Source organism: Xiphophorus maculatus, chromosome 8 (assembly GCF_002775205.1).
Source record: "Xiphophorus maculatus strain JP 163 A chromosome 8, X_maculatus-5.0-male, whole genome shotgun sequence".
NCBI lineage: Eukaryota > Metazoa > Chordata > Actinopteri > Cyprinodontiformes > Poeciliidae > Xiphophorus > Xiphophorus maculatus.
The window spans coordinates 4,387,437-4,531,615 of record NC_036450.1 but is presented as its reverse complement, the minus strand read 5'-3'; the positions used below and the strand labels follow the sequence as shown (position 1 = coordinate 4,531,615).

At 41.4% G+C, this 144,179-nt stretch overlaps 4 protein-coding genes across 5 annotated transcripts in view; 1 reads left to right on the top strand and 3 right to left on the bottom strand.

Moving 5' to 3' along the window:
• LOC111609431 (NLR family CARD domain-containing protein 3-like) overlaps window positions 1–20,754 on the bottom strand; it is a 24,255-nt gene extending 3,501 nt beyond the window's left edge. The window contains exons 1-7 of the mRNA XM_023337889.1: window positions 20,733–20,754; window positions 20,479–20,598; window positions 3,419–3,497; window positions 3,029–3,257; window positions 1,098–2,889; window positions 487–660; window positions 102–275 (exon numbers count right to left, since the gene is read on the bottom strand). Of these exons, the coding sequence (XP_023193657.1) occupies window positions 102–275; window positions 487–660; window positions 1,098–2,889; window positions 3,029–3,257; window positions 3,419–3,497; window positions 20,479–20,519 (2,489 nt within the window). The 5' untranslated portion in view covers window positions 20,520–20,598; window positions 20,733–20,754. The remainder of the gene's footprint in view (window positions 1–101; window positions 276–486; window positions 661–1,097; window positions 2,890–3,028; window positions 3,258–3,418; window positions 3,498–20,478; window positions 20,599–20,732) is intronic.
• Window positions 20,755–39,739: 18,985 nt separating this feature from the next.
• LOC111609438 lies at window positions 39,740–43,650 on the top strand. The gene is made up of 4 exons (XM_023337916.1): window positions 39,740–39,915; window positions 40,688–40,730; window positions 41,216–41,517; window positions 43,151–43,650. The coding sequence occupies exons 1-4, from the start codon at window positions 39,751–39,753 to the stop codon at window positions 43,490–43,492; spliced, it is 852 nt and encodes a 283-aa protein (XP_023193684.1). The 5' UTR covers window positions 39,740–39,750; the 3' UTR covers window positions 43,493–43,650.
• A 14,217-nt stretch (window positions 43,651–57,867) lies between these two features.
• On the bottom strand, window positions 57,868–104,863 carry LOC111609555 (NLR family CARD domain-containing protein 3-like; the record flags this gene model as incomplete). The annotated part of the gene is made up of 12 exons (XM_023338685.1): window positions 104,640–104,863; window positions 104,229–104,304; window positions 98,687–98,754; window positions 96,433–96,456; window positions 96,179–96,298; window positions 86,640–86,718; window positions 86,253–86,481; window positions 84,317–86,108; window positions 83,307–83,480; window positions 79,358–79,531; window positions 58,520–58,566; window positions 57,868–58,370 (listed from the first exon to the last, which is right to left on the bottom strand). Coding segments are annotated over exons 1-12 (3,510 nt in total), but the record flags the coding sequence as incomplete, so codon positions are not given.
• A 3,817-nt stretch (window positions 104,864–108,680) lies between these two features.
• Window positions 108,681–141,753, bottom strand: LOC111609421 (NACHT, LRR and PYD domains-containing protein 3-like). 2 transcript variants are annotated; one of them, XM_023337867.1, is made up of 16 exons: window positions 141,719–141,753; window positions 141,468–141,584; window positions 139,645–139,761; window positions 137,802–137,921; window positions 135,960–136,079; window positions 134,137–134,250; window positions 132,313–132,426; window positions 130,490–130,603; window positions 128,660–128,779; window positions 119,209–119,287; window positions 118,825–119,047; window positions 116,866–118,657; window positions 113,447–113,620; window positions 113,012–113,185; window positions 109,357–109,403; window positions 108,681–109,207 (listed from the first exon to the last, which is right to left on the bottom strand). In XM_023337867.1, the coding sequence occupies exons 2-16, from the start codon at window positions 141,518–141,520 to the stop codon at window positions 108,681–108,683; spliced, it is 3,888 nt and encodes a 1,295-aa protein (XP_023193635.1). In that variant the 5' UTR covers window positions 141,521–141,584; window positions 141,719–141,753. The 2 variants fall into 2 exon arrangements, with proteins under 2 accessions (XP_023193635.1, XP_023193636.1); XM_023337868.1 differs by lacking the exons at window positions 108,681–109,207; window positions 109,357–109,403; window positions 113,012–113,185; window positions 113,447–113,620 and adding an exon at window positions 115,352–116,428 and having other exon boundaries at window positions 118,822–119,047.
• Window positions 141,754–144,179: the final 2,426 nt, after the last annotated feature.

Sequence of the window (144,179 nt, the reverse complement as noted above, 5' to 3'; positions counted from 1 at the left end):
ACACTCACACACAGTCTTTAGTCACAAGACTGACTAAAGACATTTCTCCCTCTTCCTCCTCTATCAGACCTTCTCTGCTCCTGCAGCAGGTTCCTCCATACCTGAGAGCTTCCAGTCTCCAGTGTGGATCCTTCAGTCCAGCCGACAGCAGCTTCACTCCTGAGTCTCCTGGATGATTGTAGCTCAGGTCCAACTCTTTCAGATGGGAGGGGTTGGAGGTCAGAGCTGAGGCCAGAGAAGCACAGCCTTCCTCTGAGACCAAACAGCCTGATAAGCTGCAGACACACAATTCATCACATGATGAGAAAATGAGAACATTGAGGTAGAACCCAAAGTCTGAACTGGTCGATGGTGGATGGATGGATGGATGGATGGATGGATTTGTAACATGTGGAATAAATAAGAAAGCCAAGCAACTGCTGGGATCAGTAATAATGTTTCTTTTTGCACCTAAGATGCAGCAATTTGTCAAGTGTCCAGAGTTACCTGAGAGTTTCCAGGTTGCAGTTTGGACTCTTCAGTCCAGCAGAGAGAAGCTTCACTCCTGAATCCTGCAGGTTGTTGTTACTCAGGTCCAGTTCTCTGAGACTGGAGGACTGGGATCTGAGAACTGAGGACAGAGATTCACAGCTTCTCTCTGAGAGGTTACAGTCACTCAGTCTGAGGAGACAGAGAGAAAAATCTGTTATTAAACAGTTCTTCAAAATTTATGTTCTTTCATATCAACAATCTTCTTATTGGACAGAGAAGGAACTATCTAATTTTACACAACCTTTGCATTTGTTGTGAACTGGTTCATTCTATAGTTGGACCTCCAGCCTCAAAGAACTGAACTACAGGTAACAAGGAGGTTGGAAATAGCATTATAAATTTTCACAATTAACTATATTAATCCAATTTCCATTTTAACAGTGGAGACGTTTTGCTGCTTTAATATATAACACTATGTCCAGCTGCTGAAGGAAGTCTGTTTCTATTTTGTGCAACACCCCCAATAAAGAGACAATGCACCAATATATAAACTGAAACATGAATATTTACCTCATAATTAGCAGATTCCTATCTATAAAAAATACAGTAACAATCTGTGTCCTTACAGAGCTTTGTTGGAGGCTTTAACCACTGGCAGCAGCCTCAGAAGAACCTCCTCTGAAGCAGAGTATTTCTTCAGGTCAAACACATCCAGATCTTTTCCTGATGACACTAAGATGAAACCCAGAGCTGACCACTGAGCAGGAGACAGTTTATCTGTGGAGAGACTTCCTGAACTCAGAGACTGTTGGATCTCCTCCACTAGAGAACGATCATTCAGTTCATTCAGACAGTGGAACAGATTGATGCTTTTCTCTGCAGACACATTCTCATTGATCTTCTCCTTGATGTACTGAACTGTTTCCTGATTGGTCTGTGAGCTACTTCCTGTCTCTGTCAGCAGACCTTGTAGGAGTCTCTGATTGGTCTGCAGTGAAAGTCCCAGGAGGAAGCGGAGGAACAAGTCCAGGTGTCCATTTGGACTCTGTAAGGCCTGGTCAACAGCTCTCTGATGGAGAGATTTTAGGTAAGATTTATTAAGTAATGAAGATTTCTTAGATCTTTGTGTTTCTTTCATCATGTCAGAACCAGAGTTGATAAAGGTCAGATGAACATGAAGAGCAGCCAGAAACTCCTGAACACTCAGATGGACGAAGCAGAACACCTTGTCCTGGTACAGCCCTCTCTCCTCTTTAAAGATCTGTGTGAACACTCCTGAGTACACTGAGGCTGCTCTGATATCGATGCCACACTCTGTCAGGTCTGATTCATAGAAGATCAGGTTTCCTTTCTGCAGTTGATCAAAAGCCAGTTTTCCCAGAGAATCAATCATCTTCCTGCTCTCTGGACTCCAGTGTGGATCTGTTTCAGCTCCTCCATCATACTTGACCTTCTTCACTTTGGTCTGAACCACCAGGAAGTGGATGTACATCTCTGTCAGGGTGCTGGGCAGCTCTCCTCCCTCTCTGGTCTCCAACACATCCTCCAGAACTGTAGCAGTGATCCAGCAGAAGACTGGGATGTGGCACATGATGTGGAGGCTTCGTGATGTCTTCATGTGGGAGATGATCATGCTGGCCTGCTCCTTATCTCTGAATCTCTTCCTGAAGTACTCCTCCTTCTGTGGGTCATTGAACCCCCTGACCTCTGTTACCATGCCAACACACTGAGGAGGGATCTGATTGGCTGCTGCAGGTCGTGTGGTTATCCAGAGGAGAGCAGAAGGAAGCAGTTTTCCCCTGATGAGGTTTGTCAGCAGAACGTCCACTGAGGTGGACTCTGTAGCATCAGTCAGGATCTCCTTGTTGTGGAAGTCCAGAGGAAGTCGACTCTCATCCAGACCATCAAAGATGAACAGAACCTGGAAATGTTCAAAGCTGCAGATTTCTTTGGTTTCACTAAAGAAATGATGAACAAGTTCCACCAAGCTGAACTTTTTCTCTTTCAGCACATTCAGCTCTCTGAAGGTAAATGGAAATATAAACTGGATGTTCTGGTGGATTTTGTCTTCAGCCCAGTCCAGAGTGAACTTCTGTGTTAGGACTGTTTTCCCAATGCCAGCCACTCCCTTTGTTATCACTGTTCTGATTGGTTGATCACTTCCAGGTGGAACTTTAAAGATGTCTTCTTGTCTGATTGTTGTTTCTGATGTGTGTAGTTTCCTGGATGCTGTTTCAATCTGTCTGACCTCATGTTCATCATTGACCTCTCCAGTCCCTCCCTCTGTGATGTAGAGCTCTGTGTAGATCTGGTTCAGAAGGGTTGGACTTCCTGCTTTAGCAATCCCCTCAAACACAGACTGGAACTTCTTCTTCAGACCAGATTTAAGTTGATGTTGACAAACTGCAGCAAGACGTTCTAAAATAAGACAAAAAATAAAATCAAGAACTAAATAAAATTTTATTCTCAAGATGTTTTGCATGTGATTCCATCTCTTCAAATTTCAGTAAATGTGTGATTTATTCATCAGGTTAAACCTTTGTAGAAATCCTCTTACTGCTCTGCAGATGGTCAGCCAGCTCCTCCTGCTTCATCCTCCGCAGGAAGTTCAGTGTGATCTTCATCACTGCCTCTCTGCTGTTCCTCCTCTGCTCTTCATCCTCACCTTCCAACACCTCATCATCATCTCTCTGACTCTTTGAGCATTCTGGGTCATCTGGACTCAGAATCTTATGGATCTTCTTCAGCTCGTTCTTCAGAAAAGTGACAATGTTGTCCTCCAACGTCTGGAATAGAATAATAGATGAAGGAAACGTCAGACTGAAATCATGGAGCCAAACACCAGATGGATGTTTGACAGACTGACACTCCTCTGGTCTACAAAGTGCAGCATGGAGATGACTGTGAACCGAACTCATGGAAAAGTAGTTATTGTACATGTACAGACCATAAATATTGAGTCCAGTTGTGTTTGATGCTGCTGGGCAGACAGACCACTGGGAACCTCTGAGCTCTGCTGGTCCACTCTGTGGAGGAACCAGGAACAATTAGGAAGTCAGGAAATATTCATCCAGCAGTATTCACAGAGGAAGTCAAGAGTTTCACATTAAATGTACTTGAGGCAGAAAAACAGAGCATCATATGAACAAAATGGAGTGAAGTTAAAAAGAGGAAGATGAACTACAAGGATGAAGAGCAGTAACACCAAAATCACCTAGAAGACATTTTAAAAGGTTGATGCTGAACTTCAAACTGTCCAAACTGTCATTAGATCTGATGCTGGTGGAGACAGTTTCCCAGAGCTTGGGGACAGTGGAAGTGAAGGCTCTGTCCACACAGGTCTTCAGGACAGTGTGGGACATCCATCAGGTTCTGATGACTAGATCTGAGGTGATGTGGACATGGAGGAGGTTTGAGATATGTGGGTGTGTGTCCATGTGGGGTCCTCTTTGTCTTTCAGCATTATTCTGTGTTTAATCAGACTTAGAGACTAATCCAAATATAAACCTAGAAATGAAATTGGTACAATAATGTTTTGTTATCATTCTTACATTAGTAGTTTTACTAAATTGTTTTTCATTTAAAGGTTTAGTGTTCGCACCCCAGAGAGGAGGAATTTGTTAAACTGTGTGAAAGACAAAACTTGCTTTTTCCCTTAACCTTGAACATGTTTTCTGCAGCTGTTTCCCTTTCTACTGAAATACTCCTTACTTGTGAAACTGCCTGTGTGTAGAATGTAGTTTATGTGTTCCTCCTTCCTTGTTATCAGAATAGCCCTTTTCTGTTAAGATCACTCTCCCACATCCCATTCACGCCTTCCCTGAGCCCTCTGCTGTTCACTCTGATGACACACGACTGCGTCCCCAGGTTCGCCTCCAACCACATCGTGAAGTTCGCGGACGACACAACGGTGGTGGGCCTCATCAGAGACGACAACGACCTGGAGTACAGAGAGGAGGTGGAGCAGCTGGTGGACTGGTGCAGAGACAACAGCCTGATCCTGAACGTTGACAAGAAGAAGGAGATGATCGTCGACTTCAGGAAGAACCGACCCAACCACGCTCCACTGCTCATCAACAGCTCGGCTGTGGAGGTGGTTAGCAGCACCAAATTCCTGGGGGTGCACATCACAAATGACCTCAACTGGACTGGGAACAGCACGTCTCTGGTCAAGAGAGCACAGAAACGTTTGTATTTCCTGCGGAGGATGAGAAGATCACACCTGCCCCCGCCCATCCTCAAGACGTTCTACAGAAGCACCATAGAGAGCATTCTGACCAGCTGCCTCTCTGTGTGGTGTGGAGGCTGCAGCGCCTCCGACTGGAAGAATGTGAGGAGAGTGGTGCGGACAGCGGAGAGGATCATCGGGGCCCCCCTTCCCTCCATTCAGGACATTTCATCCCAGCGCTGCGTGTCCCGAGGCCAAAACATCATCAGTGACCCCTCATACCCCCACCATGGACTGTTCTCCCTGCTGCCCTCTGGAAAGAGGTTCCGCAGCATCCGGTGCAGGTCCACCTGGTTCCGAAACAGCTTTTTCCCACTTGCCATCAGACTGCTGAACTCTTAACTGGACTGCACTCAAAAACTGGTCTCCACTTCATACCTTGCACATGTACAGAGCTAAATAACTTCCATTTTACTGTCAGTCCTGCACTTCATATTTTATATTCATATTTATATCCATATTTTATACTGTATTTTATTTTATTCTGGAGTAACCTCATAACATTGGAACCTCAAAACATTGTCCTGGGCCGTATGCAACGAAATTTCGTTCTGTATACACCCTGTGCTTGCAAAATGACAATAAAGTCAGTCTAAGTCTAAGTCTAAGCACTGCAGCAGAGTGTGGGAACGCATGATGAGCGTCTTGAAGAAGCAGTTTTCTGTGTCTTCCCCCTTTTGCAAAAGCTTGGTTGAAAACTAATAAACGTTGTTTGTGGTTCTCTTTTATGTAGGTCGAGAAAATACCTATCAGAAATTTACTTCTGCCTTTGTGTTTCTGTCTTAATATTGATATTTGATTAAATAAATGAGTCTGTTTTATTTAGAAAAATTAAGCTGATGCTAAACAGAAGAAAATGCAGTTAAATGTTTGTGGGTCACAGGTCATGTCAACATGATAGTTTATGTGTCTTGATTGAAAAGTGAGTTCATTATGGGTCATTTTTGTCCCCGTTATTCATCAGCAGTAATTGGGCGATTCTCTAAATTCGGTACATTTTGGCGTCTGATTACTTAAAAATATACCACAATAAATTGTGTTTTTGATCACTGCATCTATTGAAGGACTTGTTGTGGAAAGTGCCTCCACTGTATGAGATGATAGCTCAGTAAGAGGTGTGTATGTTGAGTGTAGTTGAGCGAGATGTGTGGCAGCCGTCCTCCGGTCCGAAGGGGGGCGCTGCGTGCTGTAAACAAGAAGAACCGGGAGGCTGGGGGAGCGAAGAGGAGACAGTATGTGGGAGGGGTGAGTGTAGCCGACGACCGGAGCAGTAGCTAAAGGAAAAACTCTGTCAACTTCCAACTGTAAGCTGGCGCTATTAAAAGTAAACTTCCAGCCACCTTCGTGCCACCGTGTGATTCATGTTCAAGGCGTATGAAGGAGTTAACCCCGAAGTAGAGTTCACTTCGGCCCTGGAGGAAGAGCTCCCCTGTGTCCTCCGACCACGGTCAGAAGACGGAGCAGGAAAGGTTAACACTGGCGACCACGAAGGGACCTCTTCGCCTTGTTGGACGAGTGGTGAGCTTTGAATAAGAGAGATAGTAGCTGTTAGCAATAAAGCCGAGAGACTGCATTAGCCCGTTGCTGAACAACTGCAAGATGGACGCCGCCGCTCGTCACTCCCGTAAAAACTATGGGCTTGAAACAGATTATTCCAACCCGTTCATGACATTGGATGTGTCCTGCGAGGGTGCAGAGTGTAGAAAAGCTACTGAAGATGTGGCGGTGGGGAAATGTGAACATTACAACCCTTTTCTGTGTGACGAACGCTGTTTCGGCTCGTACGCCAAAGGAGGGGACATGCTCGCACCGCAATACGGCCCCGCTCAACCACAGGCTAGCTCTACCAACCCATTCGTTGCTGCTGAATGTCAAGGTTATGCCCATGGGGGGGATGCAGACGACGGGACGCATTACTACCCAGCCCCCACGTTTCAAACGAAAGATAATTGTATCTCCAACCCATTCGCTCCTGCTCATGTACGAAGCTTTGTACACAGCACGCCGGCCCCATTTAACCCTGTGGCATTTCCCGCCGTGCAATGTACCCCTAAGCTGGATGGAACTATAAGCTACAGGCAAACCCCTGCACGGCCCCAACCCCGATTAAAAGCCAATAAAACCCGTTTCATGTTGCAGCAGCCTTTGTCCGACAGTGAGGAGGATGGAGATCCTAGGGAGAGGGTCCCCACTTTGCGTCCGGGACAATACGACGGCACCACACCATGGAAAGAATTTCTGCACCGGTTTGAGAGCTGCGCCGAAGCGAACTACTGGTCCGAAAAAACGATGACAGTGCAGTTGAAATTCTGCCTGGTTGGCGCAGCAGGGGCCATTGTCCACAGAAATCCTCGCTCTTCCAGGTGGGGCTACCGCCGCCTGGTGGACGAACTGGAAACTGCATATGGTCCATCCTCTGATCATGCTGCTGCGGTGGCAGTAGAACTAAGGCAGCGAGTACGAAAACATGGAGAGGCCCTGCATGCATTCAGAGATGATATTTATGGGAAAGTGACGGTGGCTTATGGCGACAGGGCAGAAGTTGAACAGGACTCTATCGCTGTCGAAGTTTTCACAAATGGGCTGGGTGATGCAGAAATAGTCCAGAAACTATTAGAGCAACGACCAGCCACACTCGCCCGTGCATATGAAATAGCTCATGCTCATGAAACCACCAAAAGGGCTGCAGCTTATGTCACCAGTGCCATGCAGCCAGGAGCCCGCAGCATGATTGAACGACGGCCGAGAACTGCTGTGGTCAGAGCAAATGACAAACATGAAAGAGTTATCAAAACTACACCTGTAATCAGTTCTTCACCGAATTGGTTTGCCACACACACACCCTCGGCCTTTAATAACCGCAAAAATTCTACAAAAGGGAAAGTCCGCTGCCATAACTGTCAAGGTTGGGGTCATATCCAGAAGCAGTGCCCTTCTCCCCACAAGACCACCAAAGATTTGACATCCAGCAGCTCCCCCTGTGACACCCAAGAACCTACTGTGCTCCACCTGAAAGACCAAAGCCAAGAAATGAGTATCCACATGCAAATCTACGAAGTGGAGGTGTGTGCTGTGTTGGACAGTGGGGCGCGGAGAAATGTGCTGCCGCTGCGCTACTATAATTCCATCCACCCTGACGTGAGACCTCAACTGTATCCATCAAATGTTGAGACTTTACTTGGGGTGGGACCTGTGGATGTGCCAGTGCTGGGTGAGGCCCAGATACCTGTCCACATCAACAACCGTCAGGTGGATGTGGATTTTCTTGTAGCAGAGATAGCAGGGTTAGAAGTGCTGCTGGGCCATCCCTTCCTCGCACAAGCTGAAGCCCGTCTTGATTTCGGCAGACACCGCATCACCCTGTTTGGTGAAGAAGTGCCCTACTACCAACCTGAATCTAACCCGAAGTCGCATGCAGTGAAAATATCCAGAACTGTGGTGGTGGAACCAGGACAGGAGTATGTTGTGAGGGGCAGCATGCATCTAAGTGGGACAGCCCGCAGCGACATGATACTTAGCCCTACTAAAGGTTTTATTGAGAAGCACAAAGTGCTCCTCGCTAGAGTCTTAGTTCATCCCCAGACGTCCAAAACGGTCCCCCTTCGCCTCTTTAATCCTGGCAATAAAGCTGTGACCATTAAAGAAGGATCCCTGGCTGGTCTCCTCCAACCAGCTGAGGCCCTGCAGCCTCCCTGTGCCTCCCCAGCCGCAGACTCGCCAGTCAGCTCTCCGGTGGTTCCTCTGCACCTAGAGGAGCTCTATACTCAGAGCTCTAAAGGCCTCAATGATGGGGAACGCCTCCAACTTAAATGTTTGCTTTCTACTTATGGACATGTGTTCTCTACTGGGCCTGCTGACCTGGGCCGGACCAACCTCGTCCAGCACGATATTGTACTTCGTCCAGGTGCCCCGATCAAACAACATCCACGTAAAATGGCGAAAGAGAAGCAGCAATACGCCGACCAGCAGATACACGACAGTCTGCAGAATGGTCTCGCCCAACGCAGCCACAGCAGCTGGGCCTCGCCCATAATTATGGTACGTAAGAAGGATGGGACATATCGGCTCTGCATTGATTATAGGGCTCTCAATGAGCGAACCATACCGGATGCGTATCCCCTGCCCCGCATCCAGGATACGCTGGATACACTGTCTACTGCCAGATGGTTCAGCACGTTGGACCTTACCTCGGGTTACTGGCAGGTGGAGCTGACGCCAAGAGCACGCAAAGCAACTGCATTCTGTGCCAGGACGGGCCTCTTCGAGTGGAATGTCATGCCGTTTGGGTTGTGTAACGCCCCGGCGACATTCCAGCGGCTGATGGACCGCATCCTGGTTGGCATGCAGTGGGAGACCTGTTTGGTCTACCTGGATGACATCATCGTCCTGGCGAGGGATGTGCCAGAGATGCTGCGGCGGCTTGGCCAGGTGTTTTACAGGCTCCAACAAGCTAACCTGAAACTAAAACCTGCCAAATGCTGCTTTTTCCGCCGGGAGGTGGCCTACCTAGGTCACATAGTGTCTGAACATGGTGTAGCTACGGACCCCAGCAAGGTCCAAAAAGTCCAAATGTGGCCCACGCCGTCATCCATTCAGGAGGTTCGACGTTTCATTGGCTTGGCCTCATACTATCGGCGATTTGTGAAAGACTTTGCATCCATTGCTGAACCCCTTCACAACCTAACTAAGAAAAATGCTCGTTTCCAGTGGCATGCTGAGCACCAGGCTGCTTTCGACGAATTAAAGAGTCTCCTCATCTCAGCCCCCATTCTCGGCTATCCCCTGGACTGCGGTGAAATGGTACTCGATACTGATGCAAGTGACACCGGCATCGGCGCTGTACTGTCGCAAAGGCAGAAGGGTGTGGAACGAGTGTTGGCTTATGGCAGTCGCAAGTTGGCAAAGCCTGAACAAAACTACTGCACAACAAGACGTGAACTTCTGGCTATAGTGGATTTCACATCCCATTTTCGTCAGTATCTCCTCGGCCGGCCGTTTAAGGTGCGTACGGACCACAGCAGTCTGCGCTGGCTGACCAAAATGAGAGAGCCAGAAGGACAGTTAGCTCGATGGCTTGAGAAACTGGCTGAATATGACTTTGAGATTATCCACCGTCCGGGTCGACAGCACACTAATGCCGACAGCCTCTCCAGGAGACCCTGCCGCCAGTCCTGCCCATGTAAAGTGCAGGACCTCTCAACATCATCCAAACCCATCAACCATCAGGCTGTCCAGTGTGAGTTGAACTCTGACATCAGTTCCCTGTTGCTGAGTTCAGTGGGGGAGGAGGACCAACCATCCACCACAGAGGTTTGTCCAGTGGGGGTAAGTCAAAACACCCTTACAACAGATACAAAGACTTTAGACCAAAACATTTCCACTGATACAGATAGAATGCATCACAATGTTCAAACTGATGGGTGCACTTTGAAATTGACTGAGAAAATATATGTGGCTAAGACTCTTGACATGACTTTGTTTCATGGCTGGACCATGGGGGAGTTGAGCCAGGCCCAGGATGCTGATGTGGACATTGCACCCATACGCAGCTGGATGAAGGCTAGTGATAAACGCCCCCCGTGGCCTGTTGTCTCGCCATGCAGCCCAGCCACTAAGACATACTGGACTCAATGGAAACGACTCTACTTCAGAGATGGAGTTCTGGTCCGTCGGTTCTATTGCCTTGATGACACCCAATTCTACCCACAAATTGTGCTGCCACGTAAACTACAACTTGATGTGATGAGACAGATGCATGAGGGGCCAGTGGGTGGACATTTTGGTGTAGAGCGGACCCTGACCAGATTAAGAACCCGGTATTACTGGTACCACATGAGGGAGGATGTTGCCCTCTGGTGTAAAACCTGTACCAGCTGTGCATCAAGGGCTCGACCCCAGAAGACACCGCAGGCTCCTATGGGAACAGTCCAGGTAGGAGCCCCTATGGAACGCATTGCACTGGACATTATGGGTCCACTGAATGAGACTGAGCGTGGAAACCGCTATGTGCTTGTGATACAAGATTACTTCACAAAGTGGACTGAAGCATTTCCTATTCCGAACGAGCGAGCTGTGACAGTTGCAGGTATCGTTGCTAGTGAGTGGGTGTGCCGCTATGGAATCCCTCAAGCGCTACACAGTGACCAGGGACGCAATTTCGAGTCTGAGGTGTTTCAAGGGATGTGCAGTTTGTTTGGGATAGACAAGACTCACACAACACCATTCAGGCCGCAGTCAGACGGTCAGGTCGAGCGTTTCAACGCCACCCTCCAAAAGATCCTGGCTACTACAGCAGCACGCTGTCATTGGGATTGGGACCTGATGATTCCTTATGCTGTTATGGCGTACCGGTCAACCAAACATAGTGCGACAGGTTTCTCTCCAAACTTTATGATGTTAGGCCGAGAAGTAAGTGAACCAGTGGACCTCGTCGCAGGTTTGCCCCCTGATTCGGAACACCAGCTCACTGCTCCAGAATATGTGCAGCAGATGCGGGAACGGTTGGAGCTGGCCCACCAAATTGCTAGAGAAGCCCTGAGGGACTCGGTCACACGTGCAAAGAGACAGTACGACAAAAACTGCTGCCACACACAGTATAAAATTGGAGACCCTGTGTGGTATCTCATTAAAGGAACACGTCATGTCAAGAATAAAGTCAAAAAGTTCCTCCCATCATATGAAGGCCCATTCTTCATCCTAGGCCAACTGGATGATCTAGTTTACCGGATACAAAAGAACCCAAGGTCCAAGGTGAAAGTCGTCCACCATGACCAGCTAAAGCATTACCGCAGCCGGGAGCCTCTGGACAACGTGTGGGTCCTGGAGCAAAGTCAACACTGGGAACCTACTGAGGTTCCACCACCAACCTTAGAGGAGGACTCTGCAGACGGTGACCTGGATTTACAGGGTTTGTTTGCTGATGCAACCAGTGGAGGCGCTGGCTGTTCTCTGCTGCCTACCTCAACTGCAAAGGATCCCAATCTGGGTGTGTTTGTCCCATCATCCCCTTCCCATGTCAACCATGAGGATGGTGGGGGTGTGGTGGGATATTCACCTCCTCTGGGCCCGCCGGTTCGACGATCCAGGCGCCGGCGTAGGGCACCAGACCGGTTCGGCACATGGATAGTTCCAAGTAGGACCATGGACTCAGTTTAAGGTTCCAGAAGTTAGTTGAACCTGTCCAACAAGGCCACATGTGTCTGTTCTCTTTATTACTGTTCAGTTGTTCGAACTGCAAAGAAAATTTAACAGCAGAGCAAATGGTTTATCTCGTAGGACATGTTTTGCCGTATGTTTCTCATACCTGATGGAGATCAGTTAGTGTCCTGCCCGGTCGTCATGTATGTTGCTGAGTAATTCCTCTCCTCCCCTGTTGCATGTAAAGCTTAATTTTGCACATGAGGTACACCTTAAATGAGCTAATGATGTCACTGGCTAATTATGGTTTGATGCTACGCCTCACCTATATGCATGAATGATTGTCACAGTAATCTCTTGTTTGCGATGGGGATTGTGTATCGGTTTTATGCATTGTAAAGCTGGAGTGGAATTATTGCTTAATTGCCATCCAGAGTGGGGGTAGTGTTGTGGAAAGTGCCTCCACTGTATGAGATGATAGCTCAGTAAGAGGTGTGTATGTTGAGTGTAGTTGAGCGAGATGTGTGGCAGCCGTCCTCCGGTCCGAAGGGGGGCGCTGCGTGCTGTAAACAAGAAGAACCGGGAGGCTGGGGGAGCGAAGAGGAGACAGTATGTGGGAGGGGTGAGTGTAGCCGACGACCGGAGCAGTAGCTAAAGGAAAAACTCTGTCAACTTCCAACTGTAAGCTGGCGCTATTAAAAGTAAACTTCCAGCCACCTTCGTGCCACCGTGTGATTCATGTTCAAGGCGTATGAAGGAGTTAACCCCGAAGTAGAGTTCACTTCGGCCCTGGAGGAAGAGCTCCCCTGTGTCCTCCGACCACGGTCAGAAGACGGAGCAGGAAAGGTTAACAGACTCTTTAAACCTCCAGGAAAATATGTCTCCCCACCTTATTCATGAAATCCCAAACAGTATTAAGAATTTCTTTGTTACTTAAGTTGCTTTAAATTCAACCCCATAACAGGACAATTTCATTCCTCTGTCCCTTGATTAAAATAACTAATTGTATGTATATCTTATTTGATTCTGAATTATAATAATTAGACTGATAAGTAAAATATGGCAACTTGATGTAAAAGCTCTTTTCATAAATAAGAAAAATATACTTTAAAATAAACATTAAATCAGGCTTTTTTATGTTTCTGAATCATTCTTTAAACTTTGCATACAGTCCAACAAATATTAGTCTAATATTTGCTGTTATTATAAAAAAAATCATAACAATGTATCAAGTAACGGTTGAACCCATTGTAACAGTTGACCAGACTGTAATGGGATTGAAGATTTTTACTAAAAGTTGCCATAAGTCCACATTAGCTAGGTTATGGAGCAACATATGATATGATGAAAACAAGAATTAATATGTTTCAAAGACCATTCTTTACTTTTTCCCAAACAACAATAATTATCATTTACATGCCTAAAGGTGTTGAAAGGTTGAGCTTGACAATGACGATGTTTGGATAAAAATAATCAAATATAGGTAAGAAACTATATTAACACTTAAATCTCTTTACAGTGTGAGCGGGAAAAAACTTAAGTGATGTCACTTCCAGGGTGCTGAGGAAATTGGACTGAACCATTATTTATAAAAAGGAGGGATTGGTCTGCTGTTACAGGGTTAAACAAAACTGGAGGGACATGATTAAAAAGTAATATTTTATAAATAATTCATATATTTTTCTCATATTTTTTAAATTTAGATTAAAGTATACCTTAAATGTTTAAAATGGCACAAATAAGTTGAAGTTACTGGTTAGTTTAATTTGTTTTATATTCAGTGAAAAATTAACATTGGTCAGTGGGGACATGCTCATTTGGCTGACCTCTACGATTCAACAACCCATTAAATCTTTCAAAACATAATTTTAAAATATATTTGTATGTTATATTACCAAGACACATGGATATTTCCAATACTTGATTTTTGTCAAAAAATGTGGGTTGCATTATATGAAAATATAGAGAACTGACAGCAAAATTAGATTTTCATCAGTTAATCAATGGTCCCTCTCGTATCACCAAAAACAGTCAAACCTTAATAGATTTAACCTTTTCAAACAAACCTGGTCGAATCATAAAAACCTATAACTTAGTGTGCGGCTTATCCGACCACAATATCACTCTCATTGGAAGAAAATTACCTCCAAATCGTTTTGTCAGTCATTATAATACACAGAAACAGATTGTAATACAAATTCCAAGAAAGGTTGGACCCAAATTTGAGGCCGAATTAGCAAGAGTTAATTGTGATGACGTCCTAAACCAGCATCAGGTAAATGATTGCTGTAATACATATATTCTCAATGTTTGTAATACTATGAATAAGTTTTTAAAAACTCAAATGAAGGGATGAAGAAAAATACAGCTACCTTGGGTATCGGATGACATTCGGCAGTTAATGAAACAGAGAGACTATGCCCTAAAATTGTTTTTTAAATTCAAAAGGACCACAGATTGGCTGTTTTTTAAAAGTTTGAGGAACAGAGTAGTTAAAGAAATGTACAAATCTAAAGCTAAATATTACATAAACGTTTTGTCAGGAGCAGGAGGGAATGGTAAGACGATCTGGAAACAGTTAAACAGTTTACTGAGCCCCAATGTACGCACTGATTACAAATATGAAGGTAGCAGAAAAAATCATAACTGATCCTGCTCAGCTAGCAACAATATTTAATGATTTTTTCCTCTCATCAGTTAAAGACTTGGCATCAAAGTTCCTACCAGCTCCAATGGATTTACATGGTACAAAACCAACCAAAAAGTGTTTTGATTTGTTTGAGATAAAAGAAATTCGTTACTCTGATGTTCAAAAAGCTATCAATAGCTTAAGCAATTCTTACGCAAACGATTTGTATAATTTAGATACAATGTTTTTAAAAAAATACAGCAATATTTTAGTAGAGCCTTTAACTCACATAATTAATCATTCCATCAGAACAGGGCAATTTCCCAATGCATGGAAAAAAGCTTTGGTGAAACCGATTTTTAAATCAGGAAGTCCCCATGAAATCAGTGACTACAGGCCAATAAGTTTTGTTCTGGTCATGTCAAAAGTGCTGGAGAAAATTATTCTAGAACAACTACTATTGTATTTAGAAAGTAATAATCTTCTGCATCCTCTTCAGTTTGGCTTCAGACGTAATCATTCTACAGAGACTGAAATGAAATGAAATGAAATGAAATTTATTCGAACATGATACAAATATAAAAATAAAATAATGCACAGTAACAAGAAGTGCATAAAAAAGAAGAGAAAATACAGATTTTTTGTTTCAGTTAACATATCATGCTCAAAATGGGGTAGGAAGAAGTGGGAACTTATAAACTCCTACCCCCTAAACACTTGAAACTTTAGAGTCCTACTGTCATTAAAAAAATCAAAATCAAAGTGGCAGTCAGAAGTAACAGTTACTAATATTTACCTATACATTTTCCATTTTATGCTGGTTTGTCTTTCTAAACCCTTACACCAAGTTATCTGCAATACACACCTTATTGCTTTCTGTCACCCATATGTGTATCTATTGAAAATTACCTCCTTGTACTTTCTTTTGAATTGTGTTAAGCTATTGCTTTGTTTTAAATCTTCATGTAACTTGTTCCATAACTTTACACCTTTAATTGAAATACAGAAGCTTTTTCTTGTTGTTCTAAAATTGCGGATCTTGAAGTTTGAGTGACCCCTTAAGTAATACCCCCCTTCTCTTTCAGAAAACGTGCTCTGTATGTGCTCAGGTAACAACTTTTTAGATACTTTGAACATAAATTGAGCCATTTTAAATTCTACAAGCTCCTCAAATTTGAGAATTCTGGATATTGTGAAGAGCGGGTTTGTATGCTCATAATAACCGACATTATGGATGATTCTAATGGCTCGTTTCTGTAGGACGGTTACCGGATGTAAAGAGCTCTTGTAATTAACTCCCCACACTTCACAACAATATGATAGATATGGTAAAATCAGAGAGTTATATAGAATATGAAGTGATTCAACATTCAATACATGTCTAGCTCTAGCCAATATGGATATACTTCTACTGAGTTTACTCTGTAAATGTTTAATATGAGGTTTCCAACTGATTTTGTCATCTATTATTAAACCGAGGAACTTATTAGCAAAAACCCTTTCTAGAGTTACGTCCTCTATTTGAACTTGGATTTCAGTATTTTTATAACAGTTCCCAAAGACCATGATTTTCGTCTTGTCCAAATTTAGGGATAATTTATTATGGTCAAACCATATCTTTAACTTACTAATCTCTGAGGTGACTGTTGAGAGAAGATGCTCTAAATTGTCGCCAGAGGCTAGAATATTTGTGTCATCAGCGAATAAGATAAATTTTAATACATTGGACACTTTACTGATATCATTTATATAAAGATTAAATAAAACTGGTCCCAATACTGATCCTTGTGGTACTCCACAGACAGTCTCCTGCCAGTCAGATTCCACATCTCCCAATTTCACAAATTGTTTTCGGCTCTTTAAATAACTCCTCATCCAGTCAGAAACTACTCCCCTAATTCCATAGCGTTCTAATTTTTTAAGTAGGATTTCATGATTTATTGTATCAAAAGCTTTCTTTAGATCTATAAATATCCCTACTGCCAGTTTCTTACTATCTGTTGCGTTGGTTATTTCTTCTATTAAGTCAGTTACTGCCAGCGATGTTGACCGGTTAGCTCTAAATCCATATTGACTGCTGATAAGTAGCGAATGTTTTTCTATGAATTGTTCCACTCTTTTCTTAAAGAGTTTTTCCAGGATTTTAGAAAATTGTGGGAGAAGAGAGACAGGCCTGTAGTTAGTGAAGAGGTGTTTGTTGCCAGTTTTATACATTGGTTTGACCTTAGCTATTTTTATTTTGTTGGGAAATGATCCCGTTTGAAATGATAAATTGCAAATATAAGTTAGTGGTTTAGAGATTCCTTTAATTACTATTTTAATAGTTTTCATGTCCAGATCATCACAGTCAGTGGATGTCTTATTTTTACATTTATTCACAATGTTTATGATTTCTTCTTCTAGTACAGGGTTGAGATATAAGGAGCTGGGATTATTCTCAATTTGATATTGCTGAGTTGCAGTTTTTGTAGTCGGTATTTTTTCTGCTAATTGAGGTCCTATATTAACAAAATAACTATTGAATTTATTGACGACACTTTTCAAACCAGTAATATTCTGTTCATTATCTATAAAATAGTCTGGATAGTTGTTATTGTTAGATTTTCTAATAACTCTATTTAAAATATTCCATGTTTCCTTAATGTTGTTTTTATTCCTATCCAGTAATTTATGATAATAGTCCTTTTTACATGTTTTTATAATATTAGTTAACTTATTTTTATATTTCTTATATTTGTTTTCTGATTCAGACGTTCTATGTTTTAGAAATTCTCTATAAAGTTTGTTTTTCTTTTTACATGCCTTTTGTATTCCTTTTGTGATCCACTGTTCATTTTTTTGATTGCTTTTCCTGTTATATTGTTTGATTGGGCAGTGCTTGTTATATAATATTTTAAATGTTTTTAAAAATTCTTCATATGCTGAATTCACATCATTCATTTTATATATTAATCTCCAATCGTAGGCCAACAACTCAGCTTCTAGAGCTTTTAATGTCTCTTCAGACGTAACCCGTCTGTAATGCGTCTCTATTTTTTGATCGTCTGTTTTGCACTTACAGTCGTAGACTATGAACACTGGTAAGTGATCAGTTATGTCATTCATTAATATTCCACTAGTTAAATTATTTTCCAGCACATTTGTAAAAATATTATCAATTAAGGTAGCGCAGTGCGATGTAATGCGACTGGGCCTGGTGATTTTAGGATACAGGCTTAGACTGAACATGGTGTTAATAAATTCTTCAGTCATTCTATGTTTATTTGGATTAAGAAGGTCAATATTGAAATCCCCACAGAAAAATGTTATTTTTTGATTAATTGTTATAAATTTTTCTTCTATCCAGTTGTTGAGTACTTCAATGTTTGATCCAGGGGCTCTATAAATGCAACTCACTAAGACATTTTTCCTTTTTTCCACGAGTATTTCTATAGTCACACATTCAAACATGTTGTCCATCACAGTTGACATTGTTTCGATCAACTTATAATTAATCTTCTTGTCAACATATAAAGCTACTCCCCCTCCATTTTTGTTTTCTCTGTTCTTACAAACCATTTCATAACCATTGATTTCAAAGTCTATGCCCTTATCACTATTGAGCCAAGTTTCTGATAAGGCAATAACATTGAAGGTCTGTGAAAGTTGTTGGAGGTATTGTTTGATGCTGTCAAAATTTGCATAAAGGCTTCTGCTATTAAAGTGAATTATTGACAGCTTTTGTTCCGTTTTAATGCTGTTGTTGAACTGATCATCGCTGTAATAGTGACAACTATCATTGCTGACATTATAGAAGTTGTTATCAGGATCAATGTCAGTTTCAATATCTTGCTGATGATAGTTTCTGTGTTGGAATACGGGTAGCTCTATATCCTCATAGGCCGCGATCTGTTGCATGTTTCTCTTTCAGAAGTGAACGTCAGCTATGTCTGGCTGTCTGTCATACATTGTTGGATAATTTAGGGGTACTAGTACGTGGATGGGTGATCAACTTATCATAACGTAGGTAAGCAATGTCCCCTCTTTGACGTGCTGCTTTTAAGTCCGGCATTAGTTCCGCCCTCCTTTTCCTTACTGCATCCGTGAAGTCTTCGTTAATGAAAATCTTAGATCCCTTAAGTGCCTTGGTGCTCTGCAGAATAGTTGATCTGTCCTTGTATCGTAAAAATTTGACAACAATGGGCCTGGGTCTGTCTCCTCTAGATTTACCGGTGCTATAAGTCTGCTGCTTGAAAATGCTAAACAATCACTTGATAGGGGACAAATCACTGGTGCAGTTTTCCTGGACTTGAAGAGGCTTTTGATACGGTGAACCACAACTTACTGATCTCAAGGCTTTCATCATTTAATTTCTCAGAACGATCATTGTCTTGGTTTCAATCATATTTGAAATATCGTGAACAGTGTGTTGTCATCAATAATAGTAAATCTGTCTTCTGTAAAACAGTAACAGGGATTCCACAAGGGACTATCTTAGGTCCAGTCCTTTTTAGTCTGCATGTTAACAGTCTTCCTGATATTTGTCCTGAAGTTAAATTGCAAATGTTTGCTGATGACACTATTGTTTATACATCAGACAAGAACAGTACTGTAATCAGTGAAAAACTTCACAACAGCCTGCAGAGATTATCATTATGGCTAAATGATTCTTGTTTAACTCTCAATACAAAGAAAACAAAATGTATTTGCTTTTCAATCAAGAAAACATCATTACAGTCCTTGAATATTCAGATCAATGGGGACCCTATTGAGCAAGAATCACAAGAAAAATATTTAGGAATAATTCTGGATGCTCAGTTAAATTTTAGGAGCCACGTTGACAAAATCAGCAAAACTGTTCGATCAAATATAAACTGTTTTAAAATTATTAGAAATTGTTTAACACTTCACTGTTCAGAGATGTTTTTTAACTCAATGATCCTCTCACATTTTTCCTATGGAGCTGCTCTCTGGTCTCAGACTAGTCAAACTAGACTCAAACCATTAGCAAGTCTCTGTAATCAGGCTTTGAAGGTTTTATATCAAAGCCAATTAGATTCCATCATTGTCACATTTTGGCTAAATTCGGCATTTTGGACTTTCCTGATTTTATAAATTATGATCTTTAAAATTGATTTTTAAGTGTTTAAATGGATATGCACCTACACCATTAAGTAATTGCATACAGAGACTGCAGGGCAACAGCAGATCTACTAGAGCAGCTTTAGATGGAAACTGTAAGGTTCCCTTTCGAAGAACCACGTTTGCTCAAAGTGCTCTGTCCATGAGAGGATCTGCAGTTTGGAACTCACTTCCTGTTGATTTAAAGTCTGTAACCAGTTTTAGTACGTTCAAGAAACAAACTAAACTCTGGTTATGTCAAAAACACAACTGTACCCATTTTTGATGTTTCATGTTTCACTGTTTGTTTGTAGATGTCGTCAACATCAAGCTGTGCTATTTTAAATGATCATCATTTTAACTTTAGAGGTACTTTTTAAAAGCCCATCTAGGGACAAGTGCTGTGAATTAGCTGTTGCTGTAGCGCTATGACGCAAACATGGGACTGCTGTTTTGTTCAGTGTGTTTATGTCGATGTGTGTCTGTCCCTATCAAATAAACTCAAATAAATAAATGAATAAAATATTTGAGATAAACCTGTGAGACACAAAATGCACCGAATTCAGAGAATGACCCAATAGCTTATGTATGTTAGAGACCATCTGGTTCTGAAAGATATCCACATGAGATATTTTTTATCTTAACTGTAGAAATGGTTAATAATCCACTATGTTGGATGATGTTTGAACCACAGAGATGAAACTTTAATCATAAAATTAATTCATAAAAGCCTTTTTTCTTTCAGCATTACTCTGTCTGGAAAATAAATTACATTTAGATTTAGAGAACAATCCAAATATCAATCTAGAAATTAAACTCACTTCTGCCTTTTGTGTTTGTGTGTTAAATTAATATTGGATGGTCATAATAACAGATATAAACAGAACAGTTACAGCAGTTAGAAACAGCTCACCTCTCTGATGGTGGAGATCCAGGAGATTTAAAGTCAATCATATCATCCTTTGACCTGTTGCTCTTAAAGGACACACAGCTGGGTTCTGGTTCTGGTTCTGGTTTGAGTCTCTGATGGATCCTGACAGAAACATGATGATTAAAACTTAATCAGCAAAGAGGAGCAGCAGCAGCTTCATCACCACGTCTGTTCTGGCCTGATATAGTGAACGCTGTGTGAAAAGGGCTGTGGACAGTTAGAGATGGTGACCTCACCTCTGACCTTTGCTCTGGCTCTCATCTTCCCCACACAGAGTGGTTTTAGAGGGAGGGACTCCCTCCTCTCTGTCCTCACACTGATCCATGCTGCTGAATTCACATCAGCTCACACACACTTTCTACCTTCACCTGCAGAGGAAACACACATCATTCATCTGCACATCAACTCTGATCATCCTTGTTAGAGATTTTTTGGTATTATCATTTTATTCTTACTTTAGTTCACATTCAGTCTATAGATCTTTGTGATTTTCTGTTTAAAGTGTTCTCTTCTTTAAATGACCTGGAGGTCACTACTGTCTGTTCAACTTTACGAGAAATAGATAACACTGAGTTTCTCAGCCCTTTTGCAAGAACACCCCCTAATTTAGTAACTACCTGTGAACAGTCGTATTTTGTTTTCTTGACAGTATTGACCGAGATTTGAACCGGGCTCAGACCTTTGATCAGATATCACATCTGGACCTGGGTTGTTAGATGTTTGGGTTAGAAGCTTTACGACCTCTGTTGTTTTTCCTGACTGCCCTCTTGCCTGTCCTTGTTTGACAATAAAAACAGGAGCCGTTGTAAGGGCAGCCCAGAACGCTCTGTAGAACTGATCGAAGGAGAGGTTTTGATAGAGCGTTCTCCTTTTGCAAAAGCTCTACATAAAATTCATATACGTTGTCTGTGGTTCTTTCTTTTATTTAGGTTCGAAAGGAAAATACCTATCAATCCTTTACATCATTAGAGCTGGAAAAAGATCAGCTGCTCCTCCTCTGATTGGCTCTTCTTCTCTGCTTCATATCAGTGTCAGGTGAATGCAGTCAGACAGCAGAGAGGCAGAGGAAGCTGCCATCAGCTGCTGCACTTCTACTATCAGTCCACTAGATGGAGACATGGAGCAACATTTACATTCACTGATTCAACCTGAACAGGAAGTATTTTAGTTAGTTAATTATTAATCTCTACAACAAGTGTGACCTGAACAAGTGGATTATCTGCTCCATCAAAATCTGACTGAATCAAAGACATTTTAAGAATAATATTTCAATTTGAAACAAAGCAGAAACGAAACTCCTTTGTTTGACATTAATGGTTGAGACTGGAGTTTGATTCCTGGAAATAAAATGATGAATGATTTTGTTTAGGGAATAAAATAAAGAAACATCAACTTTCATCATGTTTTTCTTCCAATTTATCACTAATTTAATAATCCTGTAGATTAGCTTTCAAACAGCAGAGATGAAACTTTGAGCTGAATTTAAAAGGGAACATTTTCTCTAAATGTCATAGAACCAAAACAAGTAGAAACGTATCTGTAGATAAACTTCAAGTAGAAAACAAAACAGACTTACAGTTTGTTCAAACTGTCCAAATAGCTGAAGACGAACATCTGAACAACAGACTGAAACCCAACAGAACCGCAGGAGAACCAGACTAATGCCACACCTGTACAGAGACACAACAGAACTGGACTTTTACCTGACATAAACCACATGAGTTCAAAATCAAAGTGTTATAAATGTTGCATAAGTGATTATATGACAGCTCACCTGGTTTGTAGTTTCTTCTTTCAGAGCAGCAGAACCAGGAAGTAGAAGGTCTGCAGTGAAATCAGAGGCAGGTTGATAAATCTTCATGAGACAGGAGAGAAGTTCTGATGAAAATGTTTCATGATGGAGTCATGAGGAGAAATGAGCCCAGAGAAAAGAACAGCTGGTTGCTTCCTGCTGCTGTAACTGGTCAGAATATAATTACAAGCAGAAAATAATCAGAAACATTAAACTAAACTATAATTCTTAACATCACCACAGTACTGCAGCTAAAACCACACATTGTTCTAATGCAGATTATTCCTAAAGCTCCTATATAATCATTGATCATTATGTTAGTGTGGTGAGCAGAGTGAGGACAGTCTCTGTTTAAAACCAGGATCAGCTGAGGAGGTTCTGCTGATCCAGGTTGAAACCCTGATTTCATTTCAATCATCAACCTGAATTTAAAGTCAGAGTCAGATCAAGCAGCAGAGAGGTGGCAGCTTGTTCCAGACTCATTATTTACACATGCAGCTGTTTTCCAGCTGTTCTCCACAGCTGGAGGGAGGGGGGATGTTTGGGAGGAGAGAACCTGAACATTCAACCTCCAGGTTTCACAGCTGGATTCTGACCTCAGCAGCTGGAACAATGACACAGATGAAACCAGTGACTCCTGAAAAATGGGATGTTTGGATCTGAGCAGGTCTGCAGATTCCACTGACTGGGATTTATTCAGAAAATGTCTCAGAGCTGAGAAGAGCTGAGCTTCTTTAGACTGAATGCTGGGAAATCTGCCCTCCTCCCATTCAGTGATGTTCAGGTTCTGAACTTTAAAAACTAAAATCAGTTGGAAACATCAGGAATTTTGTCCACTAATAGTGATAATAATAAAACCAAAAACTTCTGCTGTTAATTTAGTAAAGTCGCCATCTTGTATTTTAAAAATTGTTTCTCTTTTTAACAAATCAAACTGATTAGACTTATTATTTTGAAGCAACAACCATTAGTTTAATTTATTGATTATGTTATTGGCAGACTAATATAAATTTAAACTAATGTATGGAGGAACAAACATGCCTCAGTCAAGATAATCACCATTTATATCATAATTATCACCATAACAACATAAGCTAACAAAGCTAACATCTTGTATTCCACATATATAAAGATTGCAATTTTTAGATTAAAAATATATAGAAAATTATATATTTATGTCCAGTTTTATTTGCTATAACAGAGTTTTAGGGCCACACTAAGGAAAAACATACAAATAAAATTACAAAGTAAGTGTCTGTTTGGTGGGAATATTATTCTAAGTTAACATCTGCTGATCATGTTACATTAAATGCTTGTGAATCTCACCAACAGAACCTGTTTGGGTTAAACACACAAGGTAGGAAGTTGTTTTCCTGCAGCTGCTTGGGAACCAGACTGTCTCTCCATGTTTTGGATCCTTATCCTTGATATAAAACCTGCATGTTGACTCTGCCTGTTAGAGCTTTTCACTCTGAACTGCTTCATTATTGATTGTCTTACAAGCTCTCTGTATTGTGCACAATATACAGATAAACCTGATTGAGTGATTTCATCTAACAGAGCTTGAAAATTCATTTCTTCCACAACAACTTGGTGCCAACCTGGACACTCGGCTCCAGCCTCAAACCTGGATTAGGATTAAAGAGAGACGAGGGCTGCTGGTCGGCTCCACGGCTCCAACGCTGAGATCAACAAACTCAATCCACTGATATCTGGTGAGACTCTCACTCAGGTAATAAATTAACTTAAAAGCTCTAAATGACTATTAGCGACTGTCAAGCAAAGTCGCTGAGCAGCTGAATAGGGGAATCCTTGTTGACGCGCCAGCTGATCAAAAACGCCATTCCAGCATGCAGTTAAGATGGTTTTATTTTGTTATATTATTAATATCCAAGAACAGTGTCCAAAAAAAGGCATTAAAACCGGATCCGCAGGTTTAAACAGTGATCAAGGACAAAAAACCATATTGGCATAAGGCGGTCAGCAAAAAGTAAAACCTCCCCCATCACCCACTCACTGAAGTCACTAGGTTCCGCCACAGGTGATCTACAATCACTAATAACACCACGTGATCCCGCCCCTCACCTATCCACAACAATGACAGAATCTAAAATAGTAAAGGATCTGATCAACCTTTCTCCCTGAGGATTGAGATTGACCAGATTAATAGAGATTACAAAGGAAAAGAATTTAAAAAAGAAGAAAAGTAAGAGAAGAAGAGAAGACAGATCTTTGTAAAAGTGAAAGATTATTTTCTTGAAGATACCTGTAAGGGTGTCTGTCTAAGAAATTGAGAACTTACAGAGATTTTATTGGTTTTCTTGGAAAGCTGAAGAAAAAACCTTGATAGAGTTTTGATAGAACCACAGGTTCTAGGATGAGTCCTAGTTAAAGTCCTTATCGGAGAATAAGGCAGGTATTTACTAGAGTTTTGGTTTCTAAATTCAGGGAACCAAACCTTTAGAGAATCCTAAAGACGTTTATCAGAAATAAAGACCCTCTTAGAGGATTAAGAGGCAGAGCGACCACAAAGCTGATTGGTTTGATTCTGTGAAGACGTTTGCAGCCTAAAGAGGAAATCCCACCTATTCAGAAGAATTGGCCTGAGTGGTTCCAGGGTCTTTTCTCCTCCTCAGGGTGAATTGTTTCACTATATAATAATGAAATATTCAGAAAAAAGTCTGCATGGTGTGAATGAATGGATAAAAAGTGTCATTTTTCTTGCAGGTGGTTCATTGAAGCTGATCGTTTTGAAAGGAAGAGAAAGAGAATTAGAAGCAGAGGAAGTGAACTGAGGCAAAGAAATCAGAAACAAAGAGTTTAGTTCATCTGGAGAAACACGAGGAAAGTTTGGATGAAAGAGAGAGAACGAAGAGAAAGACAGAAAAATGATAAACAAATGGAAATGCTTCTTTTACTGAACATAAATCTTTAGTCAATAAATTACAGGCCTTAATATGTTTTATGTTTTTGTGTGTTTGAATAAGCAAATGATTTTATTCCTTAAAAGGATGAATAATAAGTGACTAAAACAAAATAAACCAAATCGATTTCTATTTGCTTCTTTTTCCCTCTATCTGAGTCTTGCTGCGGTGCATCTGACCTCTGACCTCAACTCCTCAACCCTGTCCTCCCATGGACCAGATGATGTCCCTCTCACACCACCAGCTGATGAAAGTAGATCCAGTGGATCCAGTGGATCAAGAAGATCAGGAGGATGAAGAAAACCTTCATCACCTCCAGCCACTGAAGTGTCTGTTGATCCTGATTTTTATTTTTGACACCAGAGAACTGATGAAACATTTCCATTCAGGGGACGACTGTCAGGTCTCCTGTTGGACATTTGGACTGAAACTGTGTGTGACTGAGCTTAAACAACCTCCGCTGGTCTGCTGTCCAGTATCAGCGCAGAGAAAGAAAAGATAAACATGATTCAAAGCTGTGAGAGGAGAAGACACCACTCTGAACTGGTGATGCTTGTTTCATCTGTGGACAACATGGACATTGACTGAGGGACGATCTGGACCAGCCAGAGATCCAAGACCAGAACCAATTGGACTGACAGGGAGCCGGAGGAGAGAGACGGGGAGGATTTGGACCAGCCAGAGATCCAAGACCAGAACCAATTGGACTGACAGGGAGCCGGAGGAGAGAGACGGGGAGGATTTCACTGCAGTGACGCCGACAGCAGGAGGGAGAGAGAGAAGAGAAAGGAGAGATTTAAGATAAGTTACACACACACACACACACACACACACACACACACTACAACGAAGACTGCTGGCTTACTAACCCCGTTCATATTTAGAAATTCTTTAGCGAGAAAAGAATGACTTCAATAAAGTTTTTATGCTCAATAAATAGAGAAACTCTTTCAATTATTCCTGTTAATTCTAAGTCCTGAACAGAAGGACCAACACTAATGACCCTCTAAGGGTCCATGAACCATAGATTGAGAAACTGTGAAGGGAAACTGCAATCACTTTAGTTCTGCAATGAACTAACAAAATTATGTCATTGAGTTATAGCAAGTAAAACAGATAGAGAACATTCTAAACAAAAAAAATGTTTGAAATAAATGTTTTAAAATCAATAAATAAAAAACTGAATAGTTTTAGACAAAGACAGTAAATTTAATGTTGAATAGGAATAAAGTCAAAGTTTCTCCTGGATTCTAAATGTTTTGAAAACTTCTGACACTCAGATGGTTGAGATTTATTTTGTTCTCCTTTTTGAAGATCTATGCTGTAGTTACATATTAGTATGGGAATAAACACAACATCTTTCAGGGTTAAGAACTAGAGATCATTAATACTGCAGTGTTTAGAACATCTTGGTATACCATATAATATTTGTTGCATTGAAATTGAATAGAAGGAAATTCTTATAAAATAAAGTTGTGATACATTTGAACTAAGAGGTTAAAAAGACTTTTTGTTTTCCTGGAAATATTTGTTATAACAAAACCTAAAATTAGTGAAGCTTCAGCAGAAACTTGATCAATTTGTTGCTGTGATCCTAAATTATATTGAGATTTCTTGTTTGACTGTGAACACATAAGTTAAAACAGGATCCTGTAGATTAGAGTTCAATTCAAACATTAAAATATGTTAAAAGGAGAAAAATTAGAGAATCTTGAAGCTTCAGTAAATTTGATAATTACAATTTGATAAAATAGACAAAATGAGGACTGACTGGAAATTATTGACTGTGATGAAAATTTAACTGATTCCAAATTCTGACTGTTTGTCTGTTTCATGTTGAATGTTTGTGTGTTTTGTGTTTGATAAATATTGTTTACTAAACTAAAATTAGTTAGAGTTTGATGAAGCAACTTAAGTTTCTAAAGGAAAATTGCATGAGATGATCTGAGATCTTAGTTTGTCTTCAGGATGGTAATTTTTATTTTTATACTTTGACAACCAAAATTATATTTTGCTCTGTTAATTCCAACAGTGTAAGGAGGAAGTAGGACTGCCTACAGTCGACCTTTGAACTGTCTGAGACTGACCCCTCCTAGCTCCTCCCACCTACTGGATTTGTTCCCGCCTTCAGTTTCCATAGCAACGCTCCCTTTGAGTTTCACAGAGTTTAGGAAGAAAGAAAAAACCTGCCATGCTTGATAGAATGAATGGATGTTTATATAATAACTGAGCATGAAATTATATAGTTAGTATTTACATATTAAATATTAATAAAACAGTTTAAATGGTTTTTAAATATTTTCTTTACTTTGTAGAATAATAAGGGATTTATTTGTATAAATAACTTTTCATAATGACACATAACACTTTTAAGAAAATCAATGCTAAATTTTAGCAGCTTTAGATTCCATTCCTTCCTCTTTACTTAAAAAACAAAACAATCAAACTCAAAGCTTCTGAAACTCTTTAAATTCTTTCTTTGGGAATTACTTAATGGAAATAGCTAATGGCTTCTGTTATGAAATAATGCACAATATAATGTATCAGATTGTAAGCGAAAAACGAGCAAAATTTCCAACTGCCAAAACGCAGAGCATAACTGACACCAACTGCCGCTCCGCTAGAGTGAGAAATGAAGAGAATTTTTGAGCCCAAAATCATTTTGAAATTGCCGTCACGCCCACAAATATCGCCCGATTGGTATCAAACTCGGTCCTGACATTGATACCCATGCCTGCTCCGGTAAAATGTTTTCGAAATTTATCTAGACCGTACGGTTTTCTTTCACGGTGCTTCAGAGCAAAGTCATGCGACAGGATTTTCTGTCGCTCTCTCAGGCTCTCTCCCATGTATTTTCATATATTTCTCAAAAATTTCAGATCTGGGCACACCGTTTCTTTCTCTTATCACTGTTAATACTGTGAGTGACGTAGAGATATGAATCGCGGGACTAACGGAGACGACAAATAGCCCTCTCATACGCTTCAAACGCTTTTCGAATATGTATTACGGTTCCCGAACGGGAAGGAGTTGTTTTCAATGCTTTTTTTAGTTCAAACTGGCTGGCTCAAACAGAGAATTGTCTCCCCCTGCATGTCTCACTCACAGCTGACAGTTGGCAGAGAGAATTATTTACCATAGCAACGGAACTCAGGAGGCTATTGGCTGCTGGTTAGGACTACAAATACACATCACTGTAGTTCTAACTATAGTGGCAGTCTAGGAGGACTGAACTGGCCTTTAGGACTACTTGCTGCTATGGGCTGTATATAACTGATTTAACTCAGTAACTGTTACACATGGGATTAGTTTGGAACATTAAAATGAAGCATACTGAAAATTTCAAAGTAAAAGCCTTGAATATTTTTACATCATGTAATTGCTCTTTTTGGCTTTATGTGACTTTTTTATCCAAAGCACTGATACACATGGGATTAGTTTGGCCCTTTGAAATGAAGTTTAACAAAAATTTCAAAGTAAAATTCTTGCCAATTTTTACATGAGATTATTGCTCTTTTGAGCATTATATAACGGATTTTATCCAATCACTGTTATACATGGGATTAGTTTGCACCTGGGAAATGAAGCTTAACAAAAATTTCAAAATAAAAGCCTTGAGAAATTTTACATTAGGTAATTGCTCTTTTGAGCATTATATAACTGATTTAACCCAATGACTATTAGACATGGGATTAGTTTGGACCTTTGAAATTAAGCTTAACAAAAATTTCAAAATAAAAGCCTCAATATGCTCCTGAGGTTAGTGCACCGCCACAGGCGGTGCAATAATATTATTCTGCATTATCTTTTTCTCTCAAAAAAATGCTCATTAGCATTTTAGCTTAAATAAGCTATTAGCTATTTATTTGACTTATTAGCCATGTTTAGTATACTGAATGGACTAAGTCAATTATAGAAAACATCCTAGTGATGTCCCACATGCTACAGACAGCAATCATGCTAACATTAGCATTTTTGCTAATTTTAGCTGATACACTTACTTTATCATACTGAATGGTGCAAGTGAATTTTAGTAAACATTCTTGTGATTCTCCTCATATGATTGCAGCGTTCTTTAGCATTGATGATAATTTCTAGCATCAGAACGCTGGGTCCAAACCGACGGGCACACTTTGGCAGGCCCCGGTTAAATTTCTTCAGGAATTTTCTAGTTGGGGCCTGCCCATAGCAATGCATAGGGAGAGCAGTACTGACTTGCTTTGCAAGTCAGTACTGCCTCCATGCATTGCATGGCAGGCACCTGTTATTCTACACCCAATAGAATGTCTCTTTATTTATTTTTCTTCCATCACCGTTAATGCGGCTCGTACCGCTGCGTGCACCCCCACAAAAGTGGTATCAAAACGTGCGGCTCGATGCCGAGAAGGGAGCTATTACTTTTATTGGGAATCGGACTTACGATGGCGACGTAAAAAGCGGAAAACGAGAAAAATTTCCAACTGCCGAAACGCAGAGCATAACTGACACCAACTGCCGCTCCTTTAGAGTGAGAAATGAAGAGAATTTTTGACCCCAAAACAATTTTGAAATCGCCGTAGGCGGTGCAATAATATTAGCATGCATTATATTTTTCTCTCAGGTTAGAGTTCATTAGCATTATCCTTTTACCTTAAATAAGCTATTAGCTATTTTCTTACTTATTAGCCATGTTTAATATACTGAGTGGAGTAAGTCAATTACAGACAACATTCTAATGATATCCCACATGCTATTGACAGCATTTAGAGAAAGATATGTTCAGCCTGCTTTGATCAGATAAACTAACTGCTTCAAACAGTTAGAATTCTGTCTCTCCCTCTTTGTCTCACTCACATGACAGCTGAATTGCTCTTTAGAACTACAATGACTGAATGTCAGAACTACAACATGGAGGAACTGTCAGTTACTACAGAGGAGGACTGAGCTGGCCTTTAAAACTACTTGTGTTTTGGGCTTTTTATAACTGATTTTATCCAACTATTGTTACACATGGGATTAGTGCGGCAGTTTAAAATGAAGCTTACGGAAAATTTCAACCAAAGCACTGATACACATGGGATTAGTTTGGCCCTTTGAAGTCCATAATGAAGCAAGTCTGAAACGGAAAGCTCTGCCAGGCAGAGAAACACATGACTTTTGTACAAAGGGATAAGGGATCCAAAGCAGGGAATCAGACTGGTTCCATGCAGCTGGGAAAAATAACGTCCAACCTTGTGCATGTAGCCCAAACAGCTTTAACTTGGTGGGAATATACAGAACTTAGAATAAACATATAGCAATACAACTAGCAGGTGTAACCTAACTATAATTTTTCCACATCATTTCCCCCCTTTTGATTATAAGTAAATATGTAATATTTAATATTAATCATCATTTCCCTCCGAGGTTAAAAGATACAACATAAAACTATCCTGGAAGATGTAAGAAAAGGATAAAAAAGAAAATCAAAACAAAAACAATAAAAAATATAAAAAACAAAAAAAAACAAACACATATACACAAGATACGAAAAACCTACCGGCAGACACCTACTCAACCCTGCAACAACATCACTGTGTGAGGTAGGAAAACTTATCTTGCAACCCCTCCTTGCTAGGGAGACGGTTCTGTATATGTGCCAACCATGATAAACACGGAGACATCACACCAACGATTGAAGATACAATAAAAATCACGAATAACTATTGTAATAAAAAAGAGACACAGAGAGAGAGAGAGAGAAAGAGACAGAGAGAGAGGCACAGAGAGAGAGAGACACACACACAGAGAGAGAGAGACACAGAGAGTGAAAGGTTTAAAAATTCCTTTATTTTACATTCCTATTGTCAAAAACACACAAAAAAACACAAACAAACCAAAATAAATTATCAACTCAACAGAAATGGAAAAACTAAAAACTCTTCATCCAATGTACATAGCACATCCTTAATACCCCATTTGCACAGAAAACCCTCCATGTCTTTTGTTAACTTAAAAAACTCAAATTCTGCACGAATCCGAGCAACCAACAATCTCTTAAACAAAACACATGCATCATCCGTTTGCTGACTGTTCTTTTTGTTCCTCCTTGATAGCCATATTGCCAATTTCGCAGTTCCTGAAAGAAAATTCAGAAGAATGTGAATGGACTTCTTTCTCACACAATACCGCGGGCCATAAATAAAAATACAAGTTGAAAACAATTCCCCAAAACCATCAAACAACTGACTTAAAAGATCAAACAGAGACTTCAACCTCACACACTCGACAAATAAATGAAACAATGTTTTGTCTTGAGAACAAAAACAACAAGAAACACTAATGCCAGGATCAAGGTGCGCCAGATACCTGTTCGTAGCTATGGCCCCATGCACAATCCTCCACTGGAGGTCACCCACCCATTTTTCAACAGGGGGTTTGTACAGGGACCGCCAACAGCCTCCCGTGGTAGAGCCGGAGTCAAAAAACTCAGTCCACTTCGACACCTTCACTCCCGCCAGAGAGCGTAAATTCAGAACCTTCACACAAGTACAATACAAAGCCTTCTTTACCAGATTTTCAAAACGCCCCAACGGGGTGTCTCGGATAGACAACAATAAACTTGTATCGTTCTGCCACTGATCTGCCGCAGGAGAGACGATCAGGGAAGGAAAAACTGTACTCACATTCATCATCCCATTGGTCAGACAGAGTACAGTTAACAGCAAACGCTCTAATAAACTCTGGCAAGGACGCACACGCCCCGTCTTTCAACTTTGAAACAAGTCTGGTAGACCTTATGTTCAACCTCTCCATTAAAACGTCCACAGGCAGCTTCAATAAATGTCCCAACTTCACACAACCCACTTCTATCATCCTAGATCGTAGCGTAACGGATGAGAGGAGTTGTGACGAGAGAAAAACGTTTTCAAACAAAGGCTCTTCAAAAAGCCACATCCCAGGTGATATTTGAGTCTCTCTCTCAAACGTGAGAGTCTTCCACGCGTTTATCACTGATTGATAAAAAGGAGTAAGTCCAGTCAAGTCCACAGATCCTTGCTTCAGTAAGAAAAGATGTTTATCGTACCCCATCCTTCCTGCTTTCTGTAGCAAAAGACGTGCCGTATCCAGCCATGGCGTTCCAACTCCATACAGCATCTTCTGCAAACTTTGCAGCCTGAAGGCCGCAATCCGTGATGTGATGTCTATGAGTCCTTGTTCTCCTTCTTCCACGGGTAGATACAAAGCCGCAGCCCTCACCCAATGGCATCCGGACCAGAAAAAATCCACTATAGTCCTTTGGAGTCTTTGTATAAGAGAGGCTGGCGGTGTCAACACAGTCAATTTATGCCAAAGGGCCGAAGCAACCAAGTTATTGACCACCAACACTCTTCCCCTATAGCAGGGGTGTCAAACTCCAGTCCTCAAGGGCCGCTGTCCTGCAGTTTTTATAAGTGCCACAGGTACAAAACACTGGAATGAAATGGCTTAATGACCTCCTCCTTGTGTAGATCAGTTCTCCAGAGCTTTGCTAATGACCCAATTATTCCATTCAGGTGTGGTGCAGCAAAGGCACAACTAAAAGTTGCAGGACACCGGCCCTTGAGGACTGGAGTTTGACACCTGTGCCCTATAGGATAACTGAGATAGCAGCCATTTCCATTTAGATAATCTGGCACACACTCTCTCCATGACACCCTCCCAATTTTTATTCAAAGCAGTCTCTGTTCCCCCCAAAAAACCCAAAAACTTAAAACCCTGATCAACCCAGTGCATATTCCCAGGCAATATAGGGAGAGTTTTATTTTCCCATAAACCAACTTTAACTGCAGAACTCTTCTCCCAGTTAACTTTAGCCGAAGAAGCTTTCTCATATAACTCCAAACAACACTGAAGACTCAAAATATCATTCTGATCCCGAATAAAAATATTTATATCATCGGCATAAGCAGAGACTACTAAACCTGAACTATGTGACAAACCTGGAAGAACAAGACCATTAAGAGTAAAACGAAGCCTATGCAAAAAAGGTTCAACTATAATAGAGTACAGTTGACCAGATATTGGACAACCTTGTCTAATCCCCCGTTGAAGTTTCACAGGACGACTTAAACCACCCACCACTTTAACAACACAAGCTGCTTCATTGTATAATAACCCCAGCAAGGACAAAAAACCCTCACCGAAACCAAACGCTCTTAAAGTAGAAAAAAGAAAAACATGATCTACCCTATCAAAAGCTTTTTCCTGATCCAATGAAATAATTCCTACATCAGTTCCATATATTCTACAAATATCAAACAAGTCTCTCAAAAGAAAAAGATTATCCTTAATTGATCTGTCAGGTACACAATATGATTGATCTTAATGTATAATAAATTCAAGAACATTTTTCAGTCTGTTGGAAAGCACTTTAGAAAATAATTTGTTGTCCACACACAGGAGAGAGACCGGCCTCCAGTTCTTCAATAAAGTCAAATCTCCTTTTTTTGGAATCAAGGAAAGAACAGCTTTCCGACAGGATGACGGCAAAAAACCCGTTGACACGCACTCTTGTAGCACCTCCCACAAGTCTTCCCCCAGCAACCTCCAGAAATGTTTATAAAAATCCGCAGGTAAACCATCTATTCCTGGACTCTTTCCAGAACCCATTTGTCCGACTGCAGCCGTCAGTTCCTCCATCGAGACTCCAACACCCAGAATTTCCCGATCCGTAGCGGCAAGTTGCGGGAGACCATCCAACAAAGTTTCCATGGATCCTCCGTCACATGTCTGTTTCTTGTACAGGTCACCGTAAAAAGCCACGGCGTGTTTTTCATAGCACAAGGATCAGCAGTCAGCGTTCCATCAGCAAGTTGGAGGCAACTCATCTGTTTCGCCCTGTTGGTACTCCTCTCCAAATTAAAGAAGAAAGATGTAGGGGCATCCATCTCTGTCACTGAAATAAAACGTGATCGAATCAAAGCCCCTTTAGCCCTTTCATGTAAATAACAACTTAACTGATCCCTCTTAACCCTCAGCTGACTATCAGCATTATTAGACACATTAGTTTCCAACACTTTTATCTCATTTTCTAATTTCTGAATCACTTTTTTAATTTTTGATGTATAACTTGTATATTGTTGACAAAAAACTCTTATCTGAGCCTTCCCAACCTCCCACCACTCGGTTAATGACATAAATTCTAACTTTCTCATTTTCCAAAAAAACCAGAAGTCACTAAACTTTTGACAAAAGAGATTATCTTTAAGTAATTTCGTATTAAAATGCCAATGCGATTTACATCTAATGTTACTCAAGCAAAGAAAATCTAGATAGACTAGATGATGATCAGAAAAACCAACCGGAGAAATAAAACAATTTAACAATCTATTTCTATCCGTATCTAAAATATAAAACCGATCCAAACGAGCCCCACACACTATCCCGTCCGTCATTTTCACCCAGGTGTGCCGTATATCCTGGGGGTGTTTGGTCCTCCAAGCATCCACTAAACCCACCTCTACCATCATCTCAATTAATCTAGAAGACGATGGAGGATGAGGTTCTTCCCCTGTTCTATCATTTAAAAAACTCGTTGTACAGTTCCAGTCTCCCCCCAACACCACACACTCATTTTGATTAGACTGCTGCAGAAAACTATGAATATCATTAAAAATTTTAAGCCTTTGATCCCCTTGATTTGGTGCATAAACATTCATAAAGCAGAAAAGGGTTTTTTTTATTTCCACTCTACTCACCAGGACCCTTCCTGGAACTAACTCAGAATGAGAAATAACACTAATGTCCAAAGCTGGTGAGAATAAAACTGCTACACCAGCAGATAATCTTGTGCCATGAGGCAAAAAATATTTCCCTTTCCAACTCAGCCCCCACTCCACCTCATTGTCATGGTCTGTATGTGTCTCTTGTAAAAAAACATCAAGTTTCTTTTGCCTAATCGTCTCCAAAACAACCATCTTTTTAAGTGGATCCCTCCCACCATTGATATTTAAAGTCCCCACCCTGATATTACTCATACAAATAGAAAAGAGAGGCAGATCAGACAGAAACAGTAGAAAGAAAAACACCCAGTGCACTTTAATTATTATCTTATCTCTGAATCTTCAGTCGCTTTAAACCTTTCGCTTTTTTCGCTGACACCTGTCTCCTGACACTTGTCAGGTGTTTTTTTTAACCGGAAACGTTTCTTTTCATCTAACATTTCAAACCCAACCACTTTCCGAACCATTAATACACTCTTGATAAATTTTTCTGCATCAGGAAAATAGTCAAGGACCTTAACTTGTTTTCCAAATGTTTCATCCAAAAATTCATTAATTTCCTCCAGAGTGTACAAATTGCCACTAGATGTTTGTGAATCTGCGATTGAGACACTGTCTGAGTCGCTGTCATACTCCATGTCTTCTTCCTGTGCAGGTGGCGCAGTAGACTGGACCCCTGCAGCGCCACCTTCAGGCAACGCTACAGCCTCTGCAACAACACAACCAACCATCTGATCTGTTTCTACCTCCAGATTACTCCCCTCTGAGGAGTCCTTGGGAACACCGGTTCCAGTTTTTTCAGTACCTTCCTGTACAATATGTTTATTCAAACCACTGCTTCCCTCTCCTGCATCAACGCTAGCGGGCGGAGGAAACGCCCTGCCCTCAGCGGGCGGAGGAGCCCCGACCACCCGCGACTCCTCTGCACTTCCGCTCACTTCAACCTGAGCTTCCTGATTTTTATGCGGGCAAGAAGCCCGCTTATGTCCAACATCCCCACACTCAAAGCATTTCATACTCCCAGAACTCGCATAAACCATATAAGATCCTTCTTCATATTTCACTCTGAAAGAAACTTCTAGCGTCTGTGTAGCAGAGTTTAAGAACATAAAAACCAGCCTCCTGAAAGACTGAACGTGTTTCAGCTTATCATGTTTACATCCCAAACCAACAGTTTTAAAACCACTCGCCAGTTTCCCAAAGCGCTGGAGCTCCTTCTCCAACAAAACATTAGGAATGAACGGCGGCACGCCCGAGACAATAACCCGGGTGGAGGGCACCGCAAGTGGCGACACCTGCAGGTACTCCCCGCCTACTGTCACCCCGCTAACAATCAACTGGTTCACAAAGCGCTCTTCTCTTAAAAATTTCACTACTCCCTTATTCATTCTGGAAGCATAAATTAAATTGCTGTGACCAACTAGATCACCAACTGTCAACAGAACAGTTTCAACTGGGATTGTCGGATAAGGTTGGACCCGAATCCCATTTCTCAAAGAGAGGGGCGGCGGCTCTGAAGACGCCATCCCCACAAACAAACAGCGCTACAAGCACTGAAAACCAAAAACCAGAACCAGAACCCAAGACTTAGAACCAAAGCAAGTAAAGAATATTAGAAAGCAACAAATACATGAAAGAAAAAAGGTCAAAAAAGAAAAACGATTGAGACACTTTCACTCTCCCAAACTCACCACCCGCAGACTCACCACCACCACTCCCAGAGAGAGAAAGAGAGCTGTGACTGCGAGGCAGAAGACGAGACTTTATGATCAAAACTAGAAGCAAAAATATGGTGTTAAATTCATATATATATATATATATACAGTATATATATATATATATATATATATATATATATATATATATATATATATATATATATGTATATAAATTCTTCCTCTCATATTATGATCATGTAAATTTTCTTCATATCGAAGAAAACAAAAATAGATATAACTACTGTATTGATGAGCATCCAGTTGAAGAGGTGTGAATTATAATTAAAATATGCACAACATGAAATAAATTGGCTGTTTCATATTTTAACTACAGGGAAAATTCAAGAAAATTATTAAAAACCACTGAAAATGGGCGTGCCGTGGTGGCGTAGCGGTTAGCGCGACCCATATTTGGAGGCCTTCAGTCCTCGACGCGGCCGTCGCGGGTTCGACTGCCGGACCCGACGACATTTGCCGCATGTCTTCCATATAATCATATAAAGGACACTAGAGCCCACAAAAGACCCCCTGGAGGGGTAAAAAAAAACCCACTAAAAATAATAAGATGTGCTATTTTATTAAATACAAATGCAAACAACACGTTCTAAATGTTAACTACATCAACAGTTATTTAATGAACAATATGTCAACAATATTTTTACATGTATTTACTATGCTTTTGTGATTTTATTGGATCAACTTTGTTATAAATTTCTTAATATGCAATCAAAGAGATGGTTTGTTAACAGGCTTCAGTTCCTCCGCAAGAAAAAAATGTAAAAAAACAAACACAAATTTAAGATTTTCTTGAACTATGTATTTTGTCAGCAGAGCAGCTCAGAACTCTGGAGCCACTTGCTGCAGCAGCTCAAGGCCTGCGATGGCAAAGATGGCTGCTACCTTTTGCCCCGCCCCCTTCTATCCTGCTTTTGTGCGTTTTTCTTTCCCATAAAACCTTTAAAAATGAACATTTCACACATTTCTTGTGCGTGTGGTCCATCAGTGGATATGTGAGGTAAGATTTGGGGTGAAATTCACCTTTAAATGTGTGCAAAAAGCGTCATCTACAGCTGGTGTGTGTAATAAGGGCTGTGATGCTCTGATATGCCAAAAGGAGCATAAAATTGATAAAAGTGTGTTTTTTTCTCACCAAAGCATAAAACACAGCTATATTACATTAAAGTGGGGCTTTTACAAAGTCCTTGGATAGTTATTTTTATTGAAAAATTGATTTGAGAGCGTTGCTTCTGAATATTCAAATTGTAAGTAACGCGCAATCAAATCATTGTCAAATCATTGAGTTCTAGGGGTTTTAAATAGTAGGCATGGAGGAAGAAAATCTCAAACTATTATCTCCCCAGCTTTATTACAATATTGTTGTATGCTCTGATCCCGCTGGAACACACCAGACTTGTTGTTTTTGGAGACTTTTATAAAAATTTCGTTCTTGGCCATTTTCCTGAGGCAGAACAGAACGTTGTGGAGATCCAAAGTTCTTCTCCAGGGATCCTCTAATCATCTCAGCCATCATGTCTGGTGAGTTAATTTTCTATTTGAAGATTCTCATTTTTTGGCTTTTGTCCTGTTAGAAAGAAAAGAAAAGACATGCTAATGTTGGTTTCAGAAATAGATGTTTTGTGAGTGAAAGTAAGGACTTGTTGGAGTGAGGAGAAAACATGGATGACTGTTTTTCCTTCTAGATGTTCACTTTTAAGCACGTTTACAATAATTCCTGAATGTGAAAACATCTTTTTTCAGCCTTCTTTGGGGAGTGTTATATTTAATTGCCACCTGCCTGTGAAGCTGAATGTGTCCTGCGGACTTTCAGCTCCTGAAGCTTAACCGACCTTTATGAATTTTATAGAACGTTTTAGTTCACCCTGAGCGTTTCGTTGACGCACTCCAGGACACGTAGATGAGAGTTTTTTTGCACATATTTTTGATCGAGGTGATTTGCCAGTGGAGCTAAGATTTAAGACTTCGGCGCTCTGCCCGAACTGCTTGTGCGTAACAGGGCGTTTGAGTGGGATGTGTCTGCGTGTCATTTTAGCCCACTATTTCCCCACGTTTAAAACAAATCAAAGAGAAGCATTTAACTATATGAATATTTATCAGAGGAGGTTTTGAACCCGAGCCTTTCGTGTCTTATCAAATTTCTTCACCAATCCATTAATTTGCGCCTTTGGGGCCAAATTACGTGCCGCATATGCACCAGGTTCTTTAACGTTTTCTAAGCCTGGTTATTATTTTGTTTGTTGTTTTAGAAATCTTGTAAATGATCTCTTGTGCAAACGTTGCCGATTTATACTGCCATGCAGTCAAAGAAAGGGTAATGGGGCATTTAAATAAAATAAGTGATTCTGGAGAAGAGTTGATTGGGAGTTTGAATTGTAAACAACTTCGACATGAAATAGCTGAAACGTTTTTTCCACAACACAACATCTGATCATCATGAAACTAAAGAAAATTCCTGAGTATTTTTTATCGACACACACCCAGTGCGTTCATGTGCTTTTAGACTTCTGCGGAGCACGACTAAACATTTATAGTATTATTTTTAAGTTTCTTGGTCTGATCGCTTTATTAACCGTTTCCAAAGCCTTTTTAAGATCAGTTACACAAATTAACACCATGATTTAACTGTAATAAATGTGTTATTATGTCCATCCCGCGCACGATTTTCGTAAAAATAAGTACTTACTGTGGCGGTATTTTGTGCCGATTTACATTCCTTTCTTTTCTTCCTGATCTGCACTGAGTGGGGATTCAACAGATCAGAAAAGCGCCGCAGCCTGAGACTCAGCAGAGGGGCGTTTGAGGAAACACCGAGAACCCAGAAAGGATTCTGTGGCCAAGCGCGCATGGAGCGGGACAAATGGGCTTTCCGCAGAGAAAACTTTCAAAAATACAAATAATTTAAAAATGTACTTCCAAACAATTATTATTATTATTATTATAGAACGGAATAAAAGATGAAACACAACACGGGGATTTTAATTTACTTTATTTAATGGCTGTGAGCGTTTAGATGTTTAATCTCAGAAACTGCTTCCTCTCCTCGGAGGTTGCTGAGCGGTGGACGGCAGTTGTGTGTGCAGATGTGTGTTTGTGAGAGAGAGTGTTTGGTCAACAGGTCTGACTCGTTCCGGTGGTTTTTCTGTGCAGAAAAGCAACGTGTGTACCAGGGCGTCCGGGTGAAGACCACGGTCAAAGAGCTGCTGCAGAGGCACAGAGCAAAGGAGGCCAGCAGGAAACCCCAACCGGTAAACACCACAAAAACACACCTACACACATACACCCACACGCCCCCCTGCACATCCACCCACCCACACACCCCTGCCATTCTTCTGCTGCCCCTGCAGGAACCTGGCCCAGTAAATCACCAACTGCCCTTGGGCAATAAGCAAATTTGGAAAATGTTTAACTGTCATAATTTAGGTGGTGAGGCAGAGGCAGCAGACCCAGGGTAAGATGAATAAGATGGTTTAATAACGAAAGTAGTCCAAAAATCCAAAAACATACAAAGTCCAAAAGACCAGGTAGCACAAAAGGAGCGCAGGGCAAATGCTCACAACTGGTGACACTGGCAGACTAGGCAAACACGACGAGGAACAAAGAACACAGGTGGGGTTAAATACACAAAGGGTAATCAAAGAGACAAGAAACACCTGGAAACAATCAAGGGGAGACAGGACAACACGGAGACTCAGAGAGACAGAAACTCAAAATAAACACAGATAAGGGACAGATCCCGACATTAACAGTAAGAAATATTGTCACCTTCCTAGAAAAAAGTGATTCTATTTTTTTTTTGTTAAAAAAAATATTTGATATTTATTTATTTATTGCAAAAGAAATGAAATCACCACATTTTTTTTTGCCAAAAGAGGATTTAGGGGGAAAACTAACTAAATAAAGACCATTATTTAAGGAAGGTGACGATATGTACAGTAAACCTGTACAAAACTCTAACTGTTCATTTCCTCTTCCTCCATATGATCCAACCATCCTCCTGCTGGATGGCTGTTTTTGCAGGTTTACTTGGAGCAAAAGGAACTTTGTCCATCCGTGCCCCAAAGTAAGTGAAACATCAAAGTTCAGAACATTTTAAAGCTGCATTCATTTTACTGTTTTCAGTCAATCTATATCAAATCTGAAGTCATGTGTCTGCCCTGCCTACATGCCGCAGTTATGCGATCCGCAGCTTGATCTCAGATCCCGGGCAGCGCGCTGCATGCCCCGGTGCTGACAGGCTGGAACCTGCCCTGACCCGCACTGACCCCGCGGAGCGCAGCTCTTAGATGAAAGCAGGGCTTATCGGAATGCAGCTGCTGTAAATTATTGTCAGCTCTAAGCCTTAGCGCTCCAGAGTGTCAGTTGCTGCTGTCGCCATGACATCACGGAGTTGAATTAGTGTTAGAGCGCAGACAGCACGCTGCGGTCTGAATAGAGGAAGACAGAGCAGCTGCTTCTGCGTCAGCATGCCGCATTGTCTCATGTTATTGCTGATTAATCTGCAGTTTATTGCACTAATCTAATTTTAAAAAAATCTGATCTCATTAGGTCGTCACGAGGACCCTCCTCCTGCCGCCCCTCAGGCGGACATGAGCTCTCGAGCCCTGCAGCTGCGCGCGCCCTGCCTCCCTGTCACTAAGAGCTCGTGCAGCCTGCACATGCAGGCGAGCGCGTTCTGCGACCCCCAGCAGCAGCAGCAGTTCGGGGACTTGATGTTGCCCAGCAACGACTGCAGTTTCAGTTCCAGAGGAGCCATGGACTACAACTCCCTGCCTCCTCTGCCCACATCCTCCCCGCTGCCCTGGAGTCACGTGATCTCCTCAGACGTGGACTACTACGGCCAAGGGATGGTGAGTCTTCAAGTCTTCCTCCATGAAAAGCATCTCTTCAATTTTTACCAAATCCAAAGTTAAAAGGCGTCACTTTTATTTTTATTTACAACTTTTGTGTGACTCCACATTTCATATGTCAGTTTATCGCAAAATTAAGGAGAGGATACGACCATCCAAGAATCAAGTAAGAATTAGTCTGTTCAGTTATTAGAAACTTTCAGTAAATTACTTCAGTATATTGTTGCAATCACAGAATAAAAAGACACATTTTAGACAATCAAATGTGACTCAGTGTGCTTAAAAGACAAAGAAGCACGCTAACAAAACAACAACCAAAATTGCTAAATTACTTGAAGAAAATGCTAACATTAATCATAAAACTAAAATGAAAAAAAAACACATTAAACATATATAAAATCTTATTATAATTATGTTAGTTAGAATGCGGGCTGCACGGTGGTGCAGTTGGTAGCACTGTTGCTAGCAGCAAGAAGGTCCTGGGTTTGATTCCCGACCCGGGGTCTTTCTTCATGGAGTCTGCATTCCCTGTGCATGGTGGGTTCTCTCCGGGTTCTCCGGCTTCCTCCCACAGTCCAAAAACAAGACTGTCAGGTTAATTGGTTTTGCTAAATTCTTCCTAGGTGTGAGTGTGTGCATGATTGTTTGTCCTGTCTGTCTCTGTGTTGTCCTGAGACAGACTGGAGACCTGTCCAGGTGACCCCGCCTCTCACCCGGAACGTAGCTGGAGATAGGCACCAGGACCTGCTGACCCCACTAGGGACAAGGGTGTTAGAAAATGGATGATTAGATTGCCATTTGTTATTTTAATATGTTGGAAATAAATCTTTGTTTCTACATTTTTGGCCTCTAATTTTAGTCAAACTAAGATTCAGCCCAAATATACCACAACAAACCACTTTACAATTACACTTTATGAGACATTTTCATGCAGGCATTTTCTGATAGAATAAAAAACAGAACAGAAATATCCTTTACTGTCCCACTGTGGGACCAGCTGCAAGTTGAAGACAAACACAGAGTCACGCAGAGATAAAAATCTGTGAAAATAAGAAGTGAGACTGTACAGTAAATATAAAGAAACATGATACTCTGCTCTTATTAAAAATAACAGACTCATGGGTGGGGCAGTGGTAAAGCGTGATTAAACAGGGGCCTCAGTTCTTGATGTTGCTGCCACAGGTTTGAGTCCTGGTGCAATGACTTCCATGTCTTCACCGTCTCTCATGACCCACTTTCCTGTCTGACAATTGTCAAATGAAGATCATTAGAGCCATGAAAACCTTTACAAAATAACATACTCAGAGTAAAAGAGAAGTGCATCTGAGGAAGACAAATGTAGGAAAAAATCTTGACTCTTTCACTTTTTAACCATATTTCAGACATTGTTAAAAGTAAAAGTATAAATTTTATCTCCAATAATTAACACAATTTACAATGAACTGTAAGTAAAGGCTGCGCTGACTGCAGGGTGATTTTCACACTAATCTGTGGTGTGACCAAACATTTTCTGAGCCAGACTTGGCTCAAGCAGAGTTAAATTCTCACTCTTTCTCACTGTGTCCTGTTTCCATGACAACTTCTACTCAGACTAACGCTCTACGTCTGCTGGTCGTTCCCTCCCCTCTTCCAGGCGGCCTGCTCCTCGTCAGAGTCCCTGACACTCTACACCCCCCTGGATCCCAACAACTACTTCCCTCAGGACTCCTTTTCCTCCTCGTCTTGCTATGACTCACCCACCAGGATGGAGTCCAGCTTCCACGGCTCCCTCTCAAAATGCTACCCCTATCAGTACTGCAACCCCCATCAGGAGAATGTGGCAGAATGCTGGCCGGCCCAGCTGGAGAGGACCCCCCTCGATGAGCACGCCCCCTACCACCTCCCCACAGACTATCCCTACATCCAGCCTGTGGAGGAGAGCGACTTCAGGAAGGATTTCCCTCTGGGCTCTGAAATGTGTTACAATATTCTATGATGAGGAGTTCCAGCAGTATTACATTGTATCCTGTCTGTACACTGCAAAAACACAAAATCTTACCAAGTATTTTTGTTCTAGTATCGATTGCAGATATCCTAGTATACTTGCAATAAGACAAAACCAACTTAAAATGAACTTTTCAGCAAAAATATGATTGTTTCAAGTCAATAATTTCTTAATGTTGATAAAAAGTACTAGTTCCATTGGCAGATTATTTAACTTATAACATGACATTTTTCCATGTTATAAGTGAAACCAGTTACCAGTGGAACTAGTATTTTTTTTATCAATATTAAGAAATTATTTACTTAAAGCAATCTCCTATTTCTTGCTGAAAAGTTATTTTTAAGTTGCCTTATTGCAAGTATACTAGGATACTTGCAATAGAAACTAGAACAAAATGACTTGGTAAGATTTGGTGTCTTTGCTCTGTGACTGAATCCCCTCATCTACTCAGCTGGACTGTTTGTTGTCATGGTCTGCTTTGCATTTCAGTTTGTTCTCTGACCGCCGGACGCTGCACTGGAGTGACTGATGATTGTTTAATGGATACACAGACAGTTTTCTATAATTGTTTTTTACAACCTTGATTTATTTTAGTACACATGATTTGTTATTATTCACAATTAAAAATAGGTTACAAGAATAAAACAGGTGTGTGGAGTGGATTTTAAATTTTGTTTTTCTTTTAGCAAAAAACAAAGAAAAAATTTGAGACTGAAAAGTATTCTTTCAGGAGGCTTAAATACAAATGTACAGCAAATTATTCAGATTTCTATGTATAAAAAGATTTGAGAACCCTACTCTGTATCATATTAAAAATTAACAAAAAGATGGGAAAGCTTAAGCAGCATAAATACTATTCCAAGGTCCGCTGCAAAACCACAAAGTCTTGCCAAGTATTTTTGGTCTAGTCTTTTGTGAAAATATCTTAGTGCACTTGAAATAAGACAAAACTAACTTACAAGTAACTTTTCAGGAAGATATGGGAGCTTGTTTTAAGTAAACAATAGCTTATTATTGATGAAAATGTACTAGTTGCACTGACAGATTATTTAGCTTATAATGTCTTGTTACAAGTGAAGTAATCTGTCATAGAAATATGTAATTAAAATGCAGTAAAATAATCTGCACTGTAACATCCAATAGCTACCTTAATTACAAATTAATTAATTTGTAATTAAGGTAGCTATTGGATCTATCAGCAAAATATACTTATGACTTATATTTATGAAGCAACAATTGAATTTTGTAAAACACAAACGTAGTTATTGTTTAAAGTGAGAATTATGTTATTCAGAGTTAAGCTCATTCACAAACAGTAAGTTACAACACCTCTTTCACTGCGCAGTTTAGTCCTTTCTGCTCAGTAATGGAACAGTTCAGCACACAGGATGGAGAATGGAGGGAAACCTGATGGCTTCCACTTTGGCTTGCTTATTTTAAAGAGTAATAAGGTAAGCTATCAAGCAAGTGTGCCTGTTAATATATGTAAAATTCTGCAATAATGGACTACTCTGTGCCAGCCACATGGAGATCACATCAGAGCCATGACTGATGTCATGGTGTGACTGATGTGTGACTCACTAGACTATATAAAGATCTGTGTGGACAGCACCATCTGCACCAGAACAGTAAGATGCTTCCTGAATAACAAACCCTGGATCACCAGGAATCAGGAGCTAAAGGAACTTTTAAACAAGGAAAAAAAGAGCCTCTAGGGAACGAGACAGGGAGTTACTGAGGAGTATACAGAAGCAGCTCAAAGTCAAGATTAGTGACAGTAAGGAGAAGTACAGGAAGAAGCTGGAGAACAAACTGCAAAGGAACAATATCAGAGATGTGTGGTCAGGGACAAAGAAGATCACAGGCTTCAAGCAAAAGGAGGATCAGATTGATGGAAATCTGGACAGAGCAAATGAGCTGAAGACATTCTTCAACAGGTTCAGCTCAGGAACAAGCTCGTCGTCATCCTCTCCTGACCTATACCATACAAACATCCCACCGTCCTCTGACCCACAAGAAGGTGTGCTCTCAAACACCAAGAACCGCGGTCTCCCAGAGTGGACCAGCTTCCTCCAGCTCCACCAAATCTGGAAGAAACAAAACACTGTTACTTTCAGTTTGTACGTCACCCTCACTAGAAAATGGACAGACTGGACTGCAATTGTGAAATTTTGTTTTTTCAGCATTGGTGGAATATAGCCAAAGTTTTGAGCACATTTATAATGGAAACGCAGCTAGATATGGTATGACTTACTGTTGGCCTGGTAACTGACTCTCCGTATGTGACATGCAGACTTCCACACTCTTCCCAACTTTAGACGACCGATTAAACAGAGCTATATATGATATGATTTTATAACTTATTTTTTGGGCTTTGTCATAACTTTTTCCTTGACCTATCTGCTGTGTCCTCCATGATACTTTTTGTTGCTCTCTAATAAATCTCTGGGGCGCTCAAATAACATCTGAATCTGTACAGATTGTTTTACTCACAGGTGGACTTTGTTTTTTGATGCCGATGAATTCCAAAGTGCAACTGATTCTACTAGATAAAGAAAGAGGGCTGAGTATATATGCATGCCATACTTTTCAGTTTTAAATTAGAAAGCATTTCTGAAAACCAAGCGTCATTGACATTGAAGCTCAAGAGAGTGGGCTGTAATGTGCAGAATGACTTTGTTTGTTATGCTGACATGTTGGATTCAGTATGACTACTGTGTGCAGACGTGCAGAAACCTGAGACGAACTGCTTCACCTCCTGCATGATGGCTTTCTGTCATTCATTTTCATTGTTTAGGGTTAGCTTAGATGCCACTTGTCAAAAGCAAACCGATTGTTTTTGCATTTAAAATCGACTTCACACATCACACACAAGTCATTGAAAAATACACACCTAGCAAACACAAAGATAGTAATGCCGGGGAAGTTGAGCGGAATAGATGAAAAGATCATGACTTGACATCAACTGCAAGAAAGATTAATCCCTCCCTCACTCCAATCTTTATATTATAGAGCCCTGCATAAAGACAAGACACCATAGTAAAAGTACATAGCAAAAGAAATATAGTTAAGCATAAAAATAAATATTAATTGTAATCAAATGTTGTGATATAAGAATGGTTACAAAGTAACAAGCTCACATCTTTACCCACTCCTCAATTTGTTTTCAGTTTTTTTTTTTGATCCAGCCTTTGTATCATAAAAACAGAAAATATTCAGGATTTACTTGTTGGCTTCACAAAAGTCACTTGTTCTTCGATTTAGAGCTTTAAACAGCATGGAATTTTCACTTTGCCTGTTGTGGATTTATTGTCCACTTGATGTTGCAGTAGAGCATATGAAGCACCATGGTGTCAAACAGTTTGATGGAAAGCCTCGGTGCATCATGAAGCTTCATCTCGCCATCACTGGTATATGTAACAGTAGCTCTGACAAAATGGTGACGGCGGTTTTTGCCATGTGTTGGTCTGGAGGGAAACTACCATCTTTACAAACGGGAAAAACCAGCAGAGCAATCAGATTAGTCTGTAGAGAATCTGGGCGTGTCTTGAAATGAGAGGAGACACAGAGGTAGATCACCAAGGAAGGCATCCAAAGGTGAACACATACATAATGAAAACATTTTGACATTACTGTTAGGGTTGCTATTAACAAAAATCCAAAAGTCAAGTTTGTTAACTACTACTTTGTACAACATAATTCCAATCACTCACTGTTAGATAGATAGATAGATAGATAGATAGATAGATAGATAGATAGATAGATAGATAGATAGATAACTTTGTTCGTGTTTCTCTTGCTGTTTAACTGTTCAATGTTACTTTGCAAATTATTTTTAAAAGACGAAAACACCTGTGCAGTTCTAAAGAGAAAAATAAAAACTAAATCCTCTCAGACTGTCTCATGCTTCCTTTCAGCTTATTTCCAAACACATCAGTAGCAAAAGTGAATGTTTGGTGGGAAACGTCTCTCTTCATTAAAATGACAAGTTTCATCAAGTTTGGAAAACTGAAGCCTTTAAATGTTTGCAGTGTCAAGTACATACTTGACCTATTGGTGTCAGGTAGGCCAACCTCTGAATCAAATAAGTTTTCCCTGGTATTTAAATGCCTCAACAAAAACAAATGAAAACAAATCTTTAGTGAGTGTAAAATGATGGGGTTTGGTTGGTTATGGCAGCATTTTATGCCTTTTCCCAACCTCTGCAACTAAAATCAGTGTGTCAGATAGCAAAGCTCTCAGGGTGGATAAGTGAGTGTGTTCAGCATGTATTCCACAAATCCTTGGCAATCGTCTTGTCTGTTCCTGCTGAGCCGAAACTTGTGGAAATCCCCCACTGGAGGCTCAGGACTGCTGGCTTAGAGTGAAAAAACGCCCACGCCGCCAGCCAAGAAAGCAAACTCCGTTGGCTTTTATTTCCTGGTTGTGACATTTCAGCATGCTGACCAGGATGAAAAAAAAGTTTTTATGACCTTTTCCTCATAGAATATTTCCTCCATAAAAAATCATAAATTCATTTTACAGGCAAATGTACCACAGAGCATTGTTCCCTTAGGTACTGATCTGCAGAATCTATTGCAGATCTATGTTAATCATTCTAAACAGGACTTAGATTAGAAAAATGGGCCAAAGCAGAAAAGGTGAATGAAAAGTTTGTTTTGAAAAGTACTTTTCTTTTCTGAATGTCAAATTTATTCTGCCTTTTGTTCACTTTGTCTGATCATTTGTTTGTCTTTAAAAAGTAATCTGTCATTTATTCTGCGCAATTAAGCTGACCAAAATAAATGTAGGAAGGAAATATGTAACAAGATACAAGTGCATTAACTTGGCTGCAGAAGTATTCATACCATAAACTAAATGTTTGTTGAAGCACACTTAATTCAGTTTCAGCATCCAAAGTCATTGTTCGGAGTTATGTAATTATGTAATTGCTCTTTTTGGCTTTATGTGACTTTTTTATCCAAAGCACTGTTACACATGGAATTAGTTTGGCCCTTTGAAGTCCATAATGAAGTAAGTCTGAAACGGAAAGCTCTGCCAGGCAGAGAAACACATGTGTTTTGTACAAAGGGATAAGGGATCCAAAGCAGGGAATCAGACTGGTTCCATGCAGCTGGGAGAAATAACGTCCAACCTTGTGCATGTAGCCCAAACAGCTTTAACTTGGTGGGAATATACAGAACTTAGAATAAACATATAGCAATACAACTAGCAGGTGTAACCTAACTGTAATTTATCCACATCAGAAATGAAGCTTAACAAAAATTTCAAAATAAAAGCCTTGAGAAATTTTACATTAGGTAATTGCTCTTTTGAGCATTATATAACTGATTTAACCCAATGACTATTAGACATGGGATTAGTTTGGACCTTTGAAATTAAGCTTAACAAAAATTTCAAAATAAAAGCCTCAAAATGCCCCTCAGGTTAGTGCACCGCCACAGGCTGTGCAATAATATTATTCTGCATTATATTTTTCTCTCAGGTTAGGGAACTGCCTTGCACAGCAAGGCAGTTCATTAGCATTAGCCTTTTACCTTAAATAAGCTATTAGCTATTTTGTTCCTTATTAGCCATGTTTAATATATTGAGTGCAATAAGTCAATTACAGACAACATTCTAATGATATCCCACATGCTATTGACAGCATTTAGAGAAAGATATGTTCAGCTTGATTTGATCAGAAAAACTAACGGCTTCAAACAGTTACAATTCTGTCTCTCCCTCTTTGTCTCACTCACATGACAGCTGAGCTGCTCTTTAGAACTACAATGACTGAAGGTTAGAACTACAACATGGCGGACACTGAGTGCCTACAAAAGAGGTCTGAGCTGAATGTCAGAACTACAACATGGTGGAACTGTCAGTTACTACAGAGGAGGACTGAGCTGGCCTTTAGAACTACTTGTGTTTTGGGCTTTTTATAACTGATTTTACCCAACCATTGTTACACATGGAATTAGTGTGGCAATTTGAAATTAAGCTTAATGTAAATTTCAAAATAAAAGCCTTGAATATTTTTACATGAGGTAATTGCTCTTTTTTCTTTATTTGACTTTTTCATCCAAAGCACTGTTACACATGGTATTAGTTTGGCCCTTTGAAATGAAGCATACTGAAAACTTCAAAATAAAAGCCTTGAATATTTTTACATAACATAACTGCTCTTTTGAGCATTATATAACTGATTCAACCCAATGACTATTAGACATGGGATTAGTTTGGCCCTTTGAAATGAAGCTTAACAAAAATTTCAAAATAAAAGACTTAATTATTTTTACATCATGTAATTGCTCTTTTCAGCATTATATAACTGATTTAATCCATTGAGTGTTATAGATGGGATTTGTGTGGCCCTTTGAAATGAAGGTTAACAAAAGTTTCAAAATAAAAGCCTTGACAAATTTTACATCATGTAATTGCTCTTTTTGGCTTTTTAAAAAGCTTTTTCATCCAAAGCACTGTTACACATGGTATTAGTTTGGCCCATTGAAATTAAGCATACTGACAATTTCAAAATAAAAGCCTTGAATATTTTTACATGACATAACTGCTCTTTTGAGCATTATATAACTGATTCAACCAAATGACTATTATACATGGGATTAGACTTGTCCTTTAAAATGAAGCTTAACAAAAGTTTCAAAATAAAAGCCTTGACAATTTTTACATCATGTAATTGCTCTTTTTGGCTTTTTGTGACTTTTTTATCCAAAGCACTGTTACACAATGGAATACTTTGGGCATTTAATATAAAGCTTACTGCAAATTTCAAAATAAAAGCCTCAATATGCCCCTGAGGTTAGTGCACCGCCACAGGCTGCATTATCTTTTCTTCTCAGGTTAGGGAACTGCCTTGCATAGCAAGGCAGTTCATTAGCATTAGCATTTTAGCTTAAATAAGCTATTAGCTATTTATTTTACTTATTAGCCGTGTTTAGTATACTGAATGGAGTAAGTCAATTATAGAAAACATCCTAGTGATGTCCCACATGCTACTGACAGCAATCACGCTAACATTAGCATTTTTGCTAATTGTAGCTGATACACTTACTTTTTCATACTGAAGGATGCAAGTCCATATTAGTAAACATTCTTGTGAATCTCCTCATATGACTGCAGCTTTCGTTAGCATTGATGCTAATTTCTAGCATCAGAACGCTGGGTCCAAACCGACGGGCACACTTTGGCAGGCCCCGGTTAAATTTCTTCAGGAATTTTCTAGTTTTTCTTCCATCACCGTTAATGCGGCTCGTACCGCTGCGTGCACCCCCACAAAAGTGGTATCAAAATGTGCGGCTCGATGCCGAGAAGGGAGCTATTATTTTTATAAGGAATCGGACTTACGATGGCGACGTAAAAAGCGACAAACGAGCCAAATTTCCAACTGTCGAAACGCAGAGCATAACTGACACCAACTGCCGCTCCTTTAGAGTGAGAAATGAAGAGAACTTTTGACCCCAAAACAATTTTGAAATCGCCCTCATGCCCACAAATATTGCCCAATTGGTATCAAACTTGGTCATGACATTGATACGCATGCCTGCTCCGGTAAAATGTTTTCGAAATTTCTCTAGGGCTTACGGTTTTCTGTCAAGGTGCTTCAGAGCGAAATCATGCGCCAGGATAACTGACGCTCTCCCAGATTCACTTCCATGTATTTCTGAAAAAATTCTGAGCTCTGCATACACCATTTTTGTCTCATCACTGCAATTACTGTGAGTGAGCTACAAATATGAATCGCGGTACTATGGGAGATGTCAAATAGCCCTCTCATACACTTCAAACGGTTTTCCAATACGTCTCTCGGTTCCTGAACGGCAAGGAGTTGTTCAGGCTGCTTTTTCCATATAAACCAATGGGGTGTCTCACAAAGATAGAATTTTTTCTCGACCTCTCTGTGTCACACACACATGACAGTTAGCAGAGGATTAATAACCATAGCAATGGAACACAGGAGGGGATTGGCTGCTGGTTAGGACTACAAATACGCATCACTGTAGTTCTAATCAATACTCAGTTAAAACAGAGGGCTGAGCTGCCATTTAGAACTACTGGATGTTTTGGCCAGTAAATAACGGATTTAACCCAAACACTGTTAGAAATTTTAATTAGTGTGGTCATTTAATATGAAGCTTATGTTTTTTTTTTTCAAAATAAAAGCCTCAACATCACCCTCAGGTTAATGCACCGCCATAGGCGGTGCAATAATATTAGCATGCATTATATTTTTCTCTCAGGTTAGGGAACTGCCTTGCACAGCAAGGCAGTTCATTAGCATTAGCCTTTTACCTTAAATAAGCTATTAGCTATTTTCTTACTTATTAGCCATGTTTAATATACTGAGTGGAGTAAGTCAATTACAGACAACATTCTAATGATATCCCACATGCTATTGACAGCATTTGGAGAAAGATATGTTCAGCCTGCTTTGATCAGAAAAACTAACTGCTTCAAACAGTTACAATTCTGTCTCTCCCTCTCTGTCTCACTCACATGACAGCTGAGCTGCTCTTTAGAACTACAATGACTGAAGGTTAGAACTACAACATGGCGGACACTGAGTGCCTACAAAAGAGGTCTGAGCTGAATGTCAGAACTACAAACATGGTTGAACTGTCAGTTACTACAGAGGAGGACTGAGCTGGCCTTTAGAACTACTTGTGTTTTGGGCTTTTTATAACTGATTTTACCCAACCATTGTTACACATGGGTTTAGTGTGGCAATTAAAAATTAAGCTTCATGAAACTTTCAAAACAAAAGCCTTGAATATTTTTACATCATGTAATTGCTCTTTTTGGCTTTATGTGACTGGTTTACCAAAGCACTGTTACACAATGGGAGAGTGTGGGCATTTAATATGAAGCTTACTGCAAATTTCTAAATAAAAGCCTCAATATGTCCCTGAGGTTAGTGCACCGCCACAGGCGGTGCAATAATATTATTCTGCATTATCTTTTTCTCTCAGGTTACGGAACTGCCTTGCGCAGCAAGGCAGTTTATTAGCATTAGCATTTAGCTTAAATGTTATTCAATCAATCAATCAATTAATCAAATTTTATTTGTATAGCACATTTCAGCAGCAAGGCATTTCAAAGTGCTTGACATCATTACAAACACAGAAACACAATGCAACATAGAATCAATTATCAAAACATGACATTAAGTCAAGTTCCATCAATAAATTTGTAATTGATTACATTTCAAATACAATCCTAAACAGGTGGGTTTTCAGTCGAGAATTAAAGAAAGTCAGTGTTTCAGCTGTTTTACAGTTTTCTGGAAGTTTGTTCCAAATTTGTGGTGCATAGATGCTGAAAGCTGCTTCTCCTCGTTTGGTTCTGGTTCTGGGGATGCAGAGCAGACCAGAACCGGAAGACCTGAGAGGTCTGGAAGGTTGATACAACAGCAGATCTTTAATGTATTGTGGTGCTAAGTCGTTCAGTGATTTATAAACTAACAACAGTATTTTAAAGTCTATTCTTTGAGCTACAGGGAGCCAGTGGAGGGACTTTAAAACTGGTGTTATGTGCTCTATCTTCCTGGTTTTAGTGAGAAAGCCAGCAGCAGCATTCTGGATTAGCTGCAGCTGTTTGACTGATTTGTTGGACAGACCTGTGAAGACGCTGTTGCAATGATCAATACCACTGAAGATGAACGCATGGATGAGTTTCTCTAGATCTGGCTGAGACATTAGTCCTTTAATCCTGGAAATGTTCTTCAGGTGATAGAAGGCCGACTCTGTAACTGTCTTTATGTGGCTCTGGAGGTTCAGGTCAGAGTCCATCACTACTCCCAGGTTTCGGGCCTGATCGCTGGTTCTCAGTTGTAATAACTGAAGCTGTGCATTGACTCTAGATCTATAACTCTAGATCGTTCCTCTTTAGGTCCAAAAATAATAACTTCAGTTTTGTTTCTGTTCAGCTGGAGAAAGTTTTGGCACATCCACACATTTATCTGCTCTAAGCATCTGTTCAGTGATTGGATGGGGTCAAAGGTCACCTGGTGACATCGTAATGTAGAGCTGTGTGTCATCTGTATAGTTATGGTAGCTAATATTATTTCCTGTTATAACCTGAGCTAGTGGGAGCATATAAATATTGAATAAAAGGGGTCCTAGGATTGAACCTTGGGGTACCCCACATGTGACCTTTGACCTCTTTGATGAGAAGTTTCCAATTGAAACAAAGAAATCCCTGTTCTTTATGTAAGATTCAAACCAGTTAAGCACTGGACCAGAGAGTCCGACCCAACTCTCCAGTCGATTCAGTAATATATCATGGTCAACAGTGTGAAAAGCTGCACTGAGGTCCAACAGAACCAGCACTGTGGTTCTGCCACAGTCCGTATTTATATGGATGTCATTGAACACTTTTATGAGGGCGGTCTCTGTGCTGTGGTAACCATGGAAACCAGACTGGAAGGAGTCAAAGAGGTTGGTTATAGTTAGGAAGCTATTTAATTGTTTACACACAGCTTTTTCAATAACTTTGCTGATGAATGGGAGTTCAAAGGTCGGCCTGTAATTCTGCAGTAGTGATTTGTCCAGATTGTTCTTTTTATAAGTGGTTTGATTACTGCTGTTTTCAAAGCCTGGGGGAAAACGCCTGATGAGAGCGATGAGTTTACTATTTGGATCAGATCAGCAGCAATAACAGGCAGGACTTTCTTAAAGAAATGTGAGGGTAAAACATCCAGACAGCAGGAACTGGAGCTTAGTTGACTTATAATTTCCTGTAGGGTTTTATAATTAAGTAGTTGAAATTGGGTCATTTTTCCTGTATTTGTTTTGTTTGGGCACAGCATTGGTACTGACTTTATAGTGGATGTACAGATAAATGTTCTGATTTTTTAAATTTTCTCTGAAAAGAAGCTGGAAAACTGGTTGCAGGCGGCAATACATTGGAATTCAGGCGGTAACGTCACAGGAGGGTTTGTGATTCTGTCAACTGTTGCAAATAAAGCTCGAGCATTGTTAATGTTTTTTTTATGACATCTGCAAAGAAAGCCTCTCTGGCATGTTTTAGTGTTAAATGATAGTTACGTAGTCTTTCTTTATAGATGTCACAATGAACGTGGAGTTGAGTTTTACGCCATTTTCGTTCTGCCCTACGGCAGAGTTGTCTTGCAGATCTAATTGTTTGTGCATTTCTCCATGGAGATTTCTTTTTACCAGACACAACCTTCATTTTAATTGGGGCAATGGAATCAATAATATCTGAGACTTTAGACTGAAAATCATTTACCAACTTATCTACATCATTACAGCTTAAGGGTGAGGAAGAAGAGTAGATTTGATTAAAAGTTTCTGCTGTGTTTTCTGTGAGAGAACGTTTTGTGATGGTTGCTGTTTGTCCAAGTGGGTTAAAAGATAAAGAACTTTCAAAGATAACAGGAAGTGATCCGACAGGGCGACATCAGTTACAGAGACATTGGAAATATTCACACCCTTACTGATAACCAGGTCCAGTGTGTGTCCTTGAGTGTGTGTTGCTTGTTTGACATGTTGTGTTAGACCAAAAGTCTCTAAAATATTAGCGAGCTTTTTTGCCCCTCTGTCTTGGGGGTTGTCAACATGAATGTTGAAATCACCGACAATTACTAAACAATCATAATCAATACATATAAGAGATAGAAGCTCATTCAAGTCAGTAAAGAAATTTTCCACAAAAGTTGGAGTTTTGTATAGAGTTACTGTCAAAGTTCATTTGTGGCCTTTAACCTCAATTCCGAGATACTCAAAAGAGGTGAAGTGACCCAAAGAGATTTTACTACAATTTATGGTATTCTTAAATATTGAAGCCACGCCTCCTCCTTTTTTGTGTTTTCTATTCTCACTGAAGAAATTGTAGTTAGGAGGCGCAGATTCAATTAGTACGATTGATTCATTATTATCATTCAACCATGTTTCTGTCAGAAACATAACATCGATATTATGCTCAGTGATTAAATCATTAATTAATAGAGCTTTAGCACAGAGAGATCTGGTATTTAAAAGAGCTAGTTTAAGTGACTTGCAGGCCAAGAAATCTTCAGTCTGACGTTTGAATTAAAACAGCTGTATTTTATGTTTCTGTTTCTTGTAAATTTTCTTGTAGTGATCCGGACAGGTAATGTCCTGTTTTGCAGTGCCGGGGGGCCAGACACATTCTGGAGTAAGAAGGGTATAAAGATAAAGTCTGGATCCTGGCCTCAGACCTCAGAAACGCAGAGTGATGGATCCTCTGGGACGTTAGAGTCAGGTGGCTTAAATGAAGTGAGGTCTGCTACGTGAGCGCTAAGGAGAGACGTCCCAAGAAAAACCTGTTGATTCATTCCATCTGTAAATTTAAGAAACTCCGGTCCAGAAGACATTTCTTCATGTGTATCTTGTGAATCCTGTGAATGAGTGGGTGAGCAGAGAGGGAGGGGGGGAAGGAGGAAGGGAACCAGTCGCTCCGTCTCCAGTCGATGTTGTATCAGCTCGTTTTGGAACTGGTTGATCCTGATAAGCGGAGGGTTCCATCCTAGTCAGACATCCTTGAGCCTGTTCTTCTGAAGCGATGATCAAATTGCTGTCCTTGTTGATAAAATGAAAAAGATTTGCAGTGAGTAGCTTTATCCCATGTTTATTAAGATTGCGTCAGCCTCTTCCGAAAAGGTGAAAGTGCTGCCAATAGTTAATGTTTGGTTTTAGGTAGAAATGCTACTATGTGATCTGGCAAAATGGAGCCATAAAATCACCTAATTTAGACAAAAACGTGTCCAATACTTGCAGGCTCATGGCTAATTGTTCTGGTTCTGATGGCTTGTTTCTGACCCAGTAGAGTAATTCAGCAGAACACAGGGAGGAGGCAGAGGAAATCCATTTGTTCTCTCAGATTATCTCATGTTAGGACATAGAGAAAGTTACATTAAAACTTTTTTAAAGTTTCCTGCTCAGTACCGCGTAGCGATGGTCCAACAAAGAATTATTGTGATGATTAATCAGGTTAAAAATTGGCTCATTCTGAAGATTTTTAACCATTTTCACCTTTTTTATACAGTTTTATACATTAAAAGATACAAAAATAAACAGATAATTAAATCACTTGTTAGAATATATTTACAAAGTTTTTCCATCTATTTTTAAACTTTCTAACTTCTTTTCTGCAGTTCCAGGGTGAGTCTTTCTTCATGACTCTTTAAGGAATGAGAAGCTCAGCTCAATGTTTTTATCCAACCTTGTTATTAATCAGTGAAATAAGTTGGAGGAGAGACGTTTGGTTCCTGTTGCAGCTCAGTGTTAATCTGGTTAATCTGAGAGATGAGCTCCAGTCTAACACTGCAGTGAGGATTAAAACCGGCCAGACAAGGTGAGGGACGGAGGAGAGGTCACCATCAGGAAGTTTGAACCTCTGCAACAAACTGCATTTTAATCACAACCAGCTGCTGATTTTACTGGGTTTTGCTTTTTCCACTTAAATCCTTTATTTTCCGGTTTGGGTTGAACCAGGTGTGGCCCACGTTGGCGCTGTGGCGGGTCATATCCATGTTGGTTTATTCACTAAAAACAGGTTTACTTTTTGTTATCAGATTTAAATGTAAAATATAGCAGAGATGCAGCGATCAGACCTTTTCTGTCCAACACTGATCTCCAGTTTTCATTCTGCTCTGATCTTCCAGTTCCTGGGATTTTTCCTCCACAGAGAAAAATGTTCTGCAGGTTCTGAGTTTCAGGTAGAAGTTCTGAATGAAACAGAAAAAATGAAGATTTTCCCACTTTAGGCTTCAAAGCATTGACCTCTGACCTTCATGGGATGGGAATGTTTTACTTTAAATCAGGACTTTCTGAAAGGCAGAGTTGATGAAAAAATCTTTTTAATGCAAATATTTAAATTTGAGCAGGAAAAGAACAGAATGAGCAGCAAATGAACCAAATGCAGAAGAAAAATGTTTTTATTTAAAACACATGAAGAAAAACTGCAGCAAATTTACAAAAGGAAGATTTAATATTCAAATCTGACATGTTGAGAAAAATAGGAGCCGATAGAAACAGAAAATGATCAGTGATTGAGAAAAACTGATCAACATTTCAATGAAATCTGATGAATGAAAGGAAAAAATAAGAGAAACAACATCTTGATATTCAGTGTGAAGCTTTGACTGGAAACAGACAGAAAAACATGAGGATCCTGGAATAATCCTGGAATAATCCTGGAATAATCCCAGCTTCCATATTTAAAGGACTGGAAGAAGAAAAAGTTTCCAAGGACTCAATCAGAATTGTTTCACCAAGAAATAGATTGTAGAGACTGAACTATCTGTTCAACAGTGAGAGAGTTTCTCTGACAGGAGGAAAATCTTTAGACTCTTTAGACTCAACTCAGCACAGAAACACTGAGGAACCAGAACTGAACCAGAACCCAAATCCAGGAATCAGAGGTTCAGTGAATGTGGTGTTGAAGGTGTGGAGGAGGATCAGTGAGTCAGAGGAAACTCTGTAGAAGGACAGAATGCCAGCAGGACAGTCCACATACACTGCTACTCTGTTAGAGACAGAGGAGGAGGAGAGACGAGTTTGTCTGTTATTGTGCCAGACAGAGTAACCAACACGATCAGAGCAGCTCAGACTCCAGGAATGATCATTATTTCCAAACCAACAGTCTCTACTGTCTCCTTTCCTCCTGATTCTTCTGTAACTCACTGATATATTAACTCCTCCTCTCCACTCGACCTCCCAGTAACAGCGACCAGTCAGACCAGTTCTACACAGCAGCTGAGGAAAATCAAATCTGTCTGGATGATCAGGATATGACTGAAGCTCCTCCCATGTCACCTTCCTGTTGTCTTCAGACAGTTTGAGGTTTCTGCCCACTGTGTTTGTGTCGATGGTGAGTTGACAGGAATCTGATGGAGAGAACAAACACAATCCAGCTGCAGTTATTGATCATTTATTGACACTTTGATGATGACTCCTGAATGAGTGATGTGACAGTTTGAAGATGGTTGAATGTGAGCTGCTTTGTTGTCATGAATCAGATGAAAAACACACTTACACTTCCTCAGACCTGGTGTCAAGAATGGGACTCCAGCAGGCTCCACCCTGAAAGGAGGAGGGGGGTCAGACCATCAGTCTCTTTCAGCAGCAAACATGGACATTACATGTCCCTCAGACACACATTGTCCTCCACTGAGACAGGAACAGTCCAACATTTGGATTGCAAACTGCAGTGGATGTAGGAAGGACAGTTGGTGCTGCTGCAGCACAACTCATTTCTCCAAACACAGGAAAAGCTCCAAGAGAGAGGAGAAAGGAAATCCCTCAGTAACAACCTGAAGAAACTCACTGAAGCCTAAAAGGACATCAGGAAACTAAGGAAACATTTCTGGAAGCTCAACCTGATTTAATAATCAGCATTAAAATACAATCAATCTAAATTCTGACACAACACCTGGATACCTGTTCCATCCACACTCCCACACACAGATGAAGGAATGAAACACTAAACAGCCCTGCTGCTGAAAACCTGCTGTGGCCTCACTGTAATATCCAGAAATACAAACATTAAAAAGGAGAAGCTGCATCACATTCAACAAAGAGTTCAACAAGAATCAAAGGTTTGATCTCTGAGCTCAGACTCACAAACCAGGGAGAGGCTTCCATCATCACACACCTCTGACAAACACCTCCAACCTTTCAGCACTTCCTCTACCAACCAACACCACCAGGTGGCGCTGCTGCACACATTTACAATGAGACCAAGAAGAAGAAGCAGCATCCTGAATCCAGCAGCTGCAGTAATGGCTTGTGAAAGTGTCCAAGGAGCATCTGGAACCAGAACCAGCAGATCCAACAGTCCAGAGAGTCTTTGTTTGCATCTTTCCTCTCAGATTTCCAAGCTGCTCTGAGAAGGAAATGACATCATCATTATACTGATGATGTCACGCTCTGATGTCACTGATCAGGAGCTGCTGGACTTGTACATTTCCAGCATGGAGGACAGAGAAGATCTCAGCTCTGATGAGGAGCTGGCCTGCCTTCAAACTGATTCAGGGTCAAAGAAATATTTCCAGATGAAGTCAGACTAAAATGTTGGATTGTCCTGCTGTTGCAATCAGAGGCCAAGAAGAAGCTTCAAGTTCTTCTCCTGTTCAGCTCTACGTTCCTGTCAGAGACTTCAGCTCCTCATGAGGAGAACAACTAAAGCCTGGAACAGACTGACACTAACATCCTGACATCTCATCCCTGAACAAAGCTTTGCAGCATCAAGGTGACTCTTAGCGCCATATATGGACAGATTTCCTCTAAAGGGGGCGGAGCCTGGATTGGAGGAACCAGCAGCAGCTTCCAGGAACAAACCTTGGGAACCTCTGGAGGAGAACATGGAGATGAGATTCCTGCTTTAATCAGTGGATTCATTGATAGAAAACATGACGACTGAAATATCTGAGAGCTGCAGCTCCATTTTCTACAGATCTGCTGGAACATCAGATAGAAATGAAGAATTTCATCATTTCACATCAAATCTGTTCATCTTCCACAGAAACAACTGAATTATTGACCTGAACTGGTTCTAAAGGTCTGGATGGTAAAAACATCCATTGTTTTTATGTCTCATTAGTTTCCAGAAAGAGTTGAAATGTTTCAGAAGCTTTTATCCAGCAGCTCAGTAAAGATCTCTCCTCTTTCCAACCTGATTTAGTCCATGAAGCAGAACATCTCTGCTGCTGCAGCAACAGGAGGAAACTTCTCCAGCTCTCAACTTCTACACTCTGACTGCTTGGAAACAGATCAGGGAGGAACAGACTTTTCTCCAGGCTGGCTCCTCCTGACTCTAGCGCCACCTACTGGCTGTTCACCAGAGGTGGAGAAAGAACTCAAACAATGTACTGAAGTAAAAGTACAAATAAACAGACAAAAATGTTCTCTAGTAAAAGAACCACATTAACATTTTTACTTGAGTAAAAGTAAGACAGTACTGACTTTTATAAATACTTAAAGTATTAAAAGTAAAAGTACTTGCTGAATGTTTTCCCTAATGGCTAATACAATATCATTAAGTGTACCGATCATATTTAATTTTAATACATCAGTAATGAGCCATTTAATGATCAATGCTGCAGATAAATCATGTTTTATTGTGTTTACTCTCTGTGACAGTTTAGATTTAGATTTGTGATTCTATGCATCAGAATTTCAGGATGACCTGCGTCTCTCTAACAGTCCTTAACTACAGTCATTTTCAATAAATTAGAATATTTATGAAAAGTATTTCAGTAACTCGGCTCACAAGTGTCAAGAAAACTGGCATAGGGTGTGAGATCTTTCCGGGTGCATGCAGAAAAGGTGCATAGAGGCCTGAGAGAAAATAAGTAATCTTGTAGTTTGATTAAAAGCTAATTAAATTGAATATGAATGAATAGTAAAATGAATACAAGTAATCACATAATAACCTTCTGAAAAGTATTTTCTGAAATGTGATCAGTAATGATTTCTGTAATGATTTAACTGTGGAAAGATTATGGTTGATGAATTATGATAAGTGAGAGATGTGATTGATTATTAACTGAGGATCAAACTTGTGATAACGTGAAGTTGTAATCATTTGACATTAATTCAAACATGTTTAACAACAGATTGAATGTGTTTAATGAGTTATAATAAATAATAGTGAGTTATAGAGAAAGAGAGGAATACAGCACAGTCCTGAAACAGGAAATGTCGCAAGCAGTTCTGAACAGATGGCCAAAGCGCACAGGATGGGTGGTGCGGTGAGTTTGGCTGAGGCAACGGAAAATGAGGAAGTACGAGAACTTCCCCTACGGTCAGCAAGAATAGGTTGGGCAATGCGGGGACTTTTTCATGATACACAGCAGATGTGAAGCAAGTCACGTAGACCAAGCCTCCCCATACACACACATGGTGGAGAGATGCATAAAAAGGGGCTGAAAAAGAGGAACCAGCCGTTCCCAGTCCGGCGGCGCAGAAGGAGAGACAACTTATAGGAGCAGCTTGAGCTACGGACCGCACTTCAGAACCACGGAGGAGCTCGGACTTCACACCGCCAAGAAAGGACTGGGTCCCATCGCCCCATCTCTGGTTCCTTATTCGACCGTTGGTCTCGTCTCAACCCAGCAACTTTAAACTCTGCAACAAGACTTGGAGGAAGGACAAAGCTCCCCCAGGGATGAGGAACTGGGTTTTGCAAAAGGATTCAGACCCGTTCTGCTTTATTCCCTTCCTAAAGAGGGTTTTTCTACACAAGGCAAAGACCTCAACCAAGGATGCTAGAAATTCCTGTTGCCAAAGATCCACCATCGTCTGGGTATGAGTTGAATCTGCTCATTGAAATTCCATTTCAGAACATGCGACTTAACTCTTAGGGAAAGGAGACAGAGTAGTATGATTGTACATGTAAATTTTATTACACTGTTTTTGATCTACATACGATTGATTATTGATTTGTATGTCGCATATCCCTGCTTAAGCTTGCTTAATAAATTTATACTACAAAATTCTAATGAGGTTGGTGGACATTGGAATTAATAGAGTCATTTAATCTTTGTCCAGTTCTTTTAATTAAGGTAAAACTAATGTACATGATTCCAGTAAACAGGAGGCTTCATAATTTCCTTTGGTGAGAGTAAATAATGACCCTGGGACTTACATCTAAGTCACTAAACATAATCTAGCCGGTTCCAAGTGCAAGTTATGATTTAGAAAGTGGGCTACCGTTAACAGAAGTGGTTATTGGAATTATGCAGCTGCGAGGGCTACTCAGCTGATTGTTTCTTAACTGTAAAGGGTCATAACTTCTGGATTGGAGGTAGTTAGAGCTAGACGAATCACTTTCGCCACCAGTTTAAATAGATTATCTCTTATAGAGTACTTTTAGGGTAATACCCAGGTCTCAGAGATTTTCCGGACCTGTTAGACGGAGAACTGGTCAGTAGGCAGCCCTGTGAAGTTGTGAGGAGTGGGCGGGGCTGACTACTGCAGGATAACCTTCATGGCGCCCAACGTGGGGCGGCGCACAACTGAGTAGGCGGGCCCCAAAGAAACCAAGTCGGTAAAAACAGATGTGAGACTCTGAATAGCTCACTTGGGTTACTAACTCTTAGGGAAGAGAGTTAGAGGTGACTGATAAGGCCATCAGTCACAACCCTCGCAGTAACTGTATGGCATACAGGTGAGGGAAAGCTTCCACTGAGGATGGAATGACCAGATCCAGACAGTGAAGCCAGTAGCCAACACAGCCTGGACCCATCCCTACTCGAAAGCGCAAAGAGAGGCTTTGGGGGATAGGCGACTCGAAGACAAAGACAAATATGGATGGAGAAGAAAGAGGGGAACTGGATCCCCTACAGAAGCCAGCGATGGGACAAGGGGCAAGCCACATCAGCCGAGACGAGGAAAAGCATCAATCCCGTCTTTCCCAATCTATATTGACACGAATTCCTGTAAAGTTGATATTACTCGGCGATGGATTGGAATCCTGGACTGAGATAAATAAAAGAATGTTCTTTGACTCTCACTACGCCACCAGTAAGGACAGGGCTCGGGACTTACTGGAGATCCTAGTGCGGAATCACGTATACTACTGCACCCAGCTTAGGCAGGGACACCGCCTGGGAGTCGTCAGATGCCCAGTGAAGGTTGCCAAGAAGACGGAGGCTGCAGAATGGCTGAAATGGTTCGCCAAGCTCCTTGAAGAATGGACGGGGGGTATGCTGCGGACTGTTTACAGCCCCTCCGAGAAGTATGACCGTGTGGTAAAGACCGCTACAATGGCAGCAGGTATTGACGGAATCCTGGTAAACCCTCAGGTCAAGGGAGTGCGCCATTACAAAGAGTGCTCTGAGGCCCTGCAGAGACTTTTTACCTACAAAAGGGACAAAGAAAAAGAGCAGGTCCCCGATCGGGCGGAGTCGGAGGTGGCTGAGGCTCCGTCCCGACTGCCCAGCAGAGCCGCGACACCAACTCGCCAGCAGAAGGAACCTCCGAGGGATCTGATAGACCTGACGGGCGGCAACGACGACAACGACGGCGGTGACAGCAGCGACGACAGCGGCGGCGGTGACAGCAACAACGATAACGACGGAGGTCCCTCAGCTCCACCAGGTCCATCGCGGAACGAGGACATCCCACCTGCACCAGCCAATGAGGAAGACCCCGAGGGACCACTCGTCGGCGGTTTCACCGAGGACCAACTGGAGCAAGCGGCCAGGAACTGGTCCCCTCAACGGGGCCTGGGACCCGGGTTTCATCCCCGAGTCCACAGCACGGAGAGGAGGCAGCCACTGCCACCTACAAGGACCCCATCGGCCAACAGTTCCGACGAGGACGAAGAGGAATCGGACGAGGAGCAGTGGGGCCCCGGCCGCCCCAAGAAGAAGACTCAGAAATCAGATGCCTGGAGGATGGCCCGAGAGTTAGCCGAAATACCACTGGGGACAATCAGCATAAGGCTGCAATCCGGGCACATGATTTATCAGTTTATTGGAGGAATATGGGATCTTGAGGGGGATGGACTAATTGTGTTCACCAACGGTAGATACAAGATCCACAACAAAAACTTCCGACGCAACCTAAAGAACCAGGCAGGAAAATGTTACAAATCAGAGTTAAAATTGCTGGAAACTTCCTGTAGTGCAGCAACTCGAGGAGACGTAATAATAATGAAAGGCTATAGTCTCCCTTATGGTGCTGTAATCCTAGTCCCGATAGACGGTTACCAAAAAGGAGAGAGTCTGGAGGAATATCGGAAGAAGATGTGGCACGGACTTGAGCGGGGCCTAGTGATGGCCAGCAACGAAGGCATGAGAAGAGTAATGGTGAGCGTGCAGGGACTGAGATCGAAGGACCTGCCAAGGGACACCGCCAGGTCGATCGCAGAGAACGGAGTGGTGAATATAACCAGGACCAACAGTCATTTCTTTGTGTTCAAAGAAGTGGTGGTGGTGGTTGACCCCCGTCTGCATCGACTCCGCACTGAACAAGGGGTGCAATTGGCAGCTGAGATGGAGGAGCAATGCCGCATTAGCCATCCATCACAAGAAGTCAAGAAATATCCCTTAAAAATTCCCCAGAGTGAGGTTTCAAACACCACCCAGATAGATAAAGCCAAGGCCGTGCAGCCACCCAGGATAAAGATAAAGGAGGCACCTGTTGAACCAGGGTTCTCCGCAGCAAAGTACGTTAAGGAGTTCTCGTTTGAAGAGAGCCGCAGTAAATTGGAAAAACCCAATGCGGGAAGAGTCAAGAGTGAGCAGCCGACGGTCCCGAAAGAAGAAGGACCGATGAAACCAGCTAAGATTCGACCGCTGAACTCCCCCAGGAGAGAATCTCTTCGACAACAGCAGTATGAGGACATCAGCGACTCGGAGGACGAAGAGGAGCAACCGGAGATCGAACATCCTAGAGAAGAAGAAGAGGAAAGTGATCACGGCAGCGTCCTCTCCGACCCGAAGCAACCACCGACAGAGCACAAGACACTCCGAACAGGACAGCACCGGGGTAAGAAGAAAGAAATAGAAACTTTTGACATCGAAGGATCTTCTGAGAGACTGGCAAGAGACGTGACCTGGGGTCCCGTGCAGGCTAAGGACGGACGGCGTACGTATGTACCAGAGGTCGGCCAAACCGAGTACCAGATCCCGGCAGGATGGGCCAGCAGATTGGGAGACCGGGTGCAGCTCGAGGTGGAAGCGACAATCGGAGAATGGGCTAACATCCTGATGACACCATCCTGCTCCACCCTGACAGCACACTATTCCCTGACTACCAACTTCAGGAACGCATACATTGGAATTATGTATGATGTGATGCTGCGACGACTGAAGAAAGCCGCCTACAAGTACTCCAGGGAAACTCAACAGCAGCTGGACGAAGTGTCGGCTGATGAAGAGGAACCTCAGGCGACGTCTTCGGAGCCAGGACCGCAGATCCCGGCGAGACAACCAGAAGTGTCAGCTCAACCACCTGCCACTAATACAGGACAGGATGCTTACGCCGAATTGAAGAATCTAAGGCTGGTGATTAGGAGTAAAAACGCAGACGAAAACAATGAGGAGTATCTAAAAGATGTTTGGCCAACTGTGCTGTCTACCACCAACCATGAAGGAGCCAAAAAGTTGTGGCTGACCAGCGTGACTACGGACCCGATGGTTGGAACGGATTCAGCACAGAGCAACTACGAAAGGCTGGTGTTGGAGGACATGGATGATGAAGAGTCCCAGGTGAAGAGGGCCAGAGGACGGCTGGACAGGGGAAGCCGGTTGGAACCGCTTTGGCACACACTTAAGCAGACCGTTTCTCCTGCGAGATATGTGAAAGTACTGCGTGAGGTGACAAAAGGACGCAGAGGAGAGATCGTGTTCGTGAAGTTGCCAGTGAGAAGCACAACAGTCGCTCAGATGGATGTAGCAGTGCAAGGATTCGACCTGGAACAGCAGTACTATGAGGACAAAAGGAAGAAGGAGGCTAGCCAACCGGCAAAGCCACCTGGAAGGGTTAACATCAGACAACCATCTAACTTCCAAGGTAGACCGTTCCAGCAAGGAGCACCGCCATCCAACTTCCAGAGCAGACCGTTTCAACAAGGAGCACCGCCATCCAACTTCCGGAACCGGCCGTTCCAGCAGAAACCACCGGGACCACAAGGGAAACCGACCAACCCTCCGGCTTCATCAAACCAGCCAGGAAAAGGTCAGTTCCTGACAGATGAGGAGTATAGGAAATTGAGCCCAGAAGAGAGGACGGCCCTCCGTGAGTCCCGTAAAGCCGGGGCCGGAGGGTCACCAAAGTAATGGCGTCCAGGTCGCGGGTCATTCTAGAAAATGCCTACTGGGAAGGGGACGAAATCTACGCTAAAGTGGAGGGAGTACCCTACCTGGTGGACACAGGAGCGGAGGTGTCTATGACCCGCAAAGACCTAAAAACAGCAGGACACCTGAAGGTTCAGTTTGCTAATGGAAAAGTAGAAGAAATGCCTTATGGGACCTGGAAAGGAGTAGTGTGGGTGAAAGGTCCCTACAATCTCCTCACAGTGAAAGACTTAGACGAACTCAGCAAGAAGAAAGGCACACATCGCAGACTGGAGCGAAGGCTGACAAGCTTGAAAGCGAGGTTGGTGAAAGTCGGCCCGACCCAAACAGGATCAGAAAAGCAAGACTGGTACAAACCAGTTGACATACCAGCGGTGACAGAACAGAAACTGGAAGAGAGTGACTTCTCCCCGGCTGGGAAAGAGAAGCTGCGTGAAATCATCGTTACGGCGCAGGTGGCACGGTTCAAGAACGATTGTGGAGATTTGGACCCAAAGTTTGTTCATCACATCGAAGGTGGGGTTCATCCACCTGTTCGGCAGTACCCGTTGAACCCAGGAGCCGTCGAGGAGATGGACAAGATCGTGAAGGAACTGGGTGCCCTAGAGATCATCAGAGAGGAACTCAACCCGATCACCAACAGCCCCATCCAGGCGGTGAAGAAACCTGAGTCGGCTGGAGGGGGTTGGAGGCCAGTTATCAACTTCAAGGCCCTGAATCGGAGAACAATAGCAAACCGAGCCAGTCTAATCAATCCACAAGGAGCGCTGAAAACTCTTCGAGTCAAGAAGTTCAAGTCTTGCATCGACCTAGCTAATGGATTTTTCTCCCTACGCCTCGCCAGACAATCGCAAGGTAAAACTGCATTCACCCACAAGGGCAAAAGCTATGTGTGGCAAAGGTTACCCCAGGGCTACAAGAACTCCCCAAATGTGTTCCAGTCAGCAGTGATGGAAGTACTGGGGGACGTAGGTGCTACTGTGTACATTGATGATGTCTTTATTGCCGATGACACAGAAGAAGAACACCTAGAGAGGCTACAAAAAGTAGTTGAAAACCTCACCAAGGCAGGTTTGAAACTAAACCTCAAGAAATGTCAATTTGGACAGTTCCAAGTGAATTATCTGGGTTTCCAAGTCACGTCGGACTTGGGACTCTCGGATGGGTACAGAGAAAAGCTGACGAACATTCAACCACCTCAGTCAGAAAATGACTTACAGAAAATATTGGGATTGTGCAACTATGTCAGAGACCATGTGCCCAACTATCAGAAATATGCCAAACCCTTGTACCACTGCCTGAGGAAAAGTGAGGACGATGAGAAAGACGGAAAAAGACCCTGGGTTTGGACAGCGGCCAATCAACAGAACCTAGAGGAACTGAGAAGGGCCATTCAAGCAGCTGTGAGATTGGAGCCAAGGAGTTTGTCAGAAAGACTAGTGGCAGAAATCAGCTGCGAGAATGACGATGCCATGATCAAAGTGAGTAACGAAAATGGAGGCTTGGTTACCCTGTGGAGTTACACCCTAACTTCTGTTGAAAAGAAATACCCGCAGGAGGAGAAGGAGCTAGCGGTGTTAGCTCGATATTGGGGTGTGCTGAAGGATTTAGCACAAGGACAACCAGTTAAAGTCATCACACAAAGCCAAGTTCACAAGTACCTAAGAAAAGGGACTGTGGAAAGTACTAAAGCAACCAATACTCGGTGGGGAAGATGGGAGGACATCTTGCTGGACCCGGAGCTTGAAATTGGGCCAGCACAACCCACCAGTAAGAAAAAACCACAAGAAATACCTGAGAAGCCAGGACAACCGGAATGGACAATTTACACCGATGGATCCAGAAAGGGGTCCGACCAGTCGGCGTACTGGGGATTTATTCTGAAGCAGGACGGCAAAGAGAAATGCCGTCAGAAAGGAAAGGCCCCCGGTAGTGCTCAAGCCGGAGAAGTGACGGCAGTACTGGAAGGATTGCTGGAGCTGGTGAAAAGGAAAATCAAAAGTGCCAGGTTAGTAACCGATAGTTACTACTGTGCTCAGGCCCTCAGAGAGGACTTGGCCATTTGGGAAGAAAATGGTTTCGAGACAGCAAAGGGCAAGCCAGTGGCACACAAAGACTTGTGGAAAAAGATTGCTGAGCTAAAACTGCAGTTGGAAATAGATGTTGAGCATCAAAGAGCACACACGCATGAGGGAGCTCATTGGCGTGGGAATGATGAAGTGGACTGTTATGTCCAACAAAGAAAGATCGTCTTTGTCGGTACCGAGAAGTGGGACAGGACTCCCAAAGGACGGGAGGTCCCAGAAGAATACGTGGTCGAGGTCGTGCGGAGCGTGCATGAGGCCCTTGGACATGCAGGCGTGCGACCTACACGTAAGGAACTGGAGGGGCAAGATCTTTGGATCCCAGTAAAACAAGTCCAACGCGTGCTAAGGGACTGTGAAGTGTGTGGTCAATACAACGCAGGTCGCCGAGGGCAGCGGATGGATGGGTTGTCCATCAAAAGCACGGTCCCCTGGGGCTCAGTCTGCATGGATGTTGCAGGTCCCATGGGGATAACAGGAAGGAGAGGTGAGAAGTACCTCTTAGTGCTGGTGGATTCTATGTCGGGGTTTGTAACTACAAAAGCAGCCAGGAAAGCAAACGGCAATAGTGTTGTCGGCATGCTGGAACAAGTATGCAGTGCCCTGGGAATCCCGAAAGAGCTGCGCACGGACAATGGGACTCATTTCCGTAATTCACAGGTTGACCAATGGTGTCAGAAGTATGGAGTGATGCGAGTTTACTCGCCACCCTACACCCCACAAGCCAACGGAGTGGTGGAACGAGCCATTGGGTTAGTAAAAAGCTGGATAGCTAAAAATGCTAACACCAACAGTTGGAGCACCCAAGCGGTGGAAATAGGGCAGGCCCTGAACGACAGAAGCAGAGCCGAAAGACCCGCCCCTGCGATGGAACTCAACCAACGGCCGTTCACCACGAAGGAAGTGGGGCGGGGCTCCAGCGACAAAAAGGAGAAGCTGACGCCCAGAGTGCCATTCCGAGAGGGACAGCGCGTGTGGGTCAAAGCAAGAGAGCAACCTGTACATGCAGCAGTAAAACCCAAGTTTGAGACAACTGACATCGTCAAGAAAGTACTGGATAGGAACACAGTATTGCTGGAAAGAAAAGGGATCCAAGGAGTTGAGCAGCTCAAGCCAGTTCCTGACTAAAGTGAAACAGAAGCCGGTGAAATGGCCAGTGAATCATGTACCATTCCACCCTATCTCGGACTGGCCACCGTGAAAGGGGTGGTTGTAATTAGGAGAACACCTTCAGGGATTTGGGCAGGACGAGCCCTGAAGAAATTGGATTGGGCTAAAAATGGAGTCCTGTCAGAGGAGAGAGAAATGCTGGTTTGGGGAAAAGCTAAAAATGGCTGTCCGGTTTGTTTAACAGACCACCATCTCCCCATTATCTGGGAAGGACCGGGCCGTGAGAAGCCAAGGCACCAGGGGGCTACCGCGGAGATGCTACAACATCTTCGCGTCTCCCCGGTCACGGTATTGAACAATACAATCTGTGGGAACTGCCGAGTGGGTTACCTGCCCCGGCTTAAGCTGGAAACCCAATGGGGGTGGCTCAAGGAAGAACCAAGAACTTGTTATTGCACGTGGGATGGAAACGAGCTACACCACTGTCCTGTGTGCGAGGAACAGCTGAGGAGCGGAGAGGTAACACTGACAGGCGAAGCTGAAGGGTGGCAAGTGACAAGGTTCTACAGCTCGCTGCGATATTACAGAACCTACGGGCGAGTGCAATCGAACTATGGGAGCCCCATACCGATAATATTACCAGGACCTTCCGCTCCTCCGAACACTCCAGAAGAACTGGACCCATGGGTGTGGAGGAGGGAAGAAGGACCGCATGATGTCCTGTGGGATTCTGTTCAAGCCGCCTGGCCGTATGACGCTGCTAGAGCTTCCCTGTCATTTCCACCATTGAATGCCAACCACTCTCCTGTGGTCTTCCGGGTACATCGGCCTCATGCATACCAACCATCAGCTGAGGAGCTAAGTGCACTCCCAGATGACGCCCGAGAGCAAGCCGTTAATGGTGGGTGGACAGGCCCCTGGGAACTGACCACCTGGGCACATCTAATTTTGGAGGTCATCAACGACTGCACAATACCTATAGTAGATCTGCCGGATGTACCAAGGGAAGATGGGGTGCGCAGCTCAGATATGTATTACTACACCACTGAGGTGGACGGATGGGGCAGCAATGCGGTGAGACCAAAGGAGAAGTCTTGCCTGTACTGGGTGACAGCGGAATCCCAGTTTCGGGATGGAGTTTTGCAACACCCGGGAGGCGTGGCTCACAGGGCGGGTACGCCCTCTGATCCTAGCACCTCCTGTCACGTCCAGCTGTCAGTGCGCATGATCACCGTCCCCTATAAAGGGATCTACTCAGTCGGAGCAGCCATCAAAGTGGTACCAGACGAGCAGACCTACGCTACCGTGTCCAGTACGGAGCCGGAGCCTCCCAAGAAGAAACCCAAAACTCACGCCTGGCAGAAGCTCGCCTCAGCATTTCCATGGAGAAAGACAAACCAAGACTGATGGACACACCGGAAGGAGGAAAACGAGTCGTCAAGTCTGCAGGTCAGCAAAAAACCAAAAAACGAAAGGGGAGACAGTGTTTTGTGACTAAATTGTTCAAAGTGGGGGTTGGAGTCTCATCGGGACTATCAGACAGAGGCCCGTTTTTAAGACTCCCTACCACCTCCATTCTACTAGATATGCCAAGAGAAGATTTCACTGTTTCCAATCCGCTCACCGAGGCCTATTTTCTCAAGTTTCTCATATATCTCCGACCCACCAGTTTCCAAAACGTAAAACAAGTAGGGGAAAGTGAAGAATACACGACGCCCCCTTCCACAAAGCCACATTTATTTATCCCTACCGCACCGCCTGCTTGGCAGGGAAGAGGATCCGACAACACGGTTAATTTTGCATCAATCTCACCTATGTGTCCAAGATCTTTACCATGGACTTTTAATACAGTGTATTTCAGGGTACAGGGGATCGAGCTACGGGTTAGGTGGGGTCCCCATTATCTTGAACCACTGCAAGGATTGTATTGTGAGATAACACTTAATGACATGGTCATTTGGACCACTTCACCAAGTATGGCGAGAACCATAATAAAAAGGGAAATAGATCCAGAATGCTATATATTTAATAACACCAAGCTTCCATTGAAATTGGAAATCGACAGGGTCTACCCCAATCCACCACACCAGAGGATTTATACTCCGTCATCCTGGGGGTACCGCACTAGACTAACTCTGCATGGACAATCATTGTACACCTACATCTCAGTGCCTGCCCCAATAGGGTACAAACACGAATCCTGGTATGACCAGGCGCTGAAAACTGGCACCGCCCAAGGCCCGTTTCCTCGACCGGATTACTGGAGGGTGTTCCACTGGAAGTGGGTGTGGAGGGGGTTGGAGCCTGATTTACCCTACCCCTCTCCCATATTTACAGCCCTGCAGCAGAGAAGGGCCACCAGACGGGTTGGAAAGAACCCTGCCACCCAAGGCCACCTCAAGGCTTTGAGGAAAATCTGTGCAAAGCCTGATACATCGGACCCCAGAGAAGCACTAATCTGGCCAGGATGGATGCTATCGGCATGAGACGCCGGCCTACAGACCCGGAGTTGCTGGATGTTACATCGGAATCAGGCAGCTCTACTGACACTGACGACGACTCGGAAACCTCTAACGAACCTTTGCTACGGAAAACGACTACGATAACCGGAAAATCCCTATGCCTGAAAGGGCTGCTAACGCTTCTTGCCTTGCTGTTTGCTGCTGCTGTTCTTGCTACTATCTTCTACTTCATCGGAGTTGGACCGTGGTATCTTACGCATACAAGAGTCACCTATGGACATTCCAAGTACGCTAACTTCAATTGTTGGAATACCAGCACCACGGCTATTTTTGTACCATGGGACAACGAAACTTCTGTCCAGAATCGAACCGGACAGTTTGCCAAAGACAACGGTAAAAAGTACGTGGAACGCCGAGCCTTCAAATTGAACGACTCCACACTGGACGACCTTCTGAATCGTACCTGGGAGATCTACAACTACGACTTCCTCGACACCGGAGTGCTCTGCTGGATACGGGTTCTGCAACACAAAGAACGACGGACCGTCAGATGCAACTGGATTCACCCGGACCGAGGTATGCCAGAATGGCATTGCAACATGGCTTGTCGACCGCTGCTATTGTTGCCAAATCAAGGGTACTGGGATACAGAAGTAGTATACCCAGCCCCACACAGGTCCTCAGGCTGCCGAGCCTGGCTTCCCCGAGAGGAGTTTTGGGGAGATTATCACCTGAACTGCAGGGTGGATGACGCCATCCCAACCGCACCGTCGGGGAACTGGACCTTTCGAAATGCCTCCCGAGGTACTGTTCCAGTCAACACAATGACGCCGCCTACACCTGATACTTTGACTAACATGACGGCTTTCCTGATCAGGCAAGGACCTAGACGGTTTATGTATGTAAACGATCAAAAGCACTGCTACAACCACCACTTTCGTTGGTTAAATCCTTGCCTCTGGAACAAGTTTGTGAAATGTGCAGGACAGAATTATATAGTATCAGCCATAGAAGAGTACTGGGCTGATTTTTGGCACTCTACACGTCCACTCCGTACAGAAATTGAACCCTGGCTGAACAACACGTTCCCGTGGACGTACATAGCCGAAGACCAAACGTTCTTTATGGGAGACTTCCCAGAGGGGACAGTTCGTTCTCACACTGGATTAACGGATCTATACATTGCCAACTTGCGTACGCAGCGCCTTCCGACTCCTGATGACCTTCTCACCGCTCCTAAAACGGACTTCGCAAAGATTGACAAGTGTGTTGCAAAAAGAATTTTTGAGAGCCTAAATGACACCTGTTGGAAGAAAACCCTCTCATCGCCACGGTGCGACCTCTGGCAGGTTGGCAACGCTTTGCACTCTACCTGGAGGTATAACTGCCCTGATCCTGATAAAGCTCCTACGGCTAAATGGGCCCTACGAGCCTGGTACGAGGATTACTATCGAAAATGGGACTACGAGTGGTGGGGCCTCCAACAACATGAGTTTGAAGCCTGGGTAACACCATGCCTTACAGAATCAACAAACTATTGGGTACAGTACCAGTACATCGCTACGGTCTACTCTAAGGAACGCATGATTTGGCCTGGGATTTTTTGGAGACCGGCCAGTTACGTCAGCCCAAGACCTTGGCGCATGACTTGTAAAAACAACACCAGAAATATCCTTGAATGTGTAATAGGATTGGCCAGACGACCATGCGGAGAGCTCCGAGGTTGGGAAAGTTACTGCAAAGACCATTATGCAGACGAGTATGACACTCACTCTGCTGAGGTTACTTGGCGAAAGTTCAATGGAACATGGCGAAGGGCGATAGTGAGCGGAGGGACCTGCACCGATGCAATTCTAGGATATCATCTCCAGAAGCGCAAGAGTATACTTGGTCTTCCTGTTCCGTTCATCCCAGACTCCCTTATAGCCATCGCGGAAGGACATGCTTTCCGTAAAAGTCTGTGTGATGGCAACATAGATTCAGGGTTTGACTGGGTAGGACCTAACCTTTTGTATTCCAATCTCACCTGCTCAACCACTACAGAGAATTGGCAAAAATGTGGAGAAGGCCCTGATCAACATGACTGTTACTGGTACGAGACTATGGGGGCAACATTGGTGGCCGCTATTTCTGAGGTTGCGGAAGAAGTTGCTAGTGTGGTGGAGGGAGGCCTCAACATTGTTGAACAATGGCTGATGAGTGCTTTGAGTCTGTTGTGGCCATACCTCTTGGGCCTCCTGGGCGTCGCTGTGGCGTTGATCATCGGTAAAATCGTCCTGGAGGCGTGGCTAAAAGCACTGTGTCGTTGTAAAAAGAGGAACTACCAGCCCCTCCCCCCGAAGGAGGAGCCTACTTCTGCATAAGAGAGAGCTGCCGTGTGCCTGCGAGCCATTCACCCTTCACCGCAGCTGTTGACAAGACCTGATCCAGAGCGACCATCATCTCACATCATGGAAGCCAACTCTTCGACTAACTCTTCAACCAACTCGTCGAATCCCAACTCACTTTTTGCACCGATTCAAGTGAGTACCCTTGAGCATTTAGGGATTACCCTGGCCTGGATAGTCTTCTGCCACACCGGTCCTTGGCCTAAGGGACATCCTATGAGGATCTTCGTCGCGCTACAAGGATATGCCAAGCTGATCCTCCGTCCCATCGTTCTCCACAAATGGGGGTTGGCTTCATCCCTCTTCGCTTGTTATCTGATGGGCCGTACCCGCATTAATTGGCGCAGGGGTGTTGTGGTCTGCCTATGGCTCGTCACCGATACCACAGCCCTGATATTGGAATTGGTCCTTGGGGGCATACAAGCCACACGAACCGCCCCATTTAAGATCCTCACAGCTATTCTAGAAGGGCTTTTCGCAGTATCCATCCTCGTCTACTTAGCGCGCCAGGCCTTGTCTATCAAGGGTCGGGGACGGCGAATTTGGATGCAAAAGTGGATAATTCTGGCTCTTTGGGCAACGGTTTGGGGGATCCTGGTGGTCCTCTACTGGCTCCGTGAGACCTCGGACCTAGCCATTGTTGTATGGCTGATGACCTACGCGGCAATATTCCATGATTCAGCTCATGTCTATGATCGAGGTGAACCAGCTCCAGATCATGACATTCCGGCTCCTGTGATTAATTCACCTTGGCTCGCAAAACAAGCCGGCACACGGGCTTAAACCAGCCTATTCTCTCAGCTTTCGCTTTTGCATTTTCGTCGTTGTAAGTAAATGTAGTTAATCAATAACCACTGATCATGAAGTTACCTGGGTTGCTGTTTCTCCTCAGGCATCAACCTGCTGTATGGGGTGTGGAATCAATGCAGAATCCTTTGGATTCATTTGGGTTGCATCGTCTTCCCGCTGGTGTCACAACTGCGTGAGCAGCCATTTCACCCATGTAACGGCAATCCTCTGCGCCACAGGGCTGGAGAATTTGCCCTACATAGCGGATTCCACATCTAGATCCCTGGAACGGGTGCACAAAATCGTGTGGACCTCTGCGTTTGGCCTAGACGACGACGACTTTACAGCATCTCCGTTGTATATGGGACTACGGCTGCCCGTGATTCATAAGTTATGGGAACACCAACTTACTCGGCAATGCCTCCCAACTTTACACCTGTTGGATGGACGACTTGTGGCGGTGGGCGACTACCTTCCGCCTACACGTCCCGTGTCTCCAGATTTGTTTATCGACGTCGGATGCCAAGCCAGCAGTGCGACTAACGAGAGAGGTACCCAAACTGAGAACCTCAGTTCATCTCCCCAAGCATGCCAGATTGAGGACATCCTTTCCCCTTCATCTCCATCACCAAGTAATATGGATTTCCAGGATCTGCTGGCAGAATTGGACGGCTACTGCAACAACCCATCAACGCTGCCAGACTTCGGCATGGATTTGCCTTCGCCTCTGCAGCCTCCGCTGGAACGTTCCACCCTTTCCGTCTCAGGTGAATCGACACTTGACAACGATTTGGGCGCAGAACACTGGCTTTCTCCGCCATCCAATCTGTCGGAGTATGAGGTTGTGGATTCCTGGACTCCTTCATCGTCTCCGGTTACCTGTTATGAGCGGGACATCCTCACTACCGATTGTGGTGATGGACTTGATCTCTTTTGACTTTGGACTTTGTGGTTTCTGCGAAGCACCGTCCGATCTCAAGGAGGGGGTGTCAAGAAAACTGGCATAGGGTGTGAGATCTTTCCGGGTGCATGCAGAAAAGGTGCATAGAGGCCTGAGAGAAAATAAGTAATCTTGTAGTTTGATTAAAAGCTAATTAAATTGAATATGAATGAATAGTAAAATGAATACAAGTAATCACATAATAACCTTCTGAAAAGTATTTTCTGAAATGTGATCAGTAATGATTTCTGTAATGATTTAACTGTGGAAAGATTATGGTTGATGAATTATGATAAGTGAGAGATGTGATTGATTATTAACTGAGGATCAAACTTGTGATAACGTGAAGTTGTAATCATTTGACATTAATTCAAACATGTTTAACAACAGATTGAATGTGTTTAATGAGTTATAATAAATAATAGTGAGTTATAGAGAAAGAGAGGAATACAGCACAGTCCTGAAACAGGAAATGTCGCAAGCAGTTCTGAACAGATGGCCAAAGCGCACAGGATGGGTGGTGCGGTGAGTTTGGCTGAGGCAACGGAAAATGAGGAAGTACGAGAACTTCCCCTACGGTCAGCAAGAATAGGTTGGGCAATGCGGGGACTTTTTCATGATACACAGCAGATGTGAAGCAAGTCACGTAGACCAAGCCTCCCCATACACACACATGGTGGAGAGATGCATAAAAAGGGGCTGAAAAAGAGGAACCAGCCGTTCCCAGTCCGGCGGCGCAGAAGGAGAGACAACTTATAGGAGCAGCTTGAGCTACGGACCGCACTTCAGAACCACGGAGGAGCTCGGACTTCACACCGCCAAGAAAGGACTGGGTCCCATCGCCCCATCTCTGGTTCCTTATTCGACCGTTGGTCTCGTCTCAACCCAGCAACTTTAAACTCTGCAACAAGACTTGGAGGAAGGACAAAGCTCCCCCAGGGATGAGGAACTGGGTTTTGCAAAAGGATTCAGACCCGTTCTGCTTTATTCCCTTCCTAAAGAGGGTTTTTCTACACAAGGCAAAGACCTCAACCAAGGATGCTAGAAATTCCTGTTGCCAAAGATCCACCATCGTCTGGGTATGAGTTGAATCTGCTCATTGAAATTCCATTTCAGAACATGCGACTTAACTCTTAGGGAAAGGAGACAGAGTAGTATGATTGTACATGTAAATTTTATTACACTGTTTTTGATCTACATACGATTGATTATTGATTTGTATGTCGCATATCCCTGCTTAAGCTTGCTTAATAAATTTATACTACAAAATTCTAATGAGGTTGGTGGACATTGGAATTAATAGAGTCATTTAATCTTTGTCCAGTTCTTTTAATTAAGGTAAAACTAATGTACATGATTCCAGTAAACAGGAGGCTTCATAATTTCCTTTGGTGAGAGTAAATAATGACCCTGGGACTTACATCTAAGTCACTAAACATAATCTAGCCGGTTCCAAGTGCAAGTTATGATTTAGAAAGTGGGCTACCGTTAACAGAAGTGGTTATTGGAATTATGCAGCTGCGAGGGCTACTCAGCTGATTGTTTCTTAACTGTAAAGGGTCATAACTTCTGGATTGGAGGTAGTTAGAGCTAGACGAATCACTTTCGCCACCAGTTTAAATAGATTATCTCTTATAGAGTACTTTTAGGGTAATACCCAGGTCTCAGAGATTTTCCGGACCTGTTAGACGGAGAACTGGTCAGTAGGCAGCCCTGTGAAGTTGTGAGGAGTGGGCGGGGCTGACTACTGCAGGATAACCTTCACAAGTTAAACACATCATACAGATTAATTCCCCACAAACTGTTTTAAAGCTTTTATTTGTTAATGATGATGATTTGTTCTTGTCCCAACAACCAGGATCAGGTGAAGGACCTCTGCAGTCCCATGATGCTTCCTCTCCCTCTTCTAAACCATCTGATGGGCTGATATCATCCCTCTACTTTATCAATAAAATGTTTTTCTTTCTCTTATTACGATTCCATTATTTATCCTAAATGTGACGTCAGAGCTGTGGATCTGGAATCTGATTGGTCGGATGGATATTTCCCTGGTTTTCCAACATGAAGGGTCTCTGCCTTTTTCCAAGACGTTGGGAATTTTTCCCAAACTTTATTGAACAATCCCAAAAGCTTTCCCAACTACTGAAAACCTAAACACATTAGTCTTTTCTTGGATCTGTCTAAAAGGTCTTATTATTGTTTTTTCATTTCTACCACAGTCAACAGAGCACAATTCTACTTTTTCACCATCATTCACTGCAATTCTTCATTTCCTCTGGAAAACAAGGGATTTCCATTCTCTCCTGATTCCTTTCATTCTTTGGATCATTTTCCAGATGTCGCCCCCTGGTGGAGATCAAACTACTAAATGGATGAAACTGTTAAAATTCTCACTTTCTTTCTTTGCCTCATGAATAGTTTTCTTCACTTTTTATGTAATTTACATTTTATTAAATCCTGAAAGTTGTGAGTTTTGTTTAAAATCTAAAGTTCTTTATTTTTCTCTCCCATAACTTTTAAACATCCATCTGACCAACATGGAGTTACTTTTCTTCTCATCTTTGCTTCTTGGGGCTGATTGGTCTGGAGCTCCATCAAATATTGTTTTAAATTCCTTTCTGCCATCAGCAGATCATCATGGAAATCTAACTGAACTTCTTTTATTAATTTAGTCAGAGTCCCTATTAAACTATTAAACCCATCCCACTCTTTAATTTTCCTTGTGAGCCGTTCTTAGTCTGGAGAATATTCCAGAAAACTGGGTAATGATCTCTGCCTCCAGATGAGGCGTCTAAATATTTAATTATCAAATTAAACATTCAGCTTCAAACTAAATGTTTCCCAGCAGACTGACTAAAGACATTTCTCCCTCTTCCTCCTCTATCAGACCTTCTCTGCTCCTGCAGCAGGTTCCTCCATACCTGAGAGCTTCCAGTCTCCAGTGTGGATCCTTCAGTCCAGCCGACAGCAGCTTCACTCCTGAGTCTCCTGGATGATTGTAGCTCAGGTCCAACTCTTTCAGATGGGAGGGGTTGGAGGTCAGAGCTGAGGCCAGAGAAGCACAGCCTTCCTCTGAGACCAAACAGCCTGATAAGCTGCAGACACACAATTCATCACATGATGAGAATATGAGAACATTGAGGTAGAACCCAAGGTCTGAACTGATGGATGGATGGATGGATGGATGGATTTGTAACATGTGGAATAAATAAGAAAGCCAAGCAAATGCTGGGATCTGTAATAATGTTTCTTTTTGCTCCTAAGATGCAGCAATTTGTCAAGTGCCCAGAGTTACCTGAGAGTTTCCAGGTTGCAGTTTGGACTCTTCAGTCCAGCAGAGAGAAGCTTCACTCCTGAATCCTGCAGGTTGTTGTTACTCAGGTCCAGTTCTCTGAGACTGGAGGACTGGGAGCTGAGAACTGAGGACAGAGCTTCACAGCTTCTCTCTGAGAGGTTACAGTCACTCAGTCTGAGGAGACATGGAGAAAAATCTGTTATTAAAGAATTCTTCAAAATGTGTCTTTTTTTCAGTCAACAATGTTCCTCTTTACTGATTTAAGGGACTGTTTTATATATAATTATGTTGCCTTTTGTTGTGAACTGGTTCAGTCTATAGATGGGCCTCCAGCCATGAAGGACTGAACTAAAGGCAACAAGAAGGCTGGCAAGAGAAATATTAAATTCCTCTATGAACTAAATTAATCCCATGTCAGTTTTAACAGAAAGAGTCCAATGAAGCCTGAGAATCAAATTGCTCAATAAAAGGTTTGTATTTAAAAAATCCTTTTTTATTTGAGAAAAAAATTACAACAAAACTATTGTGGAAAAAAATAGAAACAAATAGAAACAAATTTGCTCCTAAAACAATCCAAAAACAATCACTAGCCAAATATTAAATACAGGGAAATTTAACCCAGTATTTAAATGAAAGAGTTCTGAAAACACCCCACCAACCTGACACTAAAGGTTACTAAACACATGGAAAACACACTTTCAGACGTCACCACAATTAAAACTGCATTCATAATTATCACAACATTGAACGGCCCTCCAAATATGTTTTAAACATTTTATTGGAATAGGATGGGCCACCAATATGTTACGATCCTCATGTCATCACACAGAACTCACAAAATACAAAGTCCAGACCAGATGATGTTTTTAACAAAGAGGTTTTATTAAACCCAAGTCTGGACACAAAGTGGTTCTGGCAGTCTTGGTAAAATAAAAGAGTGAGAGAACGAACAAATAAGGCAGCAGTTGGCCGTCGGATTCAGGACGCTGTGGGGCTCATACTGATTCTAATCTAACGTTCATAATAGTTATCTCTTCTTTCATTTCTAATTATTTATTATTCTTTCTACTGATACAGTGAACCCTCGCTATAACGTGGTTCACCTTTCACGGCCTCGATGCTTCGCAGAGTTTATTGTGCAGTTATTTTTTTTCACACTGCATTGTGTTCTGCGTCCTGATTGGCTAAACAGTCTCCGCGTTTCTTCTCTACCTGTAACTTTAATAACGTTACGGCATTTAAATGTACGTAATACAGCTTGGGAAATATTGGCAAATGTTTTTGCCCAGAAGAAAAAGGAGCGACAACAAGTACCGATAACTATGTTCTTCTCTCCAAAAAACACACCAGCACCGCAGGCTTTAGAAGAAAAAGACACTAGAGAGCGGAGTCAGGTCGCAGCGTCACAGTCAGAGGAACAGTGAAATACGCGAGTCACAATTTGTCTTACTGTACTTTATATTGGTGATTAAAATGATTATTTTACTGTACTTATTAGTAAGAAAGAGTTCTATTTGTTAAAAAAAATGCTTAGGCTTGGTTTCAAAGTAGAGTATTTAATTATGCTGTATAATAATTGTAAAAAATAAAGATAACTATTTCACGGATTTCGTCCATCACGGGTTCTTTTCGGAACGCAACCCCCGCGAATGACGAGGGTTCACTGTACACTCAAATTCAAATTAAAAAACAGCTTATTGATCCCAAAAGGAAATAAAATCTTCTTGTGACTCATATTAATTCAAATTCTTCAAAGGGTTATGTTATGTTTGGAAGCTAGGACGAGGTAGAAGCTCAAGTAGACAAAGAACCCTTAACAGCTTTTATTCATAACTCGCTCAGCAGTACAGTAACATCAAGTATTCCTTTCCTCCATCTTATCTCTTCTTCTTCTTTTCTCTCCTCTCTATCCTATTCTCGTACACCACCTAGTGGTAGACACAACAGGTTATTTTAGATATTAATGACTGTTTAGCTTAAAAGATCTCTTGTGGTCTGTATAACAATGAATTTCAAGAAGGTTCTGACTTTATATTATATATATTCTAGATAAATTCCTCTACTTGTTTCTCTGAATATAGATCATTATTTTAACATGTTGCTCATCCTCTTCCTGTTACTGAAACATTTCCACTTATTCTAGAATCTACAATTGCTCTCAGCCATATCTCTTCAATGCCAATAATATCTGTTAATGTAATTTATCTGAACAGTCTAACTTCCTGTCCATCAGCCAATTTAAAAGAAATGTAAAAAGTTACAACAGTTAAAGTTATACCATCTAACAGCCAGAATGTAATAATTATTGAGTTTGTTAGGAGCAGTTCTGGTTAGAAAGTCTAACAACTGCAGGATGAAGGATCTGCAATAATGCTCATTTGTGCACCTAGGATGCAGCAATCTGTCATCTATCCAGAGCTCCACTATCAATGGAAGAATGACCGCCGCCTTTCTAAATACCTCTCTTCTTGGTCCTTTCAGCCTGGAGTAAATGAAAACCAGCAACGTTTATGTGTAGAGATTTGTTAGCCACATGCTAGTGATAGGATGCCACTTGTTGCACATCCTGTTGATGGTATTCACTGTGTTCCTGAGGGGAACCCATTCTTTCACAATTCTTTGTAAAAATAGGCTGCATGTCTAGAGGCCATGGAAGTTATTGGAGCATCTGATTCTGATCATTTGGATGGGTGGTCAAATACTTTTGACAGTATAATGTATCTCTGCTAGGCAGTGATGTCAGTTACTGACATCGGACCACTTTTTTCATTAGCAAGTAATCTAACGCGTTGCTATTTCATATCCAGTAGTCAGACTACAGTTATGTATCGAAATCACTTTGCGTTACTGTGTGTTACTATTTTCTTTTGGAATTTAATTTTATTTCCTCTACGCGTTTTGTGAAGTCATTGCCGTTTTTATGCGACAGTATCAGCAGTGACAGAAATGTAAACAATGGAGGGATGAGGGAGACGCGCATTTTGTTGGTAGAAAAACAGGAACTATTTTGAGTTTCTGTCGCCAACTCCAATTATTATAAGCGGCTGTGGCCTTTTTTTTTTAAAGTCGCTTGCAAATTTATTGAGTCGCGGGTTGCGCTTTTTGGGCTCATTTTTTAACGTGAAGTTACTCATTTGGGCTTGGAAATAAGCAGACATAAACCCCAGAATGTGTCCGACCTCCAGTTAGTTTTAGTCAGGCTCTCCCTGTCCATCATTTCCTGGATGATCCGTCCCGCTGTGTCTTTGTTAATGTCAAGTTAATATACTACCTGTCAATCATGTTGAGCTATCCAGAACATTGGAAACATCGAGACTAATCTGAACAGCGCAATAAATGTGAAAACAGCCACGAATGAACGAGTCTGTAAAGTTGTGCAACTAAACGCCATTATAATTATTAATAATAAGATAAGTGTCACAAATCTTTGCAGGAGCCATCTGAGTTGTGGAGCCACAGGAGGAGCTCTGTGCTCTGACACCAAACTCAGGGCCGTAACGCACAACCTGGAGGCTGGTGGGGTGGAGAGGGGGTTAAAATCCTTCTTAGAGTTTTCCAGACAATAGTGGACCACACAAAAACATGCACAAATTACTAATGTTTTCTTTGTACTGTAACCATTAAAAAATCTCCCATTCAGTTCAACCTTATAAGTGGAGACACATTGTTGATGTTACCATTATAAAATAGCTTACAATTAAGTATTGGTAAAGATCAATGTCATTTTCACAGCGTTGTTGTTAGCAGCTGCTGAAAGTAACTAAAAACGTTACTTTTAATGTAACTTAGTTACTTTCCAAAACAAGTAATCAGTAATCTAACTGAGTCACTTTTTCAAGGAGTAATCAGTAATCCGATTAAAGTTACTTTTTCAAAGTAACTATGCCATCACTGCTGCTAGGAGCTAGTTGACAGAAATCTGGTTTCAGCAGGATTGAGAACATTTTACCTGAGAGTTTCCAGGTTGCAGTTTGGACTCTCCAGTCCAGCAGAGAGAAGCTTCACTCCTGAATCCTGCAGGTTGTTGTTACTCAGGTCCAGTTCTCTGAGACTGGAGGACTGGGAGCTGAGAACTGAGGACAGAGCTTCACAGCTTCTCTCTGAGAGGTTACAGCCACTCAGTCTGGGGAGACAGAGAGAAAAATCTGTTGTTAATCACTTCTTAAAAAATAGTGTTTTTCTATGTTTTTCTTGGACAGAGAAGGAACTATCTTATTTTACACGTATTTACGTTGCCTTTTGTTGTGAAATGGTTCATTCTATAGTTAGTCCTCCAGCCTTAAAGGACAGAACTACAGGCAACAAGGAGGCTAGAAATAGAATTATAAAATTCCACAATTAGCTAAATTAGTACAATTTAAATTTTAACATAAAGAGTAGAAGTTTTGCTGCTTTAATATGTAATAGTATGTTCAGCTGCTGAAGTAAGTCTCTGTCTCCTTTACACATCCCCCCCAGTGAGATAATTTGAAGAGACAATGCACCAATATATAAACTGAAACATCAATCCATCCATTTTCTTACACCCTTGTCCCTAATGGGGTCGGGAGGGTTGCTGGTCTCCAGCTAACGTTCCAGGTGAGAGGCGGGGTCACCCTGGACAGGTCGCCAGCCTATCGCAGGGCAACACAGAGACGCACAGGACAAACAAACATTCACACACACACACACACCTAGGGAGAATTTGGAGAGACCAATTAACCTAACAGTCATGTTTTTGGACTGTGGGAGGAAGCTGGAGAACCCGGAAAGAACCCACACATGCACAACGAGAACATGCAAACTCCGTGCAGAAAGACCCCGGGCCGGGAATCGAACCCAGGACCTTCTTGCTGCAAGACAACAGTGCTACAAACTGCACCACTGTGCAGCCCTAAACTGAAACACTAATATATATATTTACCTCATCATTAGCATATTTCTATCAAAAATAACTGCCTAAACAATCAGTGTCCTTACAGAGCTTTGTTGGAGGCTTTAACCACTGGCAGCAGCCTCAGAAGAGCCTCCTCTGAAGCAGAGTATTTCTTCAGGTCAAACACATCCAGATCTTTTCCTGATGACACTAAGATGAAAACCAGAGCTGACCACTGAGCAGGAGACAGTTTATCTGTGGAGAGACGTCCTGAACTCAGAGACTGTTGGATCTCCTCCACTAGAGAACGATCATTCAGTTCATTCAGACAGTGGAACAGATTGATGCTTTTCGCTGCAGACACATTCTCATTGATCTTCTCCTTGATGAGCTGAACTGTTTTCTGATTGGTCTGTGAGCTACTTCCTGTCTGTGTCAGCAGACCTTGTAGGAGTCTCTGATTGGTCTGCAGTGAAAGTCCCAGGAGGAAGCGGAGGAACAAGTCCAGGTGTCCATTTGGACTCTGTAAGGCCTGGTCAACAGCCCTCTGATGGAGAGATTTTAGTTTAAGTTTATTAAATAATGAAGATTTCTTAGGTGTTTGTTTTTCTCCCATCAAGATGACCCCAGAGTTGATAAAGGTCAGATGAACATGAAGAGCAGCCAGAAACTCCTGAACACTCAGATGGACGAAGCAGAACACCTTGTCCTGGTACAGACCTCTCTCCTCTTTAAAGATCTGTGTGAACACTCCTGAGTACACTGAGGCTGCTATGATATCGATGCCACACTCTGTCAGGTCTGATTCATAGAAGATCAGGTTTCCTTTCTGCAGCTGATCAAAAGCCAGTTTTCCCAGAGACTCAATCATCTTACTGCTCTCTGCACTCCAGTGTGGATCTGTTTCAGCTCCTCCATCATACTTGACCTTCTTCACTTTGGTCTGAACCACCAGGAAGTGGATGTACATCTCAGTCAGGGTTCTGGGCAGCTCTCCTCCCTCTCTGGTCTCCAACACATCCTCCAGAACTGTAGCAGTGATCCAGCAGAAGACTGGGATGTGGCACATGATGTGGAGGCTTCGTGATGTCTTCATGTGGGAGATGATCCTGCTGGCCTGCTGCTTATCTCTGAATCTCTTCCTGAAGTACTCCTCCTTCTGTGGGTCATTGAACCCTCTGACCTCTGTTACCATATCAACACACTGAGGAGGGATCTGATTGGCTGCTGCAGGTCGTGTGGTTATCCAGAGGAGAGCAGAGGGAAGCAGTTTCCCCCTGATAAGGTTTGTCAGCAGAACATCCACTGAGGTGGACTCTGTAGCATCAGTCAGGATCTCCTTGTTGTGGAAGTCCAGAGGAAGTCGACTCTCATCCAGGCCATCAAAGATGAACAGAACGTGGAAGTGTTCAAAGCTGCAGATTTCTTTGGTTTCACTAAAGAAATGATGAACAAGTTCCACCAAGCTGAACTTTTTCTCCTTCAGCACATTCAGCTCCCTGAACGTGAATGGAAATATGAACTGGATGTTCTGGTGGGCTTTGTCTTCAGTCCAGTCCAGAGTGAACTTTTGTGTTAAGACTGTTTTCCCAATGCCAGCCACTCCCTTTGTCATCACTGTTCTGATTGGTTGATCTCTTCCAGGTTGGACTTTAAAGATGTCTTCTTGTCTGATTGTTGTTTCTGGTCTGTCTGGTTTCCTGGATGCTGTTTCAATCTGTCTGACCTCATGTTCATCATTGACCTCTCCAGTCCCTCCCTCTGTGATGTAGAGCTCTGTGTAGATCTGGTTCAGAAGGGTTGGACTTCCTGCTTTAGCAATCCCCTCAAACACAGACTGGAACTTCTTCTTCAGACCAGATTTAAGTTGATGTTGACAAACTGCAGCAAGACGTTCTAAAATAAGACAAAAAAATAAAATCAAGAACTAAATAAAATCAGATTCTCAAGATGTTTTGCATAAATGTGATTCCATCTCTTCACATTTCAGTAAATGTGAGATTTATCCATCAGGTTAAACCTTTGTAGAAATCCTCTTACTGCTCTGCAGACGGTCAGCCAGCTCCTCCTGCTTCATCCTCCTCAGGAAGTTCAGTGTGATCTTCATCACTGCCTCTCTGCTGCTCCTCCTCTGCTCTTCATCCTCACCTTCCAACACCTCATCATCATCTCTCTGACTTTCTAAACATTCTGGGTCATTTGGACTCAGAAACTGATGGATCTTCTTCAGCTCGTTCTTCAGAAAAGTGACAATATTGGCCTCCAGCGTCTGGAATAGAATAATAGATGAAGGAAACATCAGACTGAAATCATGGAGCCAAACACCAGATAGATGTTTGACAGACTGACAGTCCTCTGGTCTACAAAGAGCAGCATGGAGATGACTGTGAACAGAACGCTTGGAAAAGTTGTTGTTCATATACAGACCATAAATATGGAGTCCAGCTGTGTTTGATGCTGCTGGGCAGATTGACCACTGGGAACCTCTGAGCTCTGCTGGTCCACTCTGTGGAGGAACCAGGAACAATTAGGAAGTCAGGAAATATTCATCCAGCAGTATTCAGAGATGAAATCACCAAGACTTTCACATTAAATGTACTTGAAGCAGAAAAACAGAGCATCATATGAACAAAATGGAGTGAAGTTAAAAAGAGGAAGATGAACTACAAGGATGAAGAGCAGTAACACCAAAATCACCTAGAAGACATTTTAAAAGGTTGATGCTGAACTTGGACTTCAAACTGTCCAAACTGTCATTAGATCTGATGCTGGTGGAGACAGTTTCCCAGAGCTTGGGGACAGTGGAAGTGAAGGCTCTGTCCACACAGGTTCTACAGGACAGTGTGGGACATTCATCATATTCTGATGACTAGATCTGACGTGATGTGGACATGGAGGAGGTTTGAGATATGTGGGTGTGTGTCCATGTGGGGTCCTCTTTGTCTTTCAGCATTAATCTGTGTTTAATCAGACTTAGAGACTAATCCAAATATAAACCTAGAAATGAAATTGGTATAATAATGTTTTGTTATCATTCTTACACTAGTAGTTTTACTAAATTGTTTTTCATTTAAAGGTTTAGTGTTCTCACCACAGAGAGGAGGAATTTGTAAAACTGTGTGAAAGACAAAACTTGCTTTTTCCCTTAACCTTGAACATGTTTTCTGCAGCTGTTTCCCTTTCTACTGAAATACTCCTTACTTGTGAAACTGCCTGTGTGTAGAATGTAGTTTCTGTTTTCCTCCTTCCTTGTTATCAGAATAGCCCTTTTCTGTTAAGATCACTCTCCCACATCCCATTCACTCCTTCCCTGTGTTAATAAAAAGACAAGCGCTGCAGCAGAGTGTAGGAACGCACGATGAGCGGCTAGAAGAAGCAGTTTTCTGTGTCTTCCCCCTTTTGCAAAAGCTTGGTTGAAAACTAATAAACGTTGTTTGTGGTTCTCTTTTATGTAGGTCGAGAAAATACCTATCAGAAATTTACTTCTACCTTTGTGTTTCTGTGTTAATATTAATATTTGATTAAATAAATGAGTCTGTTTCATTTGGAAAAATTAAGTTATTGCTAAACAGAAGAAAATGCATTTAAATGTTTGTGGGTCAAAGGTCATGTCAACATGATAGTTTCTGTGTCTTGATTGAAAAGTGAGTTCATTATGGGTCATTTTTGTCCCCGTTATTCATCAGCAGTAATTGGGTGATTCTCTGAATTCTGTACATTTTGGCGTCTCAGATTACTTAAAAATATACCACAATAATTGTGTTTTTGATCACTGCATCTATTGAAGGACTCTTTAAACCTGTCATGAGGTGTGGTGAGGGTTGGTGAGGCAGACGCTGTAGACCCAGGTAGGATAAATTAATGGATTTAATGATGAATGTCCAGAATAACACAGTCCAAAATAACGGGCAGCACGGCCGAGCGGAAACCAGGGCTCGACACCGGTAGCAACCGTACAAAGGAATGGACACTGAACAACACGAACGCACATTAGACGAGGACCCGACGAGGAACAAAGAACACAGGTGGAGTTAAATACACGGGAGGGTAATCACAGAGACGAGACACACCTGGGAACAATCAAGGGGAGGACAGGACAACGAAGAGACGCAAGGACACAAAAAACTCTAAATGAACACAGAAAACACAGATTCTGACAAAACCTCCAGGAAAATATGTCTCCCCACCTTATTCATGAAATCCCAAACAGTATTAAGAATTTCTTTGTTACTTAGGTTGCATTAAATTCAACCCCATAACAGGACAATTTCATTCCTCTGTGCCTTAATTAAAATAACTAATTGTATTTATATCTTATTTGATTCTGAATCATAATAATTAGACTGATAAGTAGAATATGGCAACTTGATGGAAAAGCTCTTTTCATAAATCATAAAAATATACTTTAAAATAAACATTAAATCAGGCTTTTTTATGTTTTTGAATCATTCTTTAAACTTTGCATACAGTCCAACAAATATTAGTCTAATATTTGCTGTTATTATAAAAAATCATAATAATGTATCAAGTAACGGTTGAACCCATTGTAACAGTTGACCAAACTGTAACGGGGTTGAAGATTTTTACTAAAAGTTGCCATAAGTCCACATTAGCTGGGTTATGGAGCAACATATGATATGATGAAAACAAGAATTAATATGTTTCAAAGACCATTCTTTACTTTTTCCCAAACAACAATAATTATCATTTACATGCCAAAAATGTTGAAAGGTTGAGCTTGACAATGACGATGTTTGGATAAAAAATAATCAAATATCGGTAAGAAACTATATTAACACTTAAATCTCTTTACAGTGTGAGCGGGAAAAAACTTAAGTGATGTCACTTCCAGGGTGCTGAGGAAATTGGACTGAACCATTATTTATAAAAAGGAGGGATTGGTCTGCTGTTACAGGGTTAAACAAAACTGGAGGGACATGATTAAAAAGTGATATTTTATAAATAATTCATGCATTTTTGTCATATTTTTTTATTTAGATTAAAGTATACCTTAAATGTTTAAAATGGTACAAATAAGTTGCAGTTACTGGTTAGTTTCATTTGTTTTATATTCAGTGAAAAATTAACATTGGTCAGTGGGGACATGCTCATTTGGCTGATCTCTACGCTTCACCAACCCATCAAATCTTTCAAAACATAATTATTAAAATATATTTGTATGTTATATTACCAAGACACATGGATATTTCCATTACTTGATTTTTCTCAAAAAATGTGGGTTGCATTATATGAAAATATAGAGAACTGACAGCAAAATTAGATTTTCATCAGTTAACACTAGGACTACCAGGATTTTGAGAAATTCCTATCTCTACCAAGAGGGGCCAGATTGGGTATCTTCCTAGAGCTACCGAGAGAGGGCCAAACTGGGTTATTAGCATCCAAATGTGGCCAAACTGACGACTCTGAATGGTCTAATTAGCATCCCTGTAGATGAGCAGGGGGGAGGAGAGCCAAACTCACTACATCAACTTTAACGCTGATTGTCCTTGGAACAGGATAGACATTTTGAAAATAACTACTTCTGGTGGTTCCCAGATCTGGGAGACTTTGCACATGCAAATTTGCATGCTGCCTTTTGTGCTGTGGAGTATAAATATCTGGACATTCACTCAGCTTTTTAGTTTGCAAGAATCAAGATGGCGAAGAGGACACAGAAGCTGATGAATGCTGAAGGGGCTTTGGAATTACTTATGCAGAATTCCAAGCCTTGGGATTCAGAAGGAGAAGATATAGATGAAGAAGTCATAGACAAAGAAGACCTAGACGCTCAACCGGATTCGGACTCTGAGCTCTCTTCAGGTTAGTTTTCTCAACCTGCTTATTTTATTTTCCTGACTATTTTGTTATTTAGAAAGAAACAAAAAGTTGATTTGAAATTGTTTTTCTTGCAGATGAGGAGACTCTCCCGCTACCAAAAAAGAGAGCTCGTTCGGGGAGTGAGCCGACAGAGACCACGAAGGATGGTACAGTGTGGCGGCAGGAACAAGTGGGGACACATCTCCATTTCACTCCAATTGAGCCGTACGCCAAAGATGGAGAGCCAAGCGCTAAGGCCAGTCGAAGCATCCGGAGTCGCCTTCAGAGCTTCCTCTGTTTTATTACTCTGGAGATGCTTCGTACCATTCAACAGTGGACCACCCAACATGCACGTCAGGAGCAGCAGGATTGGTTCATGGATCTCCCGGAACTAATGGCATTTATTTCAGTCATTATCTTGCGGGGGGTGAACAAGGTTCCATCACTATGTGACAGCTGGTCAGCAAACCTGGGAAACCCAACGATCATTTCAACTATGGCCCGAAACCGCTTCCAAAACATCATGCGACACCTACGCTTTGATGACATGTTTACACGCCGTGAGCGAGCGGAGACCAACAGATTCGCTGCAATCTCTGATCTTTGGGAATCGTTTGCCGCTAACTGCATCTCATCCTACAGCCCTGGTCGACACATCACTGTTGATGAACAGCTTTTCCCCACAAAAACCCGCTGCTGTTTCCTTCAATACATGGCAACAAAACCGGACAAGTTTGGCATCAAGTTTTGGGTGGCTTGCGACTTGAAATCACAGTACATCTGTAATGTCTTCCCATATCTTGGCAAGGACCCCAGTCGTCCCAGCGGGGAGAGACTGTCCGAGACTGTAGTGATGAGGCTGATGGAACCGTTCATGGACAAGGGCAGAACTGTAACCACGGACAATTTCTTCACATCACTGTCACTTGCGCAACAACTGCGTAGCCGGAAAACCACCATCCTCGGCACAGTCAACAAGAGAAGCCGGGAAATTCCTCGATCCGCTAGACAGATGGATCGCACTGAATTCACCACTCAGGTGTTTTCAACCTCTGATGCCACGCTGACTGTGTATGTGCCCAAAAGGAAGAAGGTCGTTTACATTCTCAGCAGCATGCACAGCGTGGTTGAGACTGAGGATACCACCAGAAGAAAGCCAAACACCATCAAACGATATAACAAAGCAAAGTGCGGTGTGGATGTGATGGACAAAATGGTGCGGGAGTACAGCGTGCGTGCAGGAACACGGAGGTGGCCAGTTGCCGTGTTCTACAACATGATTGACATGGCAGCACTGAATGCGCATGTGCTGTATCAGGCATGCACTGGGGTGCAGGAGAGACGGGTGGACTTCCTGGTGGAGCTCGCAAAAGAGTTGGCTAACTCTCATGTGAGTGAGAAGAAGGCGTGCAAGGAGCAACTGCTTTGCCAACAACCTGCCACACCCAGCCCAGGCAAAAGGGCGAAGTGCCAAATCAACCGTCGATGCATTAAAAATAGTACAAATAGGAGATGCGTTGACTGCTTCAAATACGCATGTGGCAAATGCAGCAAGCCCATGAACTGGCAGCGCCAGATGTGTGCCGACAGTGCAGACAGTGCACAGAATGAGGGCTGAAATGCCACTCACACACACACACACGCAGCCCCCTGCTGTCCCACTGTGCCTATTGCAAATAATTGCGGAATTGTTTTATTTCTTGTATTTTTTTTATTGTTATTAATGACAAAAATAAAAAGCATTCAAACAAATAACAGTTGTTCTTTTGTATATTTTTTTTGTATATCTTCTGTATATCTTCTGTATCCTCTTCTCCATCCTGCTTCTTGCAAACTAAAAAGCCTCTTGACCTCTTGACTTAGACACAAATACATCTGGTACCTGTCTGTAAAATTTCTAATTCTCCATTTAAAATATTAAAAATAATTCATTGTGCTTTTTTGCTAAAATAAAACTAAGCTAAATATAACATATATATAATCTTTATATTATATAAGCAGGGAAATTACTTCGCTTTTGCAGCATAGAGAATAGAGACTATCTACAACTTGAAGTTGTAGATAAAATAAAATAAAGAAATAACATGAAATTTAAATTGATTAGCACTAGGAGGGCCAGGTTTTCGATTTCTCCCCAGACTGGCTGAAACAGGGCCACAAGACCCTGTCCAAACTGACGACTCTGATGGCTCAAATTAGCCTCCATTCATCCATTCTTCTATTCTTCTATTGTACATGTGGTCGTTGACCGTCAGGCCAGAAGGTAGGGATGTGAATAGTCCATGTTGGGGGTGGGTATCTATGATACCTACAACTAGTCAGTTTAGTTTTGAAGCATACATGAAGTGTTTTTGGAGAGATGTGACTTTTTGCAGCTGATCCATGATGTTGTGCTGCATTATCCAGGTCATTTTGCCAAATGTACATAGAGTTTGCAAAACATACAATCTGTTTCAAAAAATATGCAAAGGTTTTTCTAAAAGAAATTAGTAATGTTTTTCTTTGAAATAAAGCTAAGAGGGTTTAAAATGACAGTTTAGAAATAAACTAACCAAATTAATTGTGTTGATCCACCTCAGAAAAATCATGCAAAAAGTGTAAGCAAAAGAAATCTGGGAGACTTTGCACATGCAAATTTGCATGCAGCCTTTTGTGCTGTGGAGGATAAATAGGTGACTGCTTTACCTATTTAGTTCACAAGAACTAATGGCATTTATTTCAGTCATAATCTTGCGGGGGGTGACCAAGGTTCCATCACTATGTGACAGCTGGTCAGCAAACCTGGCAAACATGATTGACATGGCAGCACTGAATGCACATGTGCTTTATCAGGCATGCATTGGGGTGCAGGAGAGACGGGTGGACTTCTATTTTACTGTCAGTCCTGCACTTTATATTTTATATTTAGATTTATATTCATATTTTATACTGTATTTTATTTTACTCACAACATTGGAACCTCAAACATTGTCCTGAGCCTGAAGTGTTCAATGACCCTTCTTTTGGAATGCAGAGTTCAGCTTTGCCCCCCTCTTGTGGTGCGTCAGTAATGGCCTTATTTACATAACAAAGGCGCCTCTTCACACCCTCTCTCGGAGGGCCAAACTGGCCCCTCTCTGGTACCTGGACGAAGATTCCCATTTTGGGAATCTTTGGTAGTTCTAGTGATCAGTTAATCAATGGTCCCTCTCGTATCACCAGAAACAGTCAAACCTTAATAGATTTAACCTTTTCAAACAAACCTGGTCGAATCATAAAAACCTATAACTTAGTGTGCGGCTTATCCGACCACAATATCACTCTCATTGGAAGAAAATTACCTCAAAGTCGTTTTGTCAGTCATTATAATACACAGAAACAGATTTTAATACAAATTCCAAGAAAGGATGGACCCAAATTTGAGGCCGAATTAGCAAGGGTTAATTGGGATGACGTCCTAAACCAGCATCAGGTAAATGATTGCTGTAATACATATATTCTCAATGTTTGTGATACTATGAATAAGTTTTTAAAAACTCAAATGAAGGGACGAAGAAAAATACAGCTACCTTGGGTATCGGATGACATTCGGCAGTTAATGAAAAAGAGAGACTATGCCCTAAAATTGTTTTTTAAATTCAAAAGGACCACAGATTGGCTGTTTTTTAAAAGTTTGAGGAACAGAGTAGTTAAAGAAATGTACAAATCTAAAGCTAAATATTACATAAACGTTTTGTCAGGAGCAGGAGGGAATGGTAAGACGATCTGGAAACAGTTAAACAGTTTACTGAGCCCCAATGTACGCACTGATTACAAATATGAAGGTAGCAGAAAAAATCCTAACTGATCCTGTTCAGCTAGCAACAATATTTAATGATTTTTTCCTCTCATCAGTTAAAGATTTGGCATCAAAGTTCCTACCAGCTCCAATGGATTTACATGGTACAAAACCAACCAAAAATTGTTTTGATTTGTTTGAGATAAAAGAAATTCATTACTCTGATGTTCAAAAAGCTATCAATAGCTTAAGCATTTCTTATGCAAACGATATGTATAATTTAGATGCTATGTTTTTAAAAAAATACTGCAATATTTTAGTAGAACCTTTAACTCACATAATTAATATTTCCATCAGAACAGGGCAATTTCCCGATGCATGGAAAAAAGCTTAGGTGAAACCGATTTCTAAATCAGGAAGTCCCCATGAAATCAGTAACTACAGGCCAATAAGTTTTGTTCTGGTCATGTCAAAAGTGCTGGAGAAAATTATTCTAGAACAACTACTATTGTATTTAGAAAGTAATAATCTTCTGCATCCTCTTCAGTTTGGCTTCAGACGTAATCGTTCTACAGAGACTGCTATAAGTCTGCTGCTTGAAAATGTTAAACAATCACTTGATAGGGGACAAATCACTGGTGCAGTTTTCCTGGACTTGAAGAAGCTTTTGATACGGTGAACCACAACTTACTGATCTCAAGGCTTTCATCATTTAATTTCTCAGAACGATCATTGTCTTGGTTTCAATCATACTTGAAAGATCGTGAACAGTGTGTTGTCATCAATAATAGTAAATCTGTCTTCTGTAAAATAGTAACAGGGATTCCACAAGGAACTATCTTAGGTCCAGTCCTTTTTAGTCTGTATGTTAACAGTCTTCCTGATATTTGTCCTGAAGTTAACTTGCAAATGTTTGCTGATGACACTATTGTTTATACATCAGACAAGAACAGTATTGTAATCAGTGAAAAACTTCACAACAGCCTGCAGAGATTATCATTATGGCTAAATGATTCTTGATTAACTGTCAATACAAAGAAAACAAAATGTATTTGCATTTCAATCAAGAAAACATCATTACAGTCCTTGAATATTCAGATCAATGGGGACCCTATTGAGCAAGTATCACAAGAAAAATATTTAGGAATAATTCTGGATGCTCAGTTAAATTTTAGGAGCCATGTTGACAAAATCAGCAAAACTGTTAGATCAAATGTAAACTGTTTAAAAATTATTAGAAATTGTTTAACTCTTCACTGTGCAGAGATATTTTTTTAACTCAATGATCCTCACATTTTTCCTATGGAGCTGCTGTCTGGTCTCAGACTAGTCAAACTAGACTCAAACCATTAGCAAGTCTCTGTAATCGGGCTTTGAAGGTTTTATATCAAAAGCCAATCAGATTCCATCATTGTCACATTTTGGCTAAATTCGGCCTTTTGGACTTTCCTGATTTTATAAATTATGATCTTTTAAAATTGATTTTTAAGTGTTTAAATTGATATGCACCTACACCATTAAGTAATTGCATACAGAGACTGCAGGGCAACAGCAGATCTACTAGAGCAGCTTCAGATGGAAACTGTAAGGTTCCCTTTCGAAGAACCACGTTTGCTCAAAGTGCTCTGTCCATGAGAGGATCTGCAGTTTGGAACTCACTTCCTGTTGATTTAAAGTCTGTAACCAGTTTTAGTACGTTCAAGAAACAAACTAAACTCTGGTTATGTCAAAAACAGAACTGTACCCATTTTTGATGTTTCATGTTTCACTGTTTGTTTGTAGATGTCGTCAACATCAAGCTGTGCTATTTTAAATGATCATCATTTTAACTTTAGAGGTACTTTTTAAAAGCCCATCTAGGGACAAGTGCTGCGAATTAGCTGTTGCTATAGCGCTATGACGCAAACATGGGACTGCTGTTTTGATCAGTTTGTTTATGTCGATGTGTGTCTGTCCCCATCAAATAAACTCAAATAAATAAATAAATTAATTAATAAAATATTTGAGATAAACCTGTGAGACACAAAATGCACCGAATTCAGAGAATGACCCAATAGCTTATGTATGTAAGAGATCATCTGGTTCTGAAAGATATCCACATGAGATATTTATTTAGCTTAACTGTGGAAATGGTTAATAATCCACTATGTTGGATGATGTTTGAACCACAGAGATGAAACTTTAATTATAAAATTAATTAATAAAATCCTTTTTCTTTCAGCATTACTCTGTCTGGAAAATAAATTACATGTAGATTTAGAGAACAATCCAAATATCAATCTAGAAATTAAACTCACTTCTGCCTTTTGTGTTTGTGTGTTAAATTAATATTGGATGGTCATAATAACAGATATAAACTGAACAGTTACAGCAGTTAGAAACAGCTCACCTCTCTGATGGTGGAGATCCAGGAGATTTAAAGTGAATGAAATCATCCTTTGACCTGTCACTCTTAAAGGACACACAGCTGGGTTCTGGTTCTGGTTCTGGTTTGAGTCTCTGATGGATCCTGACAGAAACATGATTATTAAAACTTAATCAGCAAAGAGGAGCAGCAGCAGCTTCATCACCACGTCTGTTCTGGCCTGATATAGCGAACACTGTGTGAAAAGGGCTGTGGACAGTTAGAGATGGTGACCTCACCTCTGACCTTTGCTCTGGCTCTCATCTTCCCCACACAGAGTGGTTTTAGAGGGAGGAACTCCCTCCTCTCTGTCCTCACACTGATCCATGCTGCTGAATTCACATCAGCTCACACACACTTTCTACCTTCACCTGCAGAGGAAACACACATCATTCATCTGCACATCAACTCTGATCATCCTTTACATCATTAGAGCTGGAAAAAGATCAGCTGCTCCTCCTCTGATTGGCTCTTCTTCTCTGCTTCATATCAGTGTCAGGTGAATGCAGTCAGACAGCAGAGAGGCAGAGGAAGCTGCCATCAGCTGCTGCACTTCTACTATCAGTCCACTAGATGGTGGCCCTGAGGTGCAAACCACTTCACCAAATTCAAAAACGCTACAACATTAACAAAATGGAAAGGGTATGTCCCAGTTGGAGACCTGAAAAATCACTGATTGGACGACAGCGCTTTTGAACCGGACGTTATCTCTTGATAACTTCCGGTCGGCTCGTTGTTGCGATGCTCTATAGCGTCCGCCATATTGAAAGTGGCTTATCTGCCAGCAAGCTAATACAATTAAATGGACCGAACTTCTTAAAGTGCTGTTCTACAAAGTATTTTAAGGTAATGAATGCCACTGACACAATCTCTCACACACTATTATATTTATAGGAATGACAAAAAAAATCTAAGGGCAACGTTTCAAACTTTTTGATGTGATTATTTAATTGTTTTGAGGCACAATAATTACATTTGATACAGCTGATTCTGTTAAATCATTTTTATTGATGAACACACACACACACACACACACACACACACACACACACACACACACACACGCACACACACACACACACACACACACACACACACACACCCCTTAACAGTGATGTATTCATGAACATATTAACATAATTCCATAATTCAATGTGCATTTGCTATTTGAAGATATGAATAAAAAACGTAACTTCATTAACATTTTAGGCATTTTATTGTAAAGACCAACTTTGATAATAGTTGTCAAACTTTAGCTACATATTTTTACTTTAAAAAATATTTATATGATATAGTGTATTATATTATTTATATAGTGTAATATGTCAAAATGTGCTGTCAATAGCAATGTGAACAAAATCTAACAGACAAAATTATTTTTAATTTCTTTACATAAACTGTCATAATACTCTAATACTTCAAATTGAAATATTTCACTTAAAATACACAAAAAGTGAAAGAAAAAAGTGCACAGTACATGACAAATTTATTCATATTATACTGGCAACACAGAGCAGAGGCAGGGGTTCAGTCTGCTGGTCAAACTGGGAGCAGTTCAGTGACTGGGCCTTCTGAGACATCTGGCCAGCTACAGGTTAAAGCGAATGATAAAAATGATCTAACAGTGTAATAGAAAATACATCCCTGATTCATTCACATTCAGGAAACTAAAACATATCATCACCATATGGGGGCATTGGCTTAGCATCTAAACACAAACATTGTGGAGATGAGCTGCGAATCAGAAGTCTGAAGAAAAACATCTCCAGCTCTGATCTTTATGGACGTGTCCTGATTAAACCCCCCGCTCTCCGCGCTGCTCTCTGGATTAATGTTCTTTCAGTCTGTTATATCAAACAAATTATTTTAATCTACATCTTACAGACACCATTAAAGTACCTTAAAGTAACCATGTTTGAGACAAACAGCGACTTGTCTTGCGAACATCTAGGTAACCATGGCAACAATAAACAAACGGCTATCAGGCCCCTTACAGGTTTCTCATTGCCTCTCCCTCTTTAGAAAAACTGCACAGTATAAAAAAGTTAGCTAAGCTAATAGTCAGAGTAGTTAACTGGAGCAATTTAGTTACAAAGGAAATATTTCTCTGTTGTTTGGAAGTTTGTTTCACCACAGAAATGCACAGTACCGGCCACAAAGTCAAGAAATTCTGCTCGTAAATTTACGATATTATTATCTTTAATTCTTACCTGTGAAAGGTAAACGCAGTGGGTCCACTTTGTACTATAAAACGGTTGAAACTAGACAACGCAGCACGTTCTCTCCACTGCCACTTTCAAGATGGCGGCGACGTAAGTAGGACTCCGCGTCTACATATTAATGCCTTATTGTCCAATCAGCAATTTCTCAAGTCTCACACTGGGACATACCTCTTCCGTTTTGTTAATGTTGTAGCGTCTCTGAAGTTTGTAATTGTGCTATGTTAATGTTGTGTTCTTGAATTTGTTGAAGTGGTTTGCCCCTCAGGGCCACCGTAGCTCCAGGGTCTGGGGGACAGAGGCATAGAGGCAGATCCACACCTTCAACACGTCTGATGGGAGCTAGAGAAACCATCAGAGTTCAGAACGTGTCAGATTAATTGCCATATTGCCCCAGTGGATTATATAGTAGGTTGCTCTTGTCATTGGTTGCTAAAAACTTTACAAGACCGACTGATTTTAGTGACATAGTGGGTGTAAAGTGTTGAATAAAAATGTTGTGCTACATGTCTGGCTTTATTTTTACTATTACATTTAACTTTATGACACACAAAATTACAAGTGGATCGTCCATCTTGTCTCCAAGTGTATTCTGGGTAAAGCTTGTCACCAGCCGTCCACCAACGTCATCATCAGTCACTTGGCAACAGATGGCAAACTATCTGGAGCATTTTTACAGACTAAGTTAACATGACTGGAACTCCATGGAGTGAAAAGGATGAAAAAAAGAGAGCAAGGAAAAGCCAAAAACTGGACGCATATTTTGTCTTGGAGATGAACCGGATTTTTTGTTGGCAGCGATTCAGACCCACCAAAACTGGCAACCCAGCGAAGGAGCCGGACTAGTTACAGGCAGCAACTCTGACATTATTCACAGCTTGTGAGTTAACTGTAGACTGATTGTTAACTGTGTCAGCCCAGCCGCCTAGTTTACATCCCCTTTTCTCTCTGTCGGTGGTACAGCGGTGCCACTGAAAAAAATGAACTTAGGGGGTTATTACATTAACAAAAGAATATCATGTACTTTTAACTAAATAATCTCATGTTTCAAACAAAAATGTGATACAATCATGTTGGATAAACAAGAAATTCAACAACTTAATGTTTATGAAATTGAATCATGTTGAGATAACATGATTTATTATAGTCAGACTGATCCTGTGCTGAAGACGATGAGTGAGATCACAGGAGATCACAGGAGACAATCGTTTTTTGTCTCAACTTGGATAAAATGTATTCAAGTTGAGATAACGTGATTCAATTTAGTCAGATTGATCTCCCTCCAAAGAGGGTCTAGTGAGATCAGGAGATCACGCGAGATGCTAGCGAGATTATGGAAGATCACAGGATATAACTGTTTTGCACCTGGGAAAACTTCAAGGCGGTTTTAGTTACACATTAAACTATAGATATTTGTTTTTCTCTGCAGGGCACTATTGGCACTTAAGAACTGCACTGTAACAAATGGCTGTAAAAACTACAGCATGAAAATACAGTAAGGTGGCTGGGTTTTGAAAATACAGTTCTGTTGTACCTTTTCTAATTGTTGAGTCTTCTTTCTACCCTTTCACCCAGTCCTGTCTTAAAACACTTAATGTAATGTAACTTAAAAAAATGTCTTTGAATTAACGTAATTAAATCATGAGAAGGATCATGTTTGTTGAGCTAACTTAATTTTCATGAGTTGGATCAACTTAAGTAATGTGAAGGTACCACTGTAACATAAACTGGTTTCTCTGGCCTGCTGTGGTGGCGCAGGGGGTTAGCACGCCTTAGTCCTTAGTGGAGGCCTTAGTCCTCGATGCGGACGTCGCTGGTTCGACTCCCGGTCCCGGTGACCTTTGCCGCATGTCCTCTGCCCTCTTTCCTGTCTGCCTACTGTCGCAATAAAATACGAGGCACTAGCGCCGCAAAAACTCTTCGGGGAAAAAAGTTGGTTTCAACAATAAACGTAGCTTCAGCAGTTGCTAGCTGCTTCAGGCTCTGAGTTGAAATTGATAAAGTGTCAAAATAATCCGATTGCTATCCGCGGTTCTAAACTGCTTTGAATTTGTGTCGTTTCATCATTAGTGACCAGCAGCCTGATGTTTCTGTTCTCTTGGTTTGTTGTACTTCATGTCTGATTGATGGATTTCAGAATGACAGTCTGTGGTGGTGAAACTTGTAAGCTCTGCTGTTGCAGGCATGTCTATGTTTTAAAGTTATATTATCATGACCTTTATTATTTGGGTATAAAGGACCCGGTCATTAGCCCCGCCCCCCGGCCCAACTCTTACTTGTTCCGCTTGTGGACAGCTCACCTGGTTTGTAGTTTTTATTTTCAGAGCAGAAGAATCAGGAAGTAGAAGGTCTGCAGTGAAACAGACTACAAGTGGCTTATGTGACCTAAAAAAAACTACTATTCTGACTGAATCAAACACATTTTAATATTTTATTTTGAAAGGAAGCAGCAGGAAAGTGTTGTATATAAACTTAATGGTGGAGAGCTCTCTTACAAAAGTCTCATTCAGAAATCCAGGATGAGAGATAAACCCAAGCTTGACACATTAGTTCATTCTAGCTTCATCCGTTTCACAAAAACCAAACCAAACTAAGGAGGTGCGACTATGTTGAGCCAGGCCTAAATAAATCAGATGAATATGTGTTAATAAATGTCTTAAAGAAACCATGAGTTGCTCACAGGCTCACTGATGCTACGCTAGATAAATTCCATTAGTGGAAGTCAATATTATAATGTGCGAATCTGATAGTGTTTATTTTTTTCTCTTTCTCTCAGTGAAGGCGGATGCTTTTATTCTCCTATTACTTTCCTCATCTGCTCTGTGTTCTGCTCTGTGTATTGTACTATCACTTTTGGATCCTCTCTTTCTTTGCATGTCTTCTGAATTGTAAACTATGGATCTGGGTTTGATGAGGAGAATGAGCAAAGGAGAGCCTTCCTGCCCCAACAGGACATTTGCATCTGGATACATGATGAATTCCTGGGGGAAGTGAAAGACCCTGCATCTGTTAAATATTGTTGGCTGAGGATTTTTAAGATGTATATATAATTCAGTTTTTGATGACAAGATTTCTGCTGTTTGGACTTGGCTGTTATCTGGTGTATCATGAAATTCAGAAAACATTGGCAGCTGTTCTGCCCATTGAGAGGCTGCCTGTCTCATACAAGGAAATGTCTTGCTGTGAACATTCAGACTCAGATGCTGTGTGAGCAGAACCACAAACAAGAAGAGATTCTTGCTGAGAGAAACATTTCAGTTGCAGTTCCTGAAATCTAAGGAACAAACATTGGAGAATTTGCAAGCTCGGCTCGGCAGGACTGATCATGAGTTTGGCTGTCTGGAGTTGGCATTGAGGTTTATCAGTGAGAACAATTATTGTCATCTGAATCTGAATGTTAAAAATAATAATAGTACATGACTGAATACTAAAATGAATTTGCAGCATTTTATTTCAGGGAGGGAAAAAGACCAAGACATGCAGACAAGAAGGTGTAATCAGTGACAAACACACTGGATTCTGATGGGTTTGGGCCACCAGGCTGAACTAAGAGCAGCAGGTTACTGGCAGAGGATTAATTACCATGTAACATATGTGCTGTTGGTTTTGTGAAACCAAATCAAGGTTTAATTAAGTCAGGATATCTGATAAATCATGGTTTAATCTTTTATCCTTTTTTGGGAAACATCACTCAAAGTTTGAATCCAGCAAATAGAAACATGAAATAGTTTGTTCAGAGAAAAACCAAAGAAACATCAGCTGTTCATGTTGTTTGGTTGCAGTTCATCAATAATCTAATAATCCTGAAGATTAACCTTTAAAAGGAAGAGATGAAACTTTGACCAGAAATCAGAAGTGGATGTTTTCTAAAAACATCAGAGAGCAAAAAACAAACAAGAAAGTTCCTGAGGTCAAAGTTCAAGAAGGGAAAAAAGAAGAAAACTTACAGTTTGTTCAAATGATCCAAAGAGTTGATGAAGAAAATATGAACAACAAAATGACTCTAAACTGAAAGTAAATGTGAGGGATGTGGTGGGACTGATGACATCACAACTCACATGATTTTTAGTTTCTTCTTTCAGAGCAGCAGAAAGTCTGCAGTGAAATTAGAGGCAGGTTGATAAAACCTTCATGAGGAAGGAGAGAAGTTCTGATGAAAATGTTTCATGATGGAATCATGAGGAGAAAAGAGTCCAGAGAAAAGAACAGCTGATTCCTGCTGCAGTAAATGGTCTGACTAGAAATACAAACAGGAAATAATCAGAAAGATATATATTTTTATATAATTATTCTCTTTCTTATTTCTGAATCATGACGCTTTTCACATTCCTGGGTAAAAGTTACTCAAGACATCAAAATGTACAAATAATATGAATTCTGATTGACTAGAAGTTACCTGTGGAAAACCACAAGGGTCAGAACTGGGTCCTAAACTTTTCTTACTTTACATAAATGATTTATGCAATGAATCTAATTTGTTAACATTTACTTTATTTGCTGATACATTATTTTGATCTGGTCAGTTTGGAGCAGCAACAGTTTAATGGAAGGAGAATTACAAATATTAATGATGAGACAAAAATAGATTAACACTAAATTATGGAAACATTTGTAATATTTAGTAACAAGAAAATAAAAAAATGAAAGTGCATACTTTAAAATGTTATGATTTAGTAGAGATCAGAACAACATTGATTATTTACAAAGTCTATAATAAACTCCTTTCATGGTGTAAAGAAACATTGTTAGAAATGAAAGAAACAAACTATAAACTAATAGAAAATGATTTATTTAGGATGAATATTAAAAACAATTGTTGGTAATTTAGAGGGATTTCTAGTTTGCAATAATTTAGTGAGGAGATAAAAGTGTTTTTCTCTCTTTAAAATATTTGCTAAACAAATAAAATAAGGTTTATGATGTTTTTTGTGAGTTTGTCTACAAATTTAGCTGGAAATCCTTGAAGATGTTTTATAAAAATATACAGGAAATATTTTGCTGCATTGATTTTGATGATGATTTATGTAGAACAGGGTGAAAGTTTTATATGTTTGTTTTTCTATCTAAACTTTTTTCAGTTTAAACTTTGTATTCTTGCCATTGACAGTAATTTAAACTTTGTTTAATTATTTCTATTCTTGTCTTGTTTTTCCAGCTTTGTGTTTTTTCTTGGTTTTGTGTTTGTTGGTTTTCAGCTCTTTTCCTTTAATGAATAAAATCATCATTTGAAAACTGTTTATTGAATTTAATCAGTTTTTCTTCATCAAATATTAAAATCAGTTTGATGATCTGAAACATTTCAGGTGGACAAAAAGGCAAAACAGAAGAAATCTGTAAAGGAGCAAATACTTTTCACAGCACTTTATGTTTCAGGTCCAAAGAAATCAAGCGGTCCAGTCTGGATTTAGAAGCAGAATGTTCTGTTTAAGGTGTGACTGGAGTCCAGTTGTTCTGGGTTTCTGGATGAGTCCAGAACCTTCTGGATCAACCAAACCAGATGCTCAGATCTTCTCATCTGGAACATCTGGGAGAGCTTCTGACTAAAACTACAGACATCAGGTTCAATGAGGATCTGAGATCTGAGAACGTTTCTATGAAGCATTTTAATCCTCTTGTCTCTGTTAGGTGGACAGTGGAGAAAAAGAAGCAGAAAAAAGCAGAACTAAGAACTGGGACATGATGGAAACCAGAACTTTCTGACCTCAGATCTGGAAAACAAACTTTAACTGAGACGTTACTGAAGCTTGATGTTCAGTTGATCCAAATCTAAAGCTGGTCTGCAAGGACGACTTTAGGGTTTGTTTGTTTCTGCTCACCTGGAGCACCAGCCGGGTGGAGTCAGTCTGAGTTCCTTCATCATCTAAAGAGAGCTGGAGAACATTGAAGATCCTCCTGGAAAAAATGGGAGCTTTGGAAAGAATGAGCAGGAAGACAAAGAAAAATGGATCTTCATCACTTCTGAAGTGGACGACATCAGAGTTGGATTCAGTGGAGTCACATGAAGAACAGAACACTGAGGCTAGAATAATAAACATCATGCTAAATATTAGCTGCAGCTCCGTCAGAAGAAGCTTCAGGTTGAATCTAAAGGAGGCTGAAGATCTCAAAGTGGATGAGAGGAAACCTGATGAGCTCTACAGTCCACTAGATCCAGATCAGAACCCTGGAGAACATCTACGCTGGAAGCAGAGCCACAAGCTAGAAAAATATCCAGGTTTCTATCCAACCTGAACACAGGAAGTCCTTTCTTCTTCTGCTGCAGCTGAGAAGGTCCTGCTGCAGAACTGAAGCCACACAGTTCCTCCACAGCAGAACAGAGGAGGTTCTGGAGGAGACCAGGGTCCACATCTGGACTCAGAGTTCTCCTGAGCTTCAGCAGAGCTGCTAGGTTTGGTTCTGATCCGCCTCTGTTCTGGTGTCTGATCTTCAGAGACCATCTGAACCGACCCATCAGAACTCAGTTGAGGTGGTGGAGGATGAGGATGGGGCGCGGCGAGGAGGAGGAGGAGGAGGAGGAAGAGGAAGAGTGCCGTAATCCATCTCTCTGCTGTGGAGACCTGTTTGTCACTGATTTCACCTTCTTGCCTGTTTGGCTCTTTTTTTCAGCCAGCATTAAAATGCCGCTAATTCATGTTGGTATTCAGTCAGCACTATTATTATTTCAACATTATGATGGTCCCAAACCTGTCAGTTCTTCTACTGTTCTGGCTGCATACAACTTCCTTGTTCTGAGGACATTGAGTCTGTGAAAAGCATTAAGACAGACAGACAAATATGAGAAACTTTTGTGAGGAGATTCAGAGTGCAGTGGAAGAAGGAGAACAAAACAGAGACAATGTGATTGATGAATGGTGGATTCTTGCTCCTGAATCTGAAGCTGTAAGATTACAGTGTGATGAGAATCTGAGAGATATTCTGATGAGGACAAAGAACAGGATATTGCCCCCGACTACAGTCATCAGTCTGATGCTGGAACAGAAGTCAGAGTCATCAGGGAACAGCCTTCAATTGATCCAGCTGTGTTACGCACAATTGATCAGAACCAGAACCAGAACCAGAACCAGGCCTGTGTGTTCTATGCAGTAAGAGACTGGTGTATTCAGTGTTTCTGTGCTTTGAACCCTCATCCATTTTACTTCTATGTCAACGGTGGAGCAGGAAGTGGAAAATCCCACCTGATTAAATGTATTGACTCTGAAGCAAGCACTGCTCTGGATCATCAGATCCATCAGTAGCCTCTTCTACTGATGGAGAGGAGGCTGACATATCAAATCAAACTGTCATGTTGACTTCATTTACAGGAACAGCAGCTTTTTCTATCAATGGCTGTTTGTTACATTCACTGCTCAAACTACCCAGGAGTCTAAAACCTCCCATTCAAGGACTTGATACTCAACTAGATGAAGTCAGATTTGAGCTTTTAAATGCTGAAATTATTGCTACTGATGATATTTCAGTGCTTTCAAAACCTCTTTCTGCTGATGTGGATGCAAGACTGAAAGAAAAGGAAATCACTGAGATTTTGGAGGAACGTCTGTTTCAGGGTCGTTGACGTATCAGGATTTCCATCAGGGGAGATTAAACATTTAAAAATATGTTTATCCATTGCAATTATTAGAACATTTGAAATGTTGTGCACACAGAAATAATCATTAAAAATTAAAATGAGACGTTTTCAGAGGTTTTTTATCAATATGATTCGGCTGTGGTCTTAAAAAATGTCATGTGGTGCGACCGTGATTTATCTTAAAATAAAGTATTTTCCATCATTTATTAAACATTTTTTATAAGTTTAATTTTACTGAAGGTGTTTAAAAATAAAGTTTTTAATTTTCTTTGTATTTTCTGACAATTATGACAGTTTTTCCCCAAAAATGAACCAGTTCCATTTATAATTGTCTTATAATTTTCTTCACCATTTCATCAAACTGTGTTAAAAATAAATAAACTCCAGTCACTTGAGGAAACTGTATTAGTGATTAATATTTCTGCTCCAGAAATTAGATATTCCATTTTTAGTTCAATACATTTACTTTTTAATTGGTCACCAAATGATTTATAGAATAAATGTCGGCCAGTAAACGGGTCAAAATCCTTTAAAAAATAAAAATAGTATTACATCCAGTAACAGTACATTACAACAAACACAAATTAAACACACCAATTTAATTCACATCAAAATTAATGCAGTAATCAACTTTGTAACAAACATTTCAAACAGATCCTCATAAAATCAGAATGTTCAGTAGATTGATTTTATTTTCTGAACTTTTTAAAGTTTTATTTTAAAAACTTAATAAAAACAGAAATGTTCAATCTCCCAAATGTAAGAACAATAATGACAATAGAATAATTCAGTTGAATTGAATTATTTTAAGCAGAACCAAGTATGATAAATAATGTAATCATTCACAAGTTCCCCAAATGTGAGCTTCTTTCAAAACGGAAAAGATTTCAATGAACTTCTAAACCATCATATTACTCCTGGGTAGAGACGCTCCCATCAGGGTTTTTCCTGCCGGTTCTGATCACCATGAGGTCCGATCACTGCCGATCACAGATACCGATCACATGGATTGGCTGTTAATGTTTGGCTTTAGGTAGAAATGCTACTATGTGATCTGGCAAAATGGAGCCATAAAATCACCTCATTTAGACAAAAACATGTCCAATACTTGCAGGCTCATGGCTAATTGTTCTGGTTCTGATGGCTTGTTTCTGACCCAGTAGAGTAATTCAGCAGAACACAGGGAGGAGGCAGAGGAACTCCATTTGTTCTCTCAGATTATCTCATGTTAGGACATAGAGAAAGTTACATTAAAACTTTTTTAAAGTTTCCTCCTCAGTACCGCGTAGCGATGGTCCAACAAAGAATTATTGTGATGATTAATCAGGTTAAAAATTGGCTCATTATGAAGATTTTTAACCATTTACACCTTTTTTATACAGTTTTGTACATTAAAAGATACAAAAATAAACAGATAATTAAATCACTTGTTAGAATATATTTACAAAGTTTTTTCCATCTATTTTTAAACTTTCTAACTTCTTTTCTGCAGTTCCAGGGTGAGTCTTTCTTCATGACTCTTTAAGGAATGAGAAGCTCAGCTCAATGTTTTTATCCAACCTTGTTATTAATCAGTGAAATAAGTTGGAGGAGAGACGTTTGGTTCCTGTTGCAGCTCAGTGTTAATCTGGTTAATCTGAGAGATGAGCTCCAGTCTAACACTGCAGTGAGGATTAAAACCGGCCAGACAAGGTGAGGGACGGAGGAGAGGTCACCATCAGGAAGTTTGAACCTCTGCAACAAACTGCATTTTAATCACAACCAGCTGCTGATTTTACTGTGTTTTGCTTTTTCCAGTTAAATCCTTTATTTTCCGGTTTGGGTTGAATCAGGTGTGGCCCACGTTGGCGCTGTGGCGGGTCATATCCATGTTGGTTTATTCACTAAAAACAGGTTTACTTTTTGTTATCAGATTTAAATGTAAAATATAGCAGAGATGCAGCGATCAGACCTTTTCTGTCCAACACTGATCTCCAGTTTTCATTCTGCTCTGATCTTCCAGTTCCTGGGATTTTTCCTCCAAAGAGAAAAATGTTCTGCAGGTTCTGAGTTTCAGGTAGAAGTTCTGAATGAAACAGAAAATATGAAGATTTTCCCACTTTAGGCTTCAAAGCATTGACCTCTGACCTTCATGGGATGGGAATGTTTTACTTTAAATCAGGACTTTCTGAAAGGCAGAGTTGATGGAAAAATCTTTTTAATGCAAATATTTAAATTTGAACAGGAAAAGAACAGAATGAGCAGCAAATGAACCAAATGCAGAAGAAAATTTTTTTATTTAAAACACATGAAGAAAAACTGCAGCAAATTTACAAAAGGAAGATTTAATATTCAAATCTGACATGTTGAGAAAAATAGGAGCCGATAGAAACAGAAAATGATCAGTGACTGAGAAAAACTGATCAACATTTCAATGAAATCTGATGAATGAAAGGAAAAAATAAGAGAAACAACATCTTGATATTCAGTGTGAAGCTTTGACTGGAAACAGACAGAAAAACATGAGGATCCTGGAATAATCCTGGAATAATCCTGGAATAATCCCAGCTTCCGTCTTTAAAGGACTGGAAGAAGAAAAAGTTTCCAAGGACTCAATCAGAATTGTTTCACCAAGAAATAGATTGTAGAGACTGAACTATCTGTTCAACAGTGAGAGAGTTTCTCTGACAGGAGGAAAATCTTTAGACTCTTTAGACTCAACTCAGCACAGAAACACTGAGGAACCAGAACTGGACCAGAACCAGAACCCAAATCCAGGAATCAGAGGTTCAGTGAATGTGGTGTTGAAGGTGTGGAGGAGGATCAGTGAGTCAGAGGAAACTGTGTAGAAGGACAGAATGCCAGCAGGACAGTCCACATACACTGCTACTCTGTTAGAGACAGAGGAGGAGGAGAGACGAGTTTCTCTGTTATTGTGCCAGACAGAGTAACCATCATCAGAGCAGTTCAGACTCCAGGAATGATCATTATATCCAAACAAACAGTCTCCACTGTCTCCTTTCCTCCTGATTCTTCTGTAACTCACTGATATATCAACATATCCTCTCCACTCGACCTCCCAGTAACAGCGACCAGTCAGACCAGTTCTACACAGCAGCTGAGGTAAATCAAATCTGTCTGGATGATCAGGATATGACTGGAGCTCCTCACGTGTCACCTTCCTGTTGTCTTCAGACAGTTTGAGGTTTCTGTTCACTGTGTTTGTGTCGATGGTGAGTTGACAGGAATCTGATGGAGAGAACAAACACAATCCAGCTGCAGTTATTGATCATTTATTGACACTTTGATGATGACTCCTGAATCAGTGATGTGACAGTTTGAAGATGGTTGAATGTGAGCTGCTTTGTTGTCATGAATCAGATGAAAAACACACTTACACTTCCTCAGACCTGGTGTCAAGAATGGGACTCCAGCAGGCTCCACCCTGAAAGGAGGAGGGGGGTCAGACCATCAGTCTCTTTCAGCAGCAAACATGGACATTACATGTCTCTCAGACACACATTGTCCTCCACTGAGACAGGAACAGTCCAACATTTGGATTGCAAACTGCAGTGGATGTAGGAAGGACAGTTGGTGCTGCTGCAGCACAACTCATTTCTCCAAACACAGGAAAAGCTCCAACAGAGAGGAGAAAGGAAATCCCTCAGTAACAACCTGAAGAAACTCACTGAAGCCTAAAAGGACATCAGGAAACTAAGGAAACATTTCTGGAAGCTCAACCTGATTTAATAATCAGCATTAAAATACAATCAATCTAAACTCTGACACAACACCTGGATACCTGTTCCATCCACACTCCCACACACAGATGAAGGAATGAAACACTAAACAGCCCTGCTGCTGAAAACTTGCTGTGGCCTCAATGTAATATCCAGAAATACAAACATTAAAAAGGAGAAGCTGCATCACATTCAACAAAGAGTTCAACAAGAATCAAAGATTTGATCTCTGAGCTCAGACTCACAAACCAGGGAGAGGCTTCCATCATCACACACCTCTGACAAACACCTCCAACCTTTCAGCACTTCCTCTACCAACCAACACCACCAGGTGGCGCTGCTGCACACATTTCCAACGAGACCAAGAAGAAGAAGCAGCATCCTGAATCCAGCAGCTGCAGTAATGGCTTGTGAAAGTGTCCAAGGAGCATCTGGAACCAGAACCAGCAGATCCAACAGTCCAGAGAGTCTTTGTTTGCATCTTTCCTCTCAGATTTCCAAGCTGCTCTGAGAGGGAAATGACATCATCATTCTATTGATGATGTCACGCTCTGATGTCACTGATCAGGAGCTGCTGGACTTGTACATTTCCAGCATGGAGGACAGAGAAGATCTCAGCTCTGATGAGGAGCTGGCCTGCCTTCAAACTGATTCAGGGTCAAAGAAATATTTCCAGATGAAGTCAGACTAAAATGTTGGATTGTCCTGCTGTTGCAATCAGAGGCCAAGAAGAAGCTTCAAGTTCTTCTCCTGTTCAGCTCTACGTTCCTGTCAGAGACTTCAGCTCCTCATGAGGAGAACAACTAATGCCTGGAACAGACTGACACTAACATCCTGACATCTCATCCCTGAACAAAGCTTTGCAGCATCAAGGTGACTCTTAGCGCCATATATGGACAGATTTCCTCTAAAGGGGGCGGAGCCTGGATTGAAGGAACCAGCAGCAGCTTCCAGGAACAAACCTTGGGAACCTCTGGAGGAGAACATGGAGATGAGATTCCTGCTTTAATCAGTGGATTCATTGATAGAAAACATGACGACTGAAATATCTGAGAGCTGCAGCTCCATTTTCTACAGATCTGCTGGAACATCAGATAGAAATGAAGAATTTCATCATTTCACATCAAATCTGTTCATCTTCCACAGAAACAACTGAATTATTGACCTGAACTGGTTCTAAAGGTCTGGATGGTAAAAACATCCATTGTTTTTATGTCTCATTAGTTTCCAGAAAGAGTTGAAATGTTTCAGAAGCTTTTATCCAGCAGCTCAGTAAAGATCTCTCCTCTTTCCAACCTGATTTAGTCCATGAAGCAGAACATCTCTGCTGCTGCAGCAACAGGAGGAAACTTCTCCAGCTCTCAACTTCTACACTCTGACTGCTTGGAAACAGATCAGGGAGGAACAGCCTTTTCTCCAGGCTGCCTCCTCCTGACTCTAGCGCCACCTACTGGCTGTTCACCAGAGGTGGAGAAAGAACTCAAACAATGTACTGAAGTAAAAGTACAAATAAACAGACAAAAATGTTCTCTAGTAAAAGAACCACATTAACATTTTTACTTGAGTAAAAGTAAGAAAGCATGAAAAATATGTTTAATATCTGCTGAAGTTGTTTTAAAACCTGACAAACGAGCCTCATGGGAACCAATATTCTAATTTATTGAATATAACTGTAAATGTAAATATGAGATGGAGATTATTCACATTAATTCAGTAACCAGGATGTGGAGGAGTTTAACGTTACTGGGACATTCATGGCAGGAGATGCTGCGCTCCATGCGCCCCGACCGCAGTAATCAATGTTACTGCCAGTTCAGCTGCTTACAACTATTTAATTGTTTTATTTATTGCAGTCGATTTAAACTAGAAGCTTGGTAAGATTACATAAAACTTCTCTAACCTAAATCAGTTTAACACCCAAAACTCAGACAGCGTTTAGCAGCTTAACTTTCCTCGATATGTTTTTCAGATTTGATGGTGAATTTTTGAAAGCTAGCAGTTCATGATATCAGGGAGGCAAAGGCGGCACCAGAATCATTGATTACTTTCAAACTAACCAACAAATCAAAAAGCGCAAAGCGACTTGGATGTAACTTGTAACGCAACGCTTTATAGAAATGTAGTGAAGTAGAAAGTACAGATACTGTAAAATGTAGTGGAGTAAAAGTTCCCACCATTAAATCTACTTACGTACAGAAACATGAAAAATGTCCTTAAGTTCAGTAACAAAGTTCTTGTCCCAACAACCAGGATCAGGTGAAGGACCTCTGCAGTCCCATGATGCTTCCTCTCCCTCTTCTAAACCATCTGATGGGCTGATATCATCCCTCTACTTTATCAATAAAATGTTTTTCTTTCTCTTATTATGATTCCATTATTTATCCTAAATGTGACGTCAGAGCTGTGGATCTGGAATCTGATTGGTCGGATGGATATTTCCCTGGTTTTCCAACATGAAGGGTCTCTGCCTTTTTCCAAGACGTTGGGAATTTTTACCAAACTTTATTGAACAATCCCAAAAGCTTTCCCAACTACTGAAAACCTAAACACATTAGTCTTTTCTTGGATCTGTCTAAAAGGTCTTATTATTGTTTTTTAATTTCTACCACAGTCAATAGAGCACAATTCTACTTTTTCACCATCATTCACTGCAATTCTTCATTTCTTCTGGAAAACAAGGGATTTCCATTCTCTCCTGATTCCTTTCATTCTTTGGATCATTTTCCAGATGTCGCCCCCTGGTGGAGATCAAACTACTAAATGGATGAAACTGTTAAAATTCTCACTTTCTTTCTTTGCCTCATGAATAGTTTTCTTCACTTTTTATGTAATTTATATTTTATTAAATCCTGAAAGTTGTGAATTTTGTTTAAAATCTAAAGTTCTTTATTTTTCTCTCCCATAACTTTTAAACATCCATCTGACCAACATGGAGTTACTTTTCTTCTCATCTTTGCTTCTTGGGGCTGATTTGTCTGGAGCTCCATCAAATATTGTTTTAAAGTCCTTTCTGCCATCAGTAGATCATCATGGAAATCTAACTGAACTTCTTTTATTAATTTAGTCAGAGTCCCTATTAAACTATTAAACCCATCCCACTCTTTAATTTTCCTTGTGAGCCGTTCTTAGTCTGGAGAATATTCCACAAAACTGGGTAATGATCTCTGCCTCCAGATGAGGCGTCTAAATATTTAATTATCAAATTAAACATTCAGCTTCAAACTAAATGTTTCCCAGCAGACTGACTAAAGACATTTCTCCCTCTTCCTCCTCTATCAGACCTTCTCTGCTCCTGCAGCAGGTTCCTCCATACCTGAGAGCTTCCAGTCTCCAGTGTGGATCCTTCAGTCCAGCCGACAGCAGCTTCACTCCTGAGTCTCCTGGATGATTGTAGCTCAGGTCCAACTCTTTCAGATGGGAGGGGTTGGAGGTCAGAGCTGAGGCCAGAGAAGCACAGCCTTCCTCTGAGACCAAACAGCCTGATAAGCTGCAGACACACAATTCATCACATGATGAGAATATGAGAACATTGAGGTAGAACCCAAGATCTGAACTGATGGATGGATGGATGGATGGATGGATGGATGGATGGATGGATGGATGGATGGATGGATGGATGAATGGATGGAATGTATCAGTTATGTTACTTATTTAATAATAAATAGGAAAGTCAAGCAACTGCTGGGATCTGTAATAATGTTTCTTTTTGCTCCTAAGATGCAGCAATTTGTCAAGTGCCCAAAGTTACCTGAGAGTTTCCAGGTTGCAGTTTGGACTCTTCAGTCCAGCAGAGAGAAGCTTCACTCCTGAATCCTGCAGGTTGTTGTTACTCAGGTCCAGTTCTCTGAGACTGGAGGACTGGGAGCTGAGAACTGAGGACAGAGCTTCACAGCTTCTCTCTGAGAGGTTACAGCCACTCAGTCTGAGGAGACAGAGAGAAAAATCTGTTATTCAGCAAATCAGAAATATTTATTTCTTTATTTCCAGTCAAGAATTTTCTTCTTGGGAAGATTGAAAGGACTTTTTACTTCACATATTGAACTGGATCATTTTGTAGATGGTTCTCCTGTCTTGAAGGATTGAACAACAGACAACAAGGAGGCTGGCAAGAGAAATATTGCAATCCACCATGACCTAAATGAATCCAGTTTTAACAGAAAGAGTCCAGTGGAAATCTAGGCTGAATAACAGCATCAGAGCTGGTTTGAGGGAAAACACCAGCTTCAAGCAAAGCAGAGAGAATCTCAGATTTCATCTTTCACTTTTTAACTTCGTGGATACAGAGATGGAAAACTGAGCAGCAACTGACAAAAGCTGTTCCTTTGAGCAACAAGCTAACTATTTAGCTTCAAACTAAATGTTTCCCAGCAGACTGACTAAAGACATTTCTCCCTCTTCCTCCTCTATCAGACCTTCTCTGCTCCTGCAGCAGGTTCCTCCATACCTGAGAGCTTCCAGTCTCCAGTGTGGATCCTTCAGTCCAGCCGACAGCAGCTTCACTCCTGAGTCTCCTGGATGATTGTAGCTCAGGTCCAACTCTTTCAGATGGGAGGGGTTGGAGGTCAGAGCTGAGGCCAGAGAAGCACAGCCTTCCTCTGAGACCAAACAGCCTGATAAGCTGCAGACACACAATTCATCACATGATGAGAACATTGAGGAAGAACCCAAGGTCTGAACTGATCGTTTTCATAAGAGTAAAACACTCAATAAATTGTGCTTAAGCTGTCAATAAAATGAAAGAGTAATAGTGCTCAAATGTTGGTTTTCTGAGTAATAAAAATCAACATTTGTCACTAATAGAACGGATAAGAATAGAAAAATCCTTCATTTTTCCACAGCAGGAAGTTCAGGTTTACCAGCAACAGGTTTAAGTTTATAGAAAGAATCAAACATTGAAGAAAAAGTAAATATAAAAAATAATAGACTGTAGAGTAAGGACACATTTACAATAGAGCAATAATAATGCTGTACATTTAATAAAAACACCATAATCAGTTAGAAAAAATGCGCAGCTGAGTAGAGCAATTTATAATCATATGTAATATGTGTATATTTGTATGTTGAAATGGCAATAGAGTATTTAAAAGACATTTAAAAAGACTGCATGTAACAGCCAGAATGTAAATAATTAATAAGTTTTTTTGGGAGCAGTTCTGGTTAGAAAGTCTAAAAACTCCTGGGAGGAAGGATCTGCAATAATGCTCTTTTTTTCTTACAAAGCTGCATTGCAAGAGTCTTTGTTGCTCTGAGCGTTTCACTGGCCTGGTGGAGCAGATTTATTCCTATAGATAGGTTTATAGTTGATGCATTTAAAACCAGGAGAGTGGACCAATCACACAGCTGGTGCCTCTACACGTTGCCTCGTGCTGCCACTGCTTGATCTCTGAAGCGTGGATCACCTGCACCTCTTTTCACTCAAACTGGACACAGGCTGACCTGTTTGGACATGGGCGTAAATCCCAGGTGGGTCGGGGGGTCCAGACCCCCACAATCTTGGAATTGTCCCCCCAAATAAATCATGAAAGAAACCTTTGTATTTAAACAATATCAATATAAAAATGCAATAGAAACAAAGAACAAAGTAAATCTGCCATTCATCTAAGAAAAGAACAAAAATTAATTTTAAGGAACCCCCCCCACCATTCTTAGAACAATGGTTCAGTCCAAAGTGTAGGAGGAGCAACAGCAGCTGAATGGCACAGGCTCCGTTAGAGCTGCTGAAGTGAGGAGCTAGCTGTTAGCTGTGGCTCTGCAGCACAAACAAAAAACCCTCCAGTAAGTAAATACTTAAAGCAAAAGACATGTAACACATTTTATTTACTTTCACTGCTCAATAGGAAGAAACACACTAACAAAAATCAGACCTCAGTTTGTTCATTTCATTTCTTCAGCTGAATCATGATAAACTGCATTATTATGCCTTAAATCAAAAGTAGCAAAACTGGCTACATTGCTTTCATAGACTTAGCTCCTTTTTCTGTCGAATGTTGCTAATATTTCAATTATGTTTAACTCTTTAACTCTTACTTTAATAAGAAGAGTTTGAAACTGGAGGGGCTGAGTGTTACCACTAGCCGACAGCTCCGTATGTGAGCTGAGAGCAGAGGGGCTATTGAAGCTGATAGTAATACAAAATAAAGTATGTCTTTATTACTTATCATCTTCAATGTAGAGCCTTTAAAACCACAAAATAAATTCTGAAAATTTTTCTAGGAAACTGGTGCTCAGCTTTAAGTTTAAGTTATGATACTTACCAAATATTCAGTTTCTACATATTTATAGGTTCTCAGTTGTCCAGGACATGAAAAAACAAACACTTGTTGCACATCCTATCACAGTTCCACTCTGGAATTTACTGAGTTCCTGAGAGCAACACATTATTTCACAAATGTTTGTTTAAACAGTCTACATACCTGGGTGCTTACTTTCATACACCTTTGGCCATGGAAGTTATTGGAACACCTGATTAAGATCATTTGGATGGGTGGTCAAATACTTTTTTCAATCTCTGCTAGCAGCTAGTGGATAGAAATAACTAGCATTGAGAACATTTTACCTGAGAGTTTCCAGGTTGCAGTTTGGACTCTTCAGTCCAGCAGAGAGAAGCTTCACTCCTGAATCCTGCAGGTTGTTGTTACTCAGGTCCAGTTCTCTGAGACTGGAGGACTGGGAACTGAGAACTGAGGACAGAGCTTCACAGCTTCTCTCTGAGAGGTTACAGTAACTCAGTCTGAGGAGACAGAGAGAAAAATCTGTTATTAAACAATTCCTCAAAATTTATGTTCTTTCAAATCAACAATGTTTTTATTGGACAGAGAAGGAACTATCTTATTTTACACAACCTTTGCATTTGATGGGTTAGGGTTCATTCTATAGTTGGACCTCCAGCCTCAAAGGACTGAACTACAGATAACAAGGAGGTTGGAAATAGCATTATAAATTTTCACAATTAACTATATTAATCCAATTTTAATTTTAACAGTGGAGACGTTTTGCTGCTTTAATATGTAACACTATGTCCAGCTGCTGAAGGAAGTCTGTTTCGTTTTAGAGCAACACCCCCAATGAAGAGACAATGCACCAATATATAAACTGAAACATGAATATTTTCCTCATAATTAGCAGATTCCTATCTATAAAAAATACAGTAACAATCTGTGTCCTTACAGAGCTTTGTTGGAGGCTTTAACCACTGGCAGCAGCCTCAGAAGAGCCTTCTCTGAAGCAGAGTATTTCTTCAGGTCAAACACATCCAGATCTTTTCCTGATGACACTAAGATGAAACCCAGAGCTGACCACTGAGCAGGAGACAGTTTATCTGTGGAGAGACTTCCTGAACTCAGAGACTGTTGGATCTCCTTCACTAGAGAACGATCATTTAGTTCATTCAGACAGTGGAACAGATTGATGCTTTTCTCTGCAGAGACATTCTCACTGATCTTCTCCTTGATGTACTGAACTGTTTTCTGATTGGTCTGTGAGCTACTTCCTGTCTCTGTCAGCAGACCTTGTAGGAGTCTCTCGTTGGTCTGCAGTGAAAGTCCCAGGAGGAAGCGGAGGAACAAGTCCAAGTGTCCATTTGGACTCTGTAAGGCATGGTTAACAGCTCTCTGATGGAGAGACTTTAGGTGAGATTTATTAAGTAATGAAGATTTCTTAGATCTTTGTGTTTCTTTCATCACGTCAGAACCAGAGTTGATAAAGGTCAGATGAACATGAAGAGCAGCCAGAAACTCCTGAAAGCTCAGATGGACGAAGCAGAACACCATGTCCTGGTACAGACCTCTCTCCTCTTTAAAGATCTGTGTGAACACTCCTGAGTACACTGAGGCTGCTCTGATATCGATGCCACACTCTGTCAGGTCTGATTCATAGAAGATCAGGTTTCCTTTCTGCAACTGATCAAAAGCCAGTTTTCCCAGAGACTCAATCATCTTCCTGCTCTCTGGACTCCAGTGTGGATCTGTTTCAGCTCCTCCATCATACTTGACCTTCTTCACTTTGGTCTGAACCACCAGGAAGTGGATGTACATCTCAGTCAGGGTTCTGGGCAGCTCTCCTCCCTCTCTGGTCTCCAACACATCCTCCAGAACTGTAGCACTGATCCAGCAGAAGACTGGGATGTGGCACATGATGTGGAGGCTTCGTGATGTCTTCATGTGGGAGATGATTATGTTGGCCTGCTGCTTATCTCTGAATCTCTTCCTGAAGTACTCCTCCTTCTGTGGATCATTGAAACCTCTGACCTCTGTTACCATGCCAACACACTGAGGAGGGATCTGATTGGCTGCTGCAGGTCGTGTGGTTATCCAGAGGAGAGCAGAGGGAAGCAGTTTCCCCCTGATGAGGTTTGTCAGCAGAACGTCCACTGAGGTGGACTCTGTAGCATCAGTCAGGATCTCCTGGTTGTGGAAGTCCAGAGGAAGTCGACTCTCATCCAGACCATCAATGATGAACAGAACCTGGAAGTGTTCAAAGCTGCACATTTCTTTGGTTTCACTAAAGAAGTGATGAACAAGTTCCACCAAGCTGAACTTTTTCTCCTTCAGCACATTCAGCTCTCTGAAGGTGAATGGAAATATGAACTGGATGTTCTGGTGGGCTTTGTCTTCAGCCCAGTCCAGAGTGAACTTCTGTGTTAGGACTGTTTTCCCAATGCCAGCCACTCCCTTTGTCATCACTGTTCTGATTGGTTGATCTCTTCCAGGTGGGACTTTAAAGATGTCTTCTTGTCTGATTGTTGTTTCTGGTCTGTGTGGTTTCCTGGATGCTGTTTCAATCTGTCTGACCTCATGTTCATCATTGACCTCTCCAGTCCCTCCCTCTGTGATGTAGAGCTCTGTGTAGATCTGGTTCAGAAGGGTTGGACTTCCTGCCTTAGCAATCCCCTCAAACACAGACTGGAACTTCTTCTTCAGACCAGATTTAAGTTTATGTTGACAAACTGCAGCAAAATGTCCTAAATTAACACAATAACAAAAATCAGATATGAAAAAAAATCATCATTTGAATTTCATTACATCACTTCTGAAGATGTTTTGCATAAATGTGATTCCATCTCTTCAAATTTCAGTAAATGTATAATTTATCTATCATTTCAAATATTTGAAGAAATGCTCTTACTGCTCTCCAGATGGTCAGCCAGCTTTTCCTGCTTCATCCTCCTCAGGAAGTTCAGTGTGATCTTCATCACTGCCTCTCTGCTGCTCCCCCTCTGTTCTTCATCATCACCTTCTAACACCTCATCATCTCTCTGACTCTCTGAACATTCTGGGTAATCTGGACTAAGATCTGTCTGGATCTTCTTCAGTTCTTTCTTCACAAAAGTGACAATATTGTCCTCCAACAGCTGGAACAGAAAAATAGATGAAGGAAACATCAGAGTGAAATCATGGAGCCAAACACCAGATGGATGTTGGACAGACTGACAGTCCTCTGGTCTACAAAGTGCAGCATGAAGGTGACTTTGAACAGAACTCAAGGAAAAGTAGTTCTTGTACACATACAGACCCTAAATATGGAGTCCAGCTGTGTTTGATGCTGCTGGGCAGATGGACCACTGGGGACATTTGAGCTCTGCTGGTCCACTCTGTGGAGGAACCAGAAACAATTATGAAGTCAGGAAATATTCATCCAGCAGTATTCACAGATGAAATGACCAAGATTTCAAATTAAAAGTCCTTAATATAGAAAAACAGAGCATCACATAAACACAATTTAAAGTCAGAAAGAGTAAGATGATCTACGAACTAGAAGAACCTCTGATGGTCCACATCAGCTCAGTTTGGTTGAGTTCCAGCAGATCTCACCAACCACATCATGAAGCTTTCCTTCCCTGCTGAACTTCTCTCACAATGCACAAAGGAACCAAGTTCTGATGGACCAGACTGCTTTACCAGGTATATCACAGTGGGTTGTGGAAATGTGTCCACCTTTAATCTGACATGGAACTAGGAAGCAGCAGATTATTATCATCAACACCCAAACATGGCGATGAACTCGATGAAGGTGTTGTCAATGGAGTTTAGGTCTGGTGAGGAAGGGGACCACTTCATTATTCTTTCATCCTTAAGGCTTTTACTGGCTAGACACATAGTGGAGTACTTTGATGCATGCAATGGAGCATTGTCCTGCATAAAAATCATGGTCTTCTTGAAAGATGCAAACTTGTTCCTGCACCACTGCTTGAAGATACTGTCTTCAACTGGCGTCTGATGCGAAGTGGATCTCTGTGGCCACTACTGATCCAGCTACAGGCCCATCCATCTATCTGGGCCGTCTAGAGTCACTCTCATCTCATCAGTCCCAAAACCTTTGAAAAATCTGCCTTCAAATATGTTGTGGCCCCGTCTTGATGTTTCAACTTATGTGTCTTGTTCAGTAGTGGTCAGGTTTTAGCCTTCCTTACCTTGGCTATGTCTCTTTGTTCTGAACATCTTGTACTTCTGGGAGCTCAAGGTTGGAGTTCTGGAATATAATAGCACTGGAAGGTAATGGCTTCCTGGTAGCTTCATGTCTGATTCTTCTCAATTTTTGCAGCTAATTTACATCTTTCTTTCTCAACATGTTTCTTGCAACTGTGTTTACTATTTGCAGCAAAACATTTGATGGTTCTGTGATACTGTCCCAATATCTAAGCAATTTAAAGAGTGCTGCATCCGTCTGACAGACTTTCCAATTTTGGACTTTTCGGAGTAACTTAAACCTATTTTTTGGCCCATTTTGCTTGAGGAAAAGAAGCTTTCTAACAATTATGCATATCTTGATATAGGGCAGTGCTTCACAATTCCAGTCCTCAGGCCCCCCTGTTCTACATGTTTTAGTATGATCAGCTCTATTTCAGAACAGCTGATTCAGATGATTGCATGTCCTCTTCTGCAGCCATCAAATACCACAGAAGGCTGTTAATCACCCACAGATTCAATCCAGGTGTGTGGCAGAAAGGAAAACAGCCAAAAATGCAAGGCAGGGGGGCCTTAGGACCAGAATTGAGAAACAATGATGTAGGGTGTCCTTAGGCCCCACTCTTCCTCATTAAACAAATACACATTTGCTGATACTCAATAAGCATTCCATGTATACCGCTAGGAGTTGAATAATGTGTATGTAACCCTCTGGGTTCCCAGAAATGTGTGTTATTGTTGTTTTAAAAATGACAAGGTTAACAAATTTAATGTATGTAAACTAATATCTTAAAGTAAGATATGATAATTCCCAAGTCTTATGGTGGGAGGTGAAATGGGTACGAGTTCATCAAAAAGAACTTAAACAAAAGTAAGACTTGTTAATATGTGTTGTTAAAATGTGGTGTTCTGTTACTTTAAGAACAAACAATATGGTATAGTTTATATGGAAAGTACAGCTCAACACGAGGTGTGACAGACAAGAGTGCTGTGTATACCTTTGCTATTGGGTGACTGCTATTCTCCTGAAATCTAATTGTCTGGGGGGCGGGACAAAGGAGAGGAGAAGAAGGATTCACGAGAGCGTGAGGAGAGGACGTTGACGAGGAGACTTGGTGAAGTGTTGCTGGGACTTTGGGTGAGCAGTTGTGTAAGAAAAGCTTGCTCACCTGTGCAACCACCGAGTGGTTGGACAACGGCCTAAGGACCGCTGATGGACCGAGAGTGACGCGTTCGGTGAGCTGAAGGCCGGGGTTTTGCCAAGGAGACGGTGGACCGGGAGAGACCGGGAGAGACCTGCTGCACCTGCGTCGGGTCGCGGTTTGGATTTTCCTCGCCTTCGTGGATAAAGTAGTGCGGGGTTCAACTGCTATCAGGAGACAGGAGTCGTCGGGAAATTACCTACATCAGTCGCTGTGGGTTGAGGACCCGGGGTGAGTGGAGTCAATATCAGGCCTGCAACGGGGGGTTTTAATGACTATTTTGCCGGCTTTTATTTGTTTTATTTTGTTTGGTGGGCCCACTCATTAACACTGGCAGTTATTGTATGTACATTGTTATTAGAAGTAAGAACCCTTATGTGTTCCGGAATGTTATAAATAAGTTACTTCAGAACTCTTGAGCTGTTTAACACAGAGGGAGAGTCCCTATTTATCAACCCAGAGGTTGATAAAGCCTCGTGGACCTTTATTTGTTATTTGTGTTAATATTTGTAAGGGTAACGAAAATACATTTAGGTCTAAATACGGTTCCCACAGTGATACCTGTGGTATATTTTAATTTCCATTCTTGAGTTAGTAAATAAATTCTTTATCCTTATCAAGTGTCCTTATTTATGGGTCAGACATACTCAGTTTTACTGGCTGGACCGTGGGGCGTTACAGTGAGCTTTACGAACCCGGACCGTTAAATCTAGCATAGATGACAGAAAGCACTACATAAATGGTGGCCCGTACGGGGATTACAACACAAAAAACAATAAAAATCAATAAGTAAACAATAAAATAAACTTGTATGTGAAAGCTAGACCCCAAGGTTTATTTAGTTAAGCTGTTTTTTGATGTTAATGTCTGACCCACATTACTATCTTGGTTAAGTTGAATCTGTAGTCTGAAAAAGGAAAAGTAAGAATTAATTAGGACTTTCCAAAGCAGAAATAAGTAAGTACCGTTTTTTCCGCACTATAAGGCGCACCTAAAAACCTTCAATTTTCTCAAGCCGAGAGTGCGCCTTATAATCCGGTGCACCTTATATATGGACCAATATTGAGCCACAACAGGTCACAACAGCCGCCAACTTCATTTTCCCCGGTATAAGAAGAAGCGCATGGTGCACACTGGATTATGTGTAAAGACCCCAAAATGGCTCCTATTAAGAGACACGCTTACAACGCAGAGTTTAAGCTCAAGACGATCAGTAGAACATGGGAACAGAGCAGCAGCGAGAGAATTTAACATGAACGAATCAATGGTGCAGAAGTGGATCTATATTGTGATAGCACTAACGTTTGATTTACCGTAACAGTATCACAGTATCACTGCGGAGAAAAAGTTAGAAGTTTATCTGCTTTATGTGTGATGAGATCTGGATTCACGGTTTAACTAGGTGAATAATAACTAAACCATGAGGCTGAATAGCCTATGTTAATATGATTATAATTTAACAGGTAAAAATAGTAAATGACATGTTTCTGATCATTGATCCTCCTGAATAATGTCCAGCCTTCTTTAAAGAGCAGAAAAATCTGTTTCTGAGACAAACATGTTGGTTTGAAATGACTGAGAGAAGTTTGGTGATCTTAGTGTTGAGTTCTGATATGGAGAAGAACCAGGAATCATTTCCACTCTGACCATCCAAGGAGGAACTGATGGAGATTCAATCAGAACCAGATGGTCCATTAGAGACCATCTGGTTCTGAAAGATATCCACATGAGATATTTTTTATCTTAACTGTGGAAATTGTCAGGATTCAGGTTGGAGTGAGGGATCTTTCCAGAGACAAGCTACGCGGAGGAGTTTGACAGCCTGACGCACCTGCATTGGATTCCGGTAACCAGCGGCTGGCTTCTTAAGAAGCGGTGGAACCACCAGTCATCGCTCGATGGTTACCACTTGTTGGTCAGACTCAGCCTTAAGTTCTCGCAAAATCCATGTTAAGTATTGTCCAGTCATTTTGTCCTTTTTCTCTTCGTTACCTCTCAGATCTTGATCCCGCTTCCCGGAGCCAAGCCTGGAACCCCACCGGTCAGGCGCGTCTCGTTGGTTGGCACCTCCAAACAGTTCTGATCCGCTGCGGCCCGGGACCCTCGAACCTACCTGGACTCTCGTTCCCTCCTGACGTCCCCCAGTCTCAATTCTACCTCATTAAAACAAACCCTCGTAACCGTAAAAATCTGTTCTTCTGTGCGCACCTGCATGTGGGCAAGGAAATTAAAATCCAACATGACAGAACCATCGAGCCATGTTGACCCAGCAGGTCCGCACACAAGACCCGGTCCAACCCCTGCCGACCACCTAGCGCGTCATGATGCCATGCTTCACGCCCTATTGGATCAGCAGACTTTCCAGGGACAGATGATGGATCAACTAAAAACCACGGTCTCGGAATTAGCTTCACAACTGGCTTCCGGCATGCAGCCTCTGAACTTAGCCGGAGCAGCGAACCCCGCTCCATCGCCGCGGGCGGAGCCCCCCGCTCCACCGGAACCGGCGGGGTTGCCCCGGGGCCGGGAAATTTCACCCCCGACTCCCGAACATTATTCAGGTGAAATCGGGAAGTGCGGTGGATTCCTCCTGCAATGCTCTATTGGTTTTGCCCGAGCTCCAGGCTCGTTCCCTGATGACTCCGCCAAAATAGCATATATGGTTGGACTGTTGAAGGGAAAAGCTCTCAAATGGGCAGAAGCGAAATTTAGTCTCATAGCTCTCACTCAAACGGCTCTTGACACCTTCATCGACGAGTTTAAGCAAACCTTTGGTCACGCCGAATCCAGCGCTGAGATTTCCTACCGGCTTTGGAACCTGAAGCAGGCTTCCCGTTCAGTAGCTGAATTCGCCATAGACTTTCGTACCTTAGCCGCCATGTCTGGGTGGAATGACGAAGCTCTTAAAGGAGCTTTTATCCAGGCTCTCGATGACACACTTAAAGATGAGCTGGTTTGCAGGGACGAACCCGCCGACTTGGAGGGGTTGATCTCCCTGGCCATCAGGATCGACAACCGGCTTCGGGGAAGGGCTCGGGGCAGGAAGGAAATTAAACCTGTGTTTTTTTCAAACAACCCTGTACAGGACACTTCCGATGACGCCTCCCCGAACGCGCTCTCGCCTGATGAACTCATGCAGGTTGGTCGAGCACGGATCTCCCCCACTGAGAGGCAGCGGCGGTTGGAAGCCCGGGCATGCTTCTATTGCGGCCTCACAGGCCACTTCGTCACCGCCTGCCCCGCTCGGCTAAAAGGGAGAGCCCACCAGTGATCACGGGAGTCCTGGTGGGTGGTTGCTCCGGTTTGAAATCCCGACTTTCTCTTCCCGTCTCCCTCTCCATCAACCAAAGGTCAGTAAACATCTCGGCTTTGATTGATTCAGGGTGCGAGCAGAACCTGATCGATGCGGATGTAGTAACGCTACTGAATATTCCCACGATCACGCTTCAGGCGCCTATCCTGGTTAAGGCTCTGGATGGTGGCACTCTGCCAACCATTCATCGACAGACCGAACCTGTGGAACTCATAGTCTCAGGCAATCACCGCGAGGTGTTGACCTTTTTTGTGTTTCCCTCCCCACAGTCTCCTCTGGTTCTGGGTTTCCCCTGGCTGAGACGGCATAATCCCCACCTTAATTGGGTTGAGGAGAGAGTGGACGCGTGGAGTAGGTCCTGCCACGCAACCTGCCTACAGTCGGCCCGGCCGAATCCTCGGTGTGACGTCACCCGGGAGGACCAAGAGGAAAAGCAGGATTTGTCTCGAATTCCTCCGGAATACCATGATCTGCACTCGGTGTTTAGGAAAAATAAAGCACTTTCGCTCCCGCCCCACCGCCCCTACGACTGTGTTATTGATCTCCTTCCCGGCGCGCCGTTGCCCTCCAGTCGACTGTATAATATATCGAGGCCAGAGAGAGAGAGCATGCTAACTTATATTAACGAGTCACTGGCGGCAGGCATTATTCGCCCGTCCACGTCCCCGTTAGGGGCCGGGTTTTTCTTTGTTTCAAAAAAAGACGGCTCACTCAGACCATGTATTGATTTTAAATGTTTGAACCAGATCACGATCAAGAATAAGTATCCCCTCCCCCTCCTTTCGTCAGCTTTCGAACCCGTACAAGGCGCCACTGTCTTCACTAAGTTGGACCTACGGAACGCTTACCATCTGGTGCGTATACGGGAGGGCGATGAGTGGAAAACCGCCTTTAAAACCCCGGTGGGCCACTTCGAGTACCTGGTCATGCCCTTCGGGTTGACGAACGCCCCGGCCGTTTTCCAATCCCTGATTAATGACGTGCTGCGGGATTATTTGGACGAGTTTGTATTCGTTTACTTGGATGACATCCTGATTTTTTCTAAGAACATGACAGAGCACAGACGACACGTCAGGTTGGTCCTCCAGCGCCTGCTGGAGAACAGTTTGTATGTCAAGGCAGAGAAGTGCGAGTTTCACGTGCCATCCATCTCGTTCCTGGGGTTCATTTTAGAGAGTGGGCGGGTGAAGCCGGATCCGGGACGGATTCATGCGGTGCTGGAATGGCCGACTCCTGCCTCTCGTAAGCAGTTACAGAGGTTTTTGGGATTCGCCAACTTTTACCGGAGGTTTATCCGCAACTTTAGTCAGACCGCGGGACCCATGACCTGTCTTACCTCCACCAAGTCCCAGTTTTCTTGGACTCCGGAAGCGGATGCAGCCTTCTCGGTCTTGAAGCAAAAGTTCGCGGATGCCCCGGTGCTGATTCAACCGGACCCCGCTCAGCAGTTCACGGTGGAGGTGGATGCTTCCGATTCTGGGGTGGGAGCGGTTTTGTCCCAAGTTTCGCCCTCCTATCACAAGCTGCACCCTTGTGCCTTTTTCTCTCGCCGCCTGTCGCCCGCGGAGAGGAATTATGATGTGGGTGACCGCGAGCTGCTGGCGGTGAAGCTGGCCTTTGCGGAGTGGCGCCACTGGCTGGAGGGAGCCGCACTTCCGGTCGTAGTATGGACAGACCACAAGAACCTGTCCTACCTGCAGGCAGCCAAGCGGTTGAACCCACGGCAATCCAGGTGGTCCCTTTTCTTCTCCCGGTTTAACTTCCTCATCTCTTACAGACCTGGATCGAAGAACGTGAAACCGGATGCTCTCTCCCGACAGTTCTCCTCGGACGACGAAGCTCCTGTCGTGGACACCATAATCCCGAGTTCCTGCGTCCTGGGGGCGGTGTCCTGGGACATCTCTGATCAGGTAATCGCAGCTCAACAGTCTGATCCTGATCCGGGCACCGGCCCTCCGGACCGTATCTATGTTCCCCTCTCTGTTCGTCCCCGTTTAATCCATTGGGCCCACGCCTCTCCTTTTTCTGGTCACCCTGGCACCAGTCGGACCGTGGCTCTTATCCGACGCTCCTTCTGGTGGTCGTGCCTTCACAGGGATGTGAAGGAGTATGTTTCAGCCTGCCCCACCTGTGCGAGAAACAAGTCCCTGCACCAGCCGCCCTGTGGTCTCCTGCAACCCTTACCCATCCCGGCACGTCCCTGGTCCCATGTTGCACTCGATTTTGTCACTGGCCTCCCGCCCTCAAAGGGTTTTACGGTCATTCTCACCGTTGTTGATCGGTTCTCCAAGGCCTGTCACCTGGTTCCCCTTCAGAAACTGCCGTCGGCCTTGGAGACCGCCATGTTGCTCATTAAACATGTTTTCAGGCTTCATGGAATTCCCTCAGAGATCCTGTCCGACAGGGGGCCCCAGTTCGTGTCCAGAGTGTGGAGGGAGTTTTGTGGCGCGCTGGGGGCCAAGGTATCGATGTCCTCAGGGTATCATCCTCAAACCAACGGGCAAACCGAGCGTCTGAATCAGGAAGTGGAGTCTACGCTCCGCTGCCTGTGCTCCTCCAACCCCTCCGCCTGGTCCGTCCATCTGCCCTGGGTTGAGTATGCACACAATTGTCACATTTCCTCTGCGTCTGGTCTCTCCCCTTTTCAGTGTTCTCTGGGGTATCAGCCCCCTCTCCTGCCCTCTGACGAACCGAGGAATGCAGTTGCCTCGGTCCACGGCCACATCCGCAAATGTCAGCGCATCTGGAAGGCCGCCGCAGCGGCCTTGCATCGCACCGCTGCCCTGAACCGCCGCTTTGCGGATAGGAGAAGGAAGCCGGCCCCTCTCTATAGTCCTGGTCAGAGGGTTTGGCTCTCAGCTAAGGATATTCCCCTAAAGGCCGCGCCTCGGAAGCTGTCCCCTAGATTTCTGGGCCCTTTTGAAATTCGGGAGGTGTTAAACCCTTCTGCGGTGAGGCTTAAGCTCCCGCCCTCTCTTAAGGTGCACCCCGTGTTTCATGTCTCCTTGTTGAAACCGGTGAGGACTAGCCCGCTGTGTCCTCCGGTTGCCTCCCCTCCCCCCGCCCGCATCATCGATGGAGCTCCAGCCTATACGGTGAATAAGATTCTGGATGTCCGTCGGCGAGGACGAGGATTTCAGTATCTGGTGGATTGGACAGGGTACGGCCCGGAGGAGCGCTCCTGGATTCCCAGATCGTTTATTCTGGACCCGTCGGTTCTACGTGAGTTTCACGCCTCCAGGCCCAGGAGCGTCGCTGGACCGCCAGGTGGCGGTCGTTGAAGGGGGGGTACTGTCAGGATTCAGGTTGGAGTGAGGGATCTTTCCAGAGACGAGCTACGCGGAGGAGTTTGACAGCCTGACGCACCTGCATTGGATTCCGGTAACCAGCGGCTGGCTTCTTAAGAAGCGGTGGAACCACCAGTCATCGCTCGATGGTTACCACTTGTTGGTCAGACTCAGCCTTAAGTTCTCGCAAAATCCATGTTAAGTATTGTCCAGTCATTTTGTCCTTTTTCTCTTCGTTACCTCTCAGATCTTGATCCCGCTTCCCGGAGCCAAGCCTGGAACCCCACCGGTCAGGCGCGTCTCGTTGGTTGGCACCTCCAAACAGTTCTGATCCGCTGCGGCCCGGGACCCTCGAACCTACCTGGACTCTCGTTCCCTCCTGACGTCCCCCAGTCTCAATTCTACCTCATTAAAACAAACCCTCGTAACCGTAAAAATCTGTTCTTCTGTGCGCACCTGCATATGGGCAAGGAAATTAAAATCCAACATGACAGAAATGGTTAATAATCCACTATGTTGGATGATGTTTGAACCACAGAGATGAAACTGGATTCATATAATTAATTCATAAAAGCCTTTTTCTTTCAGCATTACTCTGTCTGGAAAATAAATTAAATTTAGATTTAGAGAACAATCCAAATATCAATCTAGAAATTAAACTCACTTCTGACTTTTGTGTTTGTGTGTTAAATTTATATTGGATGGTCATAATAACAGATATAAACTGAACAGTTACAGCAGTTAGAAACAGCTCACCTCTCTGATGGTGGAGATCCAGGAGATTTAAAGTCAATGGGACGATCCTTTGAAAAGTCGCTCTTAAAGGACACACAGCTGGGTTCTGGTTCTGGTTCTGGTTTGAGTCTCTGATGGATCCTGACAGAAACATGATGATTAAAACTTAATCTGATTAGTCTTTTCCCATTGCTATCTAGAAACAACCAATCTATGGCAGGTGAGTTTTATTGCTGTCAATCACAATCTCATGTGGCGCTGCTCATCCTCCCTCCTCTCGCTCTGTGCTATGCTGCAGCTAGCATAGCCTGTTGTGAATGCTCAGTCTAGTTAGCAAACTTGCCAATGACAGCAGAAAGACATTTTTCCCGTAATGATAAGATGTTTCTCTACCATTAGCACATTTAGCGGTGAATGAATGAGATTGATTGACAGCGCTAAGACCCTCCTCCTGGTTCTGATTGGTTGTTTTTGGTCAGAACGGTGCATTACTTAAGCTAACAGTAGTAGTTCAGGGAGGAGGAGGAGGAGATTGATCTTTTTTCACAGATTATCTGTTTCATAACAAACTGTCACGACATGGTGACAACTTTAACAAATATGGAGAAAACATATTTTTTATTAAAGTTATATACTGCAGCTTGAATAAAATGCAACTACATAACATTTTTTGAGAAGTCTGAATTGTTTTATGTATATTTTGCACATCGTGTTTCACTGTTGCTGGTGGGGAGAGACATTTCAGTATCTAAAACTAATAGAAAACATTTAAGCAACCTACTTGCATACTGTATGTGGACTGTTTCATGTAAAATTCATGAGCAGTAAATATTGTGCTAGTATCAGTACTGGACCAAACAAAGCAAGGCAGTAGCAAGCCTTTAAAATTGTGACGCTTTTTATGGGTCAAATAGACTCAAATTTTTAACAGCAGCTGCATGGGGCCCCAATTTAATTTTTTGTCATGGGGTCCAAGATTCCTGGCGGCGCCCCTGCAGACAGATCCAAATGACTGATGAACTTGCGCAGATTTCTCTGCAGATGCAACCAGGAGGAATTTGTGAGGCTGCATGTTCAGATCCCAGCAGCTGAACTGCTGGTCTTTTCAGTGAAGTCGTTTGATTTAATTTATTATAAGTTATTGAGGCCACAGTCAGTGATTTTTATCACTGTGGAGAAAAAGTTAGAAGTTTATCTGCTTTATGTGTTATGAGATCTGGATACATGGTTTAACTAGGTGAATAATAACTAAACCATGAGGCTGAATAGCCTATGTTAATATGATTATAATTTAACAGGTAAAAATAGTAAATGACATGATTCTGATCATTGATCCTCCTGAATAATGTCCAGCCTTCTTTAAAGAGCAGAAAAATCTGTTTCTGAGACCAACATGTTGGTTTGAAATGACTGAGAGAAGTTTGGTGATCTTAGTGTTGAGCTCTGACATGGAGAAGAACCAGGAATCATTTCCACTCTGACCATCCAAGGAGGATCTGATGGAGATTCAATCAGAACCAGATGGTCCATTAGAGACCATCTGGTTCTGAAAGATATCCACATGAGATATTTATTTATCTTAACTGTGGAAATTGTTAATAATTCACTATGTTGGATGATGTTTGATCCACAGAGATGAAACTGGATTCATATAATTAATTCATAAAAGCCTTTTTCTTTCAGCATTACTCTGTCTGGAAAATAAATTACATTTAGATTTAGAGAACAATCCAAATATCAATCTAGAAATTAAACTCACTTCTGACTTTTGTGTTTGTGTGTTAAATTAATATTGGATGGTCACAATAACAGATATAAACTGAACAGTTACAGCAGTTAGAAACAGCTCACCTCTCTGATGGTGGAGATCCAGGAGATTTAAAGTCAATGGGACGATCCTTTGAAAAGTCGCTCTTAAAGGACACACAGCTGGGTTCTGGTTCTGGTTTGTGTCTCTGATGGATCCTGACAGAAACATGATGATTAAAACTTAATCTGATTAGTCTTTTCCCATTGCTATCTAGAAACAACCAATCTATGGCAGGTGAGTTTTATTGCTGTCAATCACAATCTCATGTGGCGCTGCTCATCCTCCCTCCTCTCGCTCTGTGCTATGCTGCAGCTAGCATAGCCTGTTGTGAATGCTCAGTCTAGTTAGCAAACTTGCCAATGACAGCAGAAAGACATTTTTCCCGTAATGATAAGATGTTTCTCTACCATTAGCACATTTAGCGGTGAATGAATGAGATTGATTGACAGCGCTAAGACCCTCCTCCTGGTTCTGATTGGTTGTTTTTGGTCAGAACGGTGCATTACTTAAGCTAACAGTAGTAGTTCAGGGAGAAGGTGGAGGAGATTGATTTTTTTTCACAGATTATCTGTTTCATAACAAACTGTCACAACATGGTGACAACTTTAACAAATATGGAGAAAACATATTTTTTATTAAAGTTATATACTGCAGCTTGAATAAAATGCAACTACATAACATTTTTTGAGAAGTCTGAATTGTTTTATGTATATTTTGCACATCGTGTTTCACTGTTGCTGGTGGGGAGAGACATTTCAGTATCTAGAACTAATAGAAAACATTTAAGCAACCTACTTGCATACTGTATGTGGACTGTTTCATGTAAAATTCATGAGCAGTAAATATTGTGCTAGTATCAGTATTGGACCAAACAAAGCAAGGCAGTAGCAAGCCTTTAAAATTGTGACGCTTTTTATGGGTCAAATAGACTCAAATTTTTAACAGCACCTTCACGGGGCCCCAATTTAATTTTTTGTCATGGGGCCCAAGATTCCTGGCGGCGCCCCTGCAGACAGATCCAAATGACTGATGAACTTGCGCAGATTTCTCTGCAGATTCAACCAGGAGGAATTTGTGAGGCTGCATGTTCAGATCCCAGCAGCTGAACTGCTGGTATTTTCAGTGAAGTCGTTTAATTTAATTTATTATAAGTTATTGAGGCCACAGTCAGTGATTTTTATCACTGTGGAGAAAAAGTTAGAAGTTTATCTGCTTTATGTGTGATGAGATCTGGATTCACGGTTTAACTAGGTGAATAATAACTAAACCATGAGGCTGAATAGCCTATGTTAATATGATTATATTTTAACAGGTAAAAATAGTAAATGACATGATTCTGATCATTGATCCTCCTGAATAATGTCCAGCCTTGTTTAAAGAGCAGAAAAATCTGTTTCTGAGACCAACATGTTGGTTTGAAATGACTGAGAGAAGTTTGGTGATCTTAGTGTTGAGCTCTGACATGGAGAAGAACCAGGAATCATTTCCACTCTGACCATCCAAGGAGGATCTGATGGAGATTCAATCAGAACCAGATGGTCCATTAGAGACCATCTGGTTCTGAAAGATATCCACATGAGATATTTTTTATCTTAACTGTGGAAATGGTTAATAATCCACTATGTTGGATGATGTTTGAACCACAGAGATGAAACTGGATTCATATAATTAATTCATAAAAGCCTTTTTCTTTCAGCATTACTCTGTCTGGAAAATAAATTAAATTTAGATTTAGAGAACAATCCAAATATCAATCTAGAAATTAAACTCACTTCTGACTTTTGTGTTTGTGTGTTAAATTTATATTGGATGGTCACAATAACAGATATAAACTGAACAGTTACAGCAGTTAGAAACAGCTCACCTCTCTGATGGTGGAGATCCAGGAGATTTAAAGTCAATGGGACGATCCTTTGAAAAGTCGCTCTTAAAGGACACACAGCTGGGTTCTGGTTCTGGTTTGTGTCTCTGATGGATCCTGACAGAAACATGATGATTAAAACTTAATCTGATTAGTCTTTTCCCATTGCTATCTAGAAACAACCAATCTATGGCAGGTGAGTTTTATTGCTGTCAATCACAATCTCATGTGGCGCTGCTCATCCTCCCTCCTCTCGCTCTGTGCTATGCTGCAGCTAGCATAGCCTGTTGTGAATGCTCAGTCTAGTTAGCAAACTTGCCAATGACAGCAGAAAGACATTTTTCCCGTAATGATAAGATGTTTCTCTACCATTAGCACATTTAGCGGTGAATGAATGAGATTGATTGACAGCGCTAAGACCCTCCTCCTGGTTCTGATTGGTTGTTTTTGGTCAGAACGGTGCATTACTTAAGCTAACAGTAGTAGTTCAGGGAGGAGGAGGAGGAGATTGATCTTTTTTCACAGATTATCTGTTTCATAACAAACTGTCACGACATGGTGACAACTTTAACAAATATGGAGAAAACATATTTTTTATTAAAGTTATATACTGCAGCTTGAATAAAATGCAACTACATAACATTTTTTGAGAAGTCTGAATTGTTTTATGTATATTTTGCACATCGTGTTTCACTGTTGCTGGTGGGGAGAGACATTTCAGTATCTAGAACTAATAGAAAACATTTAAGCAACCTACTTGCATACTGTATGTGGACTGTTTCATGTAAAATTCATGAGCAGTAAATATTGTGCTAGTATCAGTATTGGACCAAAGAAAGCAAGGCAGTAGCAAGCCTTTAAAATTGTGACGCTTTTTATGGGTCAAATAGACTCAAATTTTTAACAGCAGCTGCATGGGGCCCCAATTTAATTTTTTGTCATGGGGTCCAAGATTCCTGGCGGCGCCCCTGCAGACAGATCCAAATGACTGATGAACTTGCGCAGATTTCTCTGCAGATGCAACCAGGAGGAATTTGTGAGGCTGCATGTTCAGATCCCAGCAGCTGAACTGCTGGTATTTTCAGTGAAGTCGTTTGATTTAATTTATTATAAGTTATTGAGGCCACAGTCAGTGGTTTTTATCACTGTGGAGAAAAAGTTAGAAGTTTATCTGCTTTATGTGTTATGAGATCTGGATTCACGGTTTAACTAGGTGAATAATAACTAAACCATGAGGCTGAATAGCCTATGTTAATATGATTATAATTTAACAGGTAAAAATAGTAAATGACATGATTCTGATCATTGATCCTCCTGAATAATGTCCAGCCTTCTTTAAAGAGCAGAAAAATCTGTTTCTGAGACAAACATGTTGGTTTGAAATGACTGAGAGAAGTTTGGTGATCTTAGTGTTGAGCTCTGACATGGAGAAGAACCAGGAATCATTTCCACTCTGACCATCCAAGGAGGATCTGATGGAGATTCAATCAGAACCAGATGGTCCATTAGAGACCATCTGGTTCTGAAAGATATCCACATGAGATATTTATTTATCTTAACTGTGGAAATTGTTAATAATTCACTATGTTGGATGATGTTTGATCCACAGAGATGAAACTGGATTCATATAATTAATTCATAAAAGCCTTTTTCTTTCAGCATTACTCTGTCTGGAAAATAAATTACATTTAGATTTAGAGAACAATCCAAATATCAATCTAGAAATTAAACTCACTTCTGACTTTTGTGTTTGTGTGTTAAATTTATATTGGATGGTCACAATAACAGATATAAACTGAACAGTTACAGCAGTTAGAAACAGCTCACCTCTCTGATGGTGGAGATCCAGGAGATTTAAAGTCAATGGGACGATCCTTTGAAAAGTCGCTCTTAAAGGACACACAGCTGGGTTCTGGTTCTGGTTTGTGTCTCTGATGGATCCTGACAGAAACATGATGATTAAAACTTAATCTGATTAGTCTTTTCCCATTGCTATCTAGAAACAACCAATCTATGGCATGTGAGTTTTATTGCTGTCAATCACAATCTCATGTGGTGCTGCTCATCCTCCCTCCTCTCGCTCTGTGCTATGCTGCAGCTAGCATAGCCTGTTGTGAATGCTCAGTCTAGTTAGCAAACTTGCCAATGACAGCAGAAAGACATTTTTCCCGTAATGATAAGATGTTTCTCTACCATTAGCACATTTAGCGGTGAATGAATGAGATTGATTGACAGCGCTAAGACCCTCCTCCTGGTTCTGATTGGTTGTTTTTGGTCAGAACGGTGCATTACTTAAGCTAACAGTAGTAGTTCAGGGAGGAGGAGGAGGAGATTGATTTTTTTTCACAGATTATCTGTTTCATAACAAACTGTCACAACATGGTGACAACTTTAACAAATATGGAGAAAACATATTTTTTATTAAAGTTATATACTGCAGCTTGAATAAAATGCAACTACATAACATTTTTTGAGAAGTCTGAATTGTTTTATGTATATTTTGCACATCGTGTTTCACTGTTGCTGGTGGGGAGAGACATTTCAGTATCTAGAACTAATAGAAAACATTTAAGCAACCTACTTGCATACTGTATGTGGACTGTTTCATGTAAAATTCATGAGCAGTAAATATTGTGCTAGTATCAGTATTGGACCAAACAAAGCAAGGCAGTAGCAAGCCTTTAAAATTGTGACGCTTTTTATGGGTCAAATAGACTCAAATTTTTAACAGCACCTTCACGGGGCCCCAATTTAATTTTTTGTCATGGGGCCCAAGATTCCTGGCGGCGCCCCTGCAGACAGATCCAAATGACTGATGAACTTGCGCAGATTTCTCTGCAGATTCAACCAGGAGGAATTTGTGAGGCTGCATGTTCAGATCCCAGCAGCTGAACTGCTGGTATTTTCAGTGAAGTCGTTTAATTTAATTTATTATAAGTTATTGAGGCCACAGTCAGTGATTTTTATCACTGTGGAGAAAAAGTTAGAAGTTTATCTGCTTTATGTGTGATGAGATCTGGATTCACGGTTTAACTAGGTGAATAATAACTAAACCATGAGGCTGAATAGCCTATGTTAATATGATTATATTTTAACAGGTAAAAATAGTAAATGACATGATTCTGATCATTGATCCTCCTGAATAATGTCCAGCCTTGTTTAAAGAGCAGAAAAATCTGTTTCTGAGACCAACATGTTGGTTTGAAATGACTGAGAGAAGTTTGGTGATCTTAGTGTTGAGCTCTGACATGGAGAAGAACCAGGAATCATTTCCACTCTGACCATCCAAGGAGGATCTGATGGAGATTCAATCAGAACCAGATGGTCCATTAGAGACCATCTGGTTCTGAAAGATATCCACATGAGATATTTTTTATCTTAACTGTGGAAATGGTTAATAATCCACTATGTTAGATGATGTTTGAACCACAGAGATGAAACTGGATTCATATAATTAATTCATAAAAGCCTTTTTCTTTCAGCATTACTCTGTCTGGAAAATAAATTAAATTTAGATTTAGAGAACAATCCAAATATCAATCTAGAAATTAAACTCACTTCTGACTTTTGTGTTTGTGTGTTAAATTTATATTGGATGGTCACAATAACAGATATAAACTGAACAGTTACAGCAGTTAGAAACAGCTCACCTCTCTGATGGTGGAGATCCAGGAGATTTAAAGTCAATGGGACGATCCTTTGAAAAGTCGCTCTTAAAGGACACACAGCTGGGTTCTGGTTCTGGTTCTGGTTTGTGTCTCTGATGGATCCTGACAGAAACATGATGATTAAAACTTAATCTGATTAGTCTTTTCCCATTGCTATCTAGAAACAACCAATCTATGGCAGGTGAGTTTTATTGCTGTCAATCACAATCTCATGTGGCGCTGCTCATCCTCCCTCCTCTCGCTCTGTGCTATGCTGCAGCTAGCATAGCCTGTTGTGAATGCTCAGTCTAGTTAGCAAACTTGCCAATGACAGCAGAAAGACATTTTTCCCGTAATGATAAGATGTTTCTCTACCATTAGCACATTTAGCGGTGAATGAATGAGATTGATTGACAGCGCTAAGACCCTCCTCCTGGTTCTGATTGGTTGTTTTTGGTCAGAACGGTGCATTACTTAAGCTAACAGTAGTAGTTCAGGGAGGAGGAGGAGGAGATTGATTTTTTTTCACAGATTATCTGTTTCATAACAAACTGTCACAACATGGTGACAACTTTAACAAATATGGAGAAAACATATTTTTTATTAAAGTTATATACTGCAGCTTGAATAAAATGCAACTACATAGTATTTTTTGAGAAGTCTGAATTGTTTTATGTATATTTTGCACATCGTGTTTCACTGTTGCTGGTGGGGAGAGACATTTCAGTATCTAGAACTAATAGAAAACATTTAAGCAACCTACTTGCATACTGTATGTGGACTATTGCATGTAAAATTCATGAGCAGTAAATATTGTGCTAGTATCAGTATTGGACCAAACAAAGCAAGGCAGTAGCAAGCCTTTAAAATTGTGACGCTTTTTATGGGTCAAATAGACTCAAATTTTTAACAGCACCTTCACGGGGCCCCAATTTAATTTTTTGTCATGGGGTCCAAGATTCCTGGCGGCGCCCCTGCAGACAGATCCAAATGACTGATGAACTTGCGCAGATTTCTCTGCAGATGCAACCAGGAGGAATTTGTGAGGCTGCATGTTCAGATCCCAGCAGCTGAACTGCTGGTATTTTCAGTGAAGTCGTTTAATTTAATTTATTATAAGTTATTGAGGCCACAGTCAGTGGTTTTTATCACTGTGGAGAAAAAGTTAGAAGTTTATCTGCTTTATGTGTTATGAGATCTGGATTCATGGTTTAACTAGGTGAATAATAACTAAACCATGAGGCTGAATAGCCTATGTTAATATGATTATATTTTAACAGGTAAAAATAGTAAATGACATGATTCTGATCACTGATCCTCCTGAATAATGTCCAGCCTTGTTTAAAGAGCAGAAAAATCTGTTTCTGAGACAAACATGTTGGTTTGAAATGACTGAGAGAAGTTTGGTGATCTTAGTGTTGAGCTCTGACATGGAGAAGAACCAGGAATCATTTCCACTCTGACCATCCAAGGAGGATCTGATGGAGATTCAATCAGAACCAGATGGTCCATTAGAGACCATCTGGTTCTGAAAGATATCCACATGAGATATTTTTTATCTTAACTGTGGAAATGGTTAATATTCCACTATGTTGATCTTTGAACTATGTTGATCTTTGAACCACAGAGATAAAACTGGAATCATAAAATTAATTCATAAAAGCCTTTTTCTTTCAGCATTACTCTGTCTGGAAAATAAATTAAATTTATATTTAGAGAACAATCCAAATATCAATCTAGAAATTAAACTCACTTCTGACTTTTGTGTTTGTGTGTTAAATTAATATTGGATGGTCATAATGACAGATATAAACTGAACAGTTACAGCAGTTAGAAACAGCTCACCTCTCTGATGGTGGAGATCCAGGAGATTTAAAGTCAATGGGACGATCCTTTGAAAAGTCGCTTTTAAAGGACACAGAGCTGGGTTCTGGTTCTGGTTCTGGTTTGAGTCTCTGATGGATCCTGACAGAAACATGATGATTAAAACTTAATCTGATTAGTCTTTTCCCATTGCTATCTAGAAACAACCAATCTATGGCAGGTGAGTTTTATTGTTGTCAATCACAATCTCATGTGGCGCTGCTCATCCTCCCTCCTCTCGCTCTGTGCTATGCTGCAGCTAGCATAGCCTGTTGTGAATGCTCAGTCTAGTTAGCAAACTTGCCAATGACAGCAGAAAGACATTTTTCCCGTAATGATAAGATGTTTCTCTACCATTAGCACATTTAGCGGTGAATGAATGAGATTGATTGACAGCGCTAAGACCCTCCTCCTGGTTCTGATTGGTTGTTTTTGGTCAGAACGGTGCATTACTTAAGCTAACAGTAGTAGTTCAGGGAGGAGGAGGAGGAGATTGATCTTTTTTCACAGATTATCTGTTTCATAACAAACTGTCACAACATGGTGACAACTTTAACAAATATGGAGAAAACATATTTTTATTAAAGTTATATACTGCAGCTTGAATAAAATGCAACTACATAACATTTTTTGAGAAGTCTGAATTGTTTTATGTATATTTTGCACATCGTGTTTCACTGTTGCTGGTGGGGAGAGACATTTCAGTATCTAAAACTAATAGAAAACATTTAAGCAACCTACTTGCATACTGTATGTGGACTATTGCATGTATAATTCATGAGCAGTAAATATTGTGCTAGTATCAGTATTGGACCAAAGAAAGCAAGGCAGTAGCAAGCCTTTAAAATTGTGACGCTTTTTATGGGTCAAATAGACTCAAATTTTTAACAGCAGCTGCATGGGGGCCCCAATTTAATTTTTTGTCATGAGGCCCAAGATTCCTGGCGGCGCCCCTGCAGGCAGATCCAAATGACTGATGAACTTGCGCAGATTTCTCTGCAGATGCAACCAGGAGGAATTTGTGAGGCTGCATGTTCAGATCCCAGCAGCTGAACTGCTGGTATTTTCAGTGAAGTCGTTTAATTTAATTTATTATAAGTTATTGAGGCCACAGTCAGTGATTTTTATCACTGCGGAGAAAAAGTTAGAAGTTTATCTGCTTTATGTGTTATGAGATCTGGATTCATGGTTTAACTAGGTGAATAATAACTAAACCATGTGGCTGAATAGCCTATGTTAATATGATTATAATTTAACAGGTAAAAATAGTAAATGACATGTTTCTGATCACTGATCCTCCTGAATAATGTCCAGCCTTGTTTAAAGAGCAGAAAAATCTGTTTCTGAGACAAACATGTTGGTTTGAAATGACTGAGAGAAGTTTGGTGATCTTAGTGTTGAGCTCTGACATGGAGAAGAACCAGGAATCATTTCCACTCTGACCATCCAAGGAGGATCTGATGGAGATTCAATCAGAACCAGATGGTCCGTTAGAGACCATCTGGTTCTGAAAGATATCCACATGAGATATTTATTTAGCTTAACTGTGGAAATGGTTAATAATCCACTATGTTGATCTTTGAACTATGTTGATTTTTGAACCACAGAGATAAAACTGGAATCATAAAATTAATTCATAAAAGCCTTTTTCTTTCAGCATTACTCTGTCTGGAAAATAAATTAAATTTATATTTAGAGAACAATCCAAATATCAATCTAGAAATTAAACTCACTTCTGCCTTTTGTGTTTGTGTGTTAAATTAATATTGGATGATCACAATAACAGATATAAACTGAACAGTTACAGCAGTTAGAAACAGCTCACCTCTCTGATGGTGGAGATCCAGGAGATTTAAAGTAAATCGCATCCTTTGACATGTCGCTTTTAAAGGACACAGAGCTGGGTTCTGGTTCTGGTTCTGGTTTGAGTCTCTGATGGATCCTGACAGAAACATGATGATTAAAACTTAATCTGATTAGTCTTTTCCCATTGCTATCTAGAAACAACCAATCTATGGCATGTGAGTTTTATTGCTGTCAATCACAATCTCATGTGGCGCTGCTCATCCTCCCTCCTCTCGCTCTGTGCTATGCTGCAGCTAGCATAGCCTGTTGTGAATGCTCAGTCTAGTTAGCAAACTTGCCAATGACAGCAGAAAGACATTTTTCCCGTAATGATAAGATGTTTCTCTACCATTAGCACATTTAGCGGTGAATGAATGAGATTGATTGACAGCGCTAAGACCCTCCTCCTGGTTCTGATTGGTTGTTTTTGGTCAGAATGGTGCATTACTTAAGCTAACAGTAGTAGTTCAGGGAGGAGGAGGAGGAGATTGATTTTTTTTCACAGATTATCTGTTTCATAACAAACTGTCACAACATGGTGACAACTTTAACAAATATGGAGAAAACATATTTTTTATTAAAGTTATATACTGCAGCTTGAATAAAATGCAACTACATAGCATTTTTTGAGAAGTCTGAATTGTTTTATGTATATTTTGCACATCGTGTTTCACTGTTGCTGGTGGGGAGAGACATTTCAGTATCTAGAACTAATAGAAAACATTTAAGCAACCTACTTGCATACTGTATGTGGACTGTTTCATGTAAAATTCATGAGCAGTAAATATTGTGCTAGTATCAGTACTGGACCAAACAAAGCAAGGCAGTAGCAAGCCTTTAAAATTGTGACTCTTTTTATGGGTCAAATAGACTCAAATTTTTAACAGCAGCTGCATGGGGCCCCAATTTAATTTTTTGTCATGGGGCCCAAGATTCCTGGCGGCGCCCCTGCAGACAGATCCAAATGACTGATGAACTTGCGCAGATTTCTCTGCAGATGCAACCAGGAGGAATTTGTGAGGCTGCATGTTCAGATCCCAGCAGCTGAACTGCTGGTATTTTCAGTGAAGTCGTTTAATTTAATTTATTATAAGTTATTGAGGCCACAGTCAGTGATTTTTATCACTGTGGAGAAAAAGTTAGAAGTTTATCTGCTTTATGTGTTATGAGATCTGGATTCATGGTTTAACTAGGTGAATAATAACTAAACCATGTGGCTGAATAGCCTATGTTAATATGATTATAATTTAACAGGTAAAAATAGTAAATGACATGATTCTGATCATTGATCCTCCTGAATAATGTCCAGCCTTGTTTAAAGAGCAGAAAAATCTGTTTCTGAGACAAACATGTTGGTTTGAAATGACTGAGAGAAGTTTGGTGATCTTAGTGTTGAGCTCTGACATGGAGAAGAACCAGGAATCATTTCCACTCTGACCATCCAAGGAGGATCTGATGGAGATTCAATCAGAACTGAATGTTAAGTTAGAGAACATGTCGTTCTGAAAGATATCCACATGAGATATTTATTTAGCTTAACTGTGGAAATGGTTAATAATCCACTATGTTGATCTTTGAACCACAGAGATAAAACTGGAATCATAAAATTAATTCATAAAAGCCTTTTTCTTTCAGCATTACTCTGTCTGGAAAATAAATTACATTTATATTTAGAGAACAATCCAAATATCAATCTAGAAATTAAACTCACTTCTGACTTTTGTGTTTGTGTGTTAAATTAATATTGGATGGTCATAATAACAGATATAAACTGAACAGTTACAGCAGTTAGAAACAGCTCACCTCTCTGATGGTGGAGATCCAGGAGATTTAAAGTAAATCGCATCCTTTGACATGTCGCTTTTAAAGGACACAGAGCTGGGTTCTGGTTCTGGTTCTGGTTTGAGTCTCTGATGGATCCTGACAGAAACATGATGATTAAAACTTAATCAGCAAAGAGGAGCAGCAGCAGCTTCATCACCACGTCTGTTCTGGCCTGATATAGTGAACGCTGTGTGAAAAGGGCTGTGGACAGTTAGAGATGGTGACCTCACCTCTGACCTTTGCTCTGGCTCTCATCTTCCCCACACAGAGTGGTTTTAGAGGGAGGGACTCCCTCCTCTCTGTCCTCACACTGATCCATGCTGCTGAATTCACATCAGCTCACACACACTTTCTACCTTCACCTGCAGAGGAAACACACATCATTCATCTGCACATCAACTCTGATCATCCTTTACATCATTAGAGCTGGAAAAAGATCAGCTGCTCCTCCTCTGATTGGCTCTTCTTCTCTGCTTCATATCAGTGTCAGGTGAATGCAGTCAGACAGCAGAGAGGCAGAGGAAGCTGCCATCAGCTGCTGCACTTCTACTATCAGTCCACTAGATGGAGACATGGAGCAACATTTACATTCACTGATTCAACCTGAACAGGAAGTATTTTAGTTAGTTAATTAATAATCTCTACAACAAGTGTGACATGAACAAGTGGATTATCTGCTCTATCAAAGTTCAACTGTTTAATAATCTGACTGAATCAAAGACATTTTAAGAATAATATTTCAATTTGAAACAAAGCAGAAACGAAACTCTTTTGTTTGACATTAATGGTTGAGACTGGAGTTTTATTCCTGGAAATAAAATGATGAATGATTTTGTTTAAAGAATAAAATAAAGAAACATCAACTTTCATCATGTTTTTCTTCCAATTCATCACTAATTTAATAATCCTGTAGATTAGCTTTCAAACAGCAGAGATGAAACTTTGAGCTGAATTTTAAAGGGAACATTTTATCTAAATGTCAGAGAACCGAAACAAGTAGAAAAGTTTCTGTAGATTAACTTCAAGTAGAAAACAAAACAGACTTACAGTTTGTTCAAACTGTCCAAAGAGTTGAAGACGAATATCTGAACAACAGACTGAAACCCAACAGAACCGCAGGAGAACCAGACTAATGCCACACCTGTACAGAGACACAACAGAACTGGACTTTTACCTGACATAAACAACATGAGTTCAAAGTCAAAGTGTTATAAATGTTGCATAAGTGATTATATGACAGCTCACCTGGTTTGTAGTTTCTTCTTTCAGAGCAGCAGAACCAGGAAGTAGAAGGTCTGCAGTGAAATCAGAGGCAGGTTGATAAATCTTCATGAGACAGGAGAGAAGTTCTGATGAAAATGTTTCATGATGGAGTCATGAGGAGAAATGAGCCCAGAGAAAAGAACAGCTGGTTGCTTCCTGCTGCTGTAACTGGTCAGAATATAATTACAAGCAGAAAATAATCAGAAACATTAAACTAAACTATAATTCTTAACATCACCACAGTACTGCAGCTAAAACCACACATTGTTCTAATGCAGATTATTCCTGAAGCTCCTATATAATCATTGATCATTATGTTAGTGTGGTGAGCAGAGTGAGGACAGTCTCTGTTTAAAACCAGGATCAGCTGAGGAGGTTCTGCTGATCCAGGTTGAAACCCTGATTTCATTTCAATCATCAACCTGAATTTAAAGTCAGAGTCAGATCAAGCAGCAGAGAGGTGGCAGCTTGTTCCAGACTCATTATTTACACATGCAGCTGTTTTCCAGCTGTTCTCCACAGCTGGAGGGAGGGGGGATGTTTGGGAGGAGAGAACCTGAACATTCAACCTCCAGGTTTCACAGCTGGATTCTGACCTCAGCAGCTGGAACAATGACACAGATGAAACCAGTGACTCCTGAAAAATGGGATGTTTGGATCTGAGCAGGTCTGCAGATTCCACTGACTGGGATTTATTCAGAAAATGTCTCAGAGCTGAGAAGAGCTGAGCTTCTTTAGACTGAATGCTGGGAAATCTGCCCTCCTCCCATTCAGTGATGTTCAGGTTCTGAACTTTAAAAACTAAAATCAGTTGGAAACATCAGGAATTTGTCCACTAATAGTGATAATAATAAAACCAAACACTTCTGCTGTTAATTTAGTAAAGTCGCCATCTTGTATTTTAAAAATTGTTTCTCTTTTTAACAAATCAAACTGATTAGACTTATTATTTTGAAGCAACAATCATTAGTTTAATTTATTGATTATGTTATTGGCAAACTAATATAAACTTAAACTGATGTATGGAGGAACAAACATGCCTCAGTCAAGATAATCACCATTTATATCATAATTATCGCCATAACAACATAAGCTAACAAAGCTAACATCTTATATTCCACAAATATAAAGACTGTAATTTTTAGATTAAAAATATATAAAAAATTATATATTTATGTCCAGTTTTATTTGCTATAACAGAGTTTTATGGCCACACTAAGGAAAAATATACAAATAAAATTACAAAGTAAGTGTGTCTGTTTGGCGGGAATATTATTCTAAGTTAACATCTGCTGATCATGTTACATTAAATGCTTGTGAATCTCACCAACAGAACCTGTTTGGGTTAAACACACAAGGTAGGAAGTTGTTTTCCTGCAGCTGCTTGGGAACCAGACTGTCTCTCCATGTTTTGGATCCTTATCCTTG

Excerpts from the sequence above, each read along its gene's own strand:
- LOC111609421 (XM_023337867.1), bottom strand. The coding sequence starts at position 141,520 with ATGTCAAAGGATGCGATTTACTTTAAATCTCCTGGATCTCCACCATCA. Across the intron at positions 118,658-118,824 it reads GCTGGCTGACCATCTGGAGA|GACATTTTGCTGCAGTTTGT; the intron begins GCAGTAAGAGCA and ends GTGTTAATTTAG. Across the intron at positions 113,186-113,446 it reads TGCAACCTGGAAACTCTCAG|CTTATCAGGCTGTTTGGTCT; the intron begins GTAACTTTGGGC and ends GTGTGTCTGCAG.
- LOC111609438 (XM_023337916.1), top strand. The coding sequence starts at position 39,751 with ATGTGTGTTTGTGAGAGAGAGTGTTTGGTCAACAGGTCTGACTCGTTC. Across the intron at positions 39,916-40,687 it reads CCAGCAGGAAACCCCAACCG|GTTTACTTGGAGCAAAAGGA; the intron begins GTAAACACCACA and ends CTGTTTTTGCAG. Across the intron at positions 41,518-43,150 it reads ACTACTACGGCCAAGGGATG|GCGGCCTGCTCCTCGTCAGA; the intron begins GTGAGTCTTCAA and ends CCCCTCTTCCAG.